At 35.8% G+C, this 144,179-nt stretch overlaps 1 protein-coding gene and 1 long non-coding RNA gene across 5 annotated transcripts; one reads left to right on the forward strand and one right to left on the reverse strand.

Annotated features, from left to right (window-relative positions):
• Positions 1 to 25,018: 25,018 nt before the first annotated feature.
• On the reverse strand, positions 25,019 to 63,769 carry C2H10orf71 (chromosome 2 C10orf71 homolog). Of its 4 annotated transcripts, none has more exons than XM_074296103.1 (5): positions 63,600 to 63,769; positions 61,732 to 61,827; positions 59,702 to 60,029; positions 33,918 to 34,024; positions 25,019 to 29,673 (listed from the first exon to the last, which is right to left on the reverse strand). In XM_074296103.1, exon 5 carries the CDS (start codon positions 29,540 to 29,542, stop codon positions 25,142 to 25,144), a length of 4,401 nt encoding a protein of 1,466 aa, XP_074152204.1. In that variant the 5' UTR covers positions 29,543 to 29,673; positions 33,918 to 34,024; positions 59,702 to 60,029; positions 61,732 to 61,827; positions 63,600 to 63,769; the 3' UTR covers positions 25,019 to 25,141. The 4 variants fall into 4 exon arrangements, with proteins under 4 accessions (XP_074152204.1, XP_074152205.1, XP_074152206.1 ...); XM_074296104.1 differs by lacking the exon at positions 63,600 to 63,769 and adding an exon at positions 61,935 to 62,073; XM_074296105.1 differs by lacking the exon at positions 63,600 to 63,769 and having other exon boundaries at positions 61,732 to 62,040.
• LOC141558634 (uncharacterized) lies at positions 62,548 to 114,836 on the forward strand. The gene is made up of 2 exons (XR_012487103.1): positions 62,548 to 62,640; positions 112,055 to 114,836. It is a non-coding gene; the product is annotated as an uncharacterized LOC141558634 (long non-coding RNA).
• Positions 114,837 to 144,179: the final 29,343 nt, after the last annotated feature.

Consider the following 144,179-nt stretch of genomic DNA (forward strand, 5'->3'; position numbering starts at 1 on the left):
GTCCTGAATGAAATGGGAAACCTTGGAGTTTTCAAGGTAAGGTCTCGTTTGATTGAAGCAACAGCCATTCAGTGATTGTAGCAAATGACCTCCATTGATAAGGGGTGCACAAGCTTCCTCCTGCTTGTGAAGCAAAACAAGCAGCTCAACCTTTGGGACAAATTGCTTTATGCTGTTATGCCTTCCATTCAAGTAGGTGTCCTGGCTGTTCTTCATCTTACACCCATGAGAGCAGAGGGGCTGGCCACCTTCCTTGGACTGCACTCTCTGCTTCTTATAATCCTTCTCTTCTTTCAGTGCTCATTTTAGGACTATCTCTTCCAGGAAATCTTCCCTGGACTAATAACATTTCTTTTATTAGGCTTCGCCTGCCTTTCCTCACCTCCCCCAGCATATTTCACTTCAAATCAAATTTCTTGTATATAATATACACCACTTAGATTGTAAGCTCTTTGAGGGAGGGAATGTGTTTCCTTCCACCTTGCAACCTCAGTGGCTAGCATAGTCCTTGACATTTAGTGGAAACTTAATAACATTTTTGGTACAAATCTGAAAGAATGATCTTCCCCAAATGTACTTGATAAATATTAATTCTGCCTTAATCAAGCCTTCCCTCAGCAACCCTAAACCTTTAATTGTGAAGATAGGAAGCTTCTGAACTGATTGCAAAAATTATAGGTGTTATAGATTTTATTTAGATTGTAAAATGGTCATAGATTGAAAGAGAGCATACTGGCTTGGAAAAAAGAAAGCCTGGCTTCCAATCCTTCCTGACTACTCGTGTGATTTCAGGTGAATCACCTCTTCCAGACCTCAGGTTACTCATCTTACAGAAAACTTGTAGGTTTGTAAAGCACTTCACACACACCATCTCCTTTTCCCTCTCATAACAATCCTGAGAGGTAAGTAGTATCATTATTTCTACTTTACAGAGAAGGAAATTAAAATTCATACAGATTACATGACTTCCCAGGATCACAGAGCTAGTTAAGTGCCTGAGGTAAAATTCAAAACCATATTTGTCTGACTCAAAATTCTATGCTCTTAATGAGGTATGATGGTAAATGTTTAACAATTGGATCTCTGAAAACAAATGCACACATGACAGGCTTTTAAGTTGAATCTGTATTATTTACATTTCCTCTATCACTTTCTTAAATCTAGAAATGAACAAAAGAAGAAACCAAGCCCTCACTTGCAATATTTTTCTGATTTCTGAGGAGTTAACTCAATGAAAATTTAATGATCAGCTCTCTCAGAGCTTGTTCAAGCTGGCTCCAGCACACTCCTAGACTATAACATTTATTGTACAATTCCATAAGGAGTAGAAATCTAGAAGACCTAAGTCTCTTTGAGGTTACAATAGAAGAAAACAATACATGAAGGAGGGGGAGATGTTGAAGATGATTTTAAGACTTCATGTCTGGCTGCCTGAACATTTGATGCAAGTAGGGGGAAGAACCTGTGGGGGAGGAGAAGAGGGCAGGGAAGGTGTGTCTGTCTCCATGCTTTAGACTCCCAAGGCTTTTTGGCTCTATTAGCTTAGATTCTCCCTAAGAACCTCTTATCAATAATATTATTTATTGTTTATGGGTATTCCTAACTGCTTTGTGGTCCTGCTTCTCTACTTGATTCTCATCATCTATGCAGCCATCAATTATTCCTGTCCTCTCTTTTCTCTCTCATTAATGACTACACCTCTTACATTATATAGAAAGCATTATGGTGCTAGTCCTCATATTAGCATTTGACTTGTTATCACAAACTCTTCTTTCTAGGGACTAGAACAAGATACTGTGGTTGTTCAAGGGCAGACCACTGGGTCACCAAATGAGGTCGTAGGAAAGTCTTGGGATGGGGGTGTGTTTGCAGCTTTGCTTAGGAAAAAGGATCATCTGTCAGTTAAAACAACCTCAACTTCCTCTGGGAAAATCTTTTCCATTCTCCCTCATTTCCATATGTGGAGACTCCTAATATCACAGCAAATTTTTTTCTAGAAGGAGTAGGGGTGCATGAATGCTGAGAGGGGAAAAAGTCTAAAATACGGTAGATGTTTATTGTTGATTTTTAAGCCCTTTCATTGGTTAAGTCTTGTTTATTTTTAGGAATATTTCTCTCTTTTGACATAATATAGATTTGCATCGTCACACCTCTAGAGAATTTAGGGATTGGGTGGGAAGCACAGACTATGAAACAAATTACTCTTTACTCAAGCATTTTCTCCAAGGGGATGAGATTCAAAATCAATTCAGTGATAAAATGATATTTCATCTTGTAAATGTCTATTTTGTTTTCTGTGCATTCACGTCTCCCTCTGAGCCAGGTACATTATGACTTAGAGAATATTTGCCTAGTGATTTCCCCCCTCTAATGTCTATTTGTTTCTCTCCGACTTTATCTTTTTTTTCCTCACTGTATGTTGTCTATCTCTATAAATGTCTCTCTCTCTTTGCCCTCTTTCTTCCTATCGCCACATGTTCATTTCTTGGGGCTGGAAAGGTCTCCATTAGTACATGGGAATAGAGAGGAAAATAAATCTAGGCTTCAAGGATTTAGAGCAGAAGAACCCACATTCATCCATGAATTTTTTCCCATGTTTTGTTTGCCTCTTAAAATACCTACTACTCTTCCTGTATATATAGTAAAAATTATAATGCAAGTCTGAGACAAACTGGGGTACAGGATCTTTGGGGACCAGAGTGACTAACAATTTTGGTTCCTGGAGCATAATACAAAACATACCCTAAAATCAATTTGGAAATATATGATGGAGAAATAATATACAGAATAATTAAAATAAATTCAATAGAATCAGAAGGATAATTAAACATAATAATGTCTTCTATGGTATTCTAAGTTAAATTTTCATACCACTGCATTTTGCTGCGCTGAGGCAAATTGCCAGTTACCCCATCCTACTTAGGTCTTAGTTTGGGAGGCATCTAAACCCAGGACATGAGAGATCTGAACTAAATGATTATCTGAGGTATCTATGCAGACAGACACTCTAGTTATTTTAGGTCTCAGACTCCTCGTGGCCCCTCAATATTGGAAGCAGTCAGCTCTAGATTTGTAGCCTGAGTAAAAGACAAGAGACCTTGAGGGTGAAAGGTTTGGCTCAGGGTGGAGTAAGGAGGGGTTGTGGAGAGGCAAAGGACTTCCTTTCTACTTTGATTATCGACCAAACTCAATGTCTATTTTATTAATAATACATGCATGCTGGGTGGTGATGTCTGAGCACAAATGTTCATCTTTCAGGTCTAATTGTTCTGCTGGGTATCCCTCCTGCAGATTTATCATTCTGTCTCTGTTCTTTATTTAGCAGTTTTACTGCCAGCAATTAGGAATAGTATTGCTTTGAATTCCTCTTTATGGTGAACAGTCATCTTTGTTTACTCAGTAGGATGAGTATAGGAGGTGAGAGTGGCTGTAGGTGTCCAAGCTGAGAACAGAATTCCTCCCTTGACCACCACATAGATGATCTTTGCTCTGTGGCCCTGCCAGTACCTGGCATGATGTCACCCACAGTGGGTACCCAATTGAAGTCAGTGGATATTTATTTGGTACCTACTATGTGCAGGAAGCCATAGAGTTGGGTGCAGGGTTTAGAGCATTGTAATAAAGTTCAGTATTTACCCTCAAAGGGGTTCACAGTCAGATGAGGCAAGTGTGACTCTTTCCATCGCAAGGGGGAAGAGATGAAGTTATTGAAGCTTTGTAGTCCTGTATAGTTTAGAGGGAGGGAAAGGAGTAAGCTACTATGTACCAGGTACTGTGCTAAGTGTTTTTCCAAATATTATCTCATTTGTTCCTCATGACAATACTGCAAAGAGAGATAGGTGCTAATATCCCTATCTGCAGTGGAAGAAACTGAGGCAAACAGAGGTTAAAGTGACTTATCTAGGATCAGATACTTACTTAATGCTTAAATGGGTTCAAACTCAGGTCTTCCTAGCTCCAAGCCTATTATTCTATCCACTGCACCGCCAAGTTCTTAAACCATAACTAGGATTCAGCAACTGGGACTTTATCGCAAATTTCTGAAATTCAAATCATGTTGATAGCACTATCTAGGGGTGTAGCTTTTTCCTTTCAGTTGAGCTCCCACTCCAATTTTCTTGGCATAAGCACAAAATTCTTGCCACAAGCACAAGGTTCTGTAGAGCCACATACTACCTACACTTTTATACAAAAGAGAAGATATTAAACCCATTTCACACATAGGAAAAATATAGTATTAACCAGTAATTTTTTTTTTTTTTTTTTTTTTGCCTGAGATTCTCTAGCTGGTCAATTTAGAATGCAAGACCTTTCTGCCTATTCTCTGAAACCATCCTTTCCATCTTCCACAGTTACCCTAACTAGATGTGTACTGAGAGCATTTTTACTACACAATTTCTTGCCTCATGTATTTGAATTGGTGAAAGGCTATAGTACCTTTTTTTTTTTCTAATTAAGTTGTATTTGCTTTGTCATCTGAATTCGAATCCCTTTCAAGTCCCTCTGCTTGAGAATTATCCTTTATTAAACTCCTGCATTCACTTTCCCTTGCAAGAGAGGATAGCTCTCTAAATGCAAAAGTAGCAAATTTAGTAGCTCTCCCTCAGGTACTGTTCTCTCTCTCTCTCTCTCTCTCTCTCTCTCTCTCTCTCTCTCTCTCTCTCTCTCTCTCTCTCTCTCTCTCTCTCTCTCTGTCTCTGTCTCTCTCTCTCTCTCTCTCTCTTCTGTCTCTCTCTCTGTCTCTCTCTCTGTCTCTCTGTCTCTCTGTCTCTGTGTCTCTCTCTGTCTCTGTCTCTGTCTGTCTCTCTCTCTATCTCTCTCTGTGTCTCTGTCTCTGTCTCTCTCTCTCTCTCTGTGTCTCTCTCTCTTTCTCTCTCTCTGTGTCTCTCTCTATCTCTGTCTGTCTCTCTCTGTGTCTCTCTGTCTCTGTCTCTCTCTGTCTCTTTCTGTTTCTCTGTCTCTGTCTCTCTATCTCTGTCTCTCTGTCTCTGTCTTTATATTTCTCTGACTTTCGTCTCTCCTGGAATTTTCATGCATGAAGCTTTTCCAGCTCTGCACAGCCCTAAGTTTGGCTTATTAAACAATTACCTCTGTAGCACCCTTAATGAAACCATAGTGGGGGTGGAGGTGGGGGTAGAGGAAGCCTACTCAGTCTCATAAGATAAGCCTATTAAGCTTTTATTCAGCTCACCTGGACCATTCCAGAAGACTGGATCAAAGGGAGGTCTGCAGCAGAGACAGGTGGGATTCTGGGTTCCTGGTGCTCTGGCTCTTGGGAGTTCAGGGGAAGCTGCTAGTTGATTAAAATAGGATCAACCAAGGCTGAGTGAAAGCACTATGGGAGGTGTCTCTTCGTTCAGAATGTTATTGGAAAATCGGGGCTTCCACTGGTTTCAGGATTTTACCATTCTCACTGGAGTCCTTTGTTCCTTTCCTCCTGCCTGAGGATGTGGTGGAGATTGCAGTAATTAGATAATGGCTATAAAACCTGTTAAACTCCCCGAGAGAGGCCGTTTATAAATATCAGGTATTATTATTTTTGTTGGTAATATTGTTATCGCATCTCCCAGGTTTCTCTGCTCCCTCTCCTTAGATGTGAAGTGCCCTGAGGTTTCCTCCATTTCATACGCGTTACCCTTACCCTAGCAGAGGAGAAGGGACGAGAGGGGGATGAGAGGGTCAATAAGGGACAGGCACTTTTGGAAATTCTGTTCTGGCCTTATGGGATTTTCCCCAGCTTGCTCTGCAGAAATCATCTACCCTGGAGTTGTGGTATTAGGCAATGCATCACAGGATTGAAAAGGATAATGTCCCCTCTCTGTGGAGAGGCATGTATGAGGGTGCATGTAAATGTGCACATGTATGTTTGTGTGTGTGTAGGGTATGTAGCAGGGAAGAACACTTTAGATTTAAATATTCTGTAGCAGAGGCTAAACTAGATGGGACAATCAGGGTGCCAAAAGTCAGAGGAGCACTGACAGTAAATTGGTCTTTCAGTAACATAGAAAAAGGCTGAGCTGAATGCTTCATTTTCAAGAATACTTACTGAAACTGGAAATCTACCAGATGTCACCTTTCCTCCCCTAGGTAGCCACATGACAGGTGAGTTTCTTCCAGGCTATTTTCACACTGTTGTCCACACTGTGGCAGCCTCACTAGCAATGACCTCACTGTCTAGCTCAGTCCCTAAATTAACTGAGAGTTTCTTTCATAATGATAGTTCTTCATGCAAAAATTGCTACTTAAGACAGGCACCAAGGGACAGTGGAAAGGACAGCATTTGGAATTAAAGTACCTGGTTCTCAAATCCTAGTTACTTATTATGTGTGTAACTTTGAGTAAAATCATTTAACCATCTGGACCTCAGTTTCCCCATCTGTAAAAAGGAGGGGTTATATTGGAAGCCCTTCAAAGCTCCCATCAACTCTAATTCTATGATCTAATGAATAACCCATCTTTATAGCATGAGTCACTGGAAAAAAGGACTGATTGCTGTTCATTATGCTATTCTTATTTCTAAATATGAAATGTCCATCACGTCTCCTTTAATGCTTCTTCCTCCCTGGCTAAATGAGTCTAGCATTTTAATCTCTCATCCATTTAGATGTCCAATCCTTTTTATTGCCTGCTTTAGATCTTTGCAGTTATCCATTGTGTATAGCATTCTCTCTCTCTCTCTCTCTCTCTCTCTCTCTCTCTCTCTCTCTCTCTCTCTCTCTCTCTCTCTCTCTCTCTCTCTCTCTCTTTCTCTCTCTCTCCCTCTTCCTCCTTCCTTCTTCCTTCCCTTCTTCTCTGTCTCTCTTTATTTCTCTCTGTCTCTGTACCTCTCTCCCTCCTTCTCTCCCTCCTTTTCTGTCTCCTTCCCTCCCTCCCCACTCTCTGTCTCTTTCCTTCCCTCTTTCTCTATTTCTCTCTCTTTTTCTTCCTCCTTCCTTCACTCCCTTCTCTCTCTCTCTCTCTCTTTCTCTCTCTCTCTCTCTTTCTCTCTCTCTCTCTCTCTCTCTCTCTCTCTCTCTCTCTCTCTCTCTCTCTCTCTCTCTCTCTCTCTCTCTCTCTTCCTCCTTGAGAGATGGTTCTCTCTGCTATGAAACCTGATTTGCCTTGCTATCTCTTTTTTGTTTATGATTTTGGAGTCTTAGAGGATCATAGGACCAGAGATTTAGAGTTGGAAGGGACCCTAGAGGATATATCTTTTTATATATTTTACAACATGGAGAATCCATTCCTTGAGGCTAATTTAATCTTCTGCACCAGTTCATAAATGAGAACACTGAAGTCTAAAAGGTTGCTCAAAGTCACCCATTGGTAGAAGCAGGTTTGGAAATTCCAGCCCTTTAACTTGTGATGTTTCACCTTTCAGTGGCTAATTAAGCTCAACAAACACTTAGCTGAAAAGGACATAGCTATTGAAGTATTTGATGGGAAACTGAAGGTACAGTTGTGGAATAGTGGAGAGAATAAGGAAGATCTAGGTATATAGCCTCTTCTGTTATGTATCTGCCACAATGTAGACCACATTTCATCATTTAAAAGGCACTTTTGCATATTTTATTTCCTTTAATTTTCCCAACATCCTTTCACACAGTCACCAGAGAAGTGCTGTACCTCTATGGGAAGGTCTGATTAGCCCACAGATAAATCCAAATTCTGTTTGAAAATAACGGCTAGCTTGCAAAAGCATTAAGGTTCAATTTACTCAAGAGTTCCATGTTCTTTTTACCTATGGCATAGCATGGAGACAACATTTCTATGATAAGCATAAATGATGCACTTAAATTCTTCTGAATTACCCATTTGTACTTATTCATCAGAGCCCTGGCAGCACATCATTGCAGCATCCACAGCATCAGATTTAGCTGGAACATCCCAGGTGGGGGATTGTAATGGGCTGGCTTCTAACAGCTGGCTGTTTGCTCAGAAAAGAAACTGAAGTTTGGAGGAGGGAAGGGACAATGGGTATTTTATCCATACAAGTTTCACTTGTGCTTCAGGTCTGTAGGATGATTGTTTGTGTATAACTGACATCTGAGCAGTATAGTACCCTGGGCTCCATATTTCAAAGTGAAGGAATGGATTTTTTTCCCCTCTAATATTTTGTGAAAAAAGTCTTGCACAAGCTGAGTGTAAATAGTTGATGTCCTGCAGCACAGGGTATAGTATCTACTATCTCTAGTACCAAGGAATTACCAATAGCAATTAGGAGAGACCATTGAAAGGGTGGGAGAAATGATGTCCAAAGAATTATCAATAGCAAGTAGGGGAAAATGATATACATAAAAGTAGTAAAGTGTATGATCACCTGTGGAGCACACCAGAAGAGACTGGTCTGGGTGGAGCAAATAATTGGCTCTGGGAAGGAACGGAGACTAATGCAGTTAGGCCTGGATTATTGGAGGCCTTGAATGGCAGGCTAAAGCCTTTGGAATTGTTCTTGTAAGCAATGAGGAATCATTTTCTGGTAGGTGATAAGCTCTTTAATAAATATCTGTTGTTACTGCTGCTGTTTTATTGACCAGGGTGAAAGATTTTCAGTATCTGAGGCATTAAATGGGGAGATGTGTGCTCACAAAAGGTGGTGAGCATCATAAAGCATGTTTAGTGCAGAGTCCCACCTTTGGAGGGATAAGTTCTTCTAGACATTCCTGTTGGTAGATGAAATTGTGTTCATTCTATCAAGTTCTAGAACCTTATTGGACATATTAAATGAGGTCCACAATCACTCAAAAGATTTAGCTTAATTTTCCCTGGGAGAGGGAGGAACAAGTGAAGCAAAAATGCCTATTGTTTAGACCATAACTGGTCATTAGAGGGATAAACTATTTTTTTAATAATAGCTTTTTATTTTCAAAATATATGCAAAGATAATTTTCAGCATTCATCCTTGCAAAATCTTGTATTCCAAATTTTTTCTCCCTTCCTTCTCCCCACCCCCTCCCCTAGACAGCAAGTAATGTATGTTAAACATGAGCAATTCTACTATACTTATTTCCACAATTATCATACTGCCCAAGAAAAACCAGATCAAAAAGGAAAAAAAAAGAGAAAGAAAAACAAAAAAGCAAGCAAACAACAATAAAAAGGTGAAAATATTTTTTTGTGATCCACATTCAGTTCCCAGTCTCTGGATGTAGATGGCTCTCTTCATCACAAGTCTTTTGGAACCTGAATCATCTCTGTTGAAAAGAGCTATGTCCATTAGAATTGATCGTCATATAGTTTTGTTGTTGCTGTGTACAATGATCTCTTAGTTATGCTCACTTCACTTAGCATCAGTTCATTTAAGTCTCTCCATGCCTCTCTGAAATCATCCTGCTAGTCATTTTTTATAGAACAATAATATTCCATAACATTTATATACCATAACTTATTCGGCCATTCCCAACTGATGGGCATCCACTCCGTTTCCAGTTCTTTGCCATTACAAAAAGGACTGCTGCAAACACTTTTGCACATGTGGATCTTTAGAGGGACAAACTATTACTGGGTTCAGAATTGAACAGAGGGAGAACAATGGGCTAGAGTCCTTTTGAAAAATAGCACAGTTCATTCAATGTTTACAAAGATTAATCTTAACACCAATATTCTCCATTGATGGACTATGGCTTCAAGTCATAGAATATCATAATTCTCTGAATGACTTAAAGTTGAGGATCAAAGCAAGGGCAATGGAGAAAGAAACACATGATGGGTAGACTGCAAGAAGGTTGCAACATATTCCAAGTGAGAAATTCTCTAGGAACAACAAAGGAGGTGACAGAGAAAGGTAGGATTTAGACAAAAATATGGCTCAATTATGGACAAATGATATACACACAAGCCATCTACTAGATAAACTGGAAATAATCTACTGAAGGAAGGCTTAAAATGAAACAATCTCTTCCTCTATGGAGTTCACAGCTCATAAGGAGGTTAGGGCTGGTAGACATGGCATGTGAACAGAGGAACTAAGTATGTACAAAGTAATGAATATACTTAAGAGGAAGAGGGCACGAGACAGACTGCGAAAGGTAGGAGAAAACTCCTGAGCTTTGATTTGAAGAAAGCTGGGGATTCTAAGAGATGAAGGTAGGGAGTCATCCTATTTCAGCCATAGATACTTGTGCAAAGGTATAGGGAGGGAGATGGGGAACATCTAGCTGGCTGGGTTATTGGAACAGAGTGTGTGAAGGGGACTAATAAGAACTCATGTTGAGCTTGTGGTCAACCAAAACCCCAAGGTCTTTTTCTCATGAGCTGCGGTATAGTCATGTTTCCTCTATCCTTTATTTGTATAATTGATTTTTTAAAAACCAAAAGTGCAGGACCTTACACTAATCTCTATTAAATTTTATCTTGGCTTTTGCCTGTTGTTCTAACTTGGTGAAATCTTTATAGGTCCTGATTTTGTCATTCATTATGATCTTTTCCAGTCTTTTGTCCTTAACAAATTTCATAAATATCATTTATGTCTTCATTTAAGTTGCTGATAGAAATGTTGAGGCTGACAGGACCAAGATTAGAACTTTGGCAATTTTCCTCCATGTTGATTCATTAATCATCATTCTTTAGGTCCACTTATTCAAACTGCTCAGAATTCATTACCCAGTCAAATTGTCCATCCATGTTCACACCCGCCTGGGAGATGGTCTGTGCATATAGAATACTATAATAGGATTGAGTAACATCAATTGGAATGCCCATGTTTAGTTGTTTGTTGTCTGATAAATAAAATCTTTTAAGACAAAATTTCTTCATTTAGAGCAGGAGCCAAAGACTTTTATCATCATCAAACTGGTATCTCTCCATCTTGTCCATAAGGATGTCATGAGACATGTCATATGCCTTCCTGGTGTCCAGATGAATTGAGTCTATGTCATTTACCCATATCACTAGTCCAGTTAAAGAAGAAATTAGTGAAATTAAGTATAGCTTGTTCTTCATGAGTTTATTCCAGCTTCTCATGAGTACTATTTCAATTTCTATTGTTCTGCTTTTTTAAAAAATTTGAGACTGAACTCTCTATCTTGATTAAGATGGAAGTATAATCACCTTTTATGTCAGTGATCCCACTGACAATTATCAAGAGAAGTTTTAACTTGCTCCATTTCTAACCTGGGCTGGTTCTCCCCAACTTAGGAAGCCTCATTGTCCCGCTGTTCCTAGCAGCTCACCATACTAGTGTTGGAATAAGTGAGGATTGTCTTTAGCTTGACTTGAATTTCAGAACTCTTGAGATCAGATATTCACTAGTTTCAGTCTCCTCCAATAGCAGGGATTACAAATATGTGCTACCATGTCTGGCACCTTCACTTTTGAAATGTTTACACTAAAGTGTAAGCCCTTTGAAGTCAGGGACTGCTTTTTGCTTCTTTTTGTATGCTCAGCATTTAGCACAGTGCCTGGCACACAATGGACATTTAAAAAACGGGCCCTTATTGATTGAAACCATCTAGACTTTTTGCCAGAGATCAGCCTTATATTTGCTGATTAAAAATGTATGATACATCTTGTTCCCCCTTTTTGAATATCAGGACAACTTTTGCCTCTATCCTATTTTTTTGCCATTCCTATCTTTTCTAAGATTTCTCAAAGATTACTAACAGTTAATAATCACATCTGCAAGTTTTTTCAGTGCCTTGGGATGCCATTTAATTCAAGGACATGAACTCATTTAAATAATATAGGTGATCTCATACTGTCTATTTGGAGAAATAAAATTCTCTCTTTTTTTTTTTTTGTAAGTCCAGCTGCCATCCCAGCTGTGGGTCTGTTTAAAAAAGTGAGGATCAACATGGGTGGAGTATCCACAAAAGAGCAGACAGAATTCAGAATGCTGACCTAATAATTATCATATCAGCTGTTGTTTCAAGCTTTTCTCCAGATAGGTTTTCTGCTTAATTGTGACTTGTTTATGTCTGAATTCTGGCTCAGACTGCCTGGTGATGATTATTGGGCTTCCATGATTATGACCTTCTCCCCAACCTCACCCCAGCTCCTTGGCTTTTCCTTGCTTTCTAAGCAAACTTCTTGGACAAAATCCCTGCCCTGAATTTGACATTGTCCTGCTACTTTTCAGCAAACTTTTCTTATGGAAGCTCCTATTTACATTTTCTGTCATTCTGCTCTTTCCCTCTCCTTATCTCCAATGCCACACAGTAGGTCCATCCTTTTCTTGATCTGGGTTTTTTTTGGAGGAGGCACAACATAACTTTAAAAATCTCTGTTATCATTCTTAATATTTTTCAGAAAGCTTCAGCTATTTGGGGATTTTTATTTTCTAGTTTTTTGTTTTTGTTTTTGTTTGAGAATAAGCCTTTTTATCTTGCAGAGAGAGGAAGTGTAATAATAATACTCATGAGTAGGATCCCACAACTGATTGGCATGGGAGCTTTGACATCCTCTGTCAAATTCTATGGCTGGTTCACCCCTTGTTAAGTAATCTGGGGCTCACCATATTGGGGTTGGACTTAATTTGGTTACTTAAATTGACTTATCCCTCTGTGGCTAAGAATTCCCAACAAGATTCAGCTTCTCCAGAAGCAGGGATTATAGGCAAGAAACACTATACCCAGCTCTTCTGGATATTTTTAAATTCAAGGATTTGGAAGTGGAAGGGATCTCAGAATTCAACCTCCCCATTTTTGCAGGCAATAGTGGCAATGAGGTATATCAGAATGCTGGACCTCGAGTCAGAAAGGTTCATCTTTTGAGTTCAAATCTGGCCTTATAGAATTGTTAGCTGAAGTCATTGGATCTCACTTGCCTTATCAGTAAAATGTGCTGGAGAAGGAAATGGCAAACTACTCCAGTAGGGTCGTGGAGAATCATACACAACTAAAACAACTGAACAACAACATGCAAAATCCAAAATCTAGCATTCTTTCACTATTCTATGTGCCCCTTCTGTTCTTTGTAACTGTTCTAACATGAGCTTATCGGAGAGTTTGTTAGGAAGCCACATTCCTTTTTTCTTAATTTCTTTTTTTTTTTTTTTTTTTCTTCTGAGGCTGGGGTTAAGTGACTTGCCCAGGGTCACACAGCTAGAAAGTGTTAAGTGTCTGAGACCAGATTTGAACTGGGGTCCTCCTGAATTCAGGGCTGGTGCTCTATCCACTGTGCCACCTAGCCACCCCTCTTTAATTTCTTAACAGTATTATTCTCAATTTCATATTCAGTATTTGATCTTTCTTTTAAAGGCTCAGACCATGGGATCATGCTTATTATTTCTGAACTTTTGGCAATCTGATATAAAGTTTAGGGTATAATTTCTAGTTTCTTACCTTTGATGAACTTTAAGATGCTATGTTTACTTTGCCCCAAGATTCCCATCATTTCCATTTTACCATGCTTTTTCTTTTCTTTTCTTTTTTGCTGAGGCAATTGGGATTAAGTGACTTGCTCAGGGTCATACAGCCAGGAAGTGTTAAGTGTCTGAGTTTGGATTTGAACTCAGGTCCTCCTGACTTCAGGGCTGGTGCTCTATCCATTGTGCCACCTAGCTGCCTCTACCATGCTTTTTCTTGAGAGAAGAAAACATAATAAATAGGAAATTGAATTTAGAGTTTAGAAGACCTGCATTCAAATCCTGATTCAGACACTGGACTCTGGGCTGGCACATCATCCTTTCTGAGACTCAACTTTCCTTATCAATAAGTTGAGAGAGTAGACTCAAGATCCTTTAAAATCCCTTGCAGCATGAAATTTACTCCTGTTATTCCAGACAAGTTCCTCGATCTTTCTTTGTGCCTCAATTTCTCCACTTTAAAAATGGTCTAGGGTTCCTTCTTGCTCAGAAACTAAGCTCTTACTGATCCAGAATGTCAGGTTCCTTCATTGATTTCTATGTGATAAAAAAAAAAAACAAAAAACAAAAAAAAAAAAACAGATTGATTAAAAAATAACCCAAGACTTTGATCTTAAATCTAGTGAGTGTTAGAATTCAAAAGAGATAAAGTTAACTTTTAATTGACTGTAACATTTTAAGAAAATCTTTACCCTAGTTGACTGGCTCTTGGCTACCTTCCATTACATAGGCATCTTAGAGACTTAGTTAATCATTTTACTTGTTATCTTTGATTCCTAGTGCTATTCAAAGCTTTTGATCAGGCTTATTTGGATGACTCCTTTCCTTTCAACAATCTCTTTGGACAGTCAATAAGATTAAGCTTTTATTTGTTGTTGGGAAATGAGCTTGATATTCATATAGCCCTTTCAGGTTTACAACATGTTTTGTGTATATTATCTCAGAGCAAGTCAAGTTTATTCCAAAAGATGCAAAACCTTTCTTACTGCTCTTCTATCTACCCTATCATCTCGAAAATAAATACTATTAGTATGGAGGAAAAGTAAAGAGAGTCAAATAAGCAAACTCATTTCTCTGTATATTTCTTCTCAACATAACAACAATTTCTGATTATGTTTCCTTGGATAACAAAAATATTAATACTAGAACATATTTTAAACTAGGAATTGTTAATTCAATCAAGTTTTTAACGGACAAGCATCATTCACTATGTGAGGTGAAGTATCTATTCCTTAAAATGCAATCCAGCCCTAACCAGGTTAAGAAATACTGCTAAAACAGTAGATGTACTGTTTTAACAAATAAACACTTTATAAAATACCAGCATTTCAATGAAAGAAGTGATTGAAATCTTCAAGTCAGCAAGTTCTTATTTGATTTTTTAAAACAAGGAGCTTACATATTTCAGATCCCTGGGTATCTGACCTTTACAGATGGAATAAGAGAATGTATGCATGAGAAATAAAACTACCCGCTGAAAATAATATTAAACCACCTCTAGAATTGTTTCAGCAGCTGTGCTTTTAGCCAGTTCTTTATGGCTTTGCCAATAAAGGAAGTCACCTTCTTAAGGACCTCCCAGAGAAGGTGTTATGATCTTTAGTTCATCCTCATTGATGTCTTAGTTTACTCAGCCCATTAATCTAAGAGAGTGAATTTGTTACATTATATTTTGTTTAAGGTTGGAGGAAAAGGGAGATGATTATTTTGGAGAGGAGAAGAACCAGGTGGGGAAAGCTAGCATGGAAGGACTGTCATGTAACTGTTCTTAGACTGGTTATATTTGACCCAAAGGACAGAATCAGGGGGAATGGTGCCTTTCCATATTGTCCGTGTAAAGTGGCAGATGTCAGAGGAATATTTAAGGCTATCCAAAAGTGGAATGGCCTGCCTCAAGAAGCAGTTATTTATCTTCCCAATAAGAAAAATGAAATCAGGGTACAATCAAGTTAAGCTTTTATTAAATATTATACTCCAGACTATGCCTTCTGGAGACTTAACCTGGAGCAAAACTTTATAATAAATTTTGCCTCTGGCAGTTGTTAGTTTTGTGATTAGGAACTGGATTTGTGATTTTGTTATAATAGGAAATAATGGATGTAGAAATTTCCTAAATAAATGGAGGCCAGAATCTTCACTGAAGTAATTTGTAGTCTTAGAAACTTACCTACATCATTAAGTCATGAAGTGTCTTGTCCAGGATGTGTCAGAGGAGAACTTGAACCCACATCTCTTTTCCTTCCTTCTATCTTTTCCTAATAAAGTATTTCTCTTCCATGAAGATACAGCAGCTTAAGTCTATGTTCTTCATGAACCTTTTGCTAGTTCTAATTGATCTTCTTTGTAAACTACTTTTCATTTAAATATTTTGTGTGTGTATATTCATTAATTTATTGGCACATATGGGCAAAATATGTATAGTATATACATATACCATGTAATTATAAAATTGATACATATGACATACATTTATAATATATAGCATATAGTATTTTATATGAGGGTATATATATGTACACACATATACATATACATATATATATATATATGACAGAATCTTTATAAACTAAGTTAGTATAACTTACCTCATAATGGGAGAAAAACATACATTTATATATGACACATTATTATTAACTAAGTTAATATAACTTACCTCATAATGTGAGAAAATATACATACATACATTTATAATATATAGTATGTTGAGTATCTATAGTGTGTTATATATTTAACATACCATCATTATTAATTAAATTAATATAACATCTCAGAATGGGAGAAAAATATACATATGTACACATATATATGTATGTGTATGTGGGTATATATTTCAGATAAGGAAACTGAGGCAAATAAAAGCTAAGTAACTTGAGCAGGATCATACAACTAGTAAGTGTCCGAGGGTAGATTTTAATTCACATCTTCTTGACTCTAGTCTGTGCTACCTAGCTAACTAGATACTCACAATGAACACTTCCCAATGAATTTGCCTTTTAATAGGAGAGACAAGTATATATATATATATATATATATATATATATATATATATATATATATATATATATATATATGTATATATATATATACACATACATACTTAGCCTCAGTCTGCCTCAGTTTATTTATCTGTTTGTTTATATGTTAAATGAGGATAATAATAATTATCTACTTCCCAGGATTGTTGTAAGGCTCAAATGAGATCCTATTTGTCAAGTGTTCTGCAAAATTTAAAGTGTTTTCAAGTGTTATTATTATTATTATTATTTTATACAACCAGTATATATACTGATAGAGCTGTCAACTATTGGACAAGTCTTCTGTAGAGCTATCTGTCATTTGGAAGTGAATGGGTTGATTCTTACAAGAATTAGATATCAGGTAATTTGCAGGGGGTTAAGTCACAGGCCATCCCTAGTTTCTCTAAATGAAGTGGGAATCTCATTCATTCAAGTTTTCTTTACCAACCTGCATAGCACAAAAACAAAATCTCTTCTGTTTAGGACCTGGATTTCGTTTTTTTGTGGGGGGAAGTGATGAAATATAGAAATCACAAGGAGGCAACATGGGATAGAGACTAGAGACTGGATCTCAGAGACAGGAAGTTCAAGTCCTGACTATGTGAAATACTAGCTGTACGACTCTGTCAAGTCATATAACATAAATCCAGGCAACTCTCTAACATTATAAATAGCAGAGGGTATGTCCACCTGAATTGGTAGAAGGAATTCTTTTTAGGGTGCTCCCTATATCTGTGAAAATATAATTTTGGTGAAAACAACAATCTACAATAAATAACAAACTAAAAATTATTTTTTAAAAAATGCCAGTTGAGTTAATATAACTAGTAAATAACTATAAAGTTTTAAATCAAATATGATTTATTTGTGTTTTTACAGGTATTATTATAGGTATTATTTTACCTGCACAGACTAATAAGATAAAATCGCTAGTATCCTAATTAAAGACACAAAGGCCCTCCCTCCTGGCAAAATTTTTATTCCCAGTTATGCTCATTTTCCCCATGAATGTCCTTCTTCAGTGTCTTATTCTGATATGAGATGACCCTGAATTCTCAGGCTAGAGAAATGCACATTGAGCCAGGATCATTAGAACCTAGATCTGAGCTGGATCAGAGATCATTTATTTAATCTCACTCTACAAAAGAAAAAAAGTTAAGGCCAGATGAATTTAAGTGACAAAATCACACAATAATAAAGAGAGGATTTGAACACAGATCTTCTAATTACAGTCTGCATTTTTCTCCAGGTTGAAAGAATTTGAAAAAAGCTTCCTCTTTGAATAAAGGACAAGCCAGAAATCTTCCATCTGATATTGAATTTTTTCTTAAAAACAATTTGTGAAAGTCTACTTCAGCCTGAAAGAAAGACAGTCTCATTTGAGAGAGGGTACCCCTACACCAAGGTAATGTAGAAGGAAGGATTTTATTTGTGTTTGTTTATGTCCAGGGTATTTGAAAATCACTTTAAAACTCTGAAATGCTACATATATAGGTCATGCTATCTCTAAGCACATTGGAAGAAACCATTCCCTGGGGAGGAAGTGTCCATAAGCTAGTGATAAGGAAGGAGAGGTGCTCTCCAAAGCACATATTTAGGTTGGGAGAACATTATGAAGATAAAACAAAGAATGAGCCTCAGAAATAAAATTGGAGCTTTTTAGCCAACATCATATATAGACAAAAAGTTCACTAGGGTCAGGAAAAGCACTCATTGGGTGTCAGGGAGGAACAACATAGAATGGAGACTTCATCCAATTTGTGCCCTTTATTTAGGGAATAAAAATTTATCATTTATCCCATGTATAGCTTTGGTACCCAAACTTGCAATCTATTTAATCTGTATTAAATTTAATCTGGATAGTCTGGTAAGTAATATGTTTGTATAGTCTGATAAGTAATATGTTCTATGTTCTTAAATGTATTTTTTAATAAAATCTCTTTATACCTAGATTATGTGGAAGAATCTATTTGCATTTAGAGAAAGAATTGATAAATAGAAGTATGTACAGAATGATTTTACACAGACACATCCATATATATATATATATGTATGCATACATATACACACATACATATTTGTATATATTAGTAGCCAAATCTGGGATAGGGAAAGAAGGGAATTAAAAAAGCAAAAAAAATAAAATTACTTGATAATTTTAATATATATTTAAGAGGAACTTAAAAGGAATTATAGTTTCATGTGTAATCATTTTCCTCCCTAAATTCTCCTATGTTATGGAAATGCTTATTTTATTTCTTAATATAAGAATAAATTTTAAAAGTCTGAATAATCATACATCAGCATGAGTATTATTTGTAATTTTTTCAATTAAAGATTTTTATTTTTAAAATATATTCATGGATAATTTTCAACATTCATGTTTTCAAAATCTTGTGTTCTGAATTTTTCCCCTCCCTTTCCCCAACTACTTCCCCTAGATGGTGAGTAATATGTTAAACATGTGAAATTCTTCTATACATATTTCCACAAATATCGTGCTGCACAAGAAAAATCATTATCTGTAATTTTTAATGAGTTTTAAATATTTGCTCCCATACTAGGAGAAATGATGCTGTGAAATTAGACAGTGTTTCTGTGGTGACTCCATAGAGCAAAAATATCAACTTAGGGTCTTTGGTGAGAAGACGCTGGAGCACAAAGTGACTTCTTTAGATTGGGATCTCCTTAAATGAAGAAACCTGGCTTTCCTCATTGGCACATAGTAGGTACTTAGCAAGTGTTTGATGTGGATGGAATATTTAATTTAACTTGTATCTTTAAAATTTATATCTTTAAAAATTGTGTGTGTGTGTGTGTGTGTGTGTGTGTGTGTGTGTGTGTGTAATAGCATGATACAATATATGTAGTGTTAGCCTTGAAGTCAAGAATACCTGGATCCTTTTCTCTAAGATAGTTTGCCTATCAAAGGGCATCAAGCTGTGCACACCCTTTGATCCAGCAGTGTTTCTCCTGGGCTTATATCCCAAAGAGATCTTAAAGGAGGGAAAGGGACATGTATGTGCAAGAATGTTAGTGGCAAGCAAGCCTTTTTGTAGTGGCCAGAAACTGGAAACTACATGGATACCCATCAATTGGAGAATGGCTGAATAAACTGTGGTATATAAATATTATGGGATATTATTGTTCTGTAAGAAATGACCAGCAGGATGAATACAGAGAGGCTTGGAGAGACTTACATCAACTGATGCTGAGTGAAATAAGCAAATCCAGGAGATCATTGTAGACAACAACAAGACTATTTGATGATCATTTCTGATGGATATGGCTCTTTTCAACAATGATCTTGTGATGGAGAGAACCATCGGAACTCAGAGAGAGGACTGTGGGAACTGAGTGTGTATCACAACACATTATTTTCACTCTTTCTTTTGTTATTTATTTGCATTTTGTTTTCTTTCTGATTTTTTTCCCTTTTTGATCTATTTCTTGTGCAGCATGATAATTGTGGAAATATGTATAGAAAAATTGCACATTTTTACTATATATTGGATTACTTGTCGTCTGGAGGGGATGGGGAAAAGGAGGGAGAAAAAAATTTGGAACACAAGATTTTGCAAGGGTGAATGTTGAAAACTATCTATGCATATGTTTTGAAAATTAAAAGCCTTATATTATAAAAAATAATATGACTGTAAACATAGGTATGTCACTTGATCTTTCAGTGCCCCCTGATGACTTGACTATAATTTATAGTCAATATAGTTAATAAATTATAATCAATATAGGTTGTTGATTTGATTCTGCAGAGGAAGTTCTCATACGGGGAATTTTTCATGTTGAAGCAATCATAGGTCTGGAATCTTCTGCCTCCAAAGTACTCTCATGATCATTGATGGAAATGAGATTTTGTAAACATACATTGGAACTCAAATATCACAATGATGGTTCTGTCCTTGAATTTCTGCCACTTTATAAAAGCTCTAAAAAGAGTGATAAATCTTAAACTGCTTAATATGATATAAAATACCCTAGAAAGCTTGTAAATTTTAAAATGGTTGAAGGGATACAAGATGACTTTTTTTTTTCCTAAAATGGCTCACAATTAAGAATTTTAGCGATATTCACTTTTCTGATCAAATGCACCAAATGCTTTATTTTCTTGGGTAAAAATATAACAAAAGTTTCTTTGGTCCTAGTATTTGAATATTGTCATTGGATATGTACAGATGTAAATATATATACATTAGTTCTACATATATACATATAAAAGTTTTATATGTGTACATGTATATATAGATGTATATACATATGTATCACTACATAAATCCAATTTAGAATTATTAATTTGAAGTTTTTGCACCAAACTATGAAAGTCATTTGAAGCAACTTAGCTGATATCTATTGTCCTTGAGTGAAGAGACCTTAGTTCCATTCTTAACTCTTTTATTGAGTTGTAACTCAGTGAATTGTTTGGGTCATTTAGAGAAGAGCTGCCTTTTTTCTATCTTACTGAGATGTGAGGAAGGATAACATTTTGTCTTATAACCACTTAGATCTTCAAAAAGGAAAGGAAACCATAAGAACAAGTTATCTTTGGATAAATACCATGAGTATTTCTATGTCTGCATGGGTAAAATGAAAGTTATAGTTTAGCATTTATTTGGTAAAACTGATAACTGATAACCATATCTTCTGAATAATTCATGCTTTGAGTTTCTTCAACCCCTGACTGCTGTTTCCCCCTCCAAATAAAAATTATTAAGGTGATTTCTCTATGTATTTTAGCCTATACAGATATTGATGAAATATAAACTAAATCAAGAAATCATAAAATCTCAAAATCCTATAATTAGAGGTCTCAGAGGCCATCTTGTTTAACTTGGACCCAAACATCTCCTCTAATGCAGAGGTGACAAATAGTCATCCAGCATTTGCTTGAAAATACTTCTAAAGGGACAATTAGGTGATGCAGTAGATAGAGCACTTGGCCTAGAATCAGGAAAACCTGAGTTCAGATTCAGTCTCCGACACAAGTTGTATTGTCCTGGGCAAGCCATTTAATCCTAATTACTTTAAAAAAAAAGAAAAAAGAGAAAATATTTAATAATGGGAAACCCAATATTTTTGAACTCATTCAATATGGAGATGACTATTATTTTATTCTAGACAGAAAGAGTACTGTATACTTTATTGGGAGGGGACAGTCATTCCTTCTGAAAATTTATTTCATTTGGGAGGTAGTTCAAATTATGGCTAATTGCAGATAAGACTGAGAAAAATCACTTTGAACTTCAGTTTCCTCATCTATCAAATGAAGGACACTGGGATATATGATATTTAAGTTCCTTTATATCTCTAAATCTATGATTCTTTAATTATTTCATAAACATGCAAGGCCCATTAGATGTCAATTTGGAAGATTATAATAAAAATTTGTAACATGATGCCAAGTTAAATGAGATCACAGGCTTTTAGGGCTGGAGGAGAAATTCCATGATGTTCAGCCCAATCCCTCCATTTTGTAGATGAAGAAACAGATGCACCAAGTGATGAAATAAATTATTCAAGACTGCAACTAATAAGTGACAGATAATTGGATTTAGATGTTGGTCTTCTATACCCAAACTACGTGCATTTCCTACCACTCTGTGCTGCCTCCCAATGGAAGCCAACTCAGTAGCAATGGCCTGTTTTACTGATTTGCTACAAATTGTTGCATTGTGATCCTTTCGGAATGGCCATCCACTAATTTCTGAATTAAGGAACCAACAACATTATGACTTGGCACTAGGAGAGCCAGCTTTGTTGGGCTAGTAGACTTTCTGAATGTACCTTACAGCTATTCCTGCCAAAAACAAATTTATAAGCAAGGATGAAAAAATTGTGTTTTGGCTTATTCCTATAATCAGTGCCTCGGGGGGAGACTAAGGCCCTTTAGCTTGAGAGAAAACTGTATTTAAGTCCTTCAGTGGTTTTTCAAGTGTCTTGGGTATGAATGAACACACATATACATATATCCATATTTCAAGGATATAATTACATTAGCATAGAAAGCTCTTCCACTAATGTAGATTACTGTTCTATAATGAGTAGACAGGGCCAATGTGGTGGGCCTCTGAGAGTGGGAAGGGAGGAACTAGGCTATTTAAGGTGAGGTGAACTAGTCTAGATCAAAAGCAGAGGAGGTCAAAACTTTCCTGCCAAACAATAGTGGGATTAGGTCTGCTTGTTGTATTTCTACTCTGGGCCAGATAGCAAAACCTACCCTCAAAAAGATTAAAATAAAAAGCAAGTTTAGTTCAAATGGTGTTAGATCTGGATACTATTCTCAGTTGTAGAATAAAGTCTGCCAAATCACCTCAGTACCATTTCTCATTTAATGTGGCTTTTTGTGCACTTCTATATGTTTAGGGAAAAACAATCCAAGCAACCAAAATTTTATTTCACAGAAGACTTAAGTTCAAACTGAGATTAGGGGAACTAATTTCAATGAAGGAATTTATTTGTAGCAAGTTTATTGTAATGTGATTATGTGTGTGTGCACAATTTTTAAAAAAATCTATGTTTATACCTAACTTTTAGAAACCTATCTGTTGCTTGGGATTGCTATGGAAGGTTCCAAGTAATCTAGAATACCTGGGAAAAGATTCACTGTTAAGATCTGTGAGATCTTAAGAATTATTGCTATAAATTTTCATTAGTGTGCTTTTATTTGCATCTCTTCTTATTTCCCATTTCCATGTAGGCAGACAATGACTTTACCAAATAGCTAGAAACATCTTCCCCTTGTTTCAGAATCTTAGTTCCATAAGGACAGGAAAACATCTGGGGAATGCTGCCTGCCTGAGTCACTTTAAGTTAAATAAATAGTATGGTCTTTGATATTATTTGTTCATTTGTTCCATACTACATGGAATTCAAACTAAGATGCTTGGGACTAGAAATAATCTGGAAAACTGTGGGTGAGTTCTTTGTCTGAATGAAATTGGGGCTGCTGGGTTGCAAACAAAATATAGAATTTATTTACTATTTTTTGTATTATAAACCACAGCAGAGTTATCACAAAAGTTTCATTTTTGTTTTTGTTTTTGTCTTTTTTGGGGGTTGGGGTGGGGAGAGAATTCTGCGCTTAGAAGAAAGAAAAGACTAAGGTTCTTCATATTCATAGAATTTTCTTAAAGATACAGGTGTTTGAACCACAATCTCTTTCCAATCTCTCTCTCTCTCTCTCTCTCTCTCTCTCTCTCTCTCTCTCTCTCTCTCTCTCTCTCTCTCTCTCTCTCTCTCTCATTTCTTTCTCTCTCTCTCTCTCATTTCTTTCTCTCTCTCTCTCTTTCATTTCTTTCTCTCATTCTCTTTTTTCTTTTCTCTGTCTCTCATTCTCTTTTCTCTCTCTCTCTCATCTTCTCTCTATCTCTTTCATTCTTTCTCTCTTTCTTTCCTGTTTCCTCCTAAATCTCAAGGATCCAGTTTCACTCAAGCAAAATAGGGAATTTGTTGGGAAATCACTGTACAACCAACAGCAGGTATCTCAGCAAGCAGTTCTGCCTTGCTAAGCAGTCCAGTGGTTCTGACCTCAATCAAAGCTTGGGAAATAAATGAACAGACCTGTGGTAAGAGGTAGACCTGAGATATTTCAAAGCTGAACTGCTCAACGATCATAGTACCATGCACAGCATGGAATTCTATTTGTATGGCCACATGGAATTTTCACGGGACCATATTTATGTAGCAGACTCATATCATGAGCCAAAGGACAATGAGAATTATTATCAAGTGATTATGAATATCAGAAGAACAGGATATCCATGGCCCTAAAACAGCAGTAATAGCCATAGATAGCTGCTTTATTTCATCACTGCTCTCAATAAATGACACCAGGCCAAAGATAAGAGAAGCATCTATCAACTTTTTTTGTCCCATTTAAAAAAGCAATTTTTTTTCAAACTCAGAGGATGAACTGTAGGAGAATGTTTCATTATATAAACAATACCTTTTTTTTACCCAAATAAATGATTAAACTGTCCTTAACTTCAAGTCTTTAGTCAAGAATTTTCCAGCTACATGGAATTCAACCTGAGATGCTTGGGACTGGAAATAATCTGGGAAACTGTGGGTGAGTTCTTTGTCTGCATGAAATTGTGGTTGCTGGGTTGCAAACAAAATATAGAATTTATTTACTTTTTTTTGTATTATAAACCACAGCAGAATAATCACAAAGTTTCATTTTTGTTTTTGTTTTTGTCTTTTTTAGGGGGTGGAGTGAGGAGAGAGTGTGATACATGTATGATTGATTGAAATTTAAGGAATTCTCTCAACCAAACCCACTTGGGAGTGTCCACGTGACATCCCTGGGCAGAGTTGTAAGTCTCCTCACTTTTAGCAAAGAGAGAGAATAGGAGAGGATACCTAAACAGACATTCTCCAAATGGAGAATCAGCTCTCCCTCTTGGTGACTTCAACCCTGAATGAGAGGATTTCTTGTTTATGAATCCTCTCTATTGGCATTAGCAGCAGTAGCAGCAGTGGGGATGGCAGCAGGATGGTGGATGGGAGAGGATGAGGGAAGGAGAGAAAAAGTGGTTGGGGTTGTTTCATGCAATTACTACCCTTCTCACAGATTGAACATTTTGCATTCATCCAAACAGTAGCAGACTTTTTGAGAGTTGGGAGGGTAATCCAACTTGGGGAGGACAGAATCATTCAATTGGGTTGTTCTTAAAAAAACTCAGGATTAAATTTTGCAATAAATGTAATTTTCAAATAAGTATATTCAAGGAAATACCTGAATATTTGTAAAATTATTCTGGGAGAGGGATGTGTTTTATTTGAGGGGGAGGGGGAGAGAAATGGAGAGGGTTGCTAATAACTTTAATTTTCAAGAGATTCCTTCTGAAGCAAAGTCCTCTAAGTCATCCATGGAAATAATGTCCAAATTTTGAGCTTCACTCATGTCCTTTTCTAAGTTCTGTGGAGCTTCTTCTGGGCGACGATTTGGAGAATTATGTACAGGCTCGGTATATGACTGAGGACTTGGGTGTTGGGTATCTCTGAAACGCTGGAGCCAGTGGTCAGCTGATTCCCTGGCTTGAGGCTCTTGCCTTAGAAAAGTGGGTGCTGAGAGCTGTGAGGAAGACCTCAGAGGTGTTAAGGAAGTCACTGGTAGAGGGTGGAGGCCAGGATACACCAAATAAGGAGAATTTAAAATTTCCGAAGAGGGCATTTCTGGGGAGCCCCTTTCAGAAGAAGGGATTGATACTTTGACATACTTGCCCGTCTCTGGGTCATAGAATGTCTTGATTCGCACCTGGAGTGGTAGATCGAACACAAAGTATTCTCCAGAGTGAGGATCCTGGAGGACTTTTTTCTGAGTGGCAGGGTGGGAGGACATAGGGATTACTGACTGAGCACCACTGGGTCTCCTCCTAATAGACTCAGAGAGGGTAGCCACTGAGTGCCGGTGGACAGGAGGTGGAAGGGAACGAACTCGGGCAAAGTTGGATCTTGGAATCTCTACAGGGGATAAAGGTCTTTTCCAGATCACATCGGCACCCTCCATCTGTGGGTTTTCCTCCTGGATTTCAGACAATTTCTCTTGCTGCAGGTCCATCTTTTTCCTTTTGCTTGCCAATTTCTTTGCTCGTCTTAGAGCTTTTTCAGTTTTTGGTGGAACTGCTGGTGGTTTGTTCATTGGCTTTTCCATATGAATGGTGGACTGTGGTAGCTCATAGGGAGCTGTCCAGCTGCTAGTCTCCTCCAACAATGCATCCCGTCTAGACAAAGCTATGGTTTCTTCAGCAGATGAATCAAATTGGGGGTTATCTCCTGTATTTGGTACCAGAGCATGTGTGATGTCTTCTCTTGCTGTTTTGATGCTGGTTCTTTTCTCTGATCCTAAGCTAGTTATGCTGGAACATGTGCTGGGCAAGGGGCTTATTATGGCTGAGTTTGACAAATCTCCCTGTGATGTACCTGAGTCTGGAGTAGCTTGTAGTGCATCATCCAATATGGTACTGGCTGCAGGGGAATAAACACTGCCATCTATTATGGAGCTAGCTATCGGTGAGTTCATCCTCTCACTGGGAACTATATTTTTCACCAAAGACCCTTCCCTGGGAGTGGACAATAAGTGGTTTCTTGGGCAATTACTTTTATCTTCTGAATAGGCTCCACCTAATTGGTTTGCTGGTGGGTGATCTCCAGAATCTTCATTTGGCAAAATGATGGTGGGTTTGACTCTGAAGGGAATAGGTTTCTGTTTATTCTTGCAATCATTTTCAAAATCATTTCCCACAATTTTATTTGATAAATTTTGAGTAGGTCTGACACTATCACTATTTTTAATACATGGGAAGAATGAGGAATTGCTGTCATCTTCCAAAAGAGTAGCTTCTGACATTGGCTGGACATTTTCCATCTTTACTGATCCAAAAACCTGTCCACTATCACTTATGCTCCTGTAGGGCTTTTTGTAGGCACTAGATTGAATGCTTGATATAGGGAGATGGCTAGTTTTTTGAGCATTTGGTATATCTTGCGATTCCAGCTGGTAAAGGTGAGTGTTCTCACCATGTTCTGTCAATCTGCTCTCTACTTCTTTCTGGTTATTGCTAAGAACATTTTCTGAGGATGAAGTCCTCAGTAGAGGCAATATGATAGGCTTAATCACTGGAGATGATTTAAAGGTATTGTCTTTGATTGTAAACATGATATGCTTGTTTGAATTTGGGGAAGGGGATAATGGATGATCCTTGCTATCAGGAAGAGAAATATTCTCATTTTTTTCTAACCAAATATCTCTGCAATCAGCTTCTTTCTTTGACTCCATCATTACTCTATTGCTAGACATGCTTTCACCTTCTCTCTGAGACATATCCTCTTTGGTACTGTCTTCAACACTAACAAAGCCATTACTTAAAGCATAGTATTGTAAATCATCCTTTCTTAGATCCTTTTCTTTCTTTTCAATTTTCTGACTTTCCTCTAGGCTCCCACTACTTTTTCTGTCTTCCCTTTCTGTAAACCATATTTTCTGCTGATCTTCAAATGAGGCAAAAGATTGGTCTGAAGAACTAGTGCTTATTTTGGCTTTGCTTTTAAGGTTTGGCATGAAATCAGATTGGGTATCACTATAGAACACGTCTTCTTCTTCTGGGGAAAGTGGACCTGGTGAGATTTTCTGGTTTGCATTCTGTGATCCTGCATCTCTCTCATGGTCAGTCTCTTGGGAAATGGATCTTGGTAATCCATTTTCAAGGTGATGAATACTCAGTTTCTCTTCAACTTTTCCTTCTGTTAGATCTCTACTGCAAAGTTTCAAGGAGAGGCGAGGCTTACTTTTCCTTAAATTATGTTCATTTATTTGGTGATGATATTGTTGAGAGTCTACATCATTGTTCTTAGGATTTTTGATGACTAAGTCATCATTCTTGAAACCATTCTGTTCTGAAGGCTCCCCATTGATATAGAAGGAAGGTTCTTCTATTGTCTGAGGTGAGCTAAGAGTTAGGTAATTATCTGTGAAGTCTCCGTTAATATCTCCTTTATGGTCCTTCTCCTTGGTATTGGCATAGGGTTGGTAGTTCAGTTTATCCTTGGTTGACATGTGGGGAAGAATTTCTTCAGATCCATTAGACATAAAAGTGCCATTGCTTATATTTTCTTGCTTTCCATGATCCCTAGCTTTTGTTTTTTCATCATGGCTTTTTAGGAGAGGGGAGGCACTATAAGTACTCTTGACTCGTTTTCGGACATCTTTGAGATTGAATAACAAACTAGGCACTTTTGACTTATAACTCTCTCGAGACTGATATTCATTAAGTCCTTCCTGTTCATTTGATCCCAATGACTTTTCTGGGGGAGGGAGTGTTGCCAACTCTGACTGATTTTCTAATGAGTCTAGAACATGCTTTGTTGGTATGACAGGTGTCAAAAGCTTACTGATGTTAAAAGGAGGATCGTAGCATTCATTTGAGTTTACTTGTTCTTCTATGATATCACTTTCAGGAAACTCTCCTGCAGGATCTGTTTTTTTATACAAAGTTGGGCCTTTCCCATTGGTTTTCTTTTCATCTGAAGGCTCACGTGTTCTTTCTTTTCCTCTTTTGTTGATTTTTGATCTTCTCCATGGAGCTCGTGAAGTTTCCAACTGAACCTTGGTCTCTGAACTGGGAGCCTTCTCTTCCATGGTAAAGCTTTGGGATTCAGGAGCTGATCGAACATTAGATACTTTAGATAGAGAAGTGGTTGGAGTTCCTGCCACCAGAGTTCTCTCTTCTGGCTTCACATGTACTCTGGTGTGGCTGGGTGATGTTTCATGTCTGCTTGGGTAGAGCTCTTTTGGTGGTAGATTTTCCTCATAGTTTGAAGGTGCTTTGGTTTCTGGCATCAGTTCATCAGCTTCCTTCCTTTCAAGCAATTTCTTGTGATGTGCATTCCATGATTCAAAGGCACTGTTTTCACTATGAAGAAAATTCCCTCTGTTTGCCCTTTCATTAGCTTTTCCAGTCTTACTCTTTGCTGCCTTTGTTGGTGGAAGATTGGAAGCATCCACAGAGGCTGTTTGAAAATCATCAGTACTAGATGTTAGGTCATTCGTACTTGGTGAATCTGGTGTCCCCTGTCTGCCACCAGACCAACTGGTATTTTGATATGTGTTGGAAATTTCAGCAGGTACCTTCCTGACCGTTAAAAAAGCTGAATCCATGCAGAAATTCACACCAACTCCTGGGAGAGGTACACATTTCAGAGGATTTTTTAAAGCAGGCTGTTTGGTGGTGGGAGGTAGATTGTCAGGATCTGGATTTTCTGTCCTATCAAAAGATTTAATTAATGAAGATACTTTGGAGACAGGTTTACTACTCCTCATACCAGAAACTGGGATCTCCAGTTTTCTCCGTGTGGTAACTGGTGGTGGTGAATTGCTTTTGGGGTATCTTTCCTCTCCTTGGACATACTTGGGCAGTTGTTGGAATGTAGATGCCCAGCCTGCATGTTCATTCCCATGTGCTTGTATCCTGTTGCAGAGATTACTTTTCTTGATGGCGTGGCTGCCTGTTCCCTGTTGAAAGCTACCAAAAAACTGTTGGGCAAAATCTGGTGAAATGACAAGATTGGAGTCATTGAAGGATGTGTCCTCTGAAATGCACAAACTTCTAAAAGCCCGGTCTGTGAGATTGCTGACTTCTCTATCTGCATCATCCAAGACACTCCCGATGCTTGAAGAGTCACTGAGTCCATCTGTGTATTTTTTACTCCCTTGCATTGTCTGGACAGGCATGAAGAGGATCCACAAAATTAATTTTTTTCAATAAAGCTGATTTCTGCTCAATGATTTTTTTTACCCGATCTTCTTCCAAAATGTGTTCATTCAGTGTAACCAATGCAACCACAAAATGGGACTTTTTTTCCCTGTAAAAAAGAATTGATAATTTTTGACATTGATCCTTGAAAATCCTTGTGTTCCCTAAATTTCCCCCCTTCCACTCAAGCCCTCCTCAAAAAGGCAAATAATCCAATATAAGCAACATGCTATATATGTATACATATTTATACAATTATCATGTTGAGCAAGAAAAATCAGATCAAAAAGAAAAAAATGAGAAAGAAAACAAAATGCAAGCAAACAACATAAAGAGTGAAAATGCTAAAAACACTTTAAGTTTTGCAAAGAGTTTTGCAATCTTTAGCTAATTTCATCCCAATAATAATCCTATAATTTAGGTACCATAATCCACATTTTACAAAGGAGGAAGAGAAGGATCAGAAAAATTAAGTTGGAGAAGGAATGTGAAATAATGGATAGAGTTCTCTGATTGAGAATCAGGAAAACTTGGCTTCAAATTTTAACTCTAATACTTGTAGTATGACCATGGGCAAATCACTTAATACCAGTGAAATGCAGTTTCTCCATTTAAAAAATGGTGATAATAATACATGAAGTATTTATTTCATGAGGTTGTTGTGAAACTGAAAGGATTTGGTATCTTTAAAGTGCCTTACAAATTTTTTAGAATCCTAAATGAGTATTAGTTGTTAGCAAGGTATTGGGCTCACCATTATATAGCTACTAAGATGCTATTCATCTTATTATTCAAATACATATTCAAATACAAGCCTTTCTCAATTCCAAGTCTGGTATTCTTTATATCCCTATCTTTTTCCCATCCAACCTTCTCTGTGATAACAAACATCAATCTCACAGGATGGAAAACAGAATATTGATATAGGTATGTTATAACTATTCATTTAAAAATTCTTTTTCAATTGGATGTCTCTCATGAAGTTTGGGATAGCTTAAATTTAATGGGGTAATTTGAGTTCCTGAAGTGAAAAATATAATAATAACAGATAATGTAGTAATGTATAACACAATAACAGTAAATAATAGAAGATATGACAACAGGATAAAGGGTCAGAGAATATGTTCCTTGTACTTTTTTATCTTGAGGAATATTGTTAGAGTTTTGATGGAGAATAGAAATATGTTCAGGTGCTTATAGACTGAGAGTTATCTCAGGGTTAATATTGTCTATAATAAAACCAAGGCAGACATAGATTAAGTGAGCTGCCCAGAGTTAACAGCTAGTAAGTTCAAATCTAGGCTTCCTAATCTTATAATTTGGCTTTTTCTTGACCTATACCCTGTGTTTGATCCCACTCAAAGAGACAAAATACAATGGAAAGGAACATTTGACAAGGAGAAAAAAACCTAGATTCTCATCCCATTTCTATTGATAAGATAATGATATAGAGTTCTTTAAATTTTGGAAGGTGCTTTAATAGGCACATCTCATGATTTCCTAATTATGTAACTTTAAGTATCATTTAATTTCCTGGAGCTTCAATTTATTCATATATAGGATGAAAGGCTTGGTCCTAAAGATGGTCCTTAAGTTTATCCCTTTCAATTTGAACATCCTATTCTATGATTTTATTCTTATTCATTGATTTATAGTTGGCCCAAAGACCATTTTGTAAATATGAAGAGCACTGACTGGGGAGAAGCATCAGGATAATAGAAATGTATTCCTACTTCATGTTTACTTTTCTCCAGTGGTGAAACCATTTCTCTTTGCCTCCCGTTCCCTAACTCTCAGTGTCAAGACACTTGATTAGAGGGGCTATGAGATAATACCTAACCCCATTGGGGCTCTATACTGGATCTCTCTCTCCATATGAACCTTGTAAAGGGTAGAGATAAATAAGTCAGAGCATCCTTGACCAAGTAAGGGATGGTTTCTCAGAAGAATCCTTTGGTCATATAAAATATTTGTTCATATCTTAGTCAACATATGTGAATTGAGTGAATTGAAAGCTATCTTTAAAACCACAAAGATCTAGATTCAAGAACCACCTCTAATACATATTGACCTTATGACTAGATAACCCAAGGGGTAGCATGCTGGTTCTGGAGTCAGGAAGACCTGTGTTCAAATCCAGATTTAGACAGTAAATATGTAATCCTGGACAAGGCACTTAACTTCTGTCTACCTTGGTTTACACAAATACAAAATGAGACTAATAAGAACACCCACCTCAAAGGATTTTTGTGAGGATTAAACATTTGTAAATCACTAAGAACTAATGGCCTGGTACATAGTAGGAGCTTAATAAATGCTTGTTCCCTTTCCTTGCTCTGACTTAGCATGCTGGACAACTTTCTAAGACTTTCAGTTTTAGAGAGGGAATTTACTTACAAGTTGAATGAATCACAGTTATAGTCCCTATTCCCTGTTTTAGATAAATTGCACTAAAATTGCTACAAGAAAATACAAAAAATACAAAAAAATCTATTGGAAATACATCTCATAGTGCTTTTACTTGAGAACAACTTTATTTTTATATATCTCAAGAAACAAATAGACTCTATCTTTGCATCACAGGCACATAATCTATCTACAGACATACATGATTAACTAGTCTGAATGGACATAATATCATACATTGAGAAGAAAGCTGGGTTTGTAATTAAAGTTCAAATCTTGACCTTGCTACTTGGGGATTTCAGGCAAGTGACAAAGCTTCTCTGGCCCTTTGTTTCCTTACATGTAAAGTGTTGAGCTTTGACTAAAAGATCTTTAATGATCCTTCCAATCTCAAATCTATGATTGTATGATTTGTCAGTTGAGTGAAATAGTTTATTCAAATAACTACTTTGTCTAAGTTTCCATTTTGCTTGAAATAAATTGACCAGATATTTATTTGATCTGTTTACCCTGAAAATAGCTCAGTTGTCTTGGTGTAATACAGATCATCTCAATTCCCATTGTATTTGAAATCAGAAGTTCACTGAGGCACAGCAATTAAGTCAAAAGTAAAGTATGTTTGATTTGAAGATTTCAGTCGAATTTATTAGCTGTTGAATCCAGTTGAGGTCATATATTTTCCCATGTCCCCAAAATTATGGATATAGTTTTTACCCTTGATGAAAACAAGGACAGTTGCAGATGCCATGTAAACCTGACTAATGCTGAAGCTGGTGGATTGATAGTATCCTTCACCCACACTTCTGTCCAGTAACTCCAGGCTCAGAAACTGTGCCTTTTTAAATAGGGTTGTCAAAGGTAAAAAAAGAAGGTGAGGAAGTCCAAATCAAATCCAAACAAAAGATACATAATCTCAGTCACTGATGCCTTCTTTTGCCCAACTAGGATACCATGTTTTTCGGCTTTATTGAAGGAAATTTAGGTTTCAAGTATGTGTGAGTTGTGGGAAGGAGATTGGATTACACCTTTAAACTCATTGTTCTATGGCCTATGGGTAGTTTGTCTCCAAACATTCTTGCTTTAATCATCCATTGCCTGAAACTTTGATCTCCATTTATTTTAATTTGGGGAATATGCCTCTCTGTTTAATGACTATAACAATACTCATGATTTTCAAATGGCAATTCATAGTTAGCACATGTGATTATCAATTGGAATGAAAGAAAGAGAGAACATTAAGACATTAAGAACATTTATCACTGTTATTTTGCATATGAGGCTTAAACCTCTGGCTCCAACTATTTCTGGGCTAAATTACACTGATAAAAAAAAAAAAAGATGATTTGCTTCTTTGCAAAGAAACAAAAACAATGTATATTTTACCAGTTTAAAGGCCACCAAAGGAAACGATAAGGAGAATCTAGTGTGTTTGAAAGGTTGAATCACCTGTCCATACTGAACAAGTTAAGTGATTCTTAATGTTATGGATCTTTGTCAGGAATGTCAATATAACCAATAACTTAATTAAGTGAGGCACAATTTCCTTCAAAACAAGGTACTATTACAACTTGTTGAAAACAGGATTATTTAGAATTTCATTGTGAATTTAAGCTCCCCAATGAGATTCCATTTAGGCCCATGTAACAGTTCTAAAGTAGTGAAAACATCATGAAGAACTGGATCCATTACTCAAGTATTTCAAGGACAATCACTTGCTTCAATGAGGAAAAAGAAAACAAAATTAACTTCCCCCCCCCCTTGTTAATTTTCTTAGTTCTTCATGTTACTAACTTAGAGAAGATCAAGTGTGGTCTATAAATGGTTATGTCATGAAAATGCCTTCTCTTTGTAATCAAACAGTATAAAACAACCAGATACTTGGAATCCTATTCAGAATAATTTTACATAATAGAAAAGCTATTATCAAAGAGTCCTTAGGAATCTTACCTGTTATGAGTATGAATTCCACAGCATACCTTTCATGTAATTTTTTCTGGCCTTCTGTATATTTAGAATTTCTTGAAGTACTTATATTGTGTTTCATTACTGTCCATCTATAAAGAATAAAAAAAAATTCGATGGAATTCAGCTGAGCAGAAGGACATTTTTTTACTACCATGTATTTAACCTTTAACATTTTTATCATAATTGAGTTTTGCCAAATCCTTATCAAAGGCAGAACCCAAAGATGTATCTTTTCCACACTGGGACTTAAGTTTGCTTAGCCTGGAGAAAAGAGGACTGTGGCCAGACATAGAGAGTGAGCCTTGATTTTTGTCTTCAGGTTATATGAAAGAAGATTCCTAGAGATGGAATGGAAGGGACTTGTCCAAGGTCATACCAATAGTAAAACATCAAAAGTAGAATTTGAACCCAAGTATTTCCTTTATGCTATACCAACTCCTTGCTTAGATTGGCCTCTAAGAATAGAAAGAGCAGAATGGATAGATTGCCAAGAAACCAATTTAATAGTGACCAAAGGAGAAAAACCTTCACAATTGAGAACTATACTAAGGTGGAATGGGCAACTCTAGGAGTACAAGATTTCCTTTTATGAGAAAGATCTTTAAAAAAAGACTAGATGTTCATTTGCTGGGAAAATGGGAATGAGGATTCTTGTTTGGGGACTGGATGGTCTCTTAGGTCCCTTTCAATGCAGAAGTTTTGTGATTCCTGATGTCCTTCGTTTATTCACCATACAATAATAATTCAAAAGACAGTTTGAGGCATTTTGAATTCTTAATGTGAACAGAGCTTCAAATTAAATCAAAACAATCTCCAATTATTTTAGTGAGCAAAATCTGACCTAAGGCAGTTTTCCCATGTGCATAAGCAATGAAGCTTCTTTTCCAGTTAAAGTTAAGGAAAGTCAATGCAGCCAAACCTGAGTCCACTTATAAAGCAATAGCACAGTATTTAATTTATTGTTGGCAGGAGAATCTAGTAACCACTCTGACAGTAAAGGAACCAAAAAACTGCCCAGGAGACTTTCAGAAGTGTTCAGAATGAAGTGTAAACTAATTAAAATAAACCCACTATGCAAATTCTAAACATAAACCATCAAGGGAATGGCTAGATCTCCAAAGCTTTTTGTGGATGGAAGTAACTTGGTAAGAATCTAGCCCAAATTGGTTCTAGATATATGATATAATATGAATAATTTTAATAACTTGTATTTGTGGAACATATTTTATGGAGAATCACAAAGCCTTGCAGATATTAACCCATTACTGTATACCATACCTACAATCACACAATCAGGTAGCCAAGGAATAATTTTTGCCGCCCCAAGTTTTCTGGCATAAACTGAAGCACACCAGAAGTATATTGTAAAATGATCACAGATTTAATTGGAAAAATTTTACACACACACACACACACAGACATTTATATATACATATATAACCAAGTCACCATTCACTACTTCTAGCATAATGTTGAAAATTCATTTATTGAAAGCATGTTTATTATCTCTGGATCAATTAATGAGGAAGCATTTATTAAGCAGCACCTATTATGTGCTAATCACCCACAGGAAATCTAATTTCTAAAAAGGAAAACAAAATCTCCATAGATAAGTATATAAGGATAAAATAAATAGAAAATGAATGAATATGTAATAAATACAAGGTAGTTAGGGAGGGAAAGCACAGCAGTTATGGAGTTCAGGAAAGGCTTCATGTAAAAGTGATGAGAACTAGATAAGGGGTACCTAAATGAAATTAGGTTTAATTGAGGTCTAGTAGCAGGTTCGGGGTACAGGGAGTCAAATAGAGTTTCCCTGCAACCCCTTTGAATTCGGCGCAAGATAAAGAATTAAATGAGGTCTAGTAGTGGAGCAAGAGTCCTCTGTAAAGGAATTTACAGACCCAAAAACCTAAATAAAATAAATAAAAGAGGTTTATTATGGAGTTTGGAAGTAAAGTTTAATTAAAGTTGAGGATAGAGATAAAGGGCACCAGAACCACAGTTCCAGTGCGCAGAAATCCTTTGACATGGCAGGCATAAGGATGCCATGTTTGGGACCTCTGCAAAGAGTAGACTCCAGTTTGGCTCTTTTTATAATAGGAGGCTTTGGACAATCTGAAGGGGCTTGTGGGTGGAGTCCCAGGTTGGCTTTGAGCTTGAGTTTCAGCCAGGGTTAGAATTTGAATAGAATTCAATGGGTTTTTAGATAACTGTTGTGCTTGGGGTGGAGTTCCTTCCTTGAGGCAGAGTCCTAGGAGATTTTAAGAGTTTTGGGGTTTCCTCATCAAAAGGTGATATTCAAATTTTGCTTTGAAGAAGGCTTTGTTGTGCAGAGGGTCCTGGGGGAGAAACTATATTTAGATAAAGCACTGTGTGTGTGTGTGTGTACAGTATACATACACACACACAAACATGCACAAATAATCTGGACATACAATATTACATGTTAAGTATACTGAGGATTTGCATGTGCTTGAAATAATTGGGTTGTGCTAGACAAGATCACCTTGGTTAATTCAGTGGTCTTGATGATCATTCTGAGTTGTGATATAGTAGGTCCAAAGAGGTGAGACAGAAAAAAGTAGGAGGTATCAAGCTAGGTCTGAATCACAATTTACCACTTGCTGGGTAATCTTGGGAAAGTAATTTAAGTACTCTGGTTTTGTTTCCCACTTGCAAAATTAAAGGTCTTTCCTCTCTACAACCCTATGATGACATGATCCAGGATTTATCAGTCAGGCAATAGTCAATAAGCATTTATTAAGCACTTAGAATGTTTTTAGACATTGTACCAGGAATATAAAGAAGGGAAAAAAGAGTTTCTGCTCTCTAGAAGCACCCAGTCTAATAAGAAGTCACATAAAAACAAGTATGTACCAACAAGAAGTATAAAGGATAAATTGGAGATAATCAATAAAAAAAGGCAATAAAATGGAAAGGGATTTGGACAGGCTTCTTGGAGGAGGTAGGATTTTAGTTGGGCTTTGAAGGGAGACAGAGAAATCAGGAAGGAGAGATGAAGAGAGGAACAGAGAGATCCAGTCATTGGGGAGGGATACCTAAAAATGTCCAGTGATCACAAACACATCTCAGCTAAATGATAGAAATATGAGCTTTAGGATCTCTCCACCAAGATCTCCACCTTAAACATGTTCCCAAACTCTTCCTTCCTTTGTCTTTGATGAATTGTTAACCCTTATTGATAGCTCAGATGACACCTCCTCCATGAAGCCTATCCTGATCACCTAATTATTTTCTCCCAAGTCAGTTCCATTAAGCATTTATTAAATGCCTACTGTGTATCAAATATTGTGCTGAGCACTGGGGATACAAAAAGACCAAAGATATTCCCTGACTCCATAATGAGTTTAAAATCTAATGCCCTCATGTGACACTTTGTTTTGTATCTCTCATACACTTACAAAATTTTGTGTAAATTGTTATCATTGTCTGTCTTATTCTTCTACTAGACTTAGCTCTGGGAGGGTACTTAATGTATCTTATGAATCTCCTATAGCTCCTAGCATTGTGCTTTGCACATAGCAGGTGCCTGCTAAATGTTTGTGGTTGAATGAAAATATGATGGTTTTTATTTTGTAAAAATAATTAGGGCTTTCAATTTCACTTTCCAGTTTCTATGACAAGTACTATTGGTTCTGAAATTTCATGGGTATGGAAGGTTACTCAGTAAGTGAAAACTCCCTGAAAAATAGACTTAGTCTTATAGTAATCACACAAAATTCATTGAGTTGGAAAGAATTATATCCTTCATTTAAAATCTGAGCTAATTTCAACTAACTGGAGGAAGGCCTGTTTGAATCATTGAAATTACTGAATCATAGAATAATTGGAAAGGAATATAGTTTTATCACTTTCAAGAAACTGGCAAGGAGATATCAGAATATCAATAAGACATGGGACAAAACCAGAATCAGGTTCTAATGAGTAAATCAAAATAAAAATCAGGATATAGTTTGTCACAGCTGCTGGGTTTGGATTTAGACATACTTTAGTTAAAATGTTGCCTGTGACTTTTACTAGCCCTATGACCTTAGGCAATATTAACCTCTGTTTGCCTTACTTTTCTCAACTCTGAAATGGGGATAATATTAATCACTTATTTACAGGGTTGTTATGGGGACCAAATGAGATTTTAAAGCACTTGGCACAATGCTTAGCCTATAGTAGGTGCTTTAAAAATGCTTATTCCCTTTCCCTTATATGTAAAGTGAGGATAATAGCAACTGCATTGTCAGGCTTTTGTGGCAATTTAAATGGGACAATATGTATAAGGTGTTTTGCAAAAGGGAAAATATGTACATATATAATTTATGATATTAACTGACATATAAATATCAGCTATTACCAAATCTTTGAATTACTTGGAAATAAACTTCTATTTATTTCTAGGTCCTTTAAAGGGTTGTTTTTAATAGTTCAATAGTTTTCTCCTATACCATATTATTGGTTACATTATAAATTCATGTATTAACCCTTTTTCTATAGAGAAGAAGTAAGTTACACTCTATCATTTATCAGAATTAGTATAAATTTTATACTGGAAGAGGTTAAATTAAAAAAAAAAAAGATAACTCATGTTATTGTAGCATTTGAGTATTTGCTAAGCTTTCTCTTAACCAATAACTGGACTTAGGCAGTACAGGTGTAATTCTCTGCACTTCAGATTTAAATTCAGTGTGGTAGTAAGTGGATGATTCAGGATTTGAATTCCAGACGTTGAATTTCAAATTGAGGATTCTTTCTGCCACTCTAGAATTAAACGTTTAGTGTCAACCTGGAAGAGTCATCTGGTGATGTGATATTATTTTTGTCCCTAGAATTAATTTACCTTTACCTTTTGATTCACACAATCCACATAGATCTGACTATCCCTTGAGATCTACTTAATGTCAATTCACAACAATGTATTTCATCTATTAGATAATACTAAAAAGCAGCAGGGAGAAGTGAGTACAGAGCTGGCCCCTGAATCAGGAAAGCCTGTGTTCAAGACAAGTCTCTGAAACATTCTGGTCAGATAATAATAGGGCAAGTCAATTTACCTCTAAGTGCCCCAGGCAATGCTCTTAGACTATATATTGAAGGTACTTTGCTTTGGTAGAGGGAATTATTCACTGGGAACTTCCAATACTGATGAAATCAAAAGGGAGAGAGAAAAGAAAGGAGGGAAAGAAGGAGAGAGAGAGAGAAAGAGAGCGAGATATTTAATATCAATAGGGAAAAAGCAAATAACAAAGTCATAAGTTTTTTGGGTTTCTTTTGGAGTTTTGCATTCATTTCAATTTTGAAGTAAAATCATTTATTAGTTTAAATAAGATATTATGCCTTAATTAAAGTTGCAAACACATGGAAATTGTGTTGTTTCTGGGGCCCTGTTAGGACATTGAAGACTGTAAAATTCAAACATTCTAGCAGAAATGAAAACATATTGGTATTTATATATCAACACAAATTAAGCCATCCATTATAGAATATTTAAGGCCAAACAATTATGTTTTTTTAAATTAGAAAAAGGAGGAGTGCAACAGGATTCAGAAGTATAAATTTCCTAATTATTCCTCCAATTGTGGGAATTATCTGTGTTCATTTTTTATGAGAATCCTTGCATACCTCAGTGAATCTGGGATCTCATTTAGGAAGGTATTCCCCCTAACAATGCAGTTTATAACCAACTTATGCCTACTCATTCAGGATAACTCTTGTCCTTGTCTTACCATAATCAAACCCAGAGGGGTTCACTATCATGTATATAGATAAAAATGCATAGTTTTATATAAACATACATTTATAGCTATATATCTGTACTTAATTGTAGCCTTCTTGGGGGAGGAGAAGAAGAAGGGGGAAAAAAAAATAAAAACTGCATAGCAGAAAATAAAATCTACAAGGAAGCAAAAATGGTTAAGTCTGACAACACAATGCATATTATTTATTAGTATTTCTTGAAATAAAAATTTATTGCTTTATATTTTGAATTCTCTGTTATTTCTACTGGGCATCTGGCAGTTTTTTCTTTTGTATTTTGTAGTTAAGTTTCAAATAAATCAATAAAAATTCCAATTTCTTATCTTTATCCAACAACCAATAAGTTGCCATACAATTTGAGTAACCAAATCTCATCCCTATTGATGTTCTCCTTATAAATGAAATATGAAATAAAGAAATCATAACTAAATACAAATATTCATTAAGATAAGGAAACTAGAGTTGGTTTCTTCATGTACTCAATGACAATTGAAAGCCTACTTTCATGGGATACTTCATCTTTTTATTTTATTTTGTAATGCTCGCTACAAATATAAATGAATAGACTATTATGAAGATAGCTACTGTTGATAATATTTGTGGCAGAGGATGAGGAAGTACAGAACTTCATGTAAGCTAATTTGGAGGAACCTCTAAATCAAGTATCCTTGTATGTATGTATACATATATATATGTATATATATACATATATATACACACAATATATATACTATACTATATATATTATATAATGTTTCTTTGAATGTATATGTATATATACATATACACATACTGACATATGGTGACTTCAATATGAAAATGGAGTATGGGAGAAATGGCAAGAATTTTGTTGGAAAATATAGTTTGAGACCAAGAAATGAGATGCTGAAGGTCTGTGGACAGTTCAGAAGATTTATGTTTATATAGCATGAATTCTTTTTCAAGAAAATAGTAGACATTGGGTATGATGAGTACTAAAAATCATCACAAAAATTGAAATTAAATATATTTTAGAAAGAGATCATAGAGGTAGCAGAATCAGTTGCATTGTATAGTTAGAACATCCACTGACTATAACAAAAGTCAAAATGAACACCACATTGAGATAAAGGATCACGTGAAATGACATTTCATACTTGATAAGTTTGATCTATTTAAATAAGCTGTTAATTCAGAAAAATGAAAGCAAGGATTTTGATTCTATCATCATGTCTTAAAGGATATAACTATATCAAAAAAAGTCACCATAGGCTATTTGAATTACCCAGAAATAACTTCAGCTAGAAGACTCCTTGTCAATCAGAGACATCATAGGCAAAGGTAACAATGATTTAGATTATAGGCATATTTATAAGCAATATGGAGAAAGATGATGGAAAACTATGAACAATATAATGTAATATTATAATATAAATAATATAATCATATGAACAATAAGCAGAGAGCTTTATGTGAGATCCACCTAAATTAGATTATTTAGGGAGTATTTATGGGTGAAACTAAAAGAGGACAAAAAACATTCACAAAACTGAACAGAACTCTTGGTATAGTAATTTTTAGTCTTACCTGCAATGATAATGGAATTACAGTATTTGGATTCTACCTTCCTGGTGCTTATTATAGTATGTGAGGGAGTAGAAATGCACTTAAGACGAAGGAATTAAACATTTATTAATCACATACTATGTGCTAAATGCTTTACAAATAGTATCTTAATTTGATCCTCAAAACAACAGTGAGAGGTTAGTACCATTTTTCTTTATTTTACAGTTGAGGAAACTATGGCAAACAGAGGGTAAATATCTTTCTCTGGATCACAGAATTAGTAAGTGTATGAAAAAGGATTTAAATTCAGATCTATCTGACTATAGACCCTGTGCTCCATGGACTATGCCATCTACCTCTCTCCAAAAAGGAATTGGATAGAAACTAGTGATGGAGGCAGCACCACTTTAAACTCAGACAGAAAGCAATTCTCAGATTATTTCAAAGAGGGGAAAGTTACAAAAGGATGAGAATATCATAGCAATGATTTTCAGAAGGTAATTCAGATGGCAACAGCAACTACTATTATAGACTCATGGACCTATTTTCTCATTTCTGTAAAAGTATATATGAACTTAGCTTGTGCGTGTTCCAAGGGTGAGGTTAAGGAATAGATGAGATGAGAACAAGCATTATTTCATAGATGATATGCAATGGTAAATCTTATCTTTATTGTTATGCAACTGAAGGAGACTGCAAAAAAGGTAATATCCATTTTTGTTTACTACATATTGATTTTTTCAGAAAACATTTTATTAATAGTGTGAAATGCATATTTCACAACTTCACTGAAACATTAAAATTTCACAATATTCTATGATGGATAAGGATTCAGAGATAATATTGTTCAATAATACACTGATACTGATGTCAAGAAAGGGAGAGGTGTATTCACTAAAGATGTTCACTAAGGTCATGAAGAATGTTTTGTGTCAAATCACACAGAAATTCCTTGTAAAGTGCAAGATTCTGCAAGTGTTTTTGTTAAGATATGACAACTTTCTAAATGCTCTAAAATAGTAGAGTTGGAGTCATAAAGATCTGAATTCAAATCTAGATACAGAAACTCATTAGCTTTAACATCTCACAGACTCAGTTGTCTCATCTGAAAAATGGGAATTATCATATTGTCATAGGATTGGTGTAAGGATCCAGTGAGATAGAAAATATGAGATACTTTACAAATCTTAAAGTTCTATATGTGTTAATTATTATTATTATTATTATTATTATTATTATTAAACTATATACCAACATGGAAGATAACAATCTCACCAACTGCACTGGTAAAATGAAAGTAGATGAATAATATATATAATTATATGATTCTATAACTTGCTGGCAAGACACTCTTAGATTCATTCATCATTATGTGCATCTTGAATAGATGAATGATGAGCTGGATTCAGAAATAAGTAAGAAGAAATGAGTAAGAAGAGAGATTAAGGATGGATTATATTTGAATGAATTAGTAAAAAATTAAGAATTTGCTGTGTGCTTAGCCCTGGGGATACAAATAAAAAAGTAAAGTCAGTTCCTGCCTGCAAGGTGCTTATATTCTAATAGGAAAATCACATTCTGGTCAGGAAAATTATAGGGATAGTACATGGGACCATAAAGGAATAAATTGACATTCTTTTTTTTATTATTTTTTTAATCTTTTTTAAATTATTATATATTTTTTAATAATATTATCTCTTGTATTCATTTTTCTAAACTGACATTATTTACATTTAGGAGTGGTAGGGAATGGAATAAAAAAGGGTACACTTGCAGAAGAGAAGCTATGGTCAAGGTGGTGGTCTGAAAGGGGGTAATGAGATGAAACATGGCAGAAACTTTCCTGAAATGTTGTACAGGAGAGAATGTCACCAAAGAAGCATTATATGACCCAGGTCAGAAGTTCCTGAAGGGCATGATTTCTGATGTGGGCAGTGAAGTGGTTGGCAAGGAAGTATGGAGAGCTGGCCAGAGAGGAGGAAGTGAACTGGAGAAATTGAATAATCCCTTACTTGATTCCAAATGCCCTAGAGCTATATAGGATTTTCTTGTTAACACCAGGATTTTCTCTATGAGGCTCTGTTAGTATGAATCATAGAAAGCTATAATCTTGGGATAATCAAAATGATAAATAACATTTTTAAGGACCCAAAATAAAATTCCAAATCAAAATAATTTATACATAAAATCAGACAGCTAGATGTCAGGGTGCAAATTTGAGTTAGAAAGACCTGATTATGTCTCCCCCATAGAGTTGTTGGGAGAATCAAATCAAATAATAGATTTAAGATGCTTTGCAAACCTTAAAATGCTCTATTTTTAATATAGTCTTGATTGTAGGAGAGAGAATGTTAGCTTTGGAAATGAAAGATGCGTGGTGAGTTCAGAAAGGTAAAGGATGATTCATGTAGAAGAAATAGTACAAAAGACATTATTAAGGACACACAGGAATAGAAAGAGCTTTGTATTATGGGGGGTAGGTCTTCTGAGACAAAATGGGCAAGAAATCCAAATATGTAGAGGTTGTCTTGTGCATTGGCAGAAAATATGGATAGAACACTATAATCTTGGACTAATGAAAATGATAAATGGTCTAAAAGGGCAGTGGAAAGACACATGATAAGTGCAAATAGGTTGCCACATGTTACCAAGGATGACTCACACAGGAGAAACAGGACAAAAGAAGTTCTTGAGGACACATAGGAATAGAAAGGGAGATTGGCCAACTATGTAGCAAGACAGACAACAGCCAGACATCATCCTACTTTGGTACCACTAAGATATTAAAAGATTCAGAGGGATGACTCCAGTTCATTGGGTAGATCTTCTATGGTGTGTTTATGGGACAAAATGGGCAAAAATTCCAAGAATGTAGAGATTGTGATCTGCATTGGCAGAGACTGCTAATGACATCATGGGTTCTTAGAGTACTAAGTAAAATAAAAATAATTTATATGTTAAATAAGGCAGTGAGGTATCGTGGTGACAAAAGGGTAAACGAGTTAGGAAGATCTGATTTAAAATCCTGCCTCAGACGCTTAATAGCTGTGTGATTCTGGGGGACTTTGATTCTCTCAGCTTCAGTTTCTTCATTTATAAAAATGGGGATGACGATTATACCTCACTTATGGAGTTATTATGAGAATCAAACTATATAATAAATTTAAAATGCTTTATTAATTTTAGCTATTGCTATTATAGCCCTTAGTATGGAGAGAAAATACTAGGTTTGAAAATGAAATATCTCCAGTTTATCCTGTGTACCTCTTGCTGGCGCACAGTTGTTTGTATATCATGTCTCCCATTTGACTGTGAGCTCCTAAGAAGCGGGGACCATCTTTTTTTTTTTTTTTTTTTTTTTTTTTTTTTTTTTGTAATCCCAGCACTTAGCACAGGGCCTGATATACGTTTGTTTAGTTGTTTTCAGTCATGTATGACTGTTTTGTAATGCCAATTTGGGGTTTTTCTGGCAAAGATACTGGAGTGTTTTGCCATTTTCTTCTTCAGCTCATTTTACAGATGAGGAAACAGAGGCAAATGTGAGTAAATGTCTTACCCAAGCTCACAGAGTCTGTGAGTGTCTGAGGCAAGATTTAAATTCAGGTCTTCCTGATTCTAGATCCAGCATTCTATGTATTGCATCATCAAGCTGCCTAACAAACAGTAGGTATTTAATAAATGCTGTTTGGCCTATTGACTGAATATAAATTACCCACTCACTTAGCCTGTCTCTGACTCAGTTTCCTCATCTGTAAAATGAGGGAGTTGAATTATATATTGACTTCTATGTTGACTTTCAATTCTATATCTGTATTCTGTCAATTCTATATCTGACATTTTCTTTCCACAGTCATGGTGGAACTTTTACTCTTTTAAATAATTCTTTCCACAGCAAGGCTTCTCCTTTGAATGGGATAATGACCTTTGGAGACAACATTTTCATGTGTCTATCAGCTCCACATAAACAAGCATACTTCACAGCCAGCTATGATTATATTTATACCCTTCAGGGTATCAGCTTCAACATAAGAAATCAGGCTGCTGGTGCTGGTGCTACTCTTGATAATAATAATAATAGCTAATATTTATATCCTATCTTATGGTTTGCAAAATGCTTTACAAATATTGTCTCATGTTATCCTCACATCAACTCTGGGAGGCAGGTCCTATTATTACCCCCATTTTACAAATGAAGAAACTGAATCGGAAGATAAAATGACTCACACAGAATCACATGGCTAGTGTTTGAAGTAAGTCTTACTGACTCTGGGTACAGTAGCTCTCTGGTTCAGAATGTTTTCTGCTGCATTTCCTCTGCCATGAAAGCCTCAACACATCTCTTGGGCTAGTGAAAAATCAAGTCAGTGTATTCTCAAGTTAAGTCCAAGTTTAGGGCTTCATAAAATTTGAGCCCAGTCATAAACTAAACACAAATAAGTCAAGCCCCCTTAGTAGGAAGAATCTGAAATTTCATTTTTTTTTTATCTGGTAGGAAGTTGACTGAAATCTCCAATATTGTGAGAAGTTGGGGACGCCTACGAGCAAAGCTTGGAATAAGGGAGGTTTGGGGCTTTCATTGATCCCATATTCAGTTTTCTTAGGTCTAAAGCTAGTCCAACATTCTTATTTAGCAGATAAGGAAAGGAGGTCCAGAAACAGATTGAAAACATCAGAATCAGAATTTTAATTCCTTCCAGAGCCTGCCCTCCTCTGTTGAGGTAAGATTCAGGCTCAGAAATGCAGTATTAGAGTGATGGATAAGGGTCAGTAATTTGTCCAAAAAATAAAGGAAAAACTCTTATTTTGAGTAAGTGAATCATGACTCTCATATTTTCTTCTCCTAATAGAATAGTCAGATATATAGCAAAAGCAGCAAGAAATCTGTCTTCCTTGTCAGCAAGGGAAATTTCAGTCCCCAAACTTCAGTATTAGAATTCATGCCTCCTAAGAAGTATGGTAGGTAAGGAAGAGGACTGTCATTGGAGGCAGGAAGACTGGAGTTCAAATTCTGTCATTGTTACCTGCTAGTTATATTACAAGTTTTCCAGGGCAGCTCTCTAAGATTATAAGGTGTAGGTTTGTTCATAGGATCTGGGACTGGGAAGGATATTCAAGGCTTTCAAGTCAAACCCTCTCATTTATAAATGAGCTAATAGAAACTCAGAATGGTAAAGTGATTTACCAGTACGTTTGAAGTAGGATTTGAATACTGATTTGAAGTCCAGTGCCCAAGCTCTCTATTACATCATTATCCCTGTCACTGAATCATTCTCTAAGAAAGATTATACATCAGTAGGTTCTTCATATTAATGAGATCACAAATTCAGATTATAAAAATCACAAATAAGAAAAGGGGTCATTTACTATGACACATCTTTCTCTTTTTCTTTGCCCTCCATATCCACAAGATGCCATGGGGACTGGATTTGGGATCTGAGTTTGACAAAGTTTTTTCCTTTTGGTTTTAACCAAAATAACTCTTTTAATTGAACATCTTTCCTCCTCAGTTAAATGAAAACATAAAGGAGAGTCTATAGCAGATGAGGTGACAATTTTTTAAAAGTCATGACCAGAGGGCATTATCTTTTTTTTCCCCAGAGGACATTTTTACATTAGAATTGATCTCATTGTGTTTTTCCAGAGTAGATTCTGAATGTGAGAGCAATTGACCATTTAACTATCCTACAAAATTATATTATATAATTTCTAGACATGGATTCCAACTTGATACCATGTTTTTATCACATTCTGCATAGACATTCCTTGAAGAAGAGTCCAATTCAAATGTGACAGTTAAGTCCATGATTATATACTTCTTTCTTTCAGTGCTCAGTTTTCCAGGCCAAATACATGTTGGGTACAGTGAGTTAGATGGGATTCCAACCTTGCATTCATCACTGATAGTTATGGAATCTTGGACCAAATCCTCAGCATCTTTATGCTTCCATTTTTCTTGCCTTTGAAATGAATTTCTGTACTGGCCATCTTTCCCATAAAGACCAGAGTACAGAGTAATGAGCTGAACTAGAAAATAACTTTGTGCATCTTAAATGAAAGGTGATAAGAAAAACTAAAGTGAATGTTTCAAACCTCTTAAGATTTCTGCATGACTAAAAAAGTATATGTTATGTGATGTTTATTAAAGGAAGATTGACATTTTGGATTCATATGTATCTCTTTATGTCTTTGCTATATTCTTAGAAAGTTGCATAAATCAACATTTTGTAAATGGGATCAGAGTGTAAATTTCTCAGCCAAGATTATAGAAGACTGTTCTCAGCCCCCTCCCTGCCATACTGTGTATGTGTTTTATATATGTCTAAATTTACATACACATATTATCTTCTCCTCTGGAATACAAGCTCCCTAAGGGCAGGGGCTATTTCCATTTTTTCTTTGTGTACCTGGTATATAGCACAGTGTCTAGGACATAATAAGGATTTAATAAATGTTTGTTAATTGACTGTTTCTCATGTGAAGCTAACTATTTTTTTAAGGGAACTTATAAAGAATAATTTTGTAAAAGAAAAATGACAACTTGGTATTTCAAAACTTTAGACTTTTATATAGAATTCAATTTAATTTGGGTTTTCTTAAAGCAAAATAAATGTTATTAAAAAGTATGGCTCCTTAATGTCAAAAGTAATAAAAAGGATAATAGATTTAGTTAGAGAATTATTGTCAAAATCTTACTCAGGCACCATCTGTATGACCTCTTTGTCTCTTAACTTCCTCATTTGTTAAATGAGAACTTTAGAATAGATCATCTCTAAGATCTCCTTCCATCTAAATCCCATTATGAATAACTGACTTAGTGATTAGAATTTAGGAACTTAAGGCAGCAAGGTGGTCCAGTGGTTAGAGTGTTGGACCTATGTTCAAATTCAGCCTCAGACACTTAATAACTATGTGACACTGGGAAAATACTTAACCTCTGTCTGCCTCAGTTCCCTCATCATCAAAATAGGGATTTCTCCTAGGGTTGTTGGTACAATCAAATGAATTAAAATACTATAAATCTTAAAGTATTATATATATATATTCATAGGATCATAGATTTATATGCATATGTATATGTTTATATTATAATTATTAAAACTTGAGCTTTGTTTCCTTATCAATCTCATGGAATTAACTGTATTCCTAACTTTTAATTTTTGTAGCAATAAGCATTTATTAATCACCGAGTTCACAATAGTTTCATTTGAAACAATCAAAGTGGAATGAATCAACCATGGGAACTAAACAATTTTTGGATGATCTATCAGCTAACAGCCATCCTATATGACTATAATAGCCCATACTTTTGTCCAAGTATTGGGAAACAGAGGAATAAGGTAACTGATGAGAGGAAGCTGTCAGTCTTACACATAAAGGGCTATATTCCATTCTTTAAGTCCTGTAGAAAAGAATAGGTGAATAACTCTTTTACTTGTAGGGATTTCATTGTACCCAAACCTGGGCAAACTGTCAAGCTGTCCTTATGAATGATGTCATTATAATAGTATTCTCCCAGGCCAGTCATTCTTTTCTGAGATTCAGGATGATTGCACTGATGCTGACTATAATTCAACATAGCATGTGTCAGTGACACTGAATAGGGCAAGAGTATCTGATCACCTCTACAGAGCCAAATGAGGACATGTTCTTAAACTTGTGACAGATTATCTCTCCTCCATCTCTCTCATTTCGTTTTGGGACCCAGGAAGACTTCATGGGATCCAGTGTGCAACCCCCCAAAATTTAGATTAAACATTATGAAGAGGCATGTGTATACATTTCTGGAAACAGGAGAAATACTGGCTGGTTCCTGCTTTAGCAGAAAGGGAGTCAGATATCTGGCCAAGATAGATAAGAGTCAAATATCCCAATAAGAGACAGAAATTATTTTAAGAAAACAAAAAGGTGATGCCATCTGCTTGAACACAAATAGTAATAGCTATTAATAGCTAATAATGATATTCACATGGCATTTTTGGGTTTTCAAAGTGCTTTATAAATATTATCTCATATGATCCTCACAATAAACCTGGGAGAAAGATGCCATCCTTATTCCCATTGTACAAATGAAAAAATTGAGACTGAGGATGGTTAAATGCCTTCCCCATGGTCATATAGGTAGCAAGTGTTTGAAGCAGTATTTGAACTCAGGTTTTCCAGATTCAAGATCTAGCACTCTATTTACTAGACCAGGCTGCCTTTCCCATAATAACAGATGACCTCAGAGAACCAATATAAACTGCCTGAACATTCCTTTGGGACATGGTTGACAAAATAATTTCCCAAAGGCACAAGAGATTGCCTCATGGGACAGTTTGTACCAGAGTACAAAGGCTAGTCCTCAACTCTGATCACAATCCTATGCAACATTCAGGAGGAGATTCTGAGTGTGAATGAAATTGGCCATCCAACTGCAATGTATCAAATTACATTATATGATTTCAAGACATGGGTTCTATGCTCAAATTTGTGGATTCAGTGTTGCTTACCCATTCATTCTTTCTGAGACAAGGCATGATATTTTTCTGTACAAAAGGTGTGTTACTTAAATTATTAAACTGTCCTTTCCTAGATCTTTGGAACCCAGGAGCTGACTTGTAGCTAAATTAGGATGTCTTGTGCAATATACTTTCATAGGCCCCAAAGGAGATGTTTCTAAGACAGAGCTATTCACTCTTAGTCACAGTGATTCTATCACAGGTAGAGAGGAACCTTTTCTTTCTCATATATTTAGTCATTAGGTACTAGGTTTATTCTCTCTTTTATCCCATCAGTCACAGCCCTGGTTATAGAGATCAATTTGTTGAATTTGTTGAAGTCTTGGAGAAGAGAAGAAGGGAAGGGATCATTGGGCGGGGGATAGCTAGTTTTACTTTTTGCTTTGTTGTGTTTGCCCTACAAATGTTGCTCTTCATCTAAGATGCCCTTTGCACATAATTTGACCTTGACACATTAGCATTAATATTATATAGTGATGTAGTATATATACTATACTACAGTGTATGCTATATAAAATATAGCAATTAATAACTGCATTCTTATTACCATGTGATTCGTCATTTCTTAAGCCAGATCCTTAATTTCTGCTCCATGTCATAAAGGCTACAGTGGTTTGACAGAATGAATGTGACTTCTTAAGTTGCCCAACTTATAACCAGGAAGGAATCTAGACATTAGAGAATCTAGCTCAGTATTGATGGCAGATGTATACAATACTTTTCCTCCTAAGAGCTCAAACTTATAAGATAATAGATGCATTCCCATACAGTGCTTACCACTTACTTATCAATATGCACTGTTTATCACAATACTTAAAATCTGCTTATCAATATGCTTTGCTAATGAATTCTCTGACTTCTTATAAAGGACACTGGAATTAGTCCTTGATGTGGATATATATATTTACTTGTCACTTCTAGTAAGTCAATAAGACTGTAGCAGAAACAGTACAAAGCACAAGGACCCAGACTAAATTAACTGGAGTCAAACATTTCCAAACATGTTGTATAACATATCTTTTCCTCTCCTATCTTCAGAGAGCCAGTTCTCCAAATAGAGTAGGATGTGAACTCTACTGCTTGCCAACAAAGAGGAGTCTAGTGGAAAACTGTTTTTAGTTTGGGCGTGCTATTGAGAAAAACAATTGTGGGGGAAATTAGTGGTAGTTATTCCTTTCTTTAGATGGCCACCCATTTGTACCTCCCTATCCCCCTGCCAAAGCATGCTTGTGGGGCTTAGTATGATGTCTTGCATGTAAAAGATACCAAATACTCCTTTGTTGAATGAATAAAGATCATAGAAGAGCTGGAGAACCTCTAAGGTTTCTTCTGCCTCTAACATTCTGCATTTATGGTTTGTAGACATTGGAGAAATAATTGAAATCTGTCTCTTACCTATTGTCCTTTGTGTTCATTCAGAATTATAGAAAAGTTGTGAAATTTAGAAATTCATGAGATTGTCTTGGTGGTGGATAATGGATGAAATATGTTAAGTCCAAAATAAGACACAACTATAATAATTCCACAATACAGGAGGTCTTGGGAGGAAGTTAGGAAGGATTGCTACCTATAGCTGAACCCAACTGAAAATAGCATTTTTTTTTGACTTGAAAATTTCACTCTTTCACCTGGATTTGCTCTTCACATATATCTGAGGCACAAAAATTAGTCTGAGTTGAGGACTAACTTCTGGAAAGAGAAATTATTTATTTATCCAATGCATTTACCAAAGCATCTGCTACTTACAAGACATTGTCTCCAGGGAGACAGACCAAAATGACATCAAGGTATCAGGGTAAACATGTAGACACATGAGTAAATATAAAAAAATGAAAATAGCAACTGGGGAACACTGGGTGCTGAGGGGATCAGGAAGGGCCTGGTGTAGGAAGTGACTTTTGGGCTAGAGATTCTAGGAAGTAAAGAAGAGAAATAAAAGGAGTTAATACCCAGTTGGGTCAGAATGAAGCATATGAGAAGTAGAATACTGAATATTAAGCCTAGAAAGATGGGGTAAAGCCAGATTGTTAATGGAAATGAGGAGGTACTTTCCTGATATGCTATACAGCACAACAATACAATAACAATAAAACACAAACAACCACAAGCCTAATCTTGTTAGGAAGCAGAATTGCAAATAATGTTCACTTCCCCCAATTCAATTGCAACAAATAAATAGAAAGTGAAAGGAAGAAACTAAAAAAGATAACTTTTCTCCTCTCTACTGACTCAGTCAAAGGGACAGAAGATTTGAGTTTGAGGACTATAAGAATGAAAATGACTGAACAAACAGCAAACTGTGACTGCAAATACAATATAACATTTTTTGCACTCTATCATGATGCTTCCAAACATATTTGTTGAATCAAATGTCTGCATTGGGACTGTATCTAATATTTAATTGCGTGAAAAATAACAACAGACAGATATTCATATAAGATTTTGTCATACAGTGACGTCCAATTATTTGTGATCCCATTTGTGGTTTTCCTGACAAGAATACTAGAGTCATTTGCCATCTCCTTCCGCAGCTCATTTTACAGATGGGGAAACCTAGGCAAATAGGATTAAGTGACTTGTTCAGGGTCACCCAGCTAGTAACTGAATGAAGCTGAATTTGAATTCATGAAGATGAATTTTCCTGACTCCAGGTCCAGTGTTCTACATATTGCACTACTTAGATGCCTTTATATAAGGTTAATGAAATTATTTAGACAGATGGTTCTCAAAACAGTTCTATACTATCAATCCCCAATTATCTTATAAATGAGGACCTAAAGAAGGTGATTCTGAAGTTCCTTAGCTGGTAAGGGTCTATATGAGTTTTTAATCCAGATTTTCTTTTCCCCAAGCCCAACCTTCCACAGGTATAGGTATACCTGTGTATACAAGGTATAGACCATCATCTTCTGCTCTGTAGAACATTTAAGTACACTCTATAATGTGATGCCTGAGTAGTAGCAATCACATCAACACCTAACTTTCCTTAGGGAAAGGACTTTTACTATTGAGGTAGCATACATTTCATATTCCCAGTCTTCATCTCAAATCCTTATTCTTCAAAAGCATATCTAGATTAATAAACTTTCAAAATCAATATAATTTATGTAAAATTTAAAAAAAATTTTAAAGCACTTTACCTCTGTTATTATATTTGTTTTCATAACAACCCCATGAGGTATTATTTTGTTCATTTTACAGATGAGGATACTGAGGTCCAGGGATTGTAAGTACCTTTCCCAGGGTCACACAGATAAGAAAGAGGAGGGTGAGAGAACAAGCATTTATTAAGTACCTTATGTGCCAGTCATTGTGCTAAGTGTATTACCTCAATTGCTCTTTAACCCTTACAGGTACATGTTATTATCATATCTATATATCTATATCTAAATCTATATATATATATGTATGTGTGTGTAATATATATATATTATATTATATTTGAGGATACTGAGTAGAAATTACTCCATCTCCATCTCTCACTCCAACACCTAGCTCCATGCTAATTACTCTGCTCAATAGGTGCACATGTTTATCTTTTAAGAGTTGAGAGTGTAATGAGGTCTTTCCTAAGATTTTCATTCTAATTTAAGGGGAGTTGAAAACTGCTTTTTTCATCCTTCCATTCCTCCCATTTCCCAATCAAAAGAGAGAAATTTGCTTGAAAGAAAGAAACAAAAATGCTAGAGAGGAAATTAATTTAATCTGCTTATCCTGCCTGAACTTAGAGCTTCTTCCTTGGACAGCCAGTAATGAAGTTCCTTAAATGTGTCTTTTTCCTTTACGTTGTTTATAATGATATCTAAGCCCCATCTGGGCCTTGACACTGCCCTATGCTTTAGAAAGGTCCCAGGGGCTTCTGCCCAGCAGTTTCTTCAGGCAAAAGCTGAGGAGAAGGGTAGATTGAATTGCAACTTGTCACTTCTAGTAAGTCAATAAGACTATAGCAGGTGACCCCTCTCTTAGCCAGAAAAGGGGAAAGAAGGCTACATATGGTGGTCAACTGGGGCCAGCATCAGGGGTAAGAGTTGACATGGTCATGTAACAATGAAGATTTTTCTGTTCCAAATTGCTCTTTTTGCTGCTTGTGAAAAGTAAGACTGGTGTTTCAACTACAAAATAAACGTAAAAGTGGGGAGTGCTTTATTTGCTTGTATATGAAACAAGAAACAGAATCCAAATATTTAAGTACAATTTGTCTTTGTAAAAAACATTAAGCTGAAAAATATTGTCTGCTATGAAAGATTAGAGAATATGGTTGATGACTTTATGCAACTCTTCCTCACTTAAATCCAGTTCATGCACAAGTCAGAATTCATCCCATGATGCCACTGGTCCTCTTCAAAACAAAGGACAAATAACAACAATACTCTTTTAGAGAGGATTTCACATTTCCCTCCTCATTATATTTCCTTAGGCTATTATAATCTCAGTTACAAAGAATCATTGTACATCTGAAACATGGAGGATACAAACCTTTGTGCCTTAGGTTCTTCCAGTAAAATGAAAGAGCTGTGCTAGAGGGAGTTCAGTGTAGTGGAAAGAATCCTGGACTTATTGTCATGAAGACTTGAATTTATATTCTACCTACAAGTTTTATAACTATGCACAAGTCCCTTAACCTCTCTCTGTCTTAGTTTCCACACCTATAAAGTAGGGATAATAATCCCTATTTCAAGTGAGGTAATACATTTATTAATAGTAAGTCCTGTCTCAAGGAGCTTACAGTCTGGTTGAGAAAATTATTATTACTATTAATAATGACAATAACTAGCATTTATATAGCACTTTGAACTTTTCAAAGTACTTTACATTATTGTATTTGATCCTTACAACAACTCTGGGAAGGTAGATGCTATTATCATTTTTTGTTTTAGGATCACACAGGTATTAATTAAATATCCGAGATTGGATTGAACTCAGGACTTTCTGATTCCAAGTCCTATTTTCTATTCAATCAGTGTGGTATGTGTGCTATGTCACCTAGAAGCCTAAATATATAAATATGTAAAGACATACATTGGAAAAATAAGCAAACAAGACCAGACAGAATATAATAAATGCCAAAATGAACATCACAGACAGATAATAAGAGTAAGATTCTTAAAGGAGGGCAGGGTAGAGAGTGATCACCAGGAATAAGAAATGGTACTTACAGGATATTTTCAAAGAGTCTCCTGTTGACCAAGAAGGAAATATAGGGTGAATGAACTCAACGTGGTGGTTCTACACATGCAGCGTATCCTCAGATGTACACATCCCAGCAAACATTTGGAATGACCAAGTATGACAGGCAACATGAAATGATGGAAAGCACCATTGGCTTTGGGATCAAAAGACTTGGATTCAAATCTTCATTCTTCCACTTATTAAACTTGTGATAGTAGACATGCCATTCACTCTCTTTGTGCCTCAGTTTCTTCTTTTGTAAGGCAAGAACTCTGGACCAGAGGGAGTTCAGTGAAGTGTCTAGAATTCTGGGCTCAGAGTTAGAAAGGCTTGATTTCAAGTTCCACCTACAATACTTATTACCTATTTAACCCGAGCAAGTCACTTAACTTTTCAAAGCCTCGGTTTTCTTATCTGTCACACTATAAAATGCAGTTATTATTATAATTTTAACTTTTTTCTTGAAGATTCCTTTAGGCTCTCAGATCCTTTAACTCTTGTGACTTTTGGTTACTTTGGGGGTTGAGGTAAAATGTGATACATAAAATCACTAAAGGAGTTAGTGAAATAAAAATAAAAATAAAAATAAAAAAGTTAATGACTTCAAATATTTTCTCTGTTCTTGAATTCTCCCATTTCACCTACCTATCTGCTTATTTCTTCTGAACCTTATTAACCACCGGTTTCCCTGCTTCCTTTGAAAAGAAAAGTTCTTGGGAGCTGGGAGAGCTTTTTATTTTTGTCTGTGCAATCAGTGCCTGGGACAGTGTCTCTCACACATAGTGTCACATTTTGTTTAATTGGTTTCATTAGGGTTAAATTGAATATTGATGGAGAGAGGGCTTAATTTTTTTAAGTAAACTTATCATTTCAGTCAAGGGAATCAAAGAAATATAAGTAGAAGAGAAGAATAGTTTTGCTCTTTTGATTTCCTATTCCCATAAATATGACCTACAAAGACCTCAGTGAAGATTTTGTTGGTATTAAGACTGATTGGTCATAAACATGACAGACAGATGAATGACTCATTGGAACAGAGAAGCAAAATGCAGCTCACAGACAAAAGCAGATCTTATATAAAGGAAGTACAGTGGTCATGAAGTGACAGATCTTCATCAGAAGTGACAGATCTGAAATCAAAGTTGGTGTAAGACAATTGCTATTGATCCAGAAAGAAGCTTGAGTACTTTGCATTGTTCACTTAGAATGGATTAGATTACCTCAGCTCTAGACCCATGGTTTTACTCTGGCATTCCTTCTACACCATAAATATTATTCCACACTCTAAATGAATTATTATTTACAAATCAGTATGGCATGAGGTATGGGAAACTGGTCTTAGATAGAATTAGAGAGTCCTAGCTTTGGGGACCTGATATTACATCAAGTCCAGTCTCTTGAATTTACAGATGAAAGGGCTAAAATCTGGAAAGATTACGTGACTCTTGAAGTCACTCTTTAATTTTAACCCAAGTCTTTTGGCTCCCCAAGTCAGTCTTTTCTACTGCTTTATAGGGAAACTGACCTGAAGCCCTGGTTTCATGTCTTTCTACCTGTATAGCATCAGGAAAGTAACTTCATCTCTCTGGTCCCAAGTTTCTGCACTTGTACAATGAAGGATTGTATCAGGCAAGCCCTAGGATTCCTTCCTATACTAAATGAAGGATTGTATCAGGCAAGCCCTAGGATTCCTTCCTATACTAACTTTCTTTGATTCTCTCTGGCCCGTGAAGTAACCCAGGGACTCTGTTTCAATATCTGAAAGGTTAATGTGAATGATGATCATCAGCTGTTGCCTACATCCATGGAGAACTAGGCTTAAAATAAACCATAAGGGATTTTCATAAGATATAAAGGAAAATATCCTGACTGAGTAATTCTTAGTCCTAAAAGGTATTCCGAAGCTTTCTTACCTCTCTGAAAACCTTCACCCTTACCTCAGCTGAAAGACAGCATGAGATAACTGGAGAGATAGGGAAACTTAGCAATAGGCAATCTGGGGCCAAACTAAGCTCCATGAGTGCCTTAATATTTCAGTCTCTATCTTTCAAATGGGGATATTAATACATGTCCTGCCCACCTTACAGAGTTTTAGGGGGAAAGTACTTTGTAAGCCTTAAATTAACTATAAATACAAGAGATTATTATCTCTCTTTTTATTTTATAATTATTATTAACAGAAGCTATTTGGAGTAGTGGATAGAGATTTCCTTGGAGCCAGGAATACCTGACTTTAAGAGAGATGCCTTGGATCCATATATCTGTGTGAGGTAACTCTCCAAAACTTTAAGTTATAGATGAATTGACAGTCTACACTGATTAAGGGATTTTTCATACCAGAACTTCTCCATACAAATAAAGTCTCATATCTGGACCAAAAAATAAAATTAAAAAACATTACACATTGCTCAACAATTATTTGGAGATTTTTGAACTGGAAGATCTAGACACCATCTAATTTATTCCTCCACTCCTCAATTTGCATTTGAGAAAGGCGAAATGGAGAGATGTTAGATGACTTTATTTAAGGTCACTCAAGAAGGAAATACATCTAGAAGAGCTGGGATTAGAATCTTTGTCTTCCAACTCTAAGGTCAGTATTCTTTCTATTACACTATGGTGTTACCTTTCTTCCATCCATAGATACTAATAGCTTATTTGCTATTATCTTGAATCCCTAGTAAAGTCTGACTTAGAAGAGACATTTATAGGCACTTTGAATACCTGCATGACATTCTGAATCTGAGCAGCTGGTGGGTCAAATTCAGTGGACTTTAAAGTTTTTCAGCCAATTGTTATTTCAGCCAAATGTTATGCTTCCTTGATTCTGTTGGGAATTCTTATCAGCATTTGCATTAAGATAGGACAGAGGGGATATAAAGAAAAAAACAAATGGATACATTCAGGGAAGGAGATTGCAAAATGAGCTAGCTAGAAAGTATTCCAAAATAAACATGACAGATAGAAGCAGGACTCACTGTAACAGAGGAGCCAGAATACAGCTGACAGGCAGACAGAGGCAGGACTCATAGTAAGGAGCTACTGTAGCCTCGAACTGGCAGATACTGCCATGCTGACTCTACAGATTCATTTGGTCGGCATCCAACATTAACCTCATAAAGCTTCTTCAGAGACTTTTCAAGCAAATTGAAGAGTTTCCTTTTTTTTCCTCCTTCATCCTTAAATTTCAAGTTAAGGCTGTGAGATATAATACCTCTGAGCTTAAAACCCATCCAACAAAATTATCTAACACGTTGTTTTCCATTGCCTTCAAGGCAATGCTTCTGTCTGCCAGAAGGCAAGGAGAAAGGGTAACTTGGAGAAGGAAGGTAATCAGGGAGACCAAACTTGGCCTGAAACTCATAAAAAATGCCTATGGTGTCAGCATTACTGGACACCATCCTAGGATTCTGGATTTATAAAAGCTATGCTTTTATGCCCAAGTTTAGAAAACTGGCAAAGAAGAGAGAAAAAAGGAAAATAAAAACTAATTAAGGGACTTCTAGTACATCTGAAGGAATAACCTTCAGAAAGGTAAGTCTGGTACTTCAAAAAGGGACTAAAACTAATTATCCCACTTTAAGTTTATAGGTTTCTAATAAACTTTCCTTCTCTCTCTCTCTCTCTCTCTCTCTCTCTCTCTCTCTCTCTCTCTCTCTCTCTCTCTCTCTCTCTCTCTCTCTCTCTCCCTCTCCCTCTCCCTCTTTGACTCTCTTTCTTTTTCCCTCTTTTCCATCTAAGGTGCAAGCGAAAGGCCATGTGTTACAGTGAATAGAGAACTAACCAGGGCAGACTTGGGTATGAATCTTGCCTCTAACACATAATGACTGTGTGGCTCTAGATAAGTCCTTAACCTCTCAGAGATTTAGGTAAATCTAAAGCTTCATGAATTGCTGAAAAGCTGCCAACTTTCATGGGTAAAGGAAATTCATTCAGCCAGAAGAACCCTATGCAAAGGAAACCACAAGTCCAATAAACAAACAAACAAAAATAACCTGAGATGCAACAATTGTTACTGCTGATGAGCCTGCCGTGTTAAAGGCAAACTGTATCTATTACCTTATCATGTCCATAACCTCAGACGTGGAAACACAAGGATTCCTTTTGTGATGGCAAGATTTTTCTAATAAAAGTCTTCATACCTACTCATATAAAGAGGTACTGTTTTGCTCAGCACTGCCATATCAATACAGCACCTATCTCTGAGCCCTAAGGAACTTTACCAAATGACACAGCTAGCCTGATGCTTCAAACTGAGAAGGAGACCAGTCAACACTCTCTGAGCATATGGAGCCTTTCAACACATAGTCCTTCCATGGGCATGCATGATTCATATATCTTGAGGCCCCTGTTTGTCACATCCCTCACCCCAAAACACACACATACACTCACACACACTCACACTCACACTCACATTCACTCACACACATACATACTCACACACTCACGCACTCTCTTACACTCACACATACACACACAAATACACACTTATACACAAACACACACTCACACACACACACACACACACACAAAATACATACACACAACACTCACCCTCTACCTTCTTCCTGCATCTGACACATACCAATTCACTTTGAGACAGTCCCTCAGCCTTGATATACCTTACTTCTACACAGAAAATATTTCTTTTTTGCCTTCCAAAAACCCTATATGGAAAAATCTTGAGGACATGACATTTGGCTCAGTGAGCACTAGAGTACTGAAAACTTGATTTTAATCAGAAAGCCTCTACAAGCCCCAAACCATGCTCCTTTCACTACCTACCCTCCTTGATAAGATCAGCCACATGTTAAGCAAAAGGAGTTTGGTCGAGATCTGACGTTCAGCCCTCCATCTAGGCGGACTTTCCTTAAGGCTCTTTGCTCCACTCATGTAACACTGGGGCCGTTGAAATCAAATCCCAAGAGCCAATGAGGAAAACAGCTCAGACCTGGTTCATGGTTGAAGGTTTCAATTTCCAAGATTTCTGGCACGCACGATTGGAATATGGCTATTTCAAGACGAGGGGCTTATCTTCCTTTGCAAGGATCTTCATGACTTCCTTATGACCAGGAGCAAAGAAGCAGAGAATTCAAACACATTTCACTGTGTCCTGGTGAAAAGACATTATAGTTGGCCATATTATTCTTTAGGGAACAACTTGATTTCTCTTTGGCCCTTCCTTTCTCTTCAATTATCTGGGCTCACCTCAAGTTTGCATTGTATTAAGCTTCCACTGCTTGTTACCAAGTGCAAAGTTTAGCACAGGGTTCCCTGGCTGTGTTTCTAAACTCAGGCCTAAAGGAGACACTTTGCTTGCTAAAGGTTCCATTTAAAGAGGATGCTTAATTTCTATCATCCCCAAGGCCCAGAAGTAGAATCCACTTTCTGACTCCTATCACCAAAGAGGTATCTATTTATAAATCATTCTGATAAGCAAATTCTAACTCTCCTTCATACTGTCAGCTATACAAGGGTGTTTCTCACAGGAATGGTTTTGTTCATGAGCTCATACAACCTTGTGCCTTATAATGGTTCACTGGAGATTCCCTGATTCTATTGGACTAGAAACCATGGAGTCAGCTCAGTATCTCCTTATAATAAAGTGGTTGTGGACCAGAGGTTCCACCATATGTCCTATGGTAGGCCTGTCACACAACTTTAAAAAAAAAAAAAGAAAAAGATCTGGAACTTTCCTGTAGCTCTTTGGTACAATAATAGACCAATTTCATACTGCTCTAATATCTTGTCATTGTTCTTTTGTTCTCTTCATTTTATGGAGTTGATCATTAAAAAAAAACAGATTTGATTCATGTATTTATTTTTAATCCCAGTCCTGTCTGTAATAAAAAAAACCCAGAAAACTATTTTTATTAATGTAAGAACTTTTTTTCATTGTTTAAGCAATTTTTACTAAGCAAGAATTTTATAATTTAAATTACGATTCTTTGCTTAGCTATCAATTCCTGTTATCTAAAACAGTGGTTATATTCTGAGCTTTTCCACAATAAAGAGTTAAAAAATTAAAGATAGGAATGCTTTAAATTTTTGTACTCTGTCAAGAGCTCTTTGTTCAGCATTTAATCCCCCTTCAACAGGGGAAAAAATGATAATTGCTGATTATCTGTAAAGAATACCAAAAGGAAATGTAGGTAGGGGAATCTCTCCCTGTGAAGATGACAGCACAGGGACAGACTGAAAAGGTTTTAGCAATGGAAACACATTCACTGCCTTATGTTATTGGCTATAACTCACAAAAGATGATTTTGCTTATTATTATTTTTAGAAGAGGCTGGTAAATCATATACTCAATAAAATGATAGCCCAGGAAACCATAGTATTTTCCCTCTTTAGCCTCAAGCTATGAGAGGCAGCCTGGTGTCATAGAAAGAATTGTTTTAGAGCTCAGAAAACTGTTTCTTAGCTTGCTTTACATTATTAGTAGACAAGTCACATAATCTCTTTGGGCCTCATTTGTACAATGATGGGTTTAGACTAATTGATTTTTCAGGCCCCTTCCAGCTCTGAAATTCTATGATTATGTTTCTGTGAGAAGTCAGTTGGCATGATTTGGCCAATTAAAATAACTGGCCATAATTTCAGAAGGGTCTGAATGTACGTACCCTTGAGCAGATGCAAATACATATTGAGACATACAGCACCTATCAACACAAAATGCAGTTCTACACACAATGTCCACTGCACACCAGATCACACTCAGACCTAAATAGTGTGCTCAGGCACTAGACTCGTATCTGTCTCGTCAGCTTCCACACAGTGTCACTGAAAAAGTTCAGTCATTCTTCTTGCCTTACCTTGTAGGTTCCACATTTCCAATCAAGGTACAAATCAGGTCTTTGTTCCTTTCCCAGGATCCCAATAAGCTACCGGATTTCACAGCATCTCAGTCACTAGGATAGTAAAACACGGATCTCCTATTATTCAAGGATTCTGGGCTCCCCTCTATAACTCAGTTGCTTGAAAGTAAATAAAAGAAAAGTGAGTTGAAAAGTCAAACCTTTGAATTCTTATGGATCTACCAAACTAGCTGAAACAAGAAGCAAACTAGAAATACAAAGTTACTAAAATATACTTAAATAGACATCAAGCAAGAGGGAAACCAAATAGAGTTCTTGGTGGATAAGAAGCAAACAGTGCACACTGGAACAACCATTTGGTGTCAAGTAACAGACAGATTAAACAAACAGACTCATCAGCTATTTTTACACTCAGATCTGGCCGTGGCAATGGATAACTAGGGGGGTGAAAAATAAGGATGCCTGTTGAGCTGGCCACTAACTCAGATTCAAAACTCAACCCAAAGCCATTCGTGCAACTATGGAACTATCTCGATATAGAATGATGTTTCAAGGTGACAAAGAAAAACATTTATTTAAGTCACCATCAAAAAGCAGATTAAGAATGTGTTCCAGGCGACCCATGATGGAGCTGTTGATGTGGAGATTCAGAAATAGCCTATTTCATCATCAACCCTGGACAAATGTATCCTGCATTCCTCGAGTAAGGAGGCCACTCTCTCCCGTCCTCTTAGAGCAAAATAACATGACTGGCTGTAGGGGAGGAGACAAGCCAGCAGGATTAGGTTTCAGGTTGAGAATTTCAATAAGTTATGAAATAATAAGGGCGATATGTAATGAAGCAAGATAAGCTTAAGTTTTAGAAGCACACATATAAACAAGGAAACCGTCTGGGAAACAGAAACAGTAAGTGAAACAATTATTCCAATTGCTGTTCTTTAAATAATTTCCTTGCATAGGACAAGGCTTGAATCTCAGGATCCTCATGAAGAGAACTGGCTTTGGTCCATGGGGCTTGTGAAAAGCACATTGCTTTTCCCAGGAACCTTTCCTCTCAGGTCTCACTAAGATTATAATCTGCACCTCCTCTCACCCCACTCTCCTGCCCCAACCCCATATCTCTTCATAATGTTTGGTTTTGCAGGGAGGAATCTATCTTCCAGGTTCTGTAGTGTTGATGTCCACCTTCCTATTTTTGAATCATGTTGGAGAAACCTGGGTTGTTGAGGGGTGAGATGGGAATTGGTTCAAACTATGAAGAAATGGAGTAAGACCAATTATGGATTCATTTGTTGCTTTTACAAATCTGAATACTGAGTGATTAGTCCAAGATTCAGATGTGGTTTTAGGAATCAAACGAAGTCCTTCACTTTTCCTTGTAACATTCCCTTCTCCTTCCTCTTGAAGAGGGAAAACAACCCAAAATAAGCTAAAACTGGAGGACAACTAAGAGAACAAAATTGAGTCTGGAGTTAGGAGAATGGATGTAGACCATAAGGGAAATAGAGACAGGTCCACTGTTGTTCACTAATTGGACTTCCTTCTCTCTCTTTTTCTTGCCTTCATTCTCCTTATAATTTATCAGAAGTGAAGAATGTGACTTCATGTGTTGTTTAGGTTACAAGGAAGTATGTTTTTTACATATCTTCTGCTACGGAAATAATGGAGTTTACATGAAGGTGACAGAATCAGAAAAAAAAAAAAGCAGAGAGTTAGGGAAAACACAGGAATAGTTTGGGGAGGGAAAAGAATAAGAAGCTAAAGGAAAACTGAAAAGCTAGCACCATAGTAAAAGAAGCCAGAAGGGTAGCAGGGTGGAGAAAACAAGAATAATGCAAGATAAGGAGAGAGAACAAGACACTAACCTGTCTAGAAGATACTCACTGAAAAACAGTGTATTCCAACTGTCAGATCTGGGGCAAGAACCAATGAGTACTGAGCACAGCTGACTGAGGTGGGATCAGATTTCTCAACGAGAATTTATCTACCTGCCTCATGCCAAAGACAGAGAATCTCTGGAGATGGTGATCCTTCTCATCGGCAAAATTTCAGTTGGAACTCAGTTCTGGGCCACTTGGTGATAAAATAATACTCAGTATCTGTCCACCGACACCGAGAATGGATAACCCTAGATTCTATATGGGAGCCTGGCTGTGAACGTTTCAAAGGGATTGAGCCATGTGAAGGAACAGCCAGGTCCAGGAACCTCTGAGCTGTATGGAAAGAATGTGGATGAAGACACAATTCTAAATGTAGACTCATCGGCACTGTGATAGCCAAGGCTTCTCTTATCTTTCAAACATCAAGGACTAATTTCACAGCCTGAAAGACCATAACTTATGTCTTGATATATGGGGCAGTTTTTTTTTATTAGTCTTTGCCCTAGTTGCCAATTACCCCGTGACAGTAGTGATGCCAAAACTTGATGCTTTAAACAAATACACTTAACATGGTCTAGCCATTACCTTCAGTTAAGTACACTTTAATTAAAATCATTTATTAACCATGTGTTTTGTGCCGAACACTGTGCTAAGCAAAAGGGATGATACAGAGATATGGTTCTTGCAGTCACAGATCTGAGAGTCTCATGTGGATAATAGTACCCAAACAGCTATGATTGAAAATATACATGATTGGAAGAAGTACAAACTGCCATGTAAAATCTAAGGAAAGGGATGGGGTGAGTCAGAGAAGGCAGTATTTGAAGTAAGTCATGAAAGATGGTTAGATTCAGGGGATAGAATGCTGGATCTTGAATCTGAATTCTGGTTTAGACAGCCAAGCTCACACTATGGGTAAATCATTTAAAATCTTTAATTTCAGTTTCCTCATATGCAAAACGAGAATAGTAAGAGCCCCAGATTCACAAGGTTGTTGTGAGACCTAAATAAGATAATATATGTAAAGTGCTCTGCAAAAAAAAAAAAAAGTATCATGCATATCTTAGTTATTCCACAGAAACTTCAATAAGTTTGGGATGGATTTTCCTTGTGTAGTAAGACAATTGTATAAATATGTATATTATATATATATATAGTATTTAACATATACTTTAACATATTTAACATGTATGGGACTACCTGCCATCTAGGGAAGGGGGTGGAGGAAAGGAGGGGAAAAGTTAGAACAAAAGTTTTTGCAAGGGTCAGTGTTGAAAAATTACCCATGCCTGGTTTTGTCAATAAGAAGCTATAATAAAAAGATGAAAGAACAAAAAGAATAAGCTTGGGATAAATTTCTGCAGGGAAATAGTTTTTTGTTCCCCTCCTCCTCACTCCAAAATGTAACATCTCAGACCTTGGAAGGCAGCAAGTATTGAATGTGAGAATACTATTCTCCAGCTATTACAGATGATCCTCTCTACATGCTCAAAAACAATATGTACAAGTCCCATAAACAGAACTGTTGTACTCCATGTAACACACTGGAATTAATCTTTAACCTTTCTGAATAGCTCTCAGATTTATTTTCTCCTTGCTCCTACATGAGGCTTCTCAGTCTAGGGGGAGTACAAGCTAAACCAAGCCACCTGTTCTTCCTTTCCCTGACTCTAGCCAGAGGAACTAATCTTTGGCCCAAGATGTGTCTTAACTTAGTGATTTACTCTGGAAGCCAGAACCAATTTAAGGCCTCAGTTGACCTGTCTGTAAAATGGGCTGGCAGTTAAGGAGGAAGAATGATATGGGATTGAGATTCAGAAAACCTGAATCTGAATCTGGGCTTTGCTATTTCTTTTCTTTATGATTTTGAGCTGAAAGTCACCCTTTTTTTCTGTGTCTTTCAGCTCATCTATAAATGGAGTAGAGATATTATGGCTTGATGGGTAATGAGCTGTTTTCAGAGTCAGGATGCTGCATTCAAATCTCTTTGTGTGTGTGTGTGTGTGTGTGTGTGTGTGTGTGTGTGTGTGTCCCTGTTACCAAGATATTGACTAATTTTTTCATTAGTCTCTTGCATTACTCTCATTTCTCTTCCCAATTTTCCCTCTGCTTTTCTTACTTGATTTTCAAAATCCCTTTTGAGCTCTTCCATGGCCTGAGACTAATTCTTATTTTTCTTGGAGGCTTTGGATATAGAACCTATAGATAGCTTTGATTTTGTTATCGTCTTTTGTTTTGTTCTTTTTTGCCACCATAGTAACTTTCTATGGGCAGATTTTTTTTCTTGTTGTTTGCTCATTTTCCCAGCCTGATTTTTTTATTTCTAAGTCTTTGTTAATGTAATGCTCTGCTTCCAGGGTGGAGAGTACATTGTACCAATCTTCAGGGGTTTTGTCCAGATGTTTTCAGAAATATTCGAAGGTGATATGATCTAAAGAGAGGTGTGTTAACTATTCTTCTGGTCTGTGCTCCAGTTTGTGAGTGACCATAAACACTTTTTTCTGCCCTGGGACTGTGACAAAGATCTCTCCTCCATTGTGGTTGCAAGCTGGTTTGATGGGATTGCAAATGTGCTGGTCTAGCCTAGCCTGTGTTGGACTGGCCTCTACAATCACCCCATCTAAAAGACTTTTCCTGCCAACCTTTTAAGATGTCTGGGGCAGGAAAATTCTTTTACTCTATCTTTTTGTGGGTCTGATATTCTAGTATTTATTTAGAGTTATTATTCGAAGGCATTTGAAGGAGTCTGGAAGAGCACTCTGGTGAATCCTTGCCTTTACACCACCATGTTGGCTCCATGTCCCTCAAATTTCTCTTCTAAACCCAATGTTAGTATCCTGGACAATGCCTAACCTTGTCTCAAGCAACTACAGAACTAAAGCAGATTTGCTTTGGTAAAAGAAGTTTACTCTTTGGGTCATGTCTATATCAAGGAACTCATGGGTTTAGACCAATTTTGTCAAAGTCAGAAAGGGGACCACCAAACCAAATGATACCTGTGGACTACATAATGATTTAGAAAACCATATTTAAATTTTTTTCTTATTTTATTAAAGCTTTTTATTTACAAAACATATGCATGGGTAATTTTTCAGCATTGGCCCTTGCAAAACTTTCTGTTCCAAATTTTCCCCTTCTTCCCCCAATCTTTTCCCCTAGATGGAGGTAGTCTAATGCATGTTAAACATATTAAAATATATGTTAAATCCAATATATGTATACATATTTATGCAGTTATCTTTCTGCACAAGAAAAATTGAATCAAGAAGGAAAAAAACCTGAAAAAAAAAACAAAATGCAAGCAAACCTCAACAGAAAGAGTGAAAATGCTATATTATGTTCACATTCAGTTCCCACAGTGCTTTCTCTGGATGTATATGACTCTTTCCATCACTGAAAAAATGGAACTGGTTTGAATCATCTCGTTGTAGAGAGTCATGTCCATCAGAACTGATCATCATATAGTCTTGTTGCTATGTATAATGATCTCCTGGCTCTGCTCATTTTATTTAACATCAGTTCATGTAAGTCTCTCCAAGACTCTCTGAAATCATCCTGCTGATCATTTTTTACAGAACAATAATATTCCATAATATTCATATACCACAATTTATTCAGCCATTCCCCAACTGATGGGCATCCACTCAATTTCAAATTTCTAGCCACTATGAAAAGGGCTGCCACATTTTTGCACATGTTAGTCCCTTTCCCTCCTTTAGGATCTCTTTGGGATATAATCCCAGTAGAAACACTGCTGGGTCAAAGAGTATGCACAGATTGCTCTCCAAAATGGTTGGATTTATTTACAGTTCCACCAACAATGTATCAATGTTCCAGTTTTCCCATATCCTCATCAACATAGAAAACCACATGTTAACATTATCTCTGTTATACTGAATTTTTATTTTGTTAAGTATTTTCAAGTTACATTTTAATCTGGTTCTATTCTGCAGTTAAGATTGTTGCAGGCTGCCTGCTTAATATGTCTAGATTTTCAGTTGAGCTATAAAAAATAAATGGAAAAGTTTAGCCTAAGTTTCCTTTAAGGTCCCTTCTTGTTAAAGAACTTCAATGATTGCTCTAACTTTTGGAAAAATGAGAATATTATTTAATAAGTCCAGTGGAAGGGATTGTCAATTTTACCTAAGTAATAGGCCCTAAGCCATGCAACCTAAGCAGGGAACGTAGTACATTGGAAAGACCACCATCTGAAGAGTGTAGACAATTTGGGCTCAAATTTGCCATTACTCAGCTGTGTGATCTTAGGAACGATACTTTCTTTCAATTTCCTCATCTGAAAAATGAGGGGATTAGATGAGCTAGATAGAATTTATGTAGCTAATTTTACATAGATTATCTCATGGACATAAATTTGTGAAGTAGGTCTTATTTTTTAATTTCTATTTTACTGAGATGGAAGAAGCTAGGGTATAGTGGATACAGTGGCAGGGCTGAAGTCAGAAAGACCTGAATTCAAATCTGACCTCAGATACTTATTAGCTGTGTGATCCTGAATAAGTCATAGCTCTGTTTGCCTCAATTTCTTCACCTGTAAAATGAGCTGGAGAAAAAAAATGGCAAATTACTCCAATATTTCTTGCCCCAAAACCTCCAAATGGGACTATGAGTTGCACATTTTTGAAATGACTGAACAACAATAGTGAATTAGCCTCAGAGAGAATTTGACTTGTATCCCATGTCACACAAACCAAGTCATTCTGACTTTCTTCCAGGAATTGTGTCTGAATCAGAATTTAAATCCAATAATTCCTGACTCCTGGTCTATTACTCTATTTGCTACAATATGCTTTCTGTAATCTAGGAGTTCTTAAACATTTTTTTTTGTATTGGCAGTCTTATATATCTTTTATCAGAATGATGTTTTCAAATGCATAAAATAAAACATGCAGATTTTTACAACAAGATACAATATAATACTGAAATACAATTACCAAAATATTGTAAGAATACAAGCTCCTGGGCCCCATGTTAAGAACTTCTGCCTCCTCCAAAGAGATCTCTAAAGTTTCTTCCAACTCAGAAATTCTGTGACAAGAATAAAGCTGATAGGAGAACTCATTACTAATTCTAATATCTAGAATTAGATAGCTAATTCTCATGTGCTTAACAAAGCCTTTTAAACATTCTACCCATCCTTCAGAGGAATCATAGTCATGTCACCTTCTCCCTCTTTGCAGATTTGAGACATTGGTATCCTATGAAATGGAAAGAATGACCTCTAAAGTACCTTCTAGCTTTTTATTTATCTGTACAATAGAAAAGGTAATAGAGGGATATAAAGTTTAAAAAATAAGTAATACCTCTATACCCAAAGAAAGGACTGTGGGAACTGAATGTGGACCACAACATAACCTTTTCACTCTTTCTATTGATGTTTGTTTACATTTTGTTTTCTTTCTCAGTTTTTTTTCCTTCTTGATCTGATTTTTCTTGTGCAGCAAGATAACTGTATAAATATCTATTGAATTGAACATATAACATATTTAATATGTATTGGATTTTACCTGCCATCTAGGGGAGGGGATGGAGGGAAGGATAGGTAAATTTGGAACTCAAGGTTTTGCAAGGGTCAATGGTAAAAAAAATTACCCATGCATATGTTTTGTAAATAAAAAACTTTAATAAAAATAATACCTCTCTTCATGGAGCTTACAGTTGAATACTTTAATTTCCCAATTTTTCTTCTACCTATTGACTGTTGGATGAGGCAAGAACCAGTCAGGATGCTTCCAAGGTCTAAGGCCTCTTTCAACTTCTAATCTTACATTAGAAAGACTTTAGCAGCACTTTGTTTCAACTGTATGAGATAGCAACAAATGTATGGTGTGCCCAATAATGGCAGGATCACAAGAAAAATTTGTTGGGAAGGTAGGGATAAGAATGGGGCAAAATCAAATGCATGTTTTAAACTTTGTCAGCAGAATGATGATTATTGTAGAGGGAGGTTCCTCATTCTGACTTTCATCCAGGAATTGTGGCTTAATGAACCTGCTGAGGGTGGGGTGTAGTGAATGTAGGGGCCATTTTCTTCTATTTTTTCAATGTGGTTCCTATCAGAATTGCCCAATGGGAGCTGAATAATGTTACACATGGCTTTAATAAGGAAGGAATGAATGTATGGGATTGCTCAGCTAAAGATAGCACAGCCTCCTGCTGGAGGTCTATCTAGAGAGTTAGTCCTTTGCTATTTACCAACTGTTAATGAACATTCATTTTCTGCTTTCTACCAATTGCTAATGGTCCACCCACACTAGCTTGCTGGTACATTCTACTTATTAGAAAGGAGCCTCTTCATGAACTTAGAAGGGGCAGCTTAATATGGAAATCATATATGTACTGGGATTGTGCAGAAGGTATTTCCTATAGACTTGGAAAAAGGAACTCTATTGCCTCACCCTTTAAAGGCATGGCTGGTTTACTGAAGCAAAGCCACACCTCTGGTAGGAAATAGATTTCATGAGAAAAAAAGGTTTATGGGCATGCCTGGAATAATAGCTTGCATGTTTTTAATGCTTTAAAGCTTAGAAAGCACTTTTCTTACTATAACTTTGTGAGGTCATTAGAAAAGGGCTATTATTTCAACAGACTCGGAAGAGAGGAAAGGACCTGCCAAGGGTCATGCAATTAGTGAGTACAGGAAGAGGGATTCAATCTCAGATCTTTTGACTGTAAGACCTTAAAAAAGTTTTATCTGATATGAAAAGGGATGTCTTCATTAAATATAAAACTACCCAAAGTATTACTAAAAACCTTTTTTACAACTGGCACTTCAATGCTCTGCTAGTACTAATTATTACTTTATTATTTATACCATACCCTAAGACATCTATGATGTAATCCAGTAATTAAGATGGTTGTTATTTAATATTTATTAAGCACCCACAATATGCTAGTCACTGATCCACATTAAATGAATCTTTACTCTGAGAAGCTTATCATCTTATCTTAGTATATCAACTGAGCAGAGTATCTCTAATAAGAGGGAGCAATGATAAGAGTTTAATGGATATTGGCAAGACCAGTAATTTAAGCTGATTAAGCTATGATGCAATTTAGTTTTAATATGTCATTTGAATGGACATAAACTCTTCACCCCCAGAAAATATACGAGAAAGCAACTTGCATACTATGGAATTTGTTGGACTATGACAAATAAGTTGAGAAGTAGTTTAGTAAAATAGAATAATAGAACATTGGACATGAGCTCAGGAATACCTAGATCCAATTCTCACATCTGGATCATAAAACATGGATAGAATTCGGGACCAGGAGTCAGGGAGATTTGAATTCAAATGTCACCTAGACACTTATTAGTTATATTGCCTGAATGTGTTATATAATCTCTCTCTGCCTCAATTTCCTTATCTGTAAAATGAGGGAATTGGGTTTGGTGGTCTTTAAGGCTTTTTTCCTTTTAGCTTTAAATCTACGATTCTTTGATCTTAGCTGTGTCAACAGAGACAAGTCGACTCTAAGATGAAGTTTATTAGAGGGAGTTTCTCTCACTGAAGAAAACATGGATTATTGATGCATTGACATATTATAAATAAATAAATGACTTTTTTAGCTATAATAACTCTTGAAAGCTACCTGCTAAATTATAGAGAGGTTGCATTGGTATTGGTAGTGATAGTATTCACATCAATGAAACTGCATATACTTGAAATACTATAAATAAATGTAAGGACAAAATCATGGTCTAGGAGGAATGAAGTGATTTGACTCAAGAGATAGTGGAAAAGAAGATATCCTGTCATTTCAAAAATATTTCTTGTGATTCCTGTCAAAAAATTTCAAAAGGATACTTTTATGAAAGTAGGATAGTTATTCATCCTAGTTCTGAACTTGCTTGCTCAGTAAGTACAATTGATCTATTCTAGTCTTTATTGCTATAGGCTTTCTTTCTAACTCATCCAAATTCTCTTTACAGAATCAAAAATATTTTTTGGAGCTACTTATATAGTTTTGAGAAATCAGGATCGGAACTCAGGCACTACAACATCAAATCCAACATGTGTGTGTGTGTGTGTGTGTGTGTGTGTGTATGTACACACATATAATTTATGCATGTGTGTGTGTGTAAAATTTATAATTTTACCATTTCTTTTATTCCTGTAATCTCCCACCAAATGATAGCCTTCTTGGAGGTAGTATGCTAAAGAACTTGGAAACTGTAGAAATTAGTTTTTAATGCCCCTGGAGACACTAGCAAGTACTATGAATTTGCCAAGTCCTTTAGCTTCTCAGAATATCAGTTTCCATATCTGTCAAATGGGTATGACAGATAGCCTATCACAGGGGATAGAAAACTGACCTTGGAGTTGGGAAGTCGTAACACAAATCTTGTTCTTGACACATATTAACTGGGTGGCCAAGGGGAAGCCATTTGAGTTCTCAGTTTCCCATTAAATGTTCTAATATTCTCAGTTCCAGAACAACTCTCTCTCTATCTATCTATCTATTGTTCTTGACACATATTAGGGAATTTCCATCCTGGGAGTTCTTAATTCCAATAAAAGTATAGGTCTGGACTAAAAAAATACAATATACTATTTGCCTCATAGGATTGTTATAAGGAAAGTATTTTGCAAATCTTCAAGTGTTCTGCAAGTATCAATTATTATTTACTTATATTCCAATTTGTTTTATATTTTTAGATATATTTCATTGAATATTATTAGACTGTTATCTTCCCGAGAGCAGGAATCTGAATATGTATGTATTCTTCCCGTTTCTTGTATATAAGTCATCATTGGGAAATATATCATAGTCTATCTGCTCCCATCTTGTTTGCCCCAATGCCCCTCATGTCATTCAAAACTTTGATTCTTCAGAGATTGTGGTGTTCCAAAAATCACAATCATATGGGGTTGTGTGGAATTTTAGCAGTTAAAAAAGTTGGTTTTTGAGTCAAGTTAAAGATACGCTGGTGAAAGTTTAAAAACTTTCCTTGATGTGAATATTCAGAATCTAGCATTTATCATATAGTAGATATTTAATAAACGCTAATTTACTGAAAAGGATCACTGAAGATAGTCCTTTCTATGTATTTTACAAAGAATCTCACTTGTTTTAAATATATTCATTATTTGTCATACTAAAGCATTTTTTGGTTGATCAACAAACAATACAATAGGATTTTATATTTTCTATATTTTTCAGTCTGATTATATAAATGTGGTTGATTGTAGAAAATAATTTGCAAAATCTGGTCTCTTTCCTTCTCATAAAGGATCACCTTAACACATTTGCAGTACTTATAAAGGTTTTTATAAAAATAGCTTGTGTTATTAACACACTCTTCCCATGATCTCTTTTGATCATAATATCGTTATATATTTTTTTTCTCATGATTTGGTGTCTTTCCTCTTTTGAGAGATCTTTAAAAACAGTCAAGATTATGTTTCCTCCAGCAATGATTTTCTTGCTGTGCATTTGAAGCAGATGCAAGTTCAAAACTTCTTTCTATTAAAGAGACTCCTAGAGGAGATAGGGTGGTTGATAGAAGACTTCCAATGCATTTAACAGATACTCAGAGGACTTATAGAGAGACAAGGGTAACAATAGCAGAATGAAGATGCGTGGTAAGAATTGTAATCCTCATTATTTTAGGGGAAATCAATTGTCAAAAGGGCATGGCCATAAAATAATTAAAACAAGTTATTTTTTTCCATAAAACATAACAAATTAAAAAAACCATTTAAATAGATAATTTAATGGAAGTTTGAAATTTTAGACTGTTGAGTAAATTAAATAAAATTAAGTCTGAACATACTATAGAATATGATGATTAATTTATTTTTGTTTCTGAATAAGAGAAGGACAGTGAGCTAGGAAGACCTGAGCCAGTCTTAGACCTTACTAGTTGTTTTTGTGACTCTAGTCAAGTCAGTTCCTTTTCTATAAAATGAGCTGGAGAAGGAAATGGCAAACTGCTCTAGTATTTTTGCCAAGAAAATCCCAAATACCATCACAGACCAATTCAACAAAAGGAAGAGAGCAGAATACCAATGCAAAGATCCTCAAGCAATCAAGGATTTTGCTATTTGTTTGAAATTAAGAGGAGGAAAAGCAGTTTTTAGTTTTCTTTATCTCAGTCAGTTAGTTAAGTAATAAACATTTATTAAATACTTGCTGCATGCCAAGTCCTGTGCTAAAGATTGGGGGATATAAGTGCTTAGAAATAAAGCAAATGACAATTCTTCTTCTCAAGGAGGTCAACATCTGATAAGAGAGACAACATGCAAACAACCATAGACAAATAAGAGATATACAGGATAACCTAAAAAATATCGCCTGAGTTTAGAATTAGGTTAAAAACCATCCAAACCTAAAAAATAATGATCCATTTTACTTTGTTTTGAAGTTTCTGGGAGCTGCAAAATGAGGTACACTCTCTAGACAAATTCATTTCTTCAATAATTCAAACAACAGCAGCTATTGGATACAAGGCACAATTATAAGTGCTAGAGATACACAGATGCCAATGGGAAAAGCCCTCCAAAGAGTTGGTGTTCTCTGAGGATGTGGTTTGATTACCTTCCCCCTCCTTTCCTTGGTATTTTGCCTTGATTCTATAGCAAAGAATTTTCAGACTTTTCAGAAGGCCTTATATCCTTCTTGACTGACCCACTAGTACTGATTTCTTTGGGTGGGAAGGGCTATCACTACTTAACACTGCCACCTTCCTCAGAAAAGGGGAAATGTTTGCACCTTCATAAAGATTTCTAAGATACTAGAACAAGGTATTAATAGAAACACTCTTCCAGACCAGTTTACCTATGCTCTAAACCTATCTATAATGGATAATATTCCCAATTCTAGCTCTGCTGCTAATGTCCTGCTGAGAAGTGTCAGAGGATTGAATAAAAGGGTTTTGAGGTCCTTTGATGAGAGGGAGTTATATAAATGTAATATATTATCATTTTACTTTTTAAAATGCATTTCTGCCTGCTAGTTTCTCAAATAAAAAACTATCTTGTTCTGTTGAAGCCTAGATCTAGAAATTACACCAAAGTAACCAATCTTTATAAGTGAAGTTTACATAAGTAGAAAATTCAGAGAAATAGAACTACTAAGGAAAGCAGCAGTTCATGAGAGCTGCTTCTGATTCTATGAATCAGAAGATGGTCTTTACAATTCGTCAATTAAATGTGTTTTTAATTAGGAGTAAGACCCAAATAACAAGTTTCTGCACCTTCAGAAGCTATTTTAAAAGCATCTAGCTTCATAAAATAATATCTGAATCCAATGTGACAAGAGACTCTATTCAATGTAGCTCCAATTAAAAAAGATTAAATTCCACAAACATCATTGTTTATTAGACTAGGTGCAAAATACTATTCTAGACTCTGTGGGAAAAAGATATTAGCCCTTAAGGAGCTTACATTCTATTGGATAAAGAAAAGTCAACAAGCAACTGGTATTTATTAAATATATATTTTGTTCCAAGTCATATTTTAAGCCCTGGGAATATGAACAAAAATATGAGCAAAAAAAATACAGAATACTCCAGGAGCTTATTTTCTTGTTGGAGAAGATATGTGTGTAAGAGAGAGATAAAAAGTTTGGAGGAAAAGGTTGCAAAACTAGTTCATGGTAGTAAAGTCTGGGGACTTAAAAGGAATCTGGAGAGAAGTGAGAGATATCTGACCTAGTCTTTTCTCAAAATGGAGGTTCTGGGAGTTACTGGCTAATAACAGGAATAGGTTAAAGGGTGGAAAAATCTTCTAGGGTGAGAAAACCATTTTAGGACTATGGCAAAATCCATAGAGATTGTTGATCTCAAAAGTTTTTGATATACTCTCCCCTCTTCCATCTACAGATTAAAAAGTATTTCTAGATTCTGAAAAGCAATTTTTTAAACCTATTTTGGCACAGGAAAGGTGGTTTTAATAACAGGGAAAGGCAGGCTGTGCCAGGAGATGACTTCTAGTTCCAATATTAGCAGTCCTTTCCCTGGTCTCCATGTAATTGCAATCTTGCATTAACTGTTTATGTTGGCATGCAGATAATACAACCATGATCTATTTTGCTTAGCATCCAACAAAGATCTCAAGTTGCTTTGAGATCCTCAATATCAGTATTCCCTAACCCAGATTCAAAACTTTTAAAAGCTTCTGGTTTCCTCTAGTGTTCCAAGTTCCCAAATTACAGGCAATTGCTTTACCAGAAAAGTTTCTCACTCTCACTTGCAATGTTATTTCCTGGCAGGCATTATCAATTTAAAGAAATCATAGTTTTGAAAAGAAATTTATTAAAAGGCACCAGAAGCCCTAAGATGGTGGATCAGGTAATATAATATCAAACTTATTAAAAAGATATCAAGAGATCAAATTTATATTTATTTTGGATCCCAGTTTTCAATGGAGTTTTGCTCCTGTTTTTTAAATACTTTGAATTCTTTGCAGTTATTATTATGGAGAAAATATGTAGACTAGTCAAAGAAAGATATCCCCATTTTTTTTACTATGAATTGACCCTTAAAAAAAACCCATCAACATACTTAGGTAATGTTGCAGTGCTATAAGTGATGGAACACATAGGCTTTAAATAATTTAAATTGGGCAGTGAGGTGATTTAGGGCAGTTACAATGGTCTTGTGATGGAGAGAGCCATCTGCACCCAGAAAGAGGACTGTGGGATCATAACATAACATTCTCACTCTTTTTGTTGTTTTTTACTTACTTTTTATTTTCTTTCTCATTTTTTTGATATGATTTTTCTTGTGCAGTATGTTAATCGTGGAAAATATATAGAATTGCAATATATAACATATATTGAATTACTTGCCCTTTAGGGGAGAGATTGGGAGAAAGGGAGAAAAAATTTGGAACGCAAAGTTTTGCAAGGGTGAATGTTGAAAACTATGCATATGTTTTGAAAATAAAAGAAAAGAAAAACAAACAAAACAAAAATGAATTAAAATTGGGGATCATCCAAAGAGCAATAGATAAGTCTTTAGGAGACATGAGTTGCAACATATTGGGATAAAAAGATTATAAAGGAAATTTGATATAAAGGATAACACTTAAAAGTCTAATAAAGACGAAGTTGGCTTGGTCATGTGCTATATCACATTGGATCCATTGGTATCCTATCCATTGGATATCAGGAGAATTTAAGGAAGTACCTCAGCTGTCTTGAATAAATTCCCTAAGGTAAATTTATTAGAGAACATAGACAAACATTGGATGGGCAATCGTGGATAGGTTAACCTCTGGATCACTGGAAGGAATATTAAGTGTTACTGAATAGATCATGATTATTATCATTAACATTAGACCTGGAAGGGACCTAAGAAATAATCTCATCCAATCCTTTCATTTTATAATGGAGATACTAAAGCCTAGCCTGAATGTCTTCTAAGATCAGTCTTCTAAGACTCTTCTCTGCTGCTTCCTTTTCCATGAGGTTTCCCATGATATTTATCTCCTTTTAACTTCTCTGCCACAAAATTGTCCACCCAAACTAAGCTAAATTGGAAGTAAGTTTAAAATCTCAAGTTTCTCATAATTCATTCTCATAATTTTCATCCCCTTTTACATACATTCTAATTGATGTTACTGTTAATAGTTTGTAAGAAATTTGAAGATAGGGATAGTGTTTTACAGGGATAGTGTGTTACTTATTTTTGCATCTCCAAAGCTTAGCACTCTAATTATGCATTAGCTTTTTAATACATCTTTGTTGAATTTAATTAAATGCTTTGCCCTATGCCCATACAGAACCCTATTCTGACTCTGAGTTTAGTGTTCTTGCAACTGTCAGGGGCTAGCTTTCTAAAAGGCATTAGAAAGCTGAATTAGGAGGAGATTGTAACAGTTCAGACTGAAGAAAATAATACAGGAAAACCACAACTGTGTATATCACTGCCCAAAAGATTCATCTATCATTTAGCTTCATTTTCTACTTAGGGTTCTTTAATGTTCAGTAATATACCCTCTGGATCTAGATAGAAGAATAGCTTCTCTTTTCTACTTCTATTCACTCTAAAGGACTTTCCTTTATGGGTTTGTAGAAGACCAGTAGTTTCTAGTTAGTGGTTCTCAATGATGGTCCAAGGGGATCATGCAAACTATTCTCCATAGCACATAGTAAGTGTTTAAAAATGTTTACTGAATGACTGACTAATGGTGCTTTAAGCAGCAAATAATTGTGAAAGATATTATGAGTAATATTTAGAATTATCTTGGGTGTTTGCAACACATTTTTGACAGAACAAAAGAGTTGGGAACCACTATGATAGGCCAATCTCCATCTTATTGATTTGAAAACTCTACTCAGTGGTCCTCAAACTTTTAAAATAGGGGGCCAGTTCATTGTTCCTCAGACTGTTGGAGGGCTGAACTATAGTAAACAAAACCTCACACTCTGTCTCCACCCCTCAGCCCATTTGCCATAATCTGGCAGGCCTCATAAACGTCCTCAGTGAGCCACATATGGCCTGCCTGCTGTAGTTTGAGAACCCCTGCTCTAGGTGATAATTGCTCATTCACCAGGGTATTAAAAATTTAACTTGGACAACAAACAGGGTAATCACAAAGAAATAGAATACAATCTGTTGTAATGCTGTGACCTTTAATAGTTTCCATGATGGAGAAAAAAGAATGAGTCTTTCCTCATGCTTGATTCATGAGCAACATGAGGTAAAACCAGAGACTTGAGAGGTAGCCTGAAATGATTAAAAGAAGCCTGGAAGGGTTCAAGTCCTTCTCTTGGCAGTATGTTGTATGTAACAACATACTTGGCAGTATGTTGTATAACCCATTCTTACTGCCCTAGCTGGTGCTGAACTGCACTGACAGAGTTTCTTCATTCATGACTTCCTTATACCAATGAAATCACAGATCCAGTTGCCATTCCCAAAAGAAATCACTAGCATTTATATAACACTTTAAAGTTTGCAAAATGCTTAAGATTTTTATTTCACTTTTCCCTCACAGCAATCTTGGGATGTAGATGGAGAAAGGTAGATATATTTAATATAGCATTTCTCAGCTTAAATTCTTGTGGAATCCAACTCCCAAAGAATGGGAGAGGGAGGAGACAATGGATATTTTCTGGGATTCTCTGGGGGCTGAAAGGTTAACTCCACAAGCTCACTGGGAGTTTTTTCTTTCAAGAGTATAGCAGAGTATGGAAATCAGGAATATATAGTCAGTGTGATTCTTTGGGATAGCTAATCAGATTTCCCTCCTTGTAGGGCCCAATATTGTATGAACTGTTGAATTCTAGAGTGAGAATAATGCAATTATTGCATTGACTGACTCAAGAATACCAGTGACTTCGTAGTACTTTTGGAGTAAAATATGTACTCTTCAAGGGGGCAGCTAAGTGGTGCAGTGGATAGAGCACCAGCTTTAAGTCAGGAGGATCTGAGTTCAAAACTGGCCTCAGACACTTAGCACATCCTAACTGTGTGACCCTGGGCAAGTCACTTAGCCCCAATTGCCTCAGCAAAAACATAATAATAAAATAAAATATATACTCTTCAGTTTGAGTTAAGATGCTGTTCTTAATGTGGCTCTTTATTCTATTATCACCATCTGTGCCATTACTCAAACTCTCTACCTATCCGAAATATACTGGATCTTCTCTTCAACCTCTTAGAAGTTTTAGCTTCCCTTAAGGGTTACTTAGGTGTTACAAGCTAATAAAAGTTGTTCTAGATTATTAAGACCTTTCTATCCAACTAAATGAAGAAACCCTGGAAAAGTTCAAAACCCTAAATCACCCTGTTAGACTAAGACAAACAGGAACTGTCCAAAGCCCCTTGCCCACTTTGAGTGGTCCATAATACTCCAGGAGTTTTCCAACTTCTGATTAGCATGAACCAGATCCAAGTTCCTCTATATCATTTCCTCTAATGTCTGGCTCCACTTGACCCACATAAAAACCCTGTTTTAAAAAACCCATTACTCTTTACTAATTTGGTCCAATTGGATTCTCTGTGATTACCATTCTTTAAGTATTACCACTAAATAAACTAGTCTTGTTATATTGTCTTGTTATGTGCTTCATGTTTCCTTGTACTGAATAATGGGTATTCCAAACCTTATCAACTGTATATTGAGATACAAATCTCCCTAGTTATTACTATTTTTCATTTCTCCTCACACCTACCCCTTACCCATTAATCAGTTTACATGTTTTATTCTCTAGTAGAATGTAAACTTCTTGAGGACAGCAACTGTTACATATATTTGTTTTTCCTCTCTGGAATATAAAACAGCAATTTTTATTGAACATATGAATAATAAATGTATGATAATTCCATAGATTTTATCTAGTGGCTGAGCTCTGGAAGTTAAAAATATCCAGATGCCCATGTTCATTTTAGTCTCTTCGTATGGATGTTTTTCAGCTATTGCAGTTGTAGCTTAGAAACAGTTTTCCTGGTTTTGTCTTTAAGTATTTCTCCCTCTGAATGGTCAAGTAAATGATGGGACAAGCTTATTCATGCTCCTCAGAATCTCTTCTTTGTTGAGTTATATCTTGGTGCACTCACCATTGGCAGAGAGATTTTAGAAGTTGGTACCTTCTCTGTAGTCTCAATGTCCCTTTCCACCCAAGGATTCTGGGAATGGTGATGAGGTCACGTCTGTAAAGTACATTAAGCTCACTCTATGACAGGTGCTCTATCAGGGCATTTATTTGTGCTGCGCCTTCATTCAGGATGGCGACTGGGGCTGAAATAGGCACAAATCCTTGGAGCTGTTTCCTGGCTGCCTCCACAGACAAGTGGTAAACAGTGTTGGAGGACCAGAACCATTCAACCCCTAGGCAAGCACCCAGTGTAAAAAGGAAAGATATTTAAGATGTGGTGGGTTGGAGAAGCTTATAACTACAAGTATTAGTTGGGTCTTTTCTTAGAGAGCTGTTTGAGCTTTTTTATTTTGGGATGATTGGAGTTGCTGAGTGAATTTTCAAGAATTATTATCCTTGCACTCTAACCAACCTTTTTTTTTTTTTTTTTTAATAAAACTGTATAAGGACAAAATGATTCAATTCTTTACCATCTTACATTTAGGAATCACAATAATTGGTGAAATTAAAGACAACAGGAATGTCTGGAATGAATGGCATCTTTCTGTTTCATTTGGAGACTAAAGAATTTCTGAGATCTGGGAAAAGGAAAAAAAAATCAATTTTTTAAAAGGCTGAGACCATTTTTGCCTTTCTTGGTACTCCTAGCACTTAGCAGTACCTGACCTATATGCTAAATAAATACTTCTTGTCTGGAAGAACCATATTTTTTTAATAGTACATTTCATTCAAAACAAAGTCAAATCCCTAGGAACTGGCACAAAGTAATTATAATCTTCTCCCCTTCCTCCTCGGATTCTCAAAACAGAGTTGACTTAAACACTAATCTCCTAATGTTCTATCCTCGGTTTATCAACTAGACACTGCACTGCCTTGGGACAATTTCAGCAAGATCTTTTCCTGTTCCCTAGCCCAACACAGGGATTATGCATGTGCAAGGCAAATAGTCTGTCCATTTGGATGACAGAACGGGTAGGAGTAGAAACCAAGATAGGACACTAGTAAAAGTTCAACACTTAACTCAAATGGCAGTTTGAACAAGTAAATTCACTTAATCAAAATGCTGATCTAAGCCAAGAATTGTTTATTAAGTGTCTATTATATACAAAGGATTGTATTGGATCCTGAGACTAAAAATGCAACACAAAACCAGACTTTACTGTTGATTAACCTTACCAGTTACATTCTAGTGGTATGATTAAACCACATAACCAGATAAACATGAAACATTTCATCTGTCCTATTGTATTTCTTCCCCATCCCCACCCCCTTTTTTTGTTAGGACTTAAAATCCTAACTTCCCCTTTGAAGAATTCACTTTTGAACATTAGAATAGAACTATAGATTTTAATCCAGAATTGACCTAGGAGGTCATTTAGGTCATACTTCTACTTTTAGAAGGGACCTTATAGATAATCTAACCCCATTCCCTTTATTTTACAGATGAAGAAACTGAGGCCCCAGGTATCAAGGAACAGAAATGGGATTTGAATCCAAATTCTCTAACTCCAGAACCCATGTTTATACTTCCATCCTAGTCCCAGTTAACTCAATCATTTACCTCATTTTATAGAAAAGAAACCTAAGTCCCAAGGAAGGGAATGGATCCACCTTATGCTATAAAATAAGGAAGAGATAGAGTTCTTAATCAGAAACTGTCTTGAGACCCAGACTCCATCTTCAGATGTTAGCTTTGTGATCATGGAGAAGTCACTAGGTAGGTCCATCCTACATGTAAAGGCATAGGTTGAGGTGAAGAGGAGAGAGCATATGCTGTATTTTTGAGCAGCTCTAATGGGAAATTTTCTAGTCAAGAATGACTGTGAAGAGAAGCAATCCGGGATGTAGAAATATTAGCACTCTGCCCCTTTATAGGAAGGCAAAATATTGTTGAGCATCAATCAACTATTAACAAATTAGCTATTAACAAATCAAACAATTAACTTACTAAAAGGAAGGGCACAGCAAAATGCATAATAGGGGCTAGAGAAAAATAAAAAGGCTCCTCTCTTGAAAAGACTGGGAAAGCACCTAATATTTTGAATTACTAACATTCAAGTCCCTTTAGAAGTTTTTCCTCATGTCCAGAAACTTCCTACATGCTAAATCCTAATTTAGGGCACAATTTGATAGCATTGGAGTAGCAGATCTGAATCAGAAATCAAACACAATAGGTATTCATTAAATACTTTTTAAGTGTAAGGGATTATACTAAAATCTGGGAATATAAAGCCAATTAAAAAACCAAGAACCTGGGTTTATTTTCCTTGTATTATATTTTTGTTTGTGTAATCTTGAAGAAGTCATATAACTCTCAGTGCCCTGGGCAACCTTTTCAAACTATGAGTTGCAGAGCAGGTGCTGGTTTGCATCAGTGGAAGAGGGACTTTCTTTATTGGCAGTTCCCTAAACCAATAAAACCACAGATCTAGGCTTAGAAAAATGAATAAATTGCATTTATTTTATGATTTTCCTAAAAAGTATTTGAGTAATTATGTAAAACTAGAAAAAAAAGATGAAGGAGAGCATCAGAATTACATTAAAAAATCTAGTCTTGAAAATAAATTATGGGGATAAAAGCATCCATATTGGAGATGATGGAAGTGTTAGTTGATTTTCCTTTGAGAAGTTTTATCTGATGTTCCTGAGCTGAAGGTGTGGAGTGCTATCTTAAAGAAATTCCCCACCTACAAATAGCTTGATAAGATCTTTGGTTTGCAGGCCATCCAAATTCCAAATGTGTAAGCGTCTAACTAAACTCTCCTTTTCTTTGCCCCAGTCAGAAGGCTTTTCTAGAAACAAAGGAGCAACTATGGTCTTCTTTAACATCCAAGTTTTCAGAACAGTCTTCATAGTAAGTTATTTGGCTAATTTATAGCTATGGCGTTTGTACCAGAGTTCCTCGTTCACTATTTAACCCATTTTTTCCCACCTCTACCTGCATCTCTTGGACCATGTTTTTTCTTTCAGAAGCAGAGAAGGTAACAGAGACTCATACCTGATAACTAGTGTAATTAAAATCTGCAGGCAAAGCACCAACCAATGAGAATCACTTCTCCCTGGGATCTTTGGACACAAGGAAGGTCAGTCAAGCATTCAGGGAACATTTCCTTTATATCCAAACCCTTCAAATTCCTTTGTGGGACCAACTTTTCAGTGGAAGTTTTGCTTGGCTGTCCATTTCTATGTTTGAGCTGAGATCACAATATATACAGTCTGGGTAACTGCAAAGGAAAATAATCCCTCCTCCTTTTAAATCAGGTGTTAAAAGTACTTTCATCAGGGCCAGTGTTGCTGACAGGAGCAGCCTTCCAGCATTACTTAAACACTTCAAAGGGCAGAGGTAAGCTTTCTTCTGGTAAATTAGGAGTTCCTCACCTCTCTTTTCTTCTATTTCTTCCTCTTACCCCACAAGCATGACTGTTGCTACGGGTATAGGTCAACCCCAGAGACTGAAAATATTGATGCTTTTGCAACCATCTTGTTGTAAGACCTTGATGGAGGCTAAAAAAAGCTTGTTTGTCAATTCAAGCCTTTACATTCTGCATCTCCTAGTGCAGGGTAAATTCCCTAAGTTAGGGATTCTTTTTTTTTTTTTTTTTTTTTTTTGGTTTGATCTATATATCTTTAGCACCTAGCACAAAGTGGGCATGTAAGGTCTATTGGATTGAGTTGGATTTTAACTGTAAAGTCAGAAATGACCAAAAACTAAAAGGAGATATTAATCAGTAGTAAATTCTACTGATTCTGGCTCCATTTCCACAAGGTAAATGCTTACCAACTGTATGTTTCTATTTGGTCTAAAGTGATTTGGGATTTTGGTTTTCTCTACACTACTCAGGGTATGCCTCCAAAGCAGGGATTCTTAACTTTTGATCTCTATATTTGTTTTAAAACATATTTTTATATCTGCATTTCAGTTTAATATTTACCTTTGTAATCTTACATATTTTTATGCATTTAGGATTATTATTCTGAAAAAGAGAATTTTTGGCTTCACTAGACTGACAAAGAAGTTTATGCTCTAAAAGAGTTAAGAACTCTTGGTCTATACCACTGCCAGCAAAACATCCAGGAACCTGGCCCATATTCTCCAATAAATTCCTCCAAATTACCTCCTTAAATACTTAATCTCTCTTTGCCTCAGTTCTTCAATTATAAAGTAGGGATGATAAGAGTGCCTACCTTGCCAGTTTATTGTGATGATCAAACAAGAAAATATTTGTAAAGTTTTTAGCACAGTGGCTGGCATATAGTGGGTGCTATATAAAAAGCTGATTTCTTTTTTGCTTTCACATTTGAAGTTCAAATTAAATTTTAATAAGCATTTATGGTCTATAATAATGTGAAAATCATTGTGCTATAAACTGGAAGAGATGTAAAAGGAAGAAAACAAACATTTATCAAGTGCCTACTATGTGCTAGGCAATGTGCTAATTGCTTTGTGACAGAAATTGTGACTTGCTTAGTGTCATAAAACTAGTAAATTACTGAGATTAAATTCTTCTAGATTCTTTTTATCCATGATAAAATCATTCTGCTTGAAGATTAATTAATATCAGTCTTGCTTGAACATTTTTACTTAGTATAATAGAATAGTCTGGTCTGAATGAAATGTTTCATCAGTTTACAAAGGTAAAGTCTTAAAAGTGTCTTATTTGAATGTTTAAAACCCACAATCTCTGCTCATGTGTTCTAGGTCATTCTTTGTCAAAATTCATATTTTGTTTGCATTAAGTCTATGTCTACGGTGACAATGAATATTTTGTTGGCAAGATCTTCTAGTCTCATCAACTTCTTCAGTAATTCTTTCAATATATTTATTTACCTAAGGGTTGGACGAAGGAAAGAAATAGAAATAGACACACCATGTATTCATGAACACATGGTGGCTAAGTGGAAGAGAGGACTAAATTTTTTTACAGTTCTCCATCGTCACTGAGAAACTTCCAGTTGTGAGGAAAGAGAGCAAAGGGATATGAACTTAACCTTTTCTATGCACACTCAGTTCTAGCCAAGAATGCGCACTCAGCAGCCAATTAAAATAAATATTTTTTATTACTACTCATTAAGCTTCCAAGAAATAATAGTTCAAGGTTACCTGAGAGTGTTCTCCAATGGGGGTTGGGAAGGAAGCTCCTCCATCATACATGCTTAGAAGGAGGCTTTCTAAACCTCCATGTGAGTTGGAGCCTTGGTTCTCATTGATCAGTTCTGTATTATATGAGCATCGAAGCTAGTGCAATTTTTTCGAAAAAGAAAGATTGTTTTCCAGTCTTTCAGAAACCACTCTGATCCAAGACACTAAATTATTTGCAATGAAAGAAATTATTTTTCTTTCTTTCATTTCTAAGATTCTAAATGAGTGTCAGGAGCAATACTTTGATGAATTAATGCTCTCATGGTCATCTCTGCTTTTGCTTGGGCTATTACTCCAAGTCTACATACTTCCATCTGATAGAAAATTTTCAAATATAAACCTCCTGTATCCTACTCCAATTTCTTTACTTTTATAGTGTTCTTTCCTTTCTCATAGTATACTGCATCATTGACACACATACTTTTTTAGATATGACCAATATAGACATTTGTTTTGCTTGATTATACATACATAAAGCTTTCTTAATGTAGTGGAGGGTTGAGTTAGAGAGAAAGTGCATCATTATTTGAAAAAATAAAACTTAAAAATAAAATTATGTACTTGGTATAAAAACTCAAATTACCTTGCATGTACTTGCTTATAATTTTATATTAGTTTTCTTTCACTAGAATGAATGTATTGAGGACCGGGCTTATCTTTTCATTTTGTCTTAAGTATCTCCAGTGTCCAGTCTATTTCTTTTTCTTTCTTTCTTTCTTTCTTTCTTTCTTTCTTTCTTTCTTTCTTTCTTTCTTTCTTTCTTTCTTTCTTTCTTTCTTTCTTTCTTTCTTTCTTTCTTTCTTTCTTTCTTTCTTTCTTTCTTTCTTTCTTTCTTTCTTTCTTTCTTTCTTTCTTTCTTTCTTTCTTTCTTTCTTTCTTTCTTTCTTTCTTTCTTTCTTTCTTTCTTTCTTTCTTTTTGAGGCTGGGGTTAAGTGACTTGCCCAGGGTCACACAGCTAGGAAGTGTTAAGTGTCTGAGACCAGATTTGAACTGGGGTCCTCCTGAATTCAGGGCTGGTGCTCTGTCCACTGTGCCACCTAGCTGCCCCCATCCAGTCTAGTTTTTTTGCATATAAATGGTGATTTTAAAATGATGGTTTGAGTGGAGTGATATGTGCTTGCATCATCATAAATATTTCTTCTTCTTTATCTTTGTGAATTTTTTAATCCATATTCTTCAAATAATTTTCTATTCAAAGAAAATCTGTCTAAAGACTAGAGATTTTTCTCCAAGTACTTTAATGTTTTGTAGATACCAGTCCAACTCTTGGGCTGCTCATCTATTCTCCTTCACTTTTGCTATATAACAAATCTCCTTACTTTTGAACATAAATTTTTTGATTATGTCTTTCATACCACTTACTGTTTTTAGTTCATGATTTAACCTCTCCTACCCACCATATGTCCCCCCATAGGTCTCTTGGGAATAGTATCAGCCCAAATTAGTATGGTACCATAAAATTTAAAAAGCATTTTTCTTTAACAATCTGAACATTACTATTCCCATTTTTTAAATGAGGAAGGTCAGGCACAGAGAAGCTAATAAATTTGCCCAAGGTCACATAGCTAGTCAATGTTGAAGTTAAATTATGATCTTGGCACTCCGTGTTCAACTCTTTCCATCCTGGAAGCTTGAATTAGTAAGATTAGTGAAAGTTGCAAGATTAAGTGGAGAAGTTGAAGTCAAAGTTGGGTATAGTTTGGATTACATGAACTAAGATCAGGATACTGGGTTCAATATAGGCAAGGGAGGTGGTAGTAGATCAGAAATAGAAAGTTCTGGTCATTTGGGTCAAATATCACTTCAAACAAAGGCAGTTCAGTACTCTGGACAGGTCTCTGAAAGTTTGGATGATATGGTAAATTCTGAGGATACACTGAAGTTGTGTATCCTTATAGTCCTAAGCCTACTGGATACCTTTTGGTCTCTTTCTAGAACATCATGATTTTTTTGATTTTGGTTTATTTTTTTGTTTTTTAAATAACCAACCACTTCATGTAAGGTATAACCCCATGAACTGGTGAATCATCCTCATCTTCCCAAGAGTTTTCAGTATCTGTGTCACATGGGAACACCAAGTTTTCTGGTCTGATGAAATCTCTAAAAGGAGTTTGACTGTTAGGACTTCAGAAAATTGAGAGACTCCATTTCTCTTCGGCACTGTACACTTCATTCTCTGAAGGGTCTTTTTCCTAATCCAAAAACAGAAATTCAGTTCAGAACAGCCTAGTCAATTCCCAGGACTGAGCATCATATCACAGTTTCACATTTAAGTACTAGAACTGGGAGAGGAGTATATTGTTTAGTGGTCTAAGCTGAATCTTCACAAATTGAAAATTTGTAAAGTCAAATTCTCATATAGCATAGTACAAATAATTATAGTCATAAAATCTGGCTTTAACTTTTGGTTCTTCTACTTACTATTTATGTGATCTTGATCAAGTCACTTTAATTATCTCAGTCTTAGTTTCCTTATAAGTTAAATGAGAAGGCTTAGATGTGGTGATCTCTAGGGTTGCTTATAAAATTAAATCTATTAAGACAGATTTACTGATATAAGATATGAATTGTTTATCTTTTCCATGCACAAGTTTCTCCATCTAAAAATGGGTCTGATGAATGTTAGTTTTGGTTTTCTTATTAGAGATTTGTACCCCTTGACCCAAATGTCCACAACTAGAAAGTACTTGGAATATTATAAAGTTATATTATATGTATATATAAATATATTTATAATATATATAAAGTAATAATATATTCACAACATAATGTGAGCTTTTGATTGCAATTGCTATCATTATTTTTGTTTTTGTACTCCCAAAACTTAGTATGGTACAAACAGATAGTAGATGCTAATAAATGTTTCTTGCATCGCATGCAGAGTGAAAACATTCCTCATGATGAAAATTGATGTCCTGCAGTCTTGCCCTTTACCCTGAGATGTCTCCTCCTTCTGTTCCTAAAATATAACTATTTTGTTCCTGAGCAACGTTTTAGGCAAAGAATTTGACTAAAAATAGCAGCTCCCCCTGGCTCTGCTATAGCTACATCTGTCAGCAGCTCTCCTTAGGGTTTTGTAACTCAGCCACAAGTGTAAGCAGCAGGCTGATACTTGTCATGGGAGCTGAGTTTATTGAAAATTATTTTTTTTAAATAAGAAACTCCACCTTCTTAACAAATTCAGCTACAGGAAATGTGTCTGCCAATAAGATAAATACCAAGATGAGATGTCTGTCAGGAGAGCTGAGAAAGATAGAGACCTTTAAGAAAAAAAATCTCAGTAACTGATTTTTACTGAGACCAAATAAGAAAGTTTTCTGACCTCTTTTGATATGATCCTATCCCCATGATCCCAAACTTTGGGGTGGAAGGGGACAGTTAAATATATTTTATGACTTCACCATAGTCTTAGATGTACCTGCCAGGCTCAACTAATCTCTCTCATTATGTTCCCATTGACCATAAAAGGTAGGATCTCAGCTAGCTCAGCCTCAGACAACAAACAGGCTGTGAGCCAAACCTCATCACAGAATACCTGTACTAGAGAGTTCTACTAACCCAACTGCTCTCTGAAGACTTCCCATTTGCTATAGCACATGTATATCAGCAGAACTTCATTCAGGGAATGCAGAAAAGACAATCTGATTCAATAATCATTTATTAAAGATCTGATATCAGCAAGATGACCCTATCTTAAGCCGGAGGGACTTGCTTTCAGGGAAAACAAAATGCTCATTCAGAAAAAAGCAAAAGGAGAGGGTCCTGTACAGCTGCAGGTATAGCATGAGTTAGTTTTCAGCATTTCGACTCAGAGATAGTCTTCCCTGTAATTTGCTCTCAACTGCTTTGTAGAAAACCACATTGTAGAAAACCACAATGAAGAGAGCTAACAGAAATGTATAGAACAGAAGCAGCAAGGATATTGAGCTCATTGGCTTGCTCTTTGAGTGCTTTCTACCTCATGATAGCCAGATGCACTGCTTTGCCCCACTGATAACTAACTGGTATGAGGTCTGACTCTCAGGAGACCTGTAGTATCTGGCAGGAACAGCTGAAACCACGTGGGTGGTCTGTCCCTTTCACACTGGCCTGCCTGTTGGCTAGTCTCCAAATAGAGAAGGGAATACTAAGCCAGGTACTTAACTCATGTTGCTGCTTTCATCACGTATCCACACCTGAACTGTTCTAAAGTTTATGTGCTCTGACTTCCTTTCAAAAACTAAATGAAAACAAGGTGAAGAACAATGTTAATTGTATGTTTAGATTATTGGAAAAGTCAATAACAGGGAAACTGCCTAGATTTTGGTCAGCTATATGAAAACAATGAAATCATTAGAACTTTTAACCTATAGATCTCTATCCTAACTTTCCTTCTAGACTGTCTATGATCAAGTCCTTCTGGGAGGACTTTGGTTTGCAAACCTGCTTTCCTCACTCTGAAATTAATTAAACCATTTGATTCCTGATACACCTGCCTCTGCCCTGCTTTGTTTGGTTCTGGACATTCACGGTTTAGAAACCAGACCAGTCTGGACTACATTTAAAATTCTTTTGACAATGTGTATTTTTTTTTGCTTGTATTTGTATTCCTAACACTTAGCCCATTGCCTAGCACATATTAAGTGTTTGATAAATGCTTGTCAACTTCTATCTTTGGTTTCTAGAGAAACTCTAGGCTTTGCAAATAAGCCTCATTCTCTTAGGACATTAAGGTAAGAAAATTTTCAGCTAATCAATCAATGCACATTTATTAATTATCTATATGTGCCAGGCACCAGGAAAAGTGCTAGGGATGTAAAAAGAAACACAAAACAGTCTCTGTCTTCAAGGAGCTCATAGTCCAAAAAGAAAGATGACAAGAGAACAAATATGTATAATGAGCTATATATGAGGAAATAGAAAATAATTAATAGTGGGATAGCACTAAAATTAAGAGGAGTTTGGAAAAGGCTTTTTGCAGAACATTGGATTTTAGTTGGGAATTAAAGGAAGCCAGGGAAGCTATTAGTCAAAGATGACTCTTAGAAAATGATTATTTAAGTCCATAGTTCTACCCTCTGTCTCTCCCACCAAGTCCTATTCTTGCCTTCTTCCTTAAAGGAGTAGTTACTTTTAAATGATACTACAGGGTGTGGCACAAATTTCTTGCCCTGGACAATTTTTTGCCTTGAAATATTCTCCTCTTACCATCTCCCTTCCACATTTCAAATGACCTCTTCATTAACTTAATTTCAAGCTTTCATGACATTCATGACTGGTTCTTTTGGTTCAATATATTAGCATATTAGTAATTTTGGAACATAAAAATTTTCTAAAATAATAGATTAAGATATCAGCAGCCATTTGTTCACACAGAGAATGAAAGTGCCATTTTATTATGTGTAGTATAAATTAAAGATTTAATTTTCTTTTTAAAGATAGTGCTACATCATTTTCACCAGTCAGGTAAAATATTTTAGAAATGCATTTTTCTTTTTTCCATTTACAAGTTTGACAAATATTATAATTCACTTGATGAATATCCCATGTGAATCTAGGTGTTTCAATGGGAGTATTTAACCCACACCCATTTTATGTACTATCTTCCATAAACCTACCCAAAGAAAGAGAATAACTTTGGTAATTAATCAATAAGGGAGTACCATATGTGATTTTGTCATGAATGACATTTTTGAGTAGTTAATCAAGGTTTCTCTGAAACATGAATCTTCTCTAATTTATTTATATGCAATCTTCTCATGTTGCCAAGTTGTCTATGTTCAAATAGCTTGAAAAGAAACTTTCCCTTACTTGTTTCTTAATTTTAGTCTAGAAGTTGATATCATGTGGACTGATCCAACCATTTTGAAGAGCAATTTTTTTTTCCTGAGGCAGTTGGGGTTACTTGACTTGCCCAGACTCACACAGCTAGGAAATGTTGAGTGTCTGAGATCAAATCTGATCTCAGGTCCTCCTGATTTCAGGGCTGGTGCTCTATCCACTGCGCCACCTAGCTGCCCCTGGAGAGCAGTTTGGAACTATGCCCAAAGGGCTATTAAACTGTGCATATCCTTTGATCCAGCAGTATCTCTATTGGGCTTGTATCCCAAAGAGATCTTAAAGGAGGGAAAGGGACTCCTATGTGCAAAAATGTTTGTGATAGCCCTCTTTATAGTGGCTAGAAAGTGGAAACTGAGTGGATGCCCATCAATTGGAGAATGGCTGAATAAGTTATGGTATATGAATGTAATGGAATATTATTGTTCTATAAGAAATGATCAGGAGGATGAATACAGAAAGGCCTGGAGAGACTTACGTTAACTGATGCTGAGTGAAGTGAGCAGACCGATAGAACATTGTATACAGCAACAAAAAGATTATATGATGACAAGTGTGATGAACTTGATTCTTTTCAACAAATGAGATGATTCAAGGCAATTCCAATAAACTTGTGATGGAAAGAGTCAACCAGATCAAGAGAGAAAATTATGGAGACTGAGGGTGAATCAAAGCATAGAATTTTCACCTTTGCTGTTGTTGTTATTGTTTGTTTGCTTGTTTTTTCTCATTTTTCCCCTTTTGATCTGATTTTTCTCACATAGCATGACAAATGTGAAAATACGTTTAGAAAAATTGCATATACTATATTGGATTACTTGCTGTCCAGGGGAGGGGAGAGTGGTAGAGGGAGGGTGAAAAATTTAGAATACAAGGTTCTGCAAGGATGAATGTTGAAAACTATCTTTGCATATATTTTGAAAGATAAAAAGCTATTATTATATTAAGATATATTTATCACTCAAACAAAAGAAAGTTGATATGAAATATTCCCTGAATTAATTAAAAGGAAAACCTGTAACTCTAAATCAGTCATTCTGCATTGTATTTTAGTAGTAGAGAACACTATCTCTAGAGTCAGAGATCCAGGGTTAAATTCAATATTTAACATCATCTTGCATATGTGATAATGGACAATACTTAATATCCCTGCTTCTCACTTTCCTTAACTGTGAAATGGTAAGTTTGGATTATATTGCCTCAAGTCCCTTCCAGGTCTGCATCTATGATCAGATATAATTCCCTAGCTCAATTTCAATTATTTTTATTTCAAATTCAATACTATTACATATATATATATATGTATATATATATATATATGTAAAACAATATATATGTATATATAACAATATATATAACTATATATATAACAATATATATATGTATATATATATATATATATATGTAAAACATATACACATTAACTCTACCTGCTCTAACAATGCTCAGTTTCATTGCATGAGCTCCCAATATGCCATGAAAATGGCAGTCCAAATAGGGTTTCTCTTGCATCCTTCCTAATGAGGTCTTGAAATAGCTATACCATTGCAATATCCTCTTAGTTGAGCTTTATGACTCCAGTACCTTTCTATTCTAATTTATTCTCCACTCAGCTGCCAAAACAATTTTTCTAAACAACAGGTTTTACCATGTCACATACTCACTCTTCCTCCAACTAAGTAAACTCCAGAGATTTTCTCAGTTCAAAACTAAACTCCTAACTGAATCACTCCCTATCTTTTTACTCTTCTTCCTCTTATATCATCATTCTCAATGGGTCTGCCACATTGTCATACTTTTTCTGTACATATTATGCTCAGTTTTATGTCTCTGTGCCTTTGTATTGAGTTTCCCCCATGCTCCTCTTCCCTCTGACTTTCAGAATCCCTGGTTTGCCTCAAGATTCAGCTCAAAAGCTATATTCTATGGGAGATCTTTTCAGGTCTCCTATTCTATTGCTTCTTCCTTCTAAAAACTACCCTAAAACTACCTTGTACTTAATCTTCATATATTTGACTATAAAGCTCCCCTCTCTTTTGAGACAAAATCTTCCTAAGTTGCTCAAGCTGGAAGTGTAAGGACTACAAATGGCTCTGATCTTATTTGGTTGGCACAGGAAGTTTGACCAGCTCCATGTCCAACCTGAGCCTCTTTTAGGCAATCTGGTAGTTCTTCTCTCTTTGTATTCTAGGCTCAAGGTAATTATAGTGTAGACATTTTTTTGTACTTTTGCTTGAATTCCTACCTGAAAATATCTACCCTAACTTGTCTGGCTTCTATTTATACTTATTTTTACATGCTGTTTTACACATTATAATGTAAGATACTAGAGGGCAGGCCTTATTTTTGCTTTTGCTTTGTTTTACTACCACTTAACCCTGTGCCTGAGATATAGTAAAGTCTTTAGAAACACTTGGAGATCAGGTTGTTTACTTACTCACTGTGTGGAATTCCCTCCATTCCTGATTGTCCTAATGGTATGACTGATTGGGAACTTATCTCTGCCACATGGTTCATTGGAGTCAATGCTTTATGTATACTTGAAGTCTTTTTTTGGGAGCACCTGGGAACTTTTCCAAATAGGAACTCCAAAAATATCTTGCCTTTGTAAGCAATGGGCACATGCCGTTTCATAAACATTTCTCATCCCTGAGAGGTTAGATCTATAGGGAACCAGAAATGCCATCTTCAAATGACTACTTCCCACTGCTTTATACTACAGGACATCATGACCATTACCAGAGATGAGCATGCAAGATATTTTCCCATGGGCTTCTTGAAGAGCCAACAAAGCTTCAGATCATCTTGATGGACACTCACATCTGTAAGCATGGGGGTCAGCTACCATTCATGAATACAAAGATGCTTACATTCCATATATGACAAATGCTAGTAACATGTAGCTGTTTCTCTCCCCACCCTACTACTTTTCTCCACTCCATTTTGGGGACACTAATTTAATGCTTGAAATAGTGCTCATAACATTTGAGAATCATGATATTTCAGCATGCTGAGGGACACTTGTATGTAGTACTCAGAGCATTTTCCCAGTCTATTGTTGTTTGGGATTAGGGATTATGTTTGTCTTGTTTAAGAATATTGAAGTATAAGAATCAGAGACAGAAAAACAGATCAAAATCTTTTGTCTTGTCTTATTTTGCATTGTCTTGTCTTATTTTTTCTCTCTTTCCTTCCCCTTCCCTTTCTCCTTTCCTCTTCTCTCTCTTTCATTTAATCCCTGTCTAATCCTGGGAAAGTTTTTTTTTTTATTGAAGCTTTTTATTTTCAAAACATATGCAAGGATACTTTTTCACCATTGACCCTTGCAAAACCTTGTGTTCCAATTTCCCTCCCTTCCCTACACCCTCTCTTCTAGATGGCAAGTAATCCAATAAATGTTAAACATGATAAAATATGTAAATCCAATATAGGAATATATATTTATACCATTATCTTGCTGCACAAGAAGAATCAGATCAAAAAGGGAAAAAAGTGAGAAAGAAAATAAAATGCAAGCAAAAAACAAGAGGTGAAAATGCTATGTTGTTATCCACATTCAGTCCCCACAGTTCTCTCTCTGGGTGCAAATGGCTCTCTTCATCACAAAATCATTGGAACTGGTCTGAATCATCTCCTTGTTGAAGAGAGCCACGTCCACCAGAACTGATCATCGTATAATCTTGTTGTTGCTGTGAACAATGTTGTCTTGGTTCTGCTCATTTCACTTAGCATCAGTTCATTTAAATCTTCCCAGGCCTCTTTGAAATCATCCTGCTGATCATTTCTTATAGAACAATATTCCACAACATTCATATATCATGACTTATTCAACCATTCTCCAATTGATAGGCATCCACTCAGTTTCCAGTTTCTTGCCACTACAAAAAGGGCTGCTGGGCAAGTCTTTAACCTTCCATTTCCTTATCTGAAAGATGAGGAGGTCAGTCTACATAACTTACCTGGAGTCAGGACAGTGGGTGAAGGTGAGGATGGGATGGAACTATTCTTCCTAGTGTTTTTGGGCTTGCGTGTTGCTTGTGGTGAGGATACTGATCCTTTTAATGACAACTGTGAAGAACAAAGGCTGGAAAAGGCAAGGTAGGGAAAGATCGAGGAAGGGTTTAGATGCTAAGCTTGAAAATTTGAACTTTACTTGGGAAATGCTAAGGAATTAAGAAGAAGAATATCACAAAATCTATGTTTTAGGGTGTTGAGCTAGATGTCTTCTGATGCAACTTCTAGTTGTATATCTATGATCCTTTGAGGTAATTATCTTCTTTAAGAGGAGAAAATTGAAGTTTCATTAAAATCTTTTTTTTTTTTTTTACCTAAATGGTTGTTTAGCCATGGCATTCCCATCCTGTTTTTATACATTTAACTTTTTGAGCTCAAGTATAGCACTTAACAATTATAGTTATGATAGGAAATTTTATTACATATGGCCCATTTATATTATCCAATTATATTATACAACTTTGTGCCTTTTGTGACTTGGATAAGGATGCCATCTATGCCTTGATTCTAGTAAATTCCAGGATTTTTGAACAGAACTGTGGAATTCTAATAGAAGTTTCTTTTAATTTTATATTGATCCACTTTTTAGGTATGCTATGTCAGTGTTGAATTCCCCTCAAATTACTGAATTCAGCCTATTAATATTTATTTATAACTATCTCTAGCTCAATATCTACAAAGTGACCATTATAGGTGTTGTCAAATGCCTTGCTGAAAACCCACAATGCTAAAAATGCTTTTCTACATAAGTCTAGTAACTGTCAAAAAAAAAAGAAATAAAGTTTGTCTTATAGAAATTATTTTTGAACCCATGAAGGTTCATCATAATTTCTACTTCCATATTTTTTCCTTCGCAGTATTCATTAGACTATAATGTTATGAAGTTCTTTGATGACCTTGAACCAGAATTTGCCTCATTGCAGTTCCTATTTTAATTTTCTGGAGGCAAAAGCATATCTATGTCACTTTCCACATAAACATTTTTCAGATACTTGAAGATCCCTATCATCTCCTCCTTCTGATCCTACCAAATACTCCCTTCTCCAAATTAACCATTCCAAGTTCTCATTACCCTGGAGCTGTCTTCCTTATAATCTCAAGCCAAAGAATCTTAAACTTGCTTTTTCTGAGTTCTTTGAAATCTGTGTTTTTAACGTCTAGGGTAGATAGCAGACTCTCCACTGGAGATGCAACCTTGTTTTTTAGTGGAGTCAGGTAAGGTAGTCTGTCCTCCCTTATATTTTTCTATTGCCACTAACAATTGCCCAGGTCCTACAGTTTCTCGAGGTAGGGACACATACCCTGCTTCATGTACACACATGAAAACAGTTGACCCTTTGCTCTCTCAGAGCCTGTGCTCGCTCACTTCCCCACTTATAGCAACTTGACATGCTAGGCAGTATCAGTGTCACTGTCAGCTGTATCAGTCCTTTTATCTGGCATGTTAGAACAGAGGTTGGATGACCCCCTTGATAGGGATACTAGAGAAGGCATTCCAAAACTGGGTCAGAAATTGTACTAGGCGATTTAGTAGGTTCTTCTGAACTGTATAATTTTATGGATCCCTAAAAACCATAGACACTATATGATTATCACAAGAAGTGGTCTGGTCATGTAGTAAGAACAAGGAACAGATGGACATTCTAAAGGATGCATTCATTTCCGTGAAATATTAAAAGACCCAGATAGAGGATGACTTTCAATGCATGGATAAATTGTTTATAGAGGATTTTTAGAAAGACATGGAAAATCAATTAAAATGACCATTTGTTTAAAGTATTTTATAAGCATTTAAAATGCTCATAAACCCCAAGAGATAGAGCCATCCCCATTAGTTATCACACAGAGAGCACTTGCTGGCTTAGTCCCCAGAAGTCTGTTATAGAATCACAACAGGAAAAGGGGTGCTTCTCTTGTCCAAAGATCTAACTTAGTATAGATGGGTCATATGGTAAAAACAAGGAATAGATGGACAGTCTGCAAAGACAAAGCTGGTGTGGCTCCTAGGCTCTCAAGAGCCAGAGAAGGATTTGGGCCAGCCTACTTTCCACCCAAAATAACTTATTTGGTAGTCTTTCTCTTCACTTACATACCACTTCTAGGTCTGGCTTTATTGCTTCTGGCCTATATTAATGCAAAATACTGTTAATGGGTCTCCCTGCCGCAAGTATTTCTCCCATTCCATTTCATCTTCCATATAGATCTCAAATAGACATTCCTTAAGAATATCATTCATCTACTCAAAAAGCTCCAATGGGTTTCTCTTACCTCATGGATAAAATATCTATATTTCTTTTAGGGGGTTAAAGACTTTCATAGTTTTGCTCCCATCTACCTTGCCTGATATGATACTTGTATGATACTCTACATCAACGAAACTGGACTGCTTGCTGCCTGTCCTTGTATGTAATATTCCATCTTCTTCCTTAATGCTTGAAATGCTGTGCCTCCTAAGCTCCATCTCTGAAAGTCCTTAACTCCTTTCAAGGTTCACCTTGTTTGCCACTTCTAAGAAGATTTTGCTGATTTCCCAACAGTTTTCATGCATTTATTTTGTACATATTTTTGTGTTTATTTATCCATGTACTTGTCTTTACAAAATAAAATGTGAGTTTCTTGAGGGCAAGAGTTATCTCATTTTTTTTGTCCTTGTTTACCCAATATTTAGCACAGTACCTAATAAATAGCAGATGCTCAATAGATACCCATTGAATGAAGTGATATGAGTGTCTTTGATTTGTATAAAAAGAGATCATGGAGAATATTTTGGATTTCATGAACATCTAGGATGAACTTGTATCTATGACATGAATGGTAGGACCAAAGGCAAGTCATTTAGCTTTTTTGAAACTCAGTTTTTTTCTCTATAAAATGGTGATAATATTTGCATTTATTAAGTGCCTATAATCTTTTGGACACTTTGCTCATTTCCTAGGGATACAGAACTAAAAATCAAACAATCTCTGTCTTCAAGGAGCTTACATTTCATAGATGAGGACCATATGTCACACAGAAGAGTAATTAAAATATGTTCAAATATTATTACTGACTGGTTCATAGATTTGGATCTGGAAGAAACCTTAAAGCTAATCATCTTCAATGCCATCATATTATAGATGAGAAAACTGAGAGGTAAAGTAACTCGCTCAGGATTACATTGTTAGTATGTATTTGAAACAGAATAAAAACCTAGGCTTTCTTAAATTTATATCCAACATTCCATCCATCTCACCCAACTACTTCTCAGGAGGACGAATGGGAATGGCCTCTTGTAGGAATTGGTACTTGATCTGAGCCTTGAAGAAAGCAAGGTATTTGAAAAGTGAATATTAATTTGATAAATATTAAGTGAATGAATTATCTATGATCTTATCGAGGTGCATATTCCCTTTAATGGTACAAATAATAACCTATCCATGTGTAATTGTGGTCTGTGACCTCCCATAAATCCTCCATAGAGGTTCCATCCAACACATTTGAGGCTTTCCTCTAGACCTTTTAATCTTTCATAAGTCTTAGTGCTCGTAGAAACTCTTTGAACACTCAGGATGTATATCTGTTACCAGACAATACTTCCAGACACTAGCAAGAAATTCATTCTTTATTATAAAACTTCAGTACATTTACTAAATGCAGTTAGGGAATTTTATAAAATTAATTTGAGAAGATTTTGTGTGTGTGTGTGTGTGTGTGTGTGTGTGTGTGGTCTGAATTTGTTTGTATTTGAACTGGAACTAAAGAATTACTTTTGTTTATCCAGGAAATCCTTATTACCTATTTTATTATTTATTTCAATTTTGATGATTTATAGATTTGTAGGAATGTCGGGTGTGGTTTTGTGATAAAGGGTCTGCTCAGGGATCTCCATACCAAACCATATCTTTCTACCACTGGCTCATCTCCTTGTTATCTTTTTCATCAGATTGAAAGGCAGTCTATATACTCTCTGGAACATAACATCTGAAAAAATGCCTAAAATGCATATATTCATTGCACTCCTACTCAGTTGAAGGCCTTCTTCTCTCATGAGCTAGATTTCCTATCTATTAGTCTTAAACTGTGAATTTATATATAGGCTAGGAAAAATGTTGTTAATATTTAAGTAACTTATCAGTAATATTACGGTAAAAATAAGAAATATTCAAATAAGACATAGAAAATTATTTTGGAGTTCCTCCCCTTTCTATCCTACTTCCTACTTAAATTTTTAGCACTCAATTTTCTCCCTCCCATTTCCCCTCGCAGTTTGTGAAGACCAGAAATATATTAGTTACTCATATGAAATTACACAAAACAAATGTCTATATTAGCCATGTTGGAAAAAATCAAGAAGAATAAAGAAAGTAGAAAAAAATCATTCTTTAGTCTACATTCATACTCCATCAGTTTCTTCTCTGGAGACTGATAGGACTTTTTTTTATCTTAAGTCCTTCAGACTGTCTTGAATCATTGCTGCTGAGAATAAATGTCATTCATAGTTAATCATCATATCATATTGCTGTTATTGCATGCAATATTCTCCTGGTTCTGCTCTTTTTCAGTTTGCATCAGTTCAAGTAAGCTTTTTCAGGTTTTCTGTTATTCTTATAGTACAGCAGTATTTCATTCATAATCATATACCATATCTTGTTTAGTCATTCCCAGTTAATAAGCATTCACTCAATTTCCAATTCTTTGCTATCACAATAAGAGCTGCTATAAAATTTTTGTGTAAGTCATTTTCTTTTTCCTTTGATCTCTTTGGGAAACAGATTTCCTAGTGGTATAGATGTATCAAAGGGTATATATGTTTTATAGCCTTTTTGTTATAGTCCAAATTGCTCTACAGAATGGTTGAATCAGTTCATAACTCCACCAACATTGCATTCGTGTCCTACTTTTTCTTACATCGCTTGCAATATTAATTATTTTCTTTTTCTGTCATGTTAGCCAGTCTAATAAGTATGTGTGGTATTAGTTCAGAATTGTTTTAATTTGCATTTTCTCTAAACAATAGTGATTTAGAGTGTTTTTTCATGTGACTATAATGGTGAACTGAAAAAAAAAAGTTCTTCAAAGCCCATTGCAAAGAACTTCTGGCTCTTTTTCAACCTAATATGGAGAACTGCTAGGCTAGTGTATTTCCTTAGAACTGAAACTAATAATAACATCTGTTATCCCAGGATCATTTATGGTTGTAACTCTGTCCTCTGTCTCATAAAGTCCTTTATAACCTAGATCCTTCTAACCTTTCCTGTACTTCTTACATCTTGTTAAGTTCCATGTACTCTATGATGCTGGGAGTTTGGTCCCCTTATTGTTCTTCATACAAAATAACCCATCAGAATGTTTCACTGGCTATCTCTCAGACCTGAAATACTCTCTCTCCCCAGTTATCTTCACATTCTGATTTTCTTGGTTTCCTTCAAATCTTAGCTTAAGTTTTGCTTCTGCAAGAAGGCTTTTCCAGTTCTCAATTGCTTTGAGATTACCTCCAATTTATCTAGTTAGGTGATATAGAAGATAGAGTGCCAGGCTTGTAGTCAGGAATTCATCTTCAAGAGTTCAAATCCAGTCTCAGACACTTAATAGCTGAGTGACCCTGGGCATGTAACTTAACTCTGTTTGTCTCAGTTTCCTCATCTGTAAAATGAGCTGGAGAAGGAAATGGCAAACCACTCCATTATTTTTGCCAAGAAAACTTCACAAAGTGTCAAATGTAATTGAACAACCAAAATATATTTTTGTACATAATTTACATGTTTTTTTCTGCTATTGGATTGAGAACTCTTTGAGTGCTGGGATTTTTTTTTTACCTTTTTAGGTGCTTAAAAAATATTGGTTAACTTGATTTGACTCAGATCACGATAGATGATCTTTCCACTGTGCCATTTAGCTGTCCCTAAAGGCAAGTTTGAATTTGGATCTTCATAACTTCTGCCCAATCCACAACTTTCAACTACTTCTCTCTGGTATAAGACTACATCATAATGTACTGTTGAATTAAAGATGAACATCATTGCAAAGTCAGATGGGTAGATTCCTATGATATCAACTCATTATTCTGAATTCTTCAGAACAGGATATTGTTTTTTTTCTTTCTGTATTAAAAAAAAAGAAAACCTAATTTTCCTCAGAGAACAAAAAATGCTCACTTTAATTCTTTGGAAATTCAATCTTTCCCTAAATATGAACAGTTTTAACATGAGCTGGTATTTGAGTATTTTTCGCTTTAAGAATGAAAACTGATTGTCTTTGACTGTGTCAACAACATTACTAAAAATTCATTTAAGGCTCCATATGTGAATGATGGGTCAAGAAGACCCTGGCTCAAGTAATGATAGCACCTTTGGCCAGTTCTAAACCTCGTCTTTAATGTTGGACCATGTAGTTTAACAGTTCTATGGAGACCTTAGGGTTGGCACATATATTAGTCACTGTAATTAAGATCCTGGAGTTAGATTATATGTTATCTGTATGACAGTTTGTGATGCATTTAATACTCCCTGTTTTGAAATTATTAGCACTAGTGAACATTGGCTGGCCAGAGCCATAAGCAGAGTAAGACAGCGTTCTTAATCCCTATCTATGGGACAAATGGGGAGGAGGATGTTTGCAAGATTCCCTTATAAAGACAGAATGCTAAATAAGAGGATTCCAGCTGTGCAGCAGGAAAGTTAAAATGGTTTGTTTGGATCATTAATATTGCAATGAAAACTAATTAAACCTGGAGCTAGAAGGAGGAGTTCATTAGAGATTTGGAGCTGAGGCCTCCTGCTTCAACAGTTTGGGTTAGCACACCACACACATAACTTGGGAAGTTGTCAAATGGGTTTGGGGCTCTTGAGCTTTCTCATTCCTGCATCTGTGGCTTAGGATAAAAACAAAGAACTTAACGAAATAAGGCCAATAGGTGCCCTCTTCCAATTCTGCAGAAAAGCTCATGGATGGCTAGAAATTTCACCATTTACATGCAGTTGGATATGGCAACTCCTTTAGAGTCTATCACCTTTTTGAGATCAATGGGCTCTAATAGTAACAGGGACATAAGTGGGATATCAGATTTAGACTGCAAGGGACTTAGTCTTATTTCCCTCATTTTGGGGATCAAGTGCCTTTGCCCAGAAATGCACACTTACTAAGTGTCTGAAGTCTTCCTGATTCCAGGCCCTTATCCATGACGCCATGCTAGTTTTCTATCCACTATAGTGTGCTTTCAGAGAAAATGATAGCAGAGTCCCATGTTTGGTTCTTTTTTTCTATGGAGAACCCTTTTAGAGGATGAATAAGGTGCTTGTGTTGTGGACTCATTCACTTCAAACCCATCTCTTACACCCACAAAGGCAAGAGGAAAAATGAAACAGATTTAATGAGTTAAATTACTTTGTGCCTTATTTTAATGAAATCAGGATCACAGTATTATTCACTATATGACCCAGCTAGTTTTGTTACCTTTCAACACCAGAGATTAAACTACCTTCTATAATTCTGATCAAGTCTTCTTAAAAATACATGACATTGCTCATAAGACAAACTAGGTGACAGAATGAAATATATGTGCAAATCCATTGGCATCTTCTTTATAGGGGGACAATGTATGCTTTGGAGGCAGATTAATGAGAAGAAACAACCAGACTATATGTTCCTCGCCACTTGCTCCTTTCTCTAGGATAAAGCAAGGTAAATAAAAGCCTCATGTCTCCTTTCATCCTGCCCTTATAAGCCATTAAGGTGGGTCCAATTTGCTATCAGGCATCTTTCCACAAGACATAGTTATTATAGCTTCTTTATGAGAATGTCTCAAGAGAATTCTCTCTTCTCGTGTGTTGCATTTGGCAGAAATTTGTGTCCTCATCTTGAGCCACTTTTGATTTTGGTAAAGGTAGCTTGGTGTAGGAAATAGTCATGGGATTGGACTTAGAAGACATGAAGTTGAGTCTTGTAAGTGTGAGGTTCTTCACCTGTAAAATGGAGACAACCCCTGTCTAATGATATCATTATGATTGTAACTAGAAGGGTAGTTTGGGAGGCAGGAACATATGGGCTGGAGTCTTACTCTGGCCACATTCTAGTTCTTTGTCTGTGGGCACATCATGCAGAGCCTCAGGCAACTGTTTAAGACTACTGTGGAAGAATTGCTTATCTAAATAGTGAAGGGGATTTCTATATAAGGACAGAGAGAGAGAGAGAGAGAGAGAGAGAGAGAGAGAGAGAGAGAGAGACAGAGAGAGAGAGAGACAGAGACAGAGAGAAGAAGAAAAGATGAGGTTAATAATTCTTATGCTACTATCATCCTCTAGTTATTACTGAGAATTTTGAAACAGATATAATTATCATTAAAATAATACTTTTGGGTGGGGTGGATGAAATTCATTTTGTGTACTAAATAAAATGAATTGTCTGATGGTCTTGTGTTGGAGAGAGCCATCTGCATCCAGAGAGAGGACTTTGGAGACTGAGAGTAGAACACAATATAAGATTTTAACTCTTTTTGTTGTTGTTTTCTTGTATTTTGATTTTGTTTTATATTTTCTTTTTTGATCTTATTTTTCTTGTAATCTGATAATTGTGGAACTATGTATAGAGGAATTGCACATATTTAACATATTTTGGATTACTTGCTGTCCAGGGGAGAGGGTGAGGGGAAGGGAGGGAAAAATTTGGAATGCAAGGTTTTGCAAGGGTGAATGTTGAAAATGATCTATGCATATGTTTTGAAAATAAAAAAAAGCTTTAATAATAATAAAAAATGAACTGTATACCACCTTTGGCACATGTACCATAAGTCACTGACTCCTGTTTGACATAGTGGAGACCGAGGAAAGTTTTGTGTGATATATGTAGATAAATAAGATATATGTAGATAAATTTGCTTAAAATTTATGGGTAATTATTTCAGTTCTGCAACTGTGAATATATAGAATAAAGTGCAAAAAGTTTTTATGTAAACAAGAAACAATTACAATAGCCAGTGAATGAAGGAGGGAAGAAAAGTAGCTAGTGAGCTCCAAAGAAGTGAAATATGGGTAAAGCCTTAGGGAATCATGTAGAATCAATAATTTGTAAGTTCCTAATCAAATTAGTTCATTCATTTTAATGGTTGTAGTAAAATAAGATAAATAATTTCAATTTTATTCCCTCCCAAAGACATTTAGATCAAAAGTAATACCTAACAATTTCCAGAAGACAATATAGTTAAACATTAAACAATGTAGTTAAACAAACTATTGATGATCTGAATTTTCCTATTAAATAATTACAGAATATGTTAAAATCCATGAATAGGCTGCTTACAGGAAAAACACAATTTCAAAATATTTTTTAAAAGCATATGTGACAGTATTGATATTTATTCAGCATTCAATATTAAGTTCTTACTATGTCCTGGCAATCTGCTAGGCACTGGAGACCCAAAGATAAAAACAATTTCTGCTCTCAAGGAGCTTATATTTTGCAAGAGGTATACACTATGATCACAAATAAGGCAATATTCAATTATATAGTGGAGTAGGGAGGGGAAAACAACAATTGAGATATAACAAAGGACTCCTTTTAAATTGCCTAAATTTCTCTATATGTCCCTTTCTGTCCTCCCTTTCATTCTAGTGCCATCCCATGTAAGAAAGGAGAAAAAAAGAATTCTGTAAATTTAACCAATATTTCAAAAAAGCCTAGTATGTTAATCAGTGTTCCATATCCATTGACTTTTACCTTTGTAAATGAGGAGAGATACCTTCTCATATTTTTCTCTTTGGGATCAAGTTTGGTTATTATAATTTTGAAGAATTTTATTTCTCTTTATTGTTGATATTCTTTTCATTAACATTGTTGTCATTGTATAACTTTTTTCTGTTTATATCACTTTACATCAGTTCATATATCTTCCTATGCTTCTTTGTATCCATAATATTTTTCATTGTTACAACATAATATTTCTAAAACCAGTACAAAGAGTGCTGATACAAAAGTTCTCTGTATAGCAAGATACTTACATTTTGGGGTCCTCCATGGAGTATATGCTTAGCAGTGAGATATCTGGATCAAAGAAGATGAGTGTTTAAGTTACTTAGCATAACTCAAAATAATTAGGAAAGATCTCTTGAATAGGCAGGGGAATTTGACTTAAGTTTTGAAGCAGTGTAGGGATTCTCAAAGGAAGAAGTGAGGAGGAAACATTATCCAGACATAGGGTACAGTCATTGTGAAGTTATGTGGTTGATATAGAATGTCCTGTATGGGCAATAATAAGTGGGTCGATTTGACTTCCAGGTAAAATGTGTGAAGTGGGGAGGGGATAATGTACATTAAGCCAATTAGAGAAACATAACACATAAAAGGGAGTGGAAATAAATAATAAATGGTTTAAAGACTAATTGAAAAACAATATAATATTTAAAATGATACTACATATACAAGCCTATGAAATGAAGCCAGAAGTGTCTACATTAAAAAAAAGAGAGAGAGAGAGAGAGATGTGAATGAGAATTATCAGATCTGAAGATATCTCAGAGCAGAAAATCTGAACAAATGCCGCCAATATACTCATCAAGTGAGGGAAGCCCCAATAAAAAAGGCTGATTTTTTTCTTAACTTTTCCTTTTGGTTCCCACTTATCTAAACTACACTCTACTGCCTTATTACCCAAACATTTCCAGTAACTTGAATTTTGCTTCAATCACAGAGAGACTAGAGGTTAACCAGAGATAGATATAAATGTATATGGAAAGAATGTGATCTCTGATTAATGTTAGGAATTTTCCTAACTGGGGGCTCAGAGTGACTGTGATTGAACTAATAATTTTTTGTTTAGAATAAACTCCCTAAAGATGAAGAGAAGAAACACATGAAGCTTAGGGGCCATTATATTGCTTCTAGGATTAAAAAGAGATAATTATTAACACAAGTTGTTATACTATCAACAAGGGAATATTATGTAGAGAGATATGGTAATAATTAGATAACTCTAATGAAAAGGATGACTTTTTAAGAAATGCCAGTTACTGAAACATGGCAGCAAATAAATAAGCTTGATAGACAAAGCTTGGAATAAGAAATAAGGTAAATCAGAAACTAATTTCCCTAAGGAAGGCAAATCATTGGTTCAGATGAATTGACAGATAAAAATTGCTAAGCTTTCAAAGAACAAATTGTGGTTGTTTTTAGTTCTTGTTGCCCCATTTTACAACAGGCATTGATAAATTGGAGCTCATCTAAGGGAGAATGACCAGTATAGTGAAGCACTAAAAACGACAAAGAGATAATGAGATGTTGTGTGAGGATGAGTTGCCAGATCTGGTGATGATTTACTTGGAGAAAAGAAGACTTTGGGAGATTATTAAGTGCTATTTTAAAGTATTTAGAGGAAAAAATAAAGTATGTAAAGGGTTGTCAAATAGAAGAGGGAGTAAGTTTATGCTTTACTTTGGAGGTCAATGGGTATGGAGTGGTAGAGAAACAGATTTAGGATTGTGGTAAGGAAGAACTTCTTTCCAATTAGAACCATTCCAAAATGGAATGGGATGCCTTAGGAAATAATGGGCTTCCCTTCACTAAAAGTTTTCAAGCCAAGGCTGGTAAATCATTTATTGAGAATGTTGTACAGGAGATCCTTGGTTAATAGATTGATCTTGCTGACTTCTGAGAACTTTTTTCAATTATAAAAATCTGTGAGTTTCTCTACGATAATATTATTCCTAAACATAGAGGAAAATGGATTGTGTTATCCAAAACTTTAAATGACATAAATATGGTCTTCACTTAAAAGGCTGACAAATAGAATATTGAAAAATAAAGCTATGGAATAAATTCTTTCATTAATATAGATGCAAAAATTCTAAGTAAAATACTCATAAATAAAATATAATAATACATTTAAAGCAATCATCAGGAGTTAATAACACTGAGAATATGAAATTAGTCCAAAAATTACAAAAATAATGGACATAATATACATTACATCAATGGAAAATATTAAAATCACATTAATAATTGCAGAAAAGGCCTTTGATAAAAATAAGACTTTTAAAAAGCACTAAACAGTAGGAATTGAGGAAATTTAGCTCAATTTAATAAAACCCTTCTACCTGAAGCCAAGAGTCAGCATAATTAAAAATGGAGAAATATTCCCACTGAATATATAGAAAGGAAGGTTTTTTACTTTCATTGTGATTTGCCATTTTAGCAAAAATTCTCACAATGTTAATAGGACAAGAACAAAATATAAGGGTTTTAACGTTGGACCTGACAAAGTAAAATATTATTTGTAAATAAGGTGATTCTTAAACTAAGGAAATCCAGAAGCCTCAACAAAACAATTAATTTAGATGAAAAAGTTCATGCAAATCATTCATATCTCAATGTCCCTCAAAAATGATAAAGACAATGTGTTAAAAAGTGCTGTTAGAAATAAAGGTTAACTATTTTGTAATTTAACTTACCATAGGTGATGCTAATAAAGTTATTGACAAAAATTAAAAATTGCATAAATAATGTATGTTATATAAATTGTTTTTTTTTTCAACTATAGTTGGACTACAAGATCACTGAGGCGCTCTGGTAGCTGTAAAATTCTGAGATTGTAACAGTGTTAAAAACAAGGTCAGGTAGGATGCAGTGGATAGAGTGCTGAGTTGGTAGTCAGGAAAACTCATTTTCCTGAGTTCAAAGCCTGATTCAAACACTTAGCTGGGTGACCTCGGGCAAGTCACGTAACCCTGAGGCAAACAAGGTTTTCTCATCTGTAAAATTAATTGAAGAAGGAAATGGCAAGCTACTCAAGTGCCTTTACTAAGAAACCCCCAACTGGAGTCACAAAGTGTTGGACATGACAGAAAACAATTAAACAATAAGAATTAAAAGGAATTTTAGGAAGAATGTTGATAAAGAAGGATAGATTTGTTCTTCTGGGCTTAAATATTTATTCTATAATTGATATCTAACCCTGCTGGATTAAACATGGGTGTGTATACATATTCACATATTATATATATATATATATATATATATATGTGTGTGTGTGTGTGTGTGTGTGTGTGTATATATATATATATACATGTATTATATATATATATATACACATGTATATATATACACACATATATATATACATACATATATATATGTACAATGGAACAATGGAATAGTATAGTGATGTTTGAAATAGAATGTATACATAAAATGTATTTTGATAGATTTATGAAAAATGTAAACTAGGTAATTGTTTCATTATTTAATAAACAGTGTTGGGAAAATTGGAGAATAATATGATACCAAATAGGATTGGGGGAACAACTTGTTATAAATGGGATAGCTAAAATTTTTATATTGAAAATATACAAAGAACCAATACAAAAAAAAAAGCCAAACAATTATCCTAGTGGATAATTAAAATTTTTTCAACAGTATTTTATTTTCCCTAGTTCATATTAAGATAGTTTTCAACATTCATTTTTCTAAGACGTTGTGTTTCAAATTTTTCTCCCTCCTCTTTCTTCCTCCACCCCAGATTACAAGGAATCTGATAAAGATTAAACATGTGCAATTATTTTAAATATTATTTCTATATTTGTCATGCTCTATAAGAAAAATCAAACCAAAAAGGGAAAAATTAGAAAGAAAAAACAAAGATGAAAATACTATTCTTCAATTTACATTCAGTTTCCATAATTTTCTCGCTGGATGTGGATGGTATTTTCCATTTCAAGTCTATTGGAATTATCTTAAATCAATACATGTTGAGAAGAACCAAGTCCACCACAATTGATTACCATATAATCTTGTTACTTTGTACAATGTTCTCTTAGTTCTGCTCATTTCACTCAGCATCAGATCATGTAATTCTTCCCAGGCTATTCTGATATTATTTTGCTCATCATTTCTTAAAAAACAATAATGTTCCATTATATTCATACACCATAACTTATTCAGCATTCCTCAACTGATGGGCATTCACTCAATTTCCAGTTCCTTGCCACAATAAAAAGGGTTGTTATAAACATTTTTTGCACATGTGGATTTTCTCTATGATCTCTTTGATGTACAGACCCAATGGTGATATCTACTGAAACAAAGAGTATGCATTGTTTGATAATCCTTTGGGCACAGTTCCAAATTGCTCTCCAGAATGGTTGGATCAATTCACAGCTCCACTAACAATGCATTAGTGTCCCAGTTTCCTCACATCCCCGCCAACATTTATCATTACCTTTTCCTGTCATCTTAGCCAATTTTAAAAGTATATAGGGGTACCTCAGAATTGTCTTAATTTGCATTTCTCCAATCAATAGTGATTTGGAGTATTTTTTTCATATGACTAAAATGCCTTTATTTTTATTTTTTATTCATCAATTGGTGAATGACTTGTATTTTTATAAATTTGACACAGTTCTCTATATATCTCTCTATATATTTTAGAAATGGGGCCTTTATTTTTTTTCCCACTGAGGCAATTGGGATTAAGTGACTTGCCCAGGATCACATAGCTAGGAAATGTTAAGTGTCTGAAGTCAAATTTGAACTCAGGTCCTCCTGACTTCAGGGCTAGTGCTCTATCCACTGTGCCACCTAGCTGCCCCAGAAATGAGGCCTTTAAATAAAGACATTGGATGTAAAAAAATTTCTCCAACTTTCTGCTTCCCTTCTAATCTTGGCTGCACTGGATAAATAAAATCAAATTTATCCATTTACATTTCATAATGTTCTTTAGTTCTTCTTTGGTCATAAATTCCTTCCTTCTCCAAATATCTGAGAGATAGTCTATCCATTGTTCTCTTAATTTGATTATGGTATCATTCTTTATGTCCAAATCATGAACATATTTTGATCTTATTTTGGTATAGGGCGGCAGTTTCTGCTATACTATTTTCCAATTTTCCCAGAAATTTTTGTTAAAAAGTGAGTTCTTATTCCAGAAGCAAGAGTCTTTGGGCTTATTAAACATTAAATTACTATAGTCACTAACCATTGTGTCTTGTGTACCTACACTATTTCACTGATTCACTACTCTTATTTCTTAGCTAGTACCAAATGATTTTCATGACTTTATAATATAGTTTTAGGTCTAGTAGGGCTAGCCTATCTTCCTTTGTATTTTTTCATTAATTTGGTGGATTATTTTTTACACAGATAATTTATAAAAGGATACATGAAGTACAAAGGATACATCTAAAATGTTCAATCTCTCTAGTATATCAGAGAAAACTAAAACAACACTGAGTTATTTCTTTAGATTCATTGAATTTATCAAAAAGAAAACAAAACCTAAATACCCTATTCCAAAATGAGAAAGTAATACTATTGGGGTATTGAGAAAGATGTCTACTCATACATTACGAGTGGAATTGCAATTTGGTAGGATAATTTTGATGAGCTATTTGGCAGTATGCTGTCAGAAATAATAACATATTTTTGGTCCAGTAATTAATAACATAGTACTCCAGTGCCTAACATGGTATATTGTGCATAGTAAGTGCTTACCAGATATTTGTTGAATTGACCTAAAATCATTTGCTTTAGACTTTCTCATTTTACAGATGAGGAAACTAATGCCCAGAGAGGTGAAGTATTTATCTAATCGGAAGGAAGGAAAGAATGCATGTTTAATGTGAACACTATTATTAACCTTGCTCATTATCCTGTAATTATTCTGTGGGCACTAATGAATAATTATAATTATTTAATTGCATATTTTATCTATATAGTATATTTGTAATTATCACCATAATAATTAATACTTACTAATTGTTCTGTAACTGAAGGAAGTCTTTTCTGCTTTGAGTTTATAATTTGACTTTTAAAACCCATGAGCCCAACGAGTCTTTTGCCCTTATGTTCACTCACAGATACTATAGCTGTGGGTTTCTGGAGTCACAGATTGAATGCATGTTGGAGTTGCAAGGAGACTTAAGAATTATCTAGCCATTGTTATAGGGATGCCAGAACCTGGTTCTTGATCTTTATTGTCAATTATTAATTATGTCAGCTAAAGACAGAATCCCTGCCCTTGTCTTTGGACTTCTCATAGTGACAAAAATAATTGCTAATTTATATGAATACAAATCTGACCCCTGGACAGAACTCTTTGAATTGAATTTCTGGGACTGATGAAATTATATGAAGTCACTATAAGTAAGGGATTAATAATGGAAGTTACAATTATAGACTTAAGTTTTTATTTGAGCATCTATTGGATATAAACTTTTTCTAGGGAGGATTTTTAAGGAGAAATTTTCAAAGGAAAGACTTCTCTCTGGACAAAATCATCTTTGGTATTGATTTGTTAGCCCATTTCTGGTTCTAATGAAGGCAACAAGTTTGGTTATCTGAAATTATAAGTAGAGTTGTTGAATCCTTAGTTGACAAGACTTCATAAAAATATGTTGGAGGACTATGACATCATTTTGATGGATTTAGTTTTTCTAGATCTTTATATAATTGCAGCTATTTATTTCTTGATTTGTTTCCAATAGAAGTTTAGATCTGTCAAAGGAACTTCTTAATTTCCTGGAGAAAATTCAGTCTCCTCTCTTCTTCCTATTTAAATTATATAACTAACTTGTTACCTATTTGTACTGTATGTTCCAAATACATATGGGAGCATCTAAAAGTCTTAACCATCCATAGGGAAGATCTCTTCAACTTGGATTCTGCCTCTGGATAATAACTTGAACTCTGCCTCTGAATATCCTTTATCATAAAATCTCACTTTTGGTGAGATTATACTTCTTTTTGTCTATTATTTATGTTCAGAGGATCATTTTTGGCCAAATATTTGAGATTAGAATGTCATTGATTCGGTAATATCTGCTGTTATATATTTTAGGAAATCTTTTTAATAACAATATTCTACTAGTAGATTATAGTTGCTAGATATGGAATACATAGTTTTCAAAGAATTGAAAATAACTATATCACTGTAATGCAGGTTGAGGGATCGGGGACATGGACAGCCTATAACACAAAACTGAAGAGGAACTTCAAAGAAGAACAGCTGTCAGAAATGTCATCAGGGATATATTCTAGGAAGAGAAGGTGAGTTGGTCATGTGGCCTGAGTGGGGATGACAGATGATAAGGCCCCGTGATTCATTAGTTTTTCTGCAGCAGTAGGAAACCAACAGTTTTCTGGCAGCAGAAAATAAGGAAGGCTTCCAGTACACCCAATGGTGAATGTATGGGAAGATATGGCAAAAGTTCCTTAGGTTAGACAGGTATAGATGGAAAGGAATACCACAATGAGATCACAGATTTATTTAAGTATTTTTTGTTTAGTTATTTCAGTCATAATTGATTGTTTGTGACTCCATATGGGATTTTCTTGACAAAGATAGCAGAGTACTTTGGAAATAGAGGCAAACAAGGTTAAATGACTTGCTCAGGATCTAATAAGTGTCTGATGCTAGATTTGAATTCAGGAAAATGAGTCTTCCTGACTCCAGACTTAATGCTCTAACCATTGCCCAAACAGGCTACTTATTTTCTTTCCCAGAGTGGCCCTCTATTTCACACAGGTTAGGATTATCAACCATATTACCAAAATAAGGCATTACCTGGCAAAAAAGTGACACCTGAATCCCAAAGAAACTTCTTAGCAAGATACCTATCTGGTAACTCTCACGGTTCCTTCTTAATGCTGCCATCTTTCTCCAGCATCTCTGATCTCACCTGACCCTGCTAGGACTAGTCCCATCTTTCACTTCCCCATCTTTCATCTTGTTATTTCATATGCTTAGTCCCTTTCTTCTACAATTGCTTTTCAGACTTTTTAAGGAAATAAAACACTGAATTTAGTGTTTGAGAAAATAACAAACCCCCTTAGAACTTGGCTCAGGTATCATGGAAGAACATCTCATTGGGAATGAAGAACTGGATGTGGTCATTTGCTTTTTAGTACACTAATTAGTCATCTATTAGCAAGAGTCAATAGAGCACTGACTTACCAACAGGGAGTGACTCGAACCCTGGGAAGAATGTGACTCACTATCTCATTAACTCATCACAGTGGCCATATGAGGTCTTAAGTGACAAGCATTATTACCTCGTTTTATAGTGGGGAAAGCTGAGTGAAAAGGGGTCAAGAAGTTTATCCAGTGTCACACAGTGAGTCGGCAGGGAAGCTGACATTATTAATATCTTCAATTAACATAGAGCCCTTCTCTGGAGAAACCCAAAGTTCTTTTTCATATCTCTTATCCTTTTCTTTTCCTGGTGAATCATTTTACAGTGCAACAAAGGTGTATTAAAGAAGTTTCTTATCCATTTTACATTGAGCCAATATAGGTTATCTCTTGAAATTATACTCCCAACTGTAAAAATTTTAAATTTTTAAAAATAATTTTTGAATTTAATTTTTTTCTTAACTATATGTAAAAAATAGTTTGCATTTGTTTTTCAAAAATTTGAGTTTCAAATTTTCTCTCTTTTTCCCTCTTCATTCCTTGAGAAGATAAGAAATTTGATATACATTATACTTATGTAGTTATGCCAAAAATTATTTAAAGCAAACAGTATATTGGTATCGTAGATTTAGAGTTGAAAGGGAATCTAGAGTTCATCTGGTTCAGTTCATTTTATAGATGAATTTTATGGCAGAACTGGGATTCTATCTCAGGCCCTGTCTTCAAATCCACCATTCTTTCAATTGCCCCACATGGCCTTTCCTAGGGCTTGTGAAAAAAATGATTACAGACTGTATTCACATTTTTATGGCTAGATTTGAAAGTATGACCTATATTTTGGTGACTATGGTACCACTTTTGCCTCTGTGAGGTATCATTTTCACATAGTAGAGCCATGGCTGGTTTATTTCATTCCCATTAATGGCATGGGAAACTAGTCTTTATAATTCCTATTAAACATCATCATGAATAATCTGAAACTTGGAACTAGAAAGGAACTTCAAAGTCTTTTAGTCTCATCTTCTGGACTGAAGCACTGGAAAATTTAATGACTATACATTAAAGCTACATATATGTAGTGCAGAGTCAAGATTTGAATCTAGGTCCTCTAATAAAAAAAATCAGTGCTTATTTTCAACTGTAGAATAAATAATCTGTTCAATGACACATGCAGAGTCAAGAAATAAATAGATTGAGACCTGATTTCTCCAAGTCTGATATATCCCTGGTTAGTTTATGGAAGGATTCCAAATATTGCCACCACCAAGAGAGGGGAAGGAGTTTTCCAGGACCAATGTGTTAAATGAGCTTTAAGGACACAGCTTCATCTTTGAAAGAGATTGGTAATTAATTGCTATCATTGAAGCCTTTAGGTGATCATATTATTAAAGCCCAGACCCTAATTATAGAAGCATGGGAAGAGATTCCTACTGTGTTTGGAATGAAGTGATCTAGATTTGAAGCCCAGTTTTGCCACTGATGAGCCATGTTTTCTGGATTAAGTTCAGCATTCTGACCTCAGTTTCCTAATCTTTAGAGTGGGAGGCTTTGATATAGAAGAATTGCTCATGTTTAATATATTGGATTACTTGCCCTCTAGGGGAAGGGATCAGGAGAAGAGAGGGAGAAAATTGGAACACAAGATTTTGCAAGGGGGAATGTTGAAAACTGTCTATGCATGTTTTGAAAATAAAAAGCTTTAATTACAAAAAGAAGGATAAGAAGAAGAAGGAAGAGGAAGAGGAGGAGGAGAAGAAGAAGAAGGAAGAGGAAGAGGAGGAGAAGAAGAAAGAAGAACAAGAACAAGAAAGAAGAAGAAGAAGGAGAAGAAGAAGGAGAAGGAGAAGGAGAAGGAGAAGGAGAAGGGGAAGGGGAAGGAGAAGGGGAAGGGGAAGGAGAAGGGGAAGGGGAAGGGGAAGAGGAAGGGGAAGGAAAAGGGGAAGGGGAAGGGGAAGGGGAAGGAGAAGGGGAAGGAGAAGGGGAAGGAGAAGGAGAAGGAGAAGGAGAAGGAGAAGGGGAAGGGGAAGGAGAAGGGGAAGGGGAAGGAGAAGGGGAAGGGGAAGGGGAAGGGGAAGAAGAAGGGGAAGGAGAAGGGGAAGGGGAAGGGGAAGGGGAAGAGGAAGGGGAAGGGGAAGGGGGAGGAGGAGAATCCTAGTATGGCACCTTGATGCCAAAGCTTGAAGAACACTAGTCAGAGCAGAGATGGTCCTATGATTCCTTTGCTTTTATTTAGGGGTGGTGATTTCTATCTCAGATACCTATTGACTGTGTGACCCTGTTCAGGAAATCATCTCTCTGAAACTTAGTTTATCTGTAAAATGAGGAGGTTGGATTTTATGACCTCTACATTTTTGCCTGGTTCTAGATCTTGGATCCTATGATTTCATGATTTCTAAATAATCGAAGCAAACAGTATACCAGGACATTATGAGCTCTACTTGTAGAAGATAACAACAAAAATGAATAAATGAATAATTATTTATTTAAAAACCCTTAACATATGCTAGACATTGTGAAAAGCAATAATATAATTACAGAAAGTAAGATTACCTCTGCTTTTAGAGAACTTATACTCTAATAGAATCAGTGCAAATAGGGAGGTGATGACCAGGAGAGGGCTGTTTTGGTTAGAAATGTGAAGTAGGGCAATTAATTTACATATATTTTCTAGAAATGTTGTTGATTCAATAACTAGAGAAATGAGGAGAGGTGGGAATATGCTGATTACATTTATTTTATGGGAGCTAGAGGATCCCAGTATGAACAGACTTGTTCAGTAGAAATATTTAGATGGAGATCTAGCCAAGAGAAGTATGACCCTCCCATCTCCATTAAAAAAATCTAGGCAATCTTCATGCCATGGCTAGGTCTAACTCAGTGGCTGTCACTAGTTATTACTCAATTTTCTGATCTTCCACTGTACAGCCTCTGTAGGAATATGATACTGTCTGTCCCAAGGTGCCTCTGGTTATCTCTACCTGCTCATAAATAGAGGGATTTTCTATAAATAGTATTTATTCCTTTTTAGTCATGTTGTTTAAGGTGGAACAAACATTGTCCTTTTTTTGTCTTTCCTTAAAGTTTTTGAGATCACTGAGATGGAGATAGTCCTATATGATCTATTCCTGCTACTTTCCTTTCTCCTTCTGCCCCTTCCTCAAGTTCTGGAGCAGCCCAGCCTGCTTCAGCCCCCTTGCTCTGGGCAGGGCTCCGGTTACTGTAAGCATAGCCAAAGAGAGCCCCAAGCCAGCCTTATTGTACTTGGAATTGTCCTTGGATATAGGAAACCCTCCCAACCTAAATTTAGCCATCACTCTGATCTGGATTTTTGTGAAGCCATTTAAATTTCTTCTTTCTGAAAACACTTTCCTATTTTCTCTCTCTCCCTCATCCATTCAAGAACCAGAGAGGCCTGCTCTTCTTGTATTCTATCCATTTTGAGAACCAGGAGCAATAGCACACATTTTCAATCCATACTTAGCCATATTCTCTTGTCTGCTGCTTTCTAAGGCAAAGCCTGCAATAACCACATCCTGGGGAGTAACAAACTCCTGAGTTTGACCCAAAGGATGAAAAGAGCCTTCTCTCAACCCCCTCCCAGTCCCTGTCCATAACTGAGAGCCATTCTCTAGGTTGTGAGTGAGTTGGCTCAGACGTAGGGAAGGCCATAGTTCCAGTGCTAGCTTTCTCACCGATGGACTTTCTGCATTGCCTTGGGCAAATGTAGTATCTCTGTGCTTCCAAAGTAAGAAGGAAGAGGAGTACTTTCTTGCTTCCCTGGGGTTCTCTGGGAATGAATTATTTACTATTTGAAGAGCACTTTATAAAGGCTCAATATCATTACACAGGGACCACAGGACTCAAAAGCAACATTGGATGCTTGACAAGGTGGTTATTATTATTAAGCATTTATATAGCACTTTACATTGCACAAAGTGCTTCATAATCATTTATTAGTTAATCTTCACAACACTCTGGTAAGAGATGGTCATGTGGTCATTATCTCTCCCTTGGAAAAAAGGAAAATGAGGTTAAAAAAAAAAGTCATATGCTAAGCAACTGATTGCCGTGGTATTCATTGAAACTGGAAATTTCTTCAGGTTTAATACCTGTGCCCTTAACATCAGATTTCTTTTCTGTTCTCACAGATCCCTGAGCGTCTTTCATTTCTTTTAATCAATACACTCACGTTCAATATAACCACCCTCTTTCCAGGTTTTGCTGTAATTTTTATGTGTTTTATTTTGAAGCACTGAATCTATGAGTAAACTATCATTTTTGTTTTGTTTTCTTTGTTCTCTATCTGGAATAAGAAGATCAGGGTTCAAATCTTTGGTCTGTTGCTTATTATATGCTTGACCAAGGACAAGCCATTTTCCTGTTCAAGATTAAATACTAGGCCCATTCTGCCTTCTGAGGGAGAATCTGGATGGATCTCTATGACATACTAGTTGTTGGCAAGTGGCCCTCCAGCTTCTCCCTTAGTACAGCAATGCCTTGCTGAACAGTTATATTATCACAACCCAACTACAAACAATTAAATCTCCTCAAGGCAGACCAATGTTCTGAGCTGGTCTGAGTGGTCCATTTTTATAGTCAGTTTATCAGTTTATAAACTACAATATAGCAGGGACTGACCTAATCTAAATTCTATACCTCTCAAAACACCTAGCACAATGCTGTGCTTTGCATTCAAATAGATCCTTAATAAATGTCTGCTGAATTGTTGATAACCCTGCAGAGAATTTATGTGCTTCTCAAACTGTTTGGGTAGGGGTAAAAGAGACTAAAAACATTTTCCTTTATAATTCCTTCTGTATTATTAATCATCTATATGATTACATATAATTATATGTACCTATATATAATTATATATATATATATATACATATATATATATATATATAACTATGAAATATACTGCAACTATTTCTCTTTTATTTTTGGATATTTAAATTTTTAATATTTACTTTTAACACCCAGGGAAAAGGACTGTGAGAATTGAGTGTGGACCACAACATAGCATTTTCACTCTTTCTGTTGTTGTTTGCTTGCATTTTTGTTTTCCTTCTCAGGTTTCTTTTTCTTTCAAGATCTGATTTTTCTTGTTCAGTAAGATAATTGTATAGATGTTATGTATATATCTGTGATTTAACATATATTTTAACAGGTATTGGAATACCTGCCATCTAAGGGAGGAGGTGGGGGAAAGGAGGGGAAAATTTGGAACAGAAGATTTTGCAAGGGTCAATGTTGAAAAATTACCCATGCATATGTTTTATAAATAAAAGCTATATTAAAAATATTTACTTTTAGCATTTTAAAAAAATTGAGTCGCAAGTTCTCTCCTTCCCTCCCACCTTCTCCAACCCATTAACAAGGCAAAGGATATATCAATTATATATGTGAAATTGTGCAAAACATATTTCTATGTTAGCCATATTTTTAAAAAGCAAAAAAAAAAATAAAGCAAGTGAGAAAATTACATTTCAATTTGCATTCAGAGTTCATAAGTTCTCTCTCTGGAGGTGGATAGTATTTTTTCATCATGAGTTGTCTTGGACCACTGTGATGTTGGACCACAGATTAGCCATGTCTTTCACAGTTGATCATCATTACAATATTGCTGTTACTGAACACAATGATTTCCTGGTCCTTCTCCCTTTATTTTGCATCAGCTCATGTAAGAATTGCCATGGCATTTTTCTGAAACCACCCTCATAATTTCCTACAGAATAGCAGTACTCCATCACAGTTATATACTGCAAGTTGTTTATCCGTAGCCCAACTGATGAGGATCAACTTGAATTTCAATTCTTTGCCACCACGAAAAGAGTTGCTATAAACATTTGTGTATATAAAAATCTTTCTTTGATTTTTGAGTTACAGAGATAGTAGAAGTATTGTTGGGTCATAGGGCATACACAATTTTATGACCTTTGAAATTAGTTCCAAATTATTCTCCAAATGATAGAACCAGTTCATTACCTAGAATTCATTAGTGAATATCTCTTTTCCATTCATCTCCCTGAGGGCTTGCTATTTCTGGTAGGTATGATGAGGTGGTACTTCAGAGTTGCTTTAATTTGCCTTTTTCTAATCAATAGTGATATAGAGCATTTTTTCATATGACTAAAATAATTTTAATTTCCTCTTATGAAAGCTTTCTCTTTATATCTTTTGGCCCTATATTGGCACATATTTGAGAAAGGTAGTGTTTATTTAGGAAACTTACTGTAATTTTTATATTACTTCATTGTCTATGTAACCTTTTAGCAAAAGGTAGTTTCTATGATTATTTCTTTTAATCATTTTTGCTTTGTCTGAAGTCATGATTGCTACTTCTGCCTTTTCTTTTAGTTTAGCTGAAGCAAATTATATTCTGCTTCTATCCTTTATTTTAACTTTTTGTGTGTCTTTCTGTATTAAGTACATTTCTTAGAAACAAAAAAAAATGTTGCATTTTGGTTTCTCAGTCATTCTACAATGGGCTTCAATTTTATTGGTAAATTCATTCCATTAACATTCACAGTAATGGTAACTACCTTTCCTCCTCCATCCCATTTTCTTTTATTTTATCTTCTTTCTCTCTTTTTATCCCATCCCTCCTCAAAAGTCTATTTGACTTATAACCACTGCCCCCCTTAATTTGTTCTCCCTTTTATAATCTCCCTTTCTCTTATGCACTTCCCTGTCTATTTCCTTTATGGGCAATTTATATTTCTTTACAACACTGAGTGTGTGTGTGTGTGTGTGTAGATTTATTTATTTAACTATTTATTTATTAACTAGATTTATTTATTTTTTTGTCTGATTTGGGAAGAGAAAATGACTTATACTTACAAGTTAGACTAGATCATCTCTCAGACTCCTGTCCAAATGGGAATTTGTGCTTCTGTTAATTAGTGTCTGACTGTGGGTTACAATGAGGATATTTCAATTTCTAGGCCATGTTAATGCCAATATTGGGTTCTACCTATCCTGTACATAGTTCTTTGAAACTATTTTATATATTACTGGACTCTCCCCTTTTGACTAATGATTTTTGAGAACCTGACAAAAGACACTTAGCTTGGCAAGTTTTTTTTAAAGAAAGTTTATGGACAAGTCAAATCCTTTATTAAAATCAGAGAATCATTTCAATCAGCATTTCCCTTGAACCAACTGCCTGGTACTTTCATCAACAAGACAAGCTAAAGAAAGAGACCTCGAAAGCTCTTGAGCTAATTTCTTTCCTTCCATTTATCAACAAAGTGTTCTTTCTTCCTCCATTTCCCTCTCACCCACTCACTCTGTAATTTTTTGTGATATGACTTCTTTCTTGACCTTATATATATTATATTTATATATATATTATAAGTGCCTTTTGAAGGTCATCAATGACCTCTTAATTCACAAATTTGTAGGACTGGTATAAGGAAGAAGGATTAGACTTGTTCTATTTAGCTCTAGAGAGCAGAACCAGTATCAATGAGTAGAAGTTTCTAAGAGACAAATTCAGAGTCAATATCCGGAAAAAACTTTCTCATATGTAGAACTGACCAAAAGCAGCACAAACTTTTTCTGGAGGTGGTGAGCTTTTAAGCAAAGCCTGAAATGACCATCTCCAAGATTTGGAGTAGTAGGGCTTCTTAAAGGGGTGAGGCTTGAAACATGACTATTGTGGCCTTTTTAGCTTTAAGGTTCTACAATTTTGTAACTATCAAATTCAGTGATATTTTCTTATCTAGATCTGCTTTTCTGTAGGATTTAGCACTGTTGACTCATTTCTAGAAATCTTTTCTCTTCTTACTTAAGTAACATCACTCTCTCTTCTTTGCCCATTTCTCCAAACACTTCCTCTTTTAATTTTTCATTGACTTTTTTGAGGGGGTTTACAACACCTTAATATCTGAATATTTTCCTTCCCATACCCAGTGAGTGAAAAAATTCAAAAGAAAGAGGGAAGAAATTAGTTTAGAAAAACAACACATCAATTAAGTCTGATAGCCTGTCCAATAATCTCTACCAGTAATCTTCAAATGTGACCTCAGACATTCAAACACTTACTAGCTGTGTGACTCTGGGCAACTCACTTAACCTCATCTGTAAAATGAGCTGAAGAAATAAATGGCAAAACACAATAGTATCTTTCTTTGTCACTTGCCAAGGTTCATACAGCTAGTTAGTGTTAAATGTCTGAGGCTAGATTTGAACTCAAGTTCTCTTGACTTCAGGGCCAATACTATATCCACTGTGCCATCTGGCTGCCCCCATGTTAGTATCTTTGCTAAGAAAACCCCAAATGGGATCACAAAGAGTTGGAGATAATTAAGAAAGGATCTTTTCTCTTTACAAAAAAAAGTAAGGAAATTTATTTTCTCATGTGTATCTAGGATCTAATGGACACTCTTCTATATCTTTTGTGGGTTCTAATCCTTTCTTGCCCTCAAAATGCAAGCATCCCAATGCTTTATCCTCTGACCTTCTCACTCAACACTCTTTCCTTCAGCAGGCATATCCAATCTCAGAATTTCAATTAACACCTCTGCACAGTCTTGGCTTCTCTTGTGAACTTAAATACTCTATTTCCAACTGCCTGATTGACATCTCCACATGCATATCCTATTGTCACCTTAAACTCAACATGTCTAAATTCAGACCCATTATCTTTCTCTTCAGAGCAGCCCCTTCTTTGGACTTTGCTATTTGCATGCATGATAGCATCCTTTCCCCACTCTCCAAGACTGAAATCCTGATATTAGCCTTAACTCTATCCTTTTTAGTCAACAAATTCTTTATGTCCCTTCTTTCTACAGCTCATTCCAAGTAACACTGTCAGAGTAATCTTTCCAAAACACAAATGTATGTACTCTACATGCTTTCAAATAGACTGAATAGTCTGGTTGGCCCTGTTCCTTCTCCCTTTACCTACCTCATTTCATCAGCTTTTCCTGGGATTCCAAGCTAGAATGACTGATTACCCACCACAAGATAAATGGTAGGGACAGATTCTTTGCTGCTCTTAGTTATTTGCTGACAGAATATAAGAAATTCTTTCCTTCTTTGTTGTGTAAAAATAATATTAGTGTTTTAGAAATGAACTTTTATTTGGAACTGAGACCTCAAAATCTGATGATCTCAATGGGGTAAGCATTCCCTTTGCCAATGCACTATAGTAGACAGTTTTCACGAGTTGTTATACATGGCTCAAGCATTCGTCATAAGATCCTTGCTATGTCTAATGTCAAGGGTCTTAGGTAGGTTTCCTTGGAAATAAAGGTTAAAACAAAACAAAATATATAAAATCATAAGAAAAAGTTCCTTGAGCCTAGAGTACTTAGTCAATATCTTGCTTCATATTAGTTTGGCTGGCACATTTTTTTTTCACCTTGGTCTCATTCAGGAGTTCTCTATAGCTCCCAAACATACCCATCATGAAACTTGGCTTCCTCATCTATTATTCTAAGTTTATATTTGGACTTAGTTTCACTAGTGACATAGTCTCAATGTGGGTAACATCCTTTTCTACAAATTCTTTCTGCATCTTGTCAATTCCTTGATGCTCCTAAAAGCAGACTTCTTGTTATACCTGCTTCAAAGCTCATAGTTCTTTGGAATTTTCCATTACATTTTATTATTCTGTGTAATGGATGATAATAATGACAATAAAAATAATAATGATGACAGTAGATATCTATAACATGACTTATTACATATGACCATTGTGAGAAAAGTGCTTTACAAACTTCAACAATTTCTCTAAATGTGAGCCGTTATTATTCTAACACTTGATGGTTTATGAAGCATTTTTCAGACATTATCTCATCTGATCTTTGAAATAACCTTGGCAGGTAAGTAGTGAAGTTTTATCATCCCCATTTTACAGACAGAGCAGAACACTCAGAGAGGTGAAATAATTTGCTCAAGCCTGCACAAATCGTAAGTGTTGCAGACCTGAGATGCCTCTAGTTCTTGGCTCACTTGCAGAACAGAAATAACATATGATTTCCAAAATCAGGAAGTGATCATTTTGAAGATTGAAGATCCCAGCTCCTCAGATTTTTTTTGGATGACTCAAGTATCTCCTTGCCCGTTCGTTCCCCAGAGGAGAAGGAATTAATGGTCTTTGAGAATCCTATTACCATTGGCTAACACTATCTAAAGTACTTTATTCATATTCTCCAATGGAACTGCAATTTCCTGGACCCTCTCCAATGATGCAAATTGCAACCTATACTGTGTTATTTGCATCCATTCCATCCCATAAAAACTCCATATGCTTTATATAGAGAGTAGACAGACAATATGCACTTAAAGTAGGAGGGTTTACCCATCGCTGTTCACAGGGTCATTGTCAGAGACAAAAGTCTGGGTAGGATGAATCAATGATCTCTCTCTCCCTAAGGATAATGCTTTATATTCCTAAGAGAGTGTAGCACCCCCTAGTGGCAGCTAAATGCTGCTGTGGATATTACACTGGACCTTAAGTCAGAAAGAATTCAGTTCAATACCAGCTTCAGACTCTTACCAGCTGCCTGCTGGTCACTTAATTTCTCCCGTCTCAGTTTCTTCATCTGTAAAGTGGGGCTAATAATAGCATCTACCTCTTAGGGTTATCATGGGGATGAAATGTAATATTTTAAATACACTTTGCAGACTTTAAAGTGCTATGTAGATGATGAGGATGATGAGGGTGAGGATGATGTCTTCCTTAGGCATTTCTATTTAAGAACATGAACTCCCCCATCAGCTAATGCACAGATAATCTCTGCTTGTCCTGCTGGGGATTGAATGGAAATCTGAGCATATATAGATTTTTTTCTGCCTGTTTCTAGCCATTTATGACTGCTGGTTGAGTCCTCCAGAAATGGTGATGATACAGGATGGAAGAGGAGTCAGATTCTGGCTGATGAGTCTCTTGGTGAAAGCTGTTAAGAAGTAAAGATGTAAATACATTCAGAAGTGGAGGCAAGTGGAAGAAAGAAGTATCCTTCCCTTCCTCAACATAATGGTGGGTCTGGGCTCTCTAAGGACTCCATTCATCATGTGGAGTGTGGTCTCTACTAGTAATTGCACGGTTCTACTAGGGGTCTCTGGCTGTCTTGCTTCTCTTTGTGTTTCCTCTCCATTTGAGTTAACTAATTGACATTAGATGATCCCAGGGGTCACATAAGAGCTGATTTCTGCAGAGGGGTTATGATGATTAAAAAAGTACAATTAAGTTTGTGACAAGGAAAGAGAGAGACAGAGAGGCAAGCTCAAAAAAAGATAACTTCTTTGAATGTTTGATTGTCTTGTGCTCAAAGTAAAATATACAATGATAATTGTACATATGTGTACAGTGTACATTGTGTTATAGGATCATTGTTATAGAAGTGACTTAGGTCAGCCTCCTTGTTGCTTGCTGTTTCTCCTTTGTTCTTAAGGAGAATCAATGATATCAGGAGGGTGATGTCTTGATGTGTAAGTGAATTAGATTTAAGTGAGACAGAGCTATGCAAAGTCATCAGCCTCTCTAAGTCATCCAGTGATAAGATATAAGTCAGGATGGTTGGCAATGGCCGCAGATGCAGTGCAAAACCCGTGACCTTTTTATTTAAGATTTTTCCCAGGTTTCAAATTGTCCAAAGCAACTTCCATGAAGCAACTGAAACTCAGAGAGTTTAAATAATTTTCCTTTGTTCATGTAGCTATTAAGAAAAGGAAGCAGGTTTTGAGGCCAGGTCTCCTGATCCAAAATTCAATGATCTTCCCCACTGTAACATGCTGTCTCTTACGGACACAAAACACAGAAGGACCAGGAAATGCAGATTCAATGATCGTGGCTCATCTAGGTCAGAGCACAAGGGCTTGTCTATACTTACCGTGTCCACCAGCCCTCCCTGAGGCTCGAAGGTGTTCCCTGACACACAAGCCCTACTGAGGCTTCCCTCCTGCCAGAAGCCTATGGAATCAGACACTTACTGGGAAGCTCTGGGAAAAAGAGATGCATTTGGGGGAGTGTTCACGCCGTCACCTTCCGGAATTAATGACGATGGAGTTCTCACAAGAGCGGTTTTATTTTTACTCGGTGTTCCTGGAGAAAGCCTAATGGCTTCAAGTGCTTTCCCCTGTTCGTTAAATGTAAAAGGGGTGGGGGGGAGAAGAGCTCACATAATTATAATCCCATAGCAGGGCAATTGACTTGCCTTTGCCTATTAGGTTCCATTAAAGATGTAATATCTGCTTTGTCTCAGGAGAAATTCCTACTTATTTATGCTCAGTATTAGGGCAAATATTAGTTAGCATCAAAACAGGATGCAGTTAAGTCTAATCTGATGTCACCAGAAGAGCCTGCATTGTAAACAAAATAAGTGGCAATTACTTTCAAGCTGAACTAATAATTTTTCTAAGCGACTCCATTCAGTGCACATCAGAAATGTCCATTGAAGTAAGAGGAGTTTCGGGGGAAATGTGCCGGGCTTGCTTTTTAAACACACTTTATCTAAACATACAAATGAATGCTGGGAGGTTTGCGTTTGCTCTCTCCCTCTCCCTGTATAGTCCTTTGGGACAGTAATTAGGAAATACAGTACAATATAGGAAATGAACATTACTGTTTTATGAGTATTTTAAACCAAATGCTTCTGTTACTGTAACTGTGGACCTAGCAACTCTGCCTCTGAAATCTTTCACAACCATTTCTTCTACTACCTACATTTTCTTTATGCTTTTTATAAAAGTGCTTTGTAGAATTTCTTGAAATGGGATTTAGTAAGAGATATTCAAAATGATTTCTTATTATTCACCCTCAAACACTTATGTTTTGGCCAAAGTGGCCTATTTTCCAGAGGTAATGATCCATGACCCCTATACTTTTCACAGACTGCACCCCAATCTTTCCTCTGACTCTTAGGATTATCTTCCTTAAAGTATCACTCAAGGACTACCTCCCATGTGAAGCCTTTCCTCTCAGTTCATAGGATTTGAGATTTTAGATGTATAAAGGATCCAAGAAGCCACTGAGTTGTTAGTTGTTGTCATTTTCAATCTTGTCCAACCCTTCATGACCCCATTTGGGATTTTCTTGGCAGAGAAACTGGAGTGATTTGTCATATTTTTCTCTAACTAAATTTACAGGTGAGGAAACTGAGGCAAACAGGGTTAATTCATAACAGCTAAATAAGTGTCTGAGGTTACATTTGAATTCACATCTTCCTGAATCCAGAGCTCTATTCACCTCTATATCTGGCTGCCCTGAGATGTTAGTGCTTCCCTTTAAATTTCTTTGAATATATTTTGTATGGACTTATTTTTGTACATGTTATGCTCCCCTCCTCCATGGAGATGACATATCTCTCAGGGGTAGGGAGTTTTGTCTTATCTCCATACCATAATCATATTTGTATCATTTCTGATCCATAGTAGATGTATAAATGTTTAATTGAATGGACATCTGAGAAAAATGGAGGCATTTAATCTACTGAAACTACATAATAGAAAGTGTTTTACACCAGTTGTTTGGCCTAATGGTGGAGAAAATTTAACCTGATTTTTCAAAGAGCTCCATTCAATGAATAAAAGTACTAAGCATCTAGGATGTGCTGGGTACATCCCTTAGGGATAAAGAAAATAAAAACAAAACATTCCCTCCTCTCAAGGAACTTGCAGTCTACTGGGAAGATAGAATATGACTAACACAAATAAGTAAATACACAAAATATTAAAAGATATTTCAAAATGGAGGTGGAGGTGAAGAAGAGGGATAATAATGGTGGGAGAGAGATCAGAAAAAAAAAAAAAAAGCTTAAGTGTGGAAGCTGGTCACTGAGCTGGGCTTTGAAGGAAGTTGTGGATTCCATAATGCAGAAGAGAGAAAGGAGTACATTTAGATTTGGGAAGTGAAGAGGAAGACAAAGGCACAGAACCCAGAGATGTTATGTAGAATAGCAGGGATAAGATAGAAGGACAGTTTGAATGGAATGGAGAGCGTGCAAAGGGTAGTTGTATTGGGGAATGAGCTAAAGCATGACAGCATATTTCAATTCATCATCCTTTACAGGTCCACAGTTCACAGGTCCAGAATTTGAAGGGCTCAAAGACCAACCTTCTAGTCCAAAAGAATCACATTCAAAGAGAAACAGATCTTAGCAGGCTTGCAAGGACTTAATCTTAGAAATTAACTTAGAAAACTACAATTAATATTATCCATGTTTAATTTGTTTCACTGTATCTTTGTTTTCTTTGTTAAACATTTTCCAATTACATTTTAATCTGGTTTAGGACACACTTGGGAGTGTTAGGGACTGCAGGGAGTCTGACACTCAAATTTTTGTATAACCCTCACCCCTTCATTTTACAAATGAGATAATTGCTACAAAAGGGAAATAAAATAACCTGACAAAAGTCACAAATTATCGAAGGCAAAATTTGAATCCGGGTTGGCTGACTAGAACTAATGTTCTTTCCACTGTAACATAGTAACATTTTTACCCCCACAAGTGAAGGTAATCTAGTCTTTTTTATGTTTTTAAAACTGCAGACTTAAAGACAACTGGGATCTACAAACAACTCTTTGGTGGGGATGTCAGAATTCCTTTGAAAACTGCTATTTGGATATCACTTAGGCTAGAGGTGTTAAACTTGAAACTCTGCAGTGCCACAAATGTAACTGGGAAATGTTTAACATAAACAAATAAAAATACAGCACAACATAGATAATACTAAGTTGTGGTTTTCTTTTTGACATTTTAAAACAAAACTTTTAATTTAATTTTTAGTATTGAAAACAATTTTGAGTTCTAAATTTTCTCCCTCTTTCTCACTCCTCTCCCAACCACTAAGAAAGCAAGCAATATGAAACCAATTAAAATGTGAAATCATGCAAAACATATTTCCACGTTATCCATATAAAATAAAATGAGAAAGTGATACTTCAATTTACTCTCAGAGATCATCAGTTATTTCTCTGGAAGTAAATAGCATTTTTTTCACCATGAGGTTTTTGAAATTGTCTTGGACCAATGTATTGATCAATTTTACATTTGATCATTGTACAATTTCTGTTACTATGCCCAGTGATGTCTTGGTCCTTCCCATTTCACTTTCCACCACTTTAAATAGGTCTTCCCACTTTTTCTGAAACTTCTCCTCTTGTCATTTCTTATAACATAATAATACTTTATCGCAATCATATACTACAACTTTTTACGCTCTTCTCCAATTGGTGAGCATCCCCTCAGCCTCCAATTCTTTGCACCACAAAAGAGTGGCAATAAATATTTTTACCTAAAGTTTTTTTTTTTTTAATTTTTCTTTGATCTCTTTGGGATACATAAAAAGTCATGGTATTGAGGGGTCAAAGGTTATCTGCAGTTTATTGGTTCTGTAAACATCATTGCAAATTATTCTTAAGAGTAATAGGAGTAGGTTATAACTCCATCAACAATTTTTTAGTTTATTTATTTTCCTCAACCTCTCCAGCATTTGTCACTTTTGATAAGTGGAAGGTGTGCTCCAGAGTTGTTTTTAATTTTCATTTCTTCAATCGTGATTTAGAGCATTTTACCACATGACTATCAATAGGTTTGATTTCTTTATCTGAAAGTTGTCTGTTCATATCTTTTGACCATTTGTCAAGTGGGTGGCTCTTATTTTTATAAAGTTGACTCAGTTCTTTATATATTTGAGAAATGAAGCCTTTATTAGAGAAATTAAATTTTTTTGGTGTTACTTCATTATCTATGGTACCTTTTAGCAGATTACCATAGTAGTTTCTCTGATTATCTCTTTTAATTTGGTCTGCTTTTGCTTTGTCTGAAATCATGATTACTATCTCTGTCAGATGAAACCATAACAGATTCTGCTCCAATTCTTTAATGTTTTGTCCGACTTTCGGTTTCAAGTTTGTTTGATTTTTTTGCAAACAATATTTTATTAGATTTAAGTTTATATTCCATTCTGCTTTACACTTCCATTTTATGGGTTAGCTCATCCCATTCATATTCACAGTTTATAATGATTATGTATTTATCTCTTTTTTATTTTCTTCTGTTTTTTTTTCTCTTTTTATCTTATCCCTCCTCAATGATCTGTTTTGCTTCTGACCATTGCCTCCCTTACTTTTTCTTTCTTTTGTCACCTCCTTATCCATTTCTCTTAGTCCCTTACCCTCCTATTTCCCTACTGAGTCAAATAGATTTCTTTACACAATTGAATGTGTATGTATATATGTGTATTCTTCCCACTTTGAATCAGTTCTTATGAGAAGTTGAAGAACTGCCCTGCCTCTTCCTTTCCCCCTCTATTGTAAAAGTTCTTCTTTGCATACTTCTTTTATATGAGAAAATTTACCTATTCTGCTTCTCCCTTTTCCCAGAGCATCCCTTTCTCATACTTCCCAAGGTAATCAATTCATATTCATGCTTTTTTCTACTTAGACTTTTCCTAACTGCCCTAAAAATTATAAAATTCTTAGGAATTTCATGTATCATCTTCCTATCAGGAATGAAAATAGTTTAACTTTAAGTCTCTTATGATTACTCTTTTATATTTGGTTTTTATGCTTCTCTTGAGTTTTGTGTTTATATATGAAATTTCCTATTCAGCTTTTGTCTTTTTTATCAGCAATGCTTGAAATTCCTTTTTTTTTTCATTAACTATCCATTCCCTAACTCCCACTCTCAATTTTGAAGGATTATATTCAGTTTTGTTGGATAGGTTCTTCATGTTGTATTTCAAATATTTATATTCTAAGCCCTCAATTTTATTAATGTGGAAGCTGCTAAATCTTGTCTGTTCCTAACAATGGTTTTACCATGTCTAAATTTCTTCTTTCTTACTGCTTGAAATATTTTCTCTTTGACATGGGAACTCTAGAACATGGCTAAAATATTCCTGGCAATTTTCATTTTGGGATCTCTTTCAGGAAGTAATCAGTGGATTCTTTAAATTTCTATTTTACCTTCTAGATTTAGGATATTTGGAATTCTTGGAATATGATAATTAGGTTCTTTTTTGATCATAGCTTTCAATTAGTCCAATAATTTTAAAAATTATCTTTCTTTGATCTATTTTCTGGTTAATTCTAATGAGACATTTCATATATTCTTCTATTTTAAAATTTCTTATGCTTTTATTTTATTGTTTCTTGATGTCTCATGTAGTCATTGGCTCCCAGAGGACCAATTTTAATTTGTAAGGAATTATTTTCTTTTTTTTAAATTTTATTTATAATTTTTGACAATATATATGCATGAGTAATTTTTTTATAACATTATCCCTTGTATTCATTTTTCCAGATTATCCCCTCCCTCCCTCGACTCCCTCCCCTTGATGACAGGCAATCTCTTACATTTTACATGTGTTACAGTATAACCTAGATACAATATATGTGTGTAAATACCATTTTCTTGTTGCACATTAAGTATTAGATTCTGAAGGTATAAGTGACCTGGGTAGATAGACAGTAGTGCTAACAATTTACATTCACTTCCCAGTGTTCCTTCTCTGTGTATAGTTGTTTATGTCCATCATTGATCAACTGGAAGTGAGTTGTATCTTCTTTATGTTGAAGATATCCACTTCCATCAGAATACATCTTCATACAACATTGAAGTGTACAGCGATCTTCTGGTTCTGCTCATTTCACTCAGCATCAGTTGATGTAAGTCTCTCCAAGCCTCTCTGTATTCCTCCTGCTGGTCATTTCTTACAGAGCAATAATATTCCATAATCTTCATATACCATAATTTACCCAACCATTCTCCAATTGATGGACATCCATTCATCTTCCAATTTCTAGCCACTACGAAAAGAGCTGCCACAAACATTTTGGCACATACAGGTCCCTTACCCCTCTTTAGTATTTCTTTGGGATATAAGCCCAATAGCAGCAATGCTGGGTCAAAGGGTATGCACAGTTTGATAACTTTTTGGGCATAGTTCCAAATTGCTCTACAGAATGGCTGGATTCTTTCACAACTCCACCAATAATGTATTAGTGTCCCAGTTTTCCCACATCCCCTCCAACATTCATCATTATTTGTTCCTGTCATCTTAGCCAATCTGACAGGTGTGTAGTGGTATCTCAGAGTTGTCTTAATTTGCATTTCTCTGATCAGTAGTGATTTGGAACACTCTTTCATATGAGTGGAAATAGTTTCAATTTCATCATCTGATAATTGTCTGTTCATATCCTTTGACCATTTATCAATTGGAGAATGGTTTGATTTCTTATAAATTAGAGTCAGTTCTCTATATATTTTGGAAATGAGACCTTTATCAGAACCTTTAACTTTAAAAATATTTTCCCAATTTGTTACTTCCCTTCTAATCTTGTTTGCATTAGTATTGTTTGTACAGAAACTTTTTAGTTTGATGTAATCAAAATCTTCTATTTTGTGATCAATAATGATCTCTAGTTCTCCTCTGGTCATAAATTCCTGTAAGGAATTATTTTCTTGACTGATCTTTTTTATCCCTTTTTCCATTTGGTCAATTCTATTTTTTAAGGTGTTATTTTCTTCAGTACTTTTTTGAGCCTAATTTACCAAATTATTAAATTCTTTTTCCCCATAATTTTCTTGCATCACTCATTTTTAAAATTATTTTTTCCTCTACTACTCATCTATTTCTTTAATTCTTCTAGGAATTCTTGCTGGTTTGGGGCTCAATTAGCATTTTTTAGCAGTTGGTAGCTGTTTTCTTTTTTGTAGTTCTTATTTGTAGTTATTGTTTTCTTCTGAGTTATGTCTTGAACTTTCCTATCATTGCAATAGCTTTTTATGGTCAAGTTCTTGTTTTTCTGTTTACTCTTTTTTCAGCTTCTTTCTTGATTTTAAACTGTGTTAAAACTGGACTTTGTTATCACAAGGTGTGAAGACATTGTCCCAAGTTTCAGGTTTTTCAGGCTTCTGTTTTCAGGGCCGGTTCTGAGGATCTTAAAGTTTTGGGGGCTTCTAAGGTGGTGTGACCCACAGAGAAATGATCACTATTTTCCTGGTCTGTGCTCTAATCTTTGCCCAGGAAGCATTCCTGGTCCCCTGCTGCCACAAGAAGTAATGATCTTCTCTATATTGGAACCATAGACAGGGCTTATGATTAAACACAGGAACTTTTTCTGAACACCTCTCTGCAATAAGAGCATCCTAAAGTGCTGGTGCTGCTTCCTCTAAGACCCAGAATTGCTGTAGCTCTGCATTTGTGGGCTTCAAATAGACCTTCACCCTGTATCATGAACCCTTCTTGTCTACCTCTTAAATTATTTTAGTATCTCATTCTGACTTTTTGTTATATGGGCCACACCAAAATTTGATTTGAGGCATTATTTTAAAGTTGTTTAAGGGGAAGGTTGAGAAAGTTCAAGTAGGAAAGTTGGGAGAATTACTGCTCATACTCCACTTATGGCTTTCTAAGTCAATATAGGCCAGCAGGACTTAGGACATTGAATCTATAATTTTATCCCAAGAGATCAAAAGTTCTTATTTATTTTTTTTAATATATATTTCCTGGATCCCTTTGAGAGTCTGCTGAATCCTATGGACCTCTTCTCAGAATTTTTTTTTTTTTTTTTTTTTTTTTTTTGAGGCTGGGGTTAAGTGACTTGCCAAGGATCACACAGCTAGGAAGTGTTAAGTGTCTGAGATCACATTTGAACTCAAGTCCTCCTGAATTCAGGGCTGGTGCTCTATCCACTGCGCCACCTAGCTGCCCCAGAATAATGCTTTTAACTGCATAAAATAAATATACAGAATTACAAATGAAACCTTTTATATTGAAATAAGATATAACTTTTCCCTATTCAGGTAGCTAGGTAGTGCAATGGATAGAGCATAGAATGTGGAGGTAAGAGATCTGAGGTTGAATACAGCCTCAGATACTTATTAAGTCTATGACCTTCAGCAAATAATTTTTGGCACGCTTTTCTTTGTCTCATATCTTTAATTAGAAATAATGATAGAATCAATATCACAAGGGTTTTTGGGAGGATCAAATTATTAAATATGCAAAACATGCCTTGCAAACCTGAAATCAGGGTATCCAAGTCCAAGGCTCCTTTAAATCTATTCAGGGAGGTCTGGGAATTTCAAGTTAAGGACCCTTATATTAGATAGTACTCTTGTGGACTCAAAATGTAAAGGCATCTCCCTAAAATACCTTTGTTCATGCTTGGAACTTAAGTATTAAAAAATTCTGTCTCAACTGTTAATAAATATTACTTTTTCTCCTGTTAAACTTTGTGAGGGAATGACTCCATAGTCTTTGAGGAGGGGTTGGTGAGAATTAAAATCCTACTCTTCCTGTGGGTGGAGTCAAATACCTCTCCATGCAGCTGCTCCAAACCCACTCTGCATCAGAAGTATAGGAGCTGTGTATGCTTCCAGTGGAGGGAGATGTCCCCAAGTCTCCCCTGGAACATATTTCTGTGTATGGCTCTCAGCTGCTGCCACATTTGGGTGGCTGGTTAGGGGTGAGCAGCTGCCTTCTTGGAACTAAACATGAATTTAGCTTTGGGAGTGAGATTGGGAGGATCCTCTCTCTTCCACTGTTGCCAGAAAAATAAAAAGGCATTTCCTGAATATGGAGCAGAGGATGGGGGAAAAAAAAAAAAAAAAAAGGACTGGTCTCTATCTATATTCCCTACTAAGTACAGAGGGGACCTTAGCAAGGAAAATATTTAACAACAAACATTTCCCTTCCCTTTCCACTCTATACTAATGATACTTTGGGGTTTAAACCACAATACTCATATTTTCTCTAAAACTTTCTTAAGTTTAGACAATCAACAAAACAATAACAATCAAAAAAACATGAAGCTCTGATTTGTGGCATTTGTCTGTTTCTTAGATGTAAATGTTCACACTGAAAAATTTAACAACTAGCTCAAGAATTAATGCTGGCTTTAACACACTCTAGGACTGAAGGCTCACAATACTCCATCCTCTCCCTCCATGCTCTCCTTTAAGCAGATGAAGGATAGCCAGCAGTGACTTAACTTAGACCTAGAAAATGCCTTATGTCAAATTTTGGATGAGGCAAGATTTGTAGTTATTTAAGGTGAAGACCTGCCTCCTCTTCCTTTTTGAGGGTTTTCTTCCTCAAAGGATCATAGAACTGGAATGAATCTTAGAGACTATTTCATTTTATGTGTGAAAAAATAGAAACCCAGAGAACTTTCATGACTGGTAAGAGCTTGGAAATTATAAAGCCAAGATTAGAATCCCAATCCTTCTTCTGACTCCAAATTCAGAGCTCCTTCCACTGTACTATACTGCCTTTTACTGCACCTGAGCTCCTAGGACTTTTTACCTGGTGTCTATCCTTCCTGTTCCACCCTCATGAAAACTTATTTGCCTTTTGCCTCAATTCCAAAAGATCTGGCTTGGTGACTCACCTGCTAATCTCTATCTAAATGAACATCATCTCAGTCTTGTAACTAAGTTTGGGGCTGTAACCTTCCTTAGCTTCTTTATATCTAAAACTAAGGGAAGCTGGACTAGATCATAGGTTCTTTGTTTGTGGTTGTAAGTCCTTTTGTCCTTTTGTCAGTCTGATGAAGCATGTGGGACTTGCCTCGGAGTGATTTTTTAAAACATAAAATATATAGGATTATAATGAATTGAGCTACAAATCTCTCTATCTCTGTCTTTGTCTCTATTGCTTCATGATTCTGTGTCTCTGTCTCTGTCTCTCTCTTTCCTTCCCCTCTTCTCCTGTCCTCTCATCATCATTGTCAAAATCATTATCATCTTGTCCTTCTCCTTTTTCTCGTTCTCTTTTTCTTCCTCCTCCTTAACCTTCTCTTCATTCTCATCCTCCTTGTCCTCTTCTTCCTTCTCCTCCCTGTTTCTCTCTTTCCTTATTTATCTAAAAATCAAATTCACAGACCCCTAAGTTAAGAATCTCTAGACTAGACAATCCCCAACATCATTTCCAGCTAAAACATTCCATAACCTTAAGATTATACACAATTATGTGATTGGTCAAAATATATGAAAAACTTTCCAACAAAAGAATTGTAAACAGTAACCATATGAAAAAATGCTTTAAGACACTAAAAATAAAAGAATTGCAATTTCATAATAGTCCTGAGGTTCCATTATACATACAAAAATTGGCAACAGAGAAAAGATAGGAATAGTCAATGATTGGAGGGGTTACATTGATAGGGACATGAATTCATTGTTGTAGAACTGTGAATCCTCCATTCTGGAGAGCAATTTGGAATTAAAGAAACAGATTGATAAAAATATTCATATCCTTTGACTCAGAGACTCGTTGTTGATCATATGCCCCAAGGAGGTCTTTATATGAAAAACTTCTCATATACTTAAAAATATTTATAGCAGAATTTTTCTATGGTAGTAAAGTTTATGAAAACAGTGAAGTAAATGTCCACTAATGGGGGGATTAGTTGATTGTGGTATATAAATATAACTGGAATATTATCTTGTAAGAAACAACTACGATGAATACACAGAATTATAGAAAGTCTTACATGAACTAAAGCAAATTAAAGTAGGCAGCGCCTATATATATATATATATATATATATGTATATATGTATGTATATATATCTACACACACACACACACACACACACACACACATATATATATATATATATCACAAATACAATTTAAATGTAAAGAACAACCACCACAAACCATTAAAAATATTGCAGAAAGAACAAAGATGGCTTCAAAGAAGATATGAGAAGAACTTTTTTTTTGTTTGTTTATTTTTTTTTTTTGGTAGAAGTGAGGCAAGAAGTCCGTGGGAATGAAATATTACATGGATTTTCAAACCTTTTGCAAATTTTGATCAATTTTGCTGGTTTTTCTTTCTCCTTTTCTTTAAAATGATGTTTAGTTATTTTTGAATGACTTCTGGTAAAGGGAAAGAAGATGAGATAAAGGCAATAAAAACCAAGATTTTATTAAAAAAAACCAATTGTATACAAACTAATTCACACTCATCATCAATTAAACAATTCTCTCAGAGCCTTAATTTTGATCCTTAGGAAATTGTGCTTGTCAAATCAACCTTTTATAGATAATCTGTTGATAGTCAGTAGGTACAAGGAGAAATCCTGGAAAGGATTTTTGGAAGGAAGAGGAAAGCCACATAATAGTTTCATAAATTTAATGATTCTTGATAAAGAAGTATTAAACTTAGTGGGTTCTAGTTTCTAGAATGCAAAGGGAGTCAGCCCCTCATAAATCTTAGGGCCTAAGAGAAAGCCCTTGCCATCTTGCCCTAGTTTCAAATTAAGCCCGGTTTTGAATCAAGTATACCATTACATATCCAGAGCTTTGCTTGGAATTCTGAAGGCTACACAGAATTACAAGATGATCCTTGTCTTTCAAGAGCTAATACTTTAATTGGGAAACAAGACCATTACCGGTTACATTAGCTATAAGTGTTTGTCATCTCAGGGTAGGAATGGAGCGACATTTAAGCACCGTTACAGACCTGTGGAGAGACCCTTTGGATGATGAGGTTCTTAGGTGTCTGACCAATCATTTTCAAGTGTAGCTGTCCCCAGACACCCGATGTACCTGGGCTGCTCAGCTGCCTCCAGGTGGGATCCTGGTAACTGTCTGCCCTCAACATGCAGCTTTCCTAAATCTCTAGGATCTAGAATGGGAAGAGAATTTAGACAAGACCTAATACCATTTTCTAGAATCTTCCCAATTTACAGATGAAAAAAATTAGACCCAGAAAGGTTGAGAGATTTGTTCATTTATCATCAGTTCACTGGTACCTTAGGTTGCCCAGAAGTTAAGTAATGGAGCTGAGATTCCTAATCCTGTTTTCTTTCTCTTACACTGTCCCTTTCACCGACACCCCATGGAAGTGCAGACTTAGCATACATGTCCTCCCCTCCCCTCCTGCAGTTCCCTTTAGGGAAATAAGCTCCAAATATAGGGCATTGTATAGTTAATGCTAAAAGAAAAAAAAAATCCTAGGAACCACCAAATTTCAAAATATTCAATATTTAACACAATCCTTATTCACAGCTGAAAAAATCTGAGGCACAATGGGAAATTCAGATCTCTCTTAATTAAAAGGGAGAAAGGTCTTTAAACTTCACTGGTTATAATGGAAAACACCTGTCTTTGATGGGAAGTAAGGAAAAGCATGTTAGCAGGAGGCATATATGGCCTTCTGTTTCTCCTTTTCCCTCCCTCCCAGCAAGGACTGACCCCTAGGGAAAAGGAGCACGGAATGGAGGGCTAATGTGCATCTGAGTTGTCCTTGGGCACACCCTCTCTGGCTGACAGCCTGCTGATCTTAATATAGTGCTGCCGGGGTCACCGTGGCCATGCCTGGCTCCTTGCACCATTTGGTCTAAATGGCTAATCTGTTCTCACTTGGGAGGCAGCCTTGGCTGGACTGAAGGAAAAAGAGGACTTGCCTTACTGGACTGTGTACATCAGGGAGCACTGCTTTCCTGGGGAACCCTCTTTTCACCAAGCTTCCCCCCTTTCTCTTTCTCTCTCTCTCTCTCTCTCTCTCTCTCTCTCTCTCTCTCTCTCTCTCTCTCTCTCTCTCTCTCTCTCTCTCTCTCTCTGTCTCTCTCTCTCTGTCTCTCTCTCTCTCTGTCTCTCTCTCTCTCTCTCTCTCTCTCTCTCTCTCTCTCTCTTCTCTCTCTTTTTTTTTTCTCTCTCTCTCTCTCCCTCTCATTCCCTCTCTTTCTCTCATTCTCTCTCTGTGTCTCTCTTTCTTATCTCTTTTTCTCTCTTCTCTCTTTTTCTCTCTTCTCTCTGTCTGTCTCTGTCTATCTTCTGTTTCTCTCATCTGTCTCATCTCCCTCTCATTTCTTTTTCTCTCTTTTTCTTTCTTTTCTCTCTTTCTTCTCTTTTTCTCTCTTCTCCCCCTTCTCTCTCTCTCTCTTTCACTTTCTCTGTCTCTCTTATCCTTTTCATCTCTTTCTTTCTCTCTTCTCCCTCTCTCTCATTCTCTTTCTTGTTCTCCCTCTCTTACTTTCTCTCTGCTCTTTGTCTTTCTCTTTCTCTTCTCTCTCTCATCTGTCTCATCTCTGTCTCTCTCTGTAATCTCTCTTTTTCTCTCTTCTCTATCTGTCTCTCTCTGCCTCGATCTCTGTATCTTTCTCTTCTGTGTCTCTCATCTGTTTTCAGTCTCTTTTTCTCTTCTCTCTTCTCTTTTACTTTCTCTCTCCCTCTTCTCTCTTCTCATCTCATCTCATCTCTCTTTTTCTCTCTTCTCCTCTATTTCTCTCTTATCTCTCTTTTTGTCTATTTTCCTTCTCTTTCCTCTTTCTCACTCTCTCTTTCACTTTCTCTGTCTCTTATCCTTTTCATCTCTTTCTTTCTCTTCTCTCTCTCACTCTTTAATCTCTCTTTTTCTCTCTTCTCTCTTTTCTCCTCTCTTTTTTTCCTCTTTTCCCTCTCTCATTCTCACTCTCTTTCTTTCTCTTTCTGCTCTCTCTCTCTGTCTCTGTTTCTCTCTCTTCACTCTCTCCCACATAGCTGGAATCTATTTTCAGAACAAAAACAAAGAGAGGTTTCTCTTGTGCTTCCCATTTTCACCACAACATCAATGGGAAACAAGGCATTAATATAGCTTTCTGGGGGTTTCTAGTTGATTGGAAGCAAAATGATGATTTAATATTGATAACTAAATGTGATTGACAAAAATATTAATGCAAGTTGCATTGATGGAAGTGACATATGCAGAACAAAAGCAATCAATCAACACACATTAAGCATATACTGTATATTAAGCAGTGAACTTACAAATGCAAAGAATGAAACAATTCTCATTCTAATGGGAGATATAAACGTACATAAAATATAAAGTACAAATTTAAATTTAATAGATGCATACATATATGTATACATATATTTTTATGTGCATACATACATACACACATATAGATAGATCGATAGATACATATATATATATATGCATATACACACATAGACATGGTGTTTAAGTACAAGGTAATTTGGAACAAATAGGGAAATCTGGAAATGTAGAAAATTGTAGCCAAGCTGTACCTTTAATGAAGGAGAAGGCAAAAGATAAAGATAAAGTGCATTTCAGGCAAGGAGATGACAGGTCCACTCTATGGATCATTGGTCAGACCATATCTGGACTTTTGTTCTGAGTTAAACAGTAAAATGACACAATTTAAAACCATGTCATATGAGAAAGACTTGAAAGAATTTATGCAAAAGAACCCTGCCTCTTTTTTTCTGACTACTTTTAAATTTACTCTCATAAAATCTAGGACACACTTCAGGTTTCCCCTTTTTTCACTTTTTAAAATCACATTACAAAATGGAGAGGTAACTTTCTTTTCCCTTCCCCACTAAATTTCCCATCCTTTGTACACCTGAAACCATTAAAGACACTTAGCTTTCTAATACCTAGTGGGGCAGTTTGGTGGCACATGGATAGCACTGGGCTGGGAGTCATGGCCTCAAATATATATTATCTGTGTGACCCCAGGCAAGTCACTTAAATCCAGTTTCTCTCAGTTTCCTCATCTGTAAGATGAACCAGAGAAAGAAATGGCAAACCAGTCTAGTAGCTTTGCCCCAAATAAGATCATGAAAAGTTGGATATGATTGAACAACAACATCTAGAGATAACAAAAAGTCTTAATAAAATAATTCAGATCATTTTTTTTTCATTTTCCTCATGGGACCCATTGGTACAAGAAGAAAGTACTGAAATTTGAAGACAAAGGACCCAAGTTTAAATTCTGGCTCTGCCCCTTTATCTATATAACTATATATAAACCCTCTTCCTTCTTAAGGCCTCAGGTTCCTTGCCTGGAAATTGAAGAGTTTGGACTAGATGAAGTTTCTCTCTATTCCCAAATTTCATGAATCTATTAACTCATGTTTGCTTGAAGATAAGACTAGATGAGGAGGATGATAGCTGTTCTTAACTCTTTGAAGGGGGTTGTCCTCCATGTACCTTGAGAAGAAAAATAGGGTTTCCCTGAAAGTTTTTGTTTATTTTGATCTAGAGAAATAAAATTTTCTATGATTTAGCATTGTCCAGCAATGGAATGGGCTGTCAGGTACTGAGTTTCCTGTTCCTAGAAGTGTTTGAGCAGGAGACAGATGACTACTTGTCAGATGTTACAGAAGAGATTTATACACTAAGTAATGAGTCAAACTAATTTTCTTTTAAAGTCTCTTCCTGCAGCCAGTTCATTGTTTGAGACTACATACTCAAACACCATTATCCTGCCTATATTAACAGGAAGCAAGTTTCCATCACCTGCTTACATTCACTTTAGAGTTTACAAGCTCTCTACTTACATATGAAGTGAAATGTTGCCCCTAACTCTTCTTCCTTCTCCTGGGAATTGTCCATTTCCCCGTTTGGGTATTATCCAAGCATGCTAAACCTTAACTCTCTGCTTCCTTTTACTTGGGAGAGAGATAGAAAAAATCGTCGATAACAATAACAGCACACCTGCACCCAGAATACACAGGAGACAATTCATCAAAAAGCACTTTTGTTCTCCCCTCTTTTTGCTAGAGCCTCACGTTCATCTCAGCTCCACAGCCCCATGTATAGCTCTGTCCGTGTGTCTATATGTAATCTGTGTTTGCTGCCACTTGGTTTTGTTTAGGATTTGGCTTTGAACCTTTAAAGTTATCATTCTATGCTTATGTGCTATTTTAAGATCCAGTTGGAACTATCAGAAAGCAACATTGACATAGTGAGGCAGTCTGGGAAGTTTTCCCCATGTTGCATGCAAGGCTGCATAGAAAACATTCCATGGCTCCTGCCTCATTAAGGGAATTTAACCCTCACTGAAAGGATGATGACAAATAAGTAGTCAACAGATTTGAGATTATTTTTTTTCTCTCTCTCTAAATGTAGATAGGTCTGTTACAGAAAGGTTTATGTATGCCCCCTATTGAACAAGTATTATTGTGCTACTGGGTGTGAAGCTCTAGGAAATCCCTGTATCGTTAGGATACTTAAAGTACGATTTAAAGACATGCTGAAAAATACTCATTTTTCATAATTAAAAAATATATACAATCAGAAAGAATTCTGGGAAGATAGTAGAGTAGGTCAGAAAATTCTAAGCTTTCCATATTTCCCTCCCCCCCAACAAAACAAAATTGTGTTTTAGGGTGAATGTAGTTGGATGAAAAATAAATAAGAGTTGAGGCAGAAGAGTGGTTCCTCCTAGGACACTGAGAATATCTTTTTTAATATATAGTTTTTATTTACCAGATATATGCATGGGTAATTTTACAGCATTGACAATTGCCAAACCTTTTGTTCTAATTTTCCCCTCTTTCCCCCTCCCCATGGCAGGTTGACCAATACATGTTAAATATGTTAAAGTATAAATTAAATACAATATATGTATACATGTCCAAACAGTTGTTTTGCTGTACAAAAAGAATCAGCCTTTGAAATAGTGTACAATTAGCTTGTGAAGGAAATCAAAAATGCAGGTGGACAAAGGTAGAGGGATTGGGAATTCTATGTAGTGGTTCATAATCATCTCCCAGAGTTCTTTCGCTGGGTGTAGCTGATTCAGTTCATTACTGCTCTATTGGAATTGATTTGGTTCATCTCATTGTTGGAGAGGGCCACTTCCATCAGAATTGATCATCATATAGTAAGTATTGTTGTTGAAGTATATAATGATCTCTTGGTCCTACTCATTTCACTCAACATCAGTTCATGTAAGTCTCACCTGGAGAATATCTGAAGAAAGCCCCCAGGATAAAGATTTGGCCAGTGTAGTATAAACACCTCCAGGCAGAGCCCCTGCAGCTAACTGGGTTTGGAGATAGCCTCAGCCCAAACCACAAGAACTTTCACCTTCTGGGGAGTTGGGGGTCTGACTCCGAGAAGATTGAGGGAACCTCTCCTGAGATTGACACATGGCCCTGAGTAAGAAGGATTCAGCTCACCTGGTGAGTGCAGAAAGAATCATAAGGAAAGGTCTGAATCACTTTATGAAAGTAGGAAATGCTACATAGGAAATAGATGATGATCTGTAAACCTGCCCTCTAGCTACATATACTTTAAGTTTGAGCCCACTTTCCCCAGCAAGAAAAGGATGTGTTCCAGATTGGGGGGGAGAGGTGGAGGGGGAGGAATGTTTCTGTACTAACTGTCCTAGCTATTTATAATGGATTAGTAAAAAAGCCTTTCTAAAAGTTAATTAAATCTGGCTGATAATAAATGGGGAAGATACTGGTAGGAGCTCCTGAGGGTAACTAGTACCCTCCAAGAAACTAGCTGACCATTGTGAGTGAGAATTGCACAAATAGCCCTAAAGGGGATGGTACAAATGAATAACATGAAATGCATCAATAATAATATACAAATTATTCATGTTATTTTATTCATTTTTGATGTTAATTTCTCAAAGTAAAGAAAGCAAATTCCTCAACATGACTGAAATGGGAAGGTGTTTTAAAATAGTACATTCACTGTAATTTTTATACTCAGCCCCTGTAATATTTGATCATTCCTGGGTCAAATAAAGTCATCTTTCCTTCATAACTGTGAGAAGTGATTGAATGAAAAAGCAATTATTTAGTTACTTTGTGCCAGGCTCTGTGGAAAAATGGTAATCTATAATTAAAACAGAAGCAAGTACATCAAGAAAGTCTGGGTATATGGATTCAGTGAGGGTAACAAGTTAGCCTTGATGAGCTGACTCCAGTGGGATTGAGTTCTTTAGTGGCGTTTTTTACTCTTTATATCTGGTTACTCCTTTTCTGAGTTTTGAAGCTGACATTACCTTCAGGAACAGGATCCCAGATGAGCAGCTCAGTGTTCCCATGTGATTTTTTTTGGCGAGGGTAACTGCTGATATCAGTGTCTGTAAAGGTGTGAAGGTGATGGAATCTAATTTATTGAAGGGCTACTTAACAGATAGAATTACAGATTCTTTTTTTGCTCAGTCATTTTTCAGTTTTGTCAGACTCTTCATTTAGGGTTTTTCTTGACAAAGATACTGAAGTGGTTTGTCATTTCATCTTCCAGATCATTTTACAGATGAGGAAACTGAGGCAAGCAGGATCATACAACTAGTAAGTGTCTAAGACAGGATTTAAATTCATGAAGGTGAGTCTTTTTAACTCCAGGCCCAGCACTTTATACACTATGCTATCTAGTTGTCCAAGATTCTTCCCATAGATTGCTTAAAGATTCCTTAAAATTAGGACATATCTACAGCCTAGATTATGTGGGAAGGACTGGTTGAGGTACTTTAAGAAAGATAGCTCTAGAGAAGCCCCATGAGAAGCTAAAATCAAGTGATTGAAAAGATTGGGAGGCTGCCCAATAAGGACAGATCAATATGATGTTGGAATCTTCCATCTGGACTCCTGGCTTTAAGATTTTGCATTTTAAATTCTGCTGGTTTGTTTGTAATGTTAAAACACTGGAGAGTGAGAGATGGAGTTAATGAAGCACATTTCATTTTCCAGATTGGCTAAGCCCAGCTCCCGCCAAGAAATGGAGGGTGGATACCTCTATTTTCTACAGGCTGTCTGGGGACCATATGCTTCATTTGGCCATGTTTTAAGAAGTAGAATAAGGAATGCTTGGACTATATATTCCAATCCCAAATCTCAGCTCTGCCTTAAACTTCTCAGGAAATTTCCTATGGGATATCAAACATTTGTTTCCTATTTTGATTTCCCAGTAAAAGTGTTAAATATGACTAGCCCTTAGATTGACCCATATAACTCTTCCTTAAATGCCTCCTACATTGGATTCACTGTCATTTATCATCACCATTTGTTTATCATTTTGCTGAGAATTTTTAGTACACAGGGACTATTTTCTGACTCGTCAGGCCAGCTAAGAAAATTGAAACTATGATAAAATTTAAAAATTTAAAATCTATGTTCCTATATGAGCTAAATAATTTATTGAGCTGTATGATACTTGTTTATGGAAAAAATGAAAAAAGAAGGAATGCAGGCTACAGATGGCTTTAATACTGTGAATATTGATTTATATGTTTATATACATACATTATTATATGCATATTTGCATGCACACATCCATATTACTACACACTCTTTCTGCCAGGTTTCAATTCATCTATAACACAATTCTTAACAGGTCATAATTTTATCATGCAGCATTTCAGTTTTAGATATAGTTGACCTGCTGGATGACTTTCTTATGCAAATGCTTTCCTTTTTTATTC

The sequence above is a fragment of the Sminthopsis crassicaudata genome, chromosome 2 (assembly GCF_048593235.1).
Source record: "Sminthopsis crassicaudata isolate SCR6 chromosome 2, ASM4859323v1, whole genome shotgun sequence".
In the NCBI taxonomy this organism is placed as follows: domain Eukaryota; kingdom Metazoa; phylum Chordata; class Mammalia; order Dasyuromorphia; family Dasyuridae; genus Sminthopsis; species Sminthopsis crassicaudata.

Excerpts from the sequence above, each read along its gene's own strand:
- C2H10orf71 (XM_074296103.1), bottom strand. The coding sequence starts at position 29,542 with ATGCCTGTCCAGACAATGCAAGGGAGTAAAAAATACACAGATGGACTC.